Genomic DNA, 129,592 nt, shown 5'->3' with positions numbered 1-129,592 from the left:
ATCAGAATCAGGCTCTCTGACCCAATACAGCCTGGTGTCACACATCTCTTAATAGGACAGAGACAGATAGTAGAACATGGTCCTCATGGGGAGTCCACATCTGTAGTGTGGACCGTGGTGGGTGAGAGATTGAAGGCCAACCATAGGCTCCATCCTGTGTGGGAGAGAAGGCCTTAGAGGGGGCCCTGTCCTTGGTCAAAGCTGGACACCTGAAGTCACCACGGCAGCTGAAATGGAATGAAGACTAATGGAGCAGTTCTTTATCTTGTGGGCGAGCTGCAGCTCTCATCCCATAGGCTTCCAGCAGTTCCTGATGAAGACAGATGAGCACTAATGTGGACGGATTCTGGGCTGCATGGGTCATCCCTGACAGGGCCAGGGAGAAAGCGTCCCAGGTAGAAAGCATCAGGCCGGAGAGAAGCTCATGTCCTTGGGCTGCCGCTGGTGCAGAGTCCGGGCTCGGCATCTGTAGGGATGGAGTCTAGCTCTGACTGATTGGCGATGGGAGGAAGGACATGACGACTTGCCAGTGTTTTTCATCTCCGGTCCTGAGCCAGCGTCTTGATGGATGGCCGTACCTTTCCCTCATAGAGCCCGGCCGTGTCGGTGGATCAATAGTTGTGGAGCGGATGGACCTGGAGGGGAGGGATCTCATGAATGACAAGCTGCCCACACAGAGGAGTGATGCTCAGTCCTAACCTGCCCTGGACCACATGGTGGGCAGAGTGACTGGTTCTATGATTACATGAGGAACACACATGTCACGCAGCAACCCTGAAACCCATCACTCCTCGGAGAGTTCGTCTGCTTCCAGACGAGAAGAATGTGCACATACTACAAACGAGTCCCTTTCCACGTCCTCCCCAGGCTCGTCCCTTTGCACTGCCTTCACCTTCTGCACATCTTCTGAGTAGCGGTCTGCTCTTGCGTGCCTTTGTTTTTATGGCTTCTCGTTTATTTTCTTTCACCCAACTTCCCGTTTGTTAATTGAAATTGTTTATGTGAGATGGTGCTGACACATGTTTAGTTGTGTTGAGGAATGAAGACTCGTGACTGATGGTAATGGTGCTGCTTTCTGTTCAGAGCAGATCAGAATTGAATTGACACAGGAAAAGCCTTTGCAGATGTCTTAATGTTGCTTATGAATGAATTAATACGTGCCGTTTGAAGAATTCAGACAATTATAACCTTTCAAGGAGACAAATGTATTGAAACTGTACTACTAATCTCCACTGTAATGACTAAGTGTTCGAGTAAGTGCAAAATAACTTGCATCTAAACACAGATTCTGTAAAGTTCAATGGTGTGTGGGTAGTATTATATTTGAGACGTCCAGTGATACTAAAGGACTGTAACATGCCTTTATATGACAGGACATAGGAGCCATCGTTGTAGATGGAGTACATACCCTTTAGTCATCAGGCCAGTGCTGCTGTACAACTTGTTTAACTGTGCAGCGATAGAGTGTATAGTCAACCACAGAACTTTTACACATGTGTAGAGAAAACAGAATACCACCTGCAACTATGGATGCTGTTAAAAATTCTCTGAAATCATTAAATTATTATTTGATAGGATATTGAACATTGTTTATGTATATTTTGTGTCATAACATGGATTGCTTCTATTTAAACATATTGGATGGATTGATGGGGTTTCAGTTCAGCCATTACGTTGATGTTCAAAGGGAAATGGTGTGCAAGCAGGAGTTAATGTGCAGATAAATATTTATCAATCTTTCAAATAAGCTGACTGTCATCTGATTTTGTTTTAATAGCGTAGGTTATTTGTGGTGGTGGAGGGGTATTCAATGAATAAATCATTTGATATTTATAGGATTTCACTAATTAAGGAATGTATTGCATTAACAAGCACATGATTGTGTAGTCCAGCTTGTCATCTCTTATTTTGGAGCCATGTTCAGACTAGGATAATAAGAGTGTGTAAATAGCTGTTGAATGCAGTTTATATTTATTTTGTACCCATATTTTACACTAATTTCGTCTTATTCGTAATTATAGCTTTGCCTCATAGCATCTCCGCAACAGGTCAAAAGACAAGACCTGTTTCATTCAGGCATGTCTTGACAAGACATTCTTTTTCTTACCGCACTGCGCCCTGAAACCAAAGTTTTCCCAAGGATACACGCATTTCCCAGCCAAAAATCATGATTGAGCTTCACGGGCACCCAAACTACCACAAGGTGTCACCAGAGAGTGACGAGGCAGCCGTGCCTGAAATTCTACCCGTTAGACCAACAGTGCAGAGTCAATTTGTGCTGCCCAGTGCTGGATCAGATCACATTTGTGGTATGCCACAATCAGGATTCAGACACCTGGCCGCAATGGTGTAGTTGCACAACTTGACCACTGTGCCACTTGAGCCTTACGATCAATAAACAAGACAGCTCTTACATACATCATAATGATTATTCCTATTTAAACATATTCCTGATTAATTTATTTTTTCCTTTTATTTAACCAGATAACTCAATTGAGGACCAATTCACGTTTTCAATGAAGACACAAATGCATTCAATTCCAAGATGACAAGACACCCGGAATCACATGAATAATGTAAAAAAAGAAATGCCACTGAACATTTCAGCAGTAACCTTCAGGAGGCCTATTTCACAGTTTTCCTGAGCAGCCCTGTTATGTAACTTATGTAACGGTTGTAAGATGCAGACCACAGTTCATTCACAATCACCAATCTAATCCATCTGAACAGAGCCGATGGAAATTCAAAGATAGGAATGAACACCAGTACGAGGTTCAGTATTGCGCTCTGCCATGTTTGGTACATCAGGTTTCACTTGGTCGGAACCTGACACATACTTTCGAATTATTGGCTCCTAACCATATTAGAGAGAAATATGGCTTAGGGTACAGGGAGTGGGGCAACAGAGCGTGACAATCAAGATCCATTTCCTTTTACTGCAACCTTGTATACCAAGTACCCCATCCAATGTAGCCTTGTCAGTCTCGTCACGACCTTGTGAGAAATGACAACAGGAGCATCGTGTGTTCCATCGATCTCCCCTCCCAACACCTACAGTGTGGCTGATTTATCATTTTCCATTTCGAACTGGACATTTCAGACAAGTAACCGTATTTGAGATAGTGTAAAAAAAAAAAAAAAGCTCTGATGACAAAGAGTTGAGTTCACTCTTTGTTTGATGAGTCCTTTAGCATTGTGAGAAATGCTGGAGGTCATGTGTTGTAGTTTTACTGGAAAACATCGGCCGGAGGAAAGCACAAACAGTCATAACTGATGTTCAGCGCTGACCTACCCTGCAGATGTGTGAAAGGAAAAAAACTATGTTACAATGTCCTTCATGAGGAAAGAACCAATATCAGAAGCTTGACAAAGCAGGTATGTTTAAGCATACATGCATTAGTGTCATGGAAAAAATCCACGACAGAAACACTGGTGTCATGCAGTGATGATGAAGCTGTGCGCTGTTACTGCATCTCTGAGTCTGGGAAGCAGGTACACTTCATCCGTCAACAGGCCCTAATTCAGCAATCGCATAGCAAGGAGCTGGGCTGTTTTCAGGGGTAACCTCACATTTGTCACGCAGATTCAGAGGTCCACTGTTACGATAACAAGAACAGTCTGAAAAGACCAGTTCAAAACAACGTATCATTGCCAGACTGCAGTTAGATTTTTTTTAAATTGACAAATAAAAATCTGGTCAAAAAATCAAACAACACAAATCTGAATTGCACTGTGTGGCATTGAACCCAACTGATGTACACATGTTTACAGAAACTCTTTTCATAAGTTTTGAATGACAGATGGAAGTAATGGGAGTCATTCAGGTTCATAGAGCCCTTGGGTGTAAGTGGCTACCCTTTGGATCTAGACGAGATGAAAGACAGAGCAAGTACTGGACATCGCCATAAATCAAATGAGTGGGGTGTCTGACATGATGTTCAATTAGCCTGTGAATGATGTCCTTGATCAGGGTGCTGTAAATTAATGTGATGACTACAGCATCGAAAAGTCCCCAGAAAAATGACCTAAGTGCTGTTGATGACACACATACGTGACGCCAGTGCATGTGCTTTCACATGCACACGCGTAGATCCTGTATATGCATGCCCAGATTTCAACACGTTGACATATGAGCTCTTCATAGCCATGTTCATTTTCCTGAGAGTGTTGCATCTCTAACAACATTTACTCAAATCTTCGGCCAATTAACCTGTGTTGACCACCATCTCCATAATTCATGAGTTTATTTGCATGTTCCATTAGAGGAATGGGGAAATGTCAGCAGTTGGCTTTGAGGAGGAAATGTTAGTTCAGGGAAAATGAATGTTGACTTCTAGGGAGTGGCATTATATTCCATGTCTAGACACTGATCTTATGTTCAGACTCCTATAAATAGTAACTAAATCCAAGTGATATCATAGCAAACACTACAATTGTTTGCAGTATGACATATTTTTGAAGTTTTTTTTTTTTTGTATGATCACATTTATGAGAAACTCTCAATCAGTAGATTTATGGCAGAGTAGATGTGAAGAAGACACCCAACACACTGAAACATTATAGAAGGAGTGTACTGAAGATAAGACATTATTATTCACACACACACATTGGTTGCCAAGGTGAGGCACAATAGACTAATGGATTTCATTTATTACTCAGTGGAAGTGGAAGTAGCACAATTAATTTTAAAATGGTAATACTTTATTAAAGGTAGAAAATGTCAAGTTAATCTTTTGACTCCATGCACATTAAGTATTGTCAAAATGCATCATTACACAGAATAAAATGTTGAGCGTTCCCCATTGTGTACTCATCAATACATCACAAGCTATCCAGTTCAATCACTAATAATGAACATCCAACTGGCACTGTGTGAGTGGTGTTCCATGGCGATTCTAAAATGTTAATTGAAAATGCCTTAATATTCTAACCTATTGTCGTGGCAAAACCAAATAAAAAACAATACTAATAAGCTGCTGTGTTTTTCGACGTCATCACAGGCGCATTGTAATATATATCAAGAAGATCACAAAATAAGTGAATAAACAAAAACAGGGCACTCATAACCACATTCACACAGTGTAAAACATAATAAATTAGCCAAACTCAAAAAAAGAGACAGTTGTCTTAACATTTTCAAGTTAATGAAACTAAAAGTCAGTGTGCGTTGACCTTTTAAGACCCCTTCAAGGACAAACATAATGTTAGGTCCTATAGAGTGCTGTGATTCTGATGATTAGAGGATGAAACCACTAAGTATTGGAGTATCCACTTAAAAACCAATCTCTGCTGCTTTTCATAGAACAGAAACATCAATTTATTTTACCCGGACACTTCAACACTTCAACCAATTTTATAAAAAGTGACAAATATTACCTAGCAAACTAAAATAAATGGTTATGATGTCCTTAGGATGTCAATAAAAGTCCCCAAGTGATTTTCATCTAGTACCTGGCTTATTTGTAGTGGTCGCAGCCTACAGAAGCAGAATTATAATGTAGAGTAACTGATTGCATGGCTGCAATATGAAAATACAGTGGCATTTTAAATGCATTTTATTGTGTTACAACATGAAATCAAAATGGATTTACCCCACTGTAAAGGCCTTCCTCAAAATGGAGAATCTGGAAGAGAAGGGCACCAGACAGGAATACTACCAAGAGGCCTAGGACAAAAGGGAGTTACAGTCTTCCAGTGCTAAGCTGGGAGACACTGGGCATTCAGCAACAACAGCTTGGGTGCCTTACAAAAGTGGCCATTATGGGAGAGTGGCAAGAAGAAAGCCTTTGTTGAAAACAAACTCTAATCGTGCTATGGGGGTGTTTCCGTCCGGGCCGGGAAAGCTTGTGAAGATAGAAGGCAAAATGGATGCAGCAAAGTATAGAGAAGTTCTGGAAGAAACTGGGGACTTGAGAGAAGATTAATCTTCCAGCAGGACAAACAGCCAAAGCCATACTGGAGTGGCTTAAAATCAAAAAGGTCAATGTCCTGGAGTGGCCTAGTCAAAGCCCTGACCTGAATCTAATTGAGAATATGTGAATAAGAGTTGAAAATTGCTTTTTGCAAAATAAGAATGAGCAAAAATTGCTGTGTGCAGGTGTGGAAAGCTGGTAGAGACCCATTACTGTAATTGCTGCTAAAAGTAACTCTACCAAATAATGACTTAAGTGGAAAAATATCTCTTTTTTTTATTGGAAATTAATTTCAATTTTTTTTGTAGATTTTTCACTTGACTAAATTAATCTCTTTTGTGTTGATCAGTGGCAAAAACCTTTTGATTTCATGTTGTTACAAAGTAATATGTGGAAACGTCTAAAGGGGGGTGTAAGAACCGGTCACAGGCAGGTGGTGTGGTTCTAAACACAAAGCGCGTAGGTTTATTCACAGGACCAGGAACAGGCAAAACTCGTGGTCGGTAACAGGCAAGGTTGATAACAGAAAAGCAGATCAGGCAAAAGTACAGGCGGAGATGAGACTAATAATTGTTGGCAGGACAAAATAGGCTAGAGAACTCAGTACACATATCCAAAAGATTCACAGAGGAACAGGCTACGTTCAAGGACAACAGCAAAAACAAAACAGAACATAACAGAACCTCACAGGGGGGGTGAATCCTTTTGAAAGCCACTGTATATACATATCATTCACACTGACATAAGGGCTACGCCTCACTGTAAAATGACGTCTGATGATACAGGCACCTGACACAGCAGGTGTTGCAAGGCAGTGACTCAAGGCCTTGTTGCATCGTAGCAACACCTTAGCAGTGTCAGTAGGGTCAGAGGTTGGGAGTCGAGACATGCCCTACAAAACGGGTCCTCTGCTGCACACTCACTCAACCGGCAAGTATTCGCCAGTACACGTGCCTGAAGGAGAGTGCGTTCTGCAGCCAACAACTACAGTCCTTTTGAGCTTGCAGGCATCCAACATAGCAAAAGGATTTGTTGGAGCATGTGGGGGCAGCCCTGTACGACATCCCAGCCCTCCGCCCCAGACAGTGCTTGGACAATCTGCATCGTCCTGTGCCTGAGCCCTAGGCACTGTCAGTATGCCACAACCATTTAAACTGCCGGCTGTTTAAATGGATCACAGCGACACTCGTGACCCTGGCCATAGTGTTTTCACTGACATATGTGTGTTACGTGTGTTTATTCATACGGAAGTAGCCTCAGTTAAGATTTAACCTCAAACCCTTGTGGTTCACAGCATGCCAATATTTGAGCAACACCACCACCAATGACTGATTTCACTGTTATTTCTACGTTATGTTAAAAATACACCAAAGAAAAATGAATCATATTTATATTGTGATTTAGGAGTAACATTAAAACAGGGCAAACAACATCAATGATGGGGGAATCAGATTAAGTGTTGATGTAATCCGGAATCACAATGTCAAGTTTCACTGTTATGCTGATGACACACAGTTATATATTTCAATGAAGCATGGAAAAGCCCCAAAATTAGCTACTTTGGAAGCATGCGTTTCAGATATTAGGAGGTGGATGACAGAGAACTTCTTGCTTTTAAACTCAAGAAAAGCAGAAATGCTTGTTTTAGGACCCAAGAAACAAATAGCGTTGTTAGCAGATCTCACTGTGAACCTCGACAGCTGCATGGTCGTATCCCAAAAAACTGTAAGAAACCTCAGCGTTACCCTTGACCCTGACCTCTCCTTTGATGAACACATAAAATATGTCTCGAGAGTTGCTTATTTTCATCTTCGAAACATTGCAAAAATCAGAAACTTTCTATCACAAACTGACGCAGAAAAACAAATCCATGCTTTTGTTACTACTAGATTATATTACTGCAATGCTCTTCTTTCTGGTTCATCTGACAAATCAATAAATAAACTTCAATTAGTGCTGCATACGGCTGCTAGAATCCTAACTAGAACAAAAAAATTTGAACACATTACTCCAATACTAGCCTCTTTACATTGGCTGCCTGTTAGGGTTAGGGCTGATTTTAAGGTTTATTGTTCACCTACACTCAACTAAAGGATTATTAGGAACACCTTTTCAACTTCTCATTAATGCAATTATCTAATCAACCAATCACATGGCAGTTGCTTCAATGCATTTAGGGGTGTGGTCCTGGTCAATACAGTCTCCTGAACTCCAAACTGAATGTCAGAATGGGAAAGAAAGGTGATTTAAGCAATTTTGAGTATGGCATGGTTGTTGGTGCCAGACGGGCCAGTCTGAGTATTTCATAATCAACTCAGTTACTGGGATTTTCACGCACAACCATTTCTAGGTTTTACAAAGAATGGTGTGAAAAGGGAAAAACATCCAGTATGCGGCAGTCCTGTGGGCAAAAATGCCTTGTTGATGCCAGAGGTCAGAGGAGAATGGGCCGACTGATTCAAGCTGATAGAAGAGCAACTTTGAATGAAATAACCACTCGTTACAACCGAGGTATGCAGCAAAGCATTTGTGAAGCCACAACATGCACAACCTTGAGGCGGATGGGCTACAACAGCAGAAGACCCCACTGGGTACCACTCATCTCCACTACAAATAGGAAAAAGAGGCTACAATTTGCACGAGCTCACCAAAATTGGACTTTTGAAGACTGGAAGAATGTTGCCTGGTCTGATGAGTCTGTTGAGACATTCAGATGGTAGAGTCAGAATTTGGCGTAATCGTTTAAATGCCACAGCCTACCTGAGCATTGTCTGACCATGTCCATCCCTTTATGACCTCCATGTACCCATCCTCTGATGGCTACTTCCAGCAGGATAATGCACCATGTCACAAAGCTCGAATATTTCAAATTGATTTCTTGAACATGACAATGAGTTCACTGTACTGAAATGGCCCCCACAGTCACCAGATCTCAACCCAATAGAGCATCTTTGGGATGTGGTGGAACGGGAGCTTCGTGCCCTGGATGTGCATCCCACAAATCAATCCATCAACTGCAAGATGCTATCCTATCAATATGGGCCAACATTTCTAAAGAATGCTTTCAGCACCTTGTTGAATCAATGCCACGTAGAATTAAGGAAGTTCTGAAGGCGAAAGGGGGTCAAACACAGTATTAGTATGGTGTTCCTAATAATCCTTTAGGTGAGTGTATAAATCAATACATGGACTTGCTCCTACATACCTTGCTGAAATGATCCAGCCATACATACCTACACGTTACCTTAGATCGCACGATTCAGGCCTTTTATTTGTACCTAGAATTTCTAAACAAATAGCCGGAGGCAGGGCCTTCTCTCATAGAGCTTAGAAATGCAAACTCAGTGCAAACTTTCAAGTGTCTACTAATGACTAATCTCTACAGCATGGTCTATGATTAGGTGTAGCCTGGCCCAGGGGCGTGAAGGAGACAAGAAAGGCTTGATACTGTCCACCCTTGCTGTCTTGCCAGGTGGCCTCTCGTCGCCACTGGGATGCCCTCCCACCAATGCTTTTCGGGGCCGAGTCACTGCCTTGTTGTCTCTCTGTTGCGCACTTGTGCAATTGGGCTGTACTCTGCTGGCAATACTTGGCCCTCATTCAGGGTGGTTGCGGTTGGGGGGTGTCCCTTTGGTTGATGCCTGGCAATGTGGGTGGATTGATTTCCTGCCTGTTGGGCCCTGTCCTACGCTGCTATACTATTGTGCTGGGGGAGTAGGGTCAGTTCTCCTTCTCCACTATAAATCCTTGTTGATCTAAGAAATGCATTTTCAAAATGTTCCCTGTCTCCTGCCATTTTAAACTTAGGAGGACATGAGGTCCTGGCCCACACCTGAGGAGTACCTGGCTTGAAAGACCCGTTGCTGTCCCTGTCCAAAGTCCTCCTGGTTGTGTTGCAGATCAAGACGATACCTGACGATTTCAGATGCCACTGTGCTGACACCTCCCCCTCCCCCGTGTTGTCCATGTCCTTGTCCATCTGGTCATGCTTCAGAACTGGACTAAGTATAAATAGAGTCTTGACTCAGCCCACATGCATTTATTAACTATTACAATTTGTACTCTTAATATGTTGACCCGGCACAGCCAGAAGAGGACAGGTCACCCCTCTGAGCCTGGGTCCTCTCTAGGTTTCTTCCAAAATGTCAGCCTTCTTAGGGAGTTTTTCCTAGCCACAGAAATTAAACACTACTGTTGTTTGCTCCTTGGGGCTTAAGGCTGGGTGTTTTGTATTTATAAAGCCCTTTTAACATCAGCAGTTGTCACAAAGTGCTTTTACATTTGATTGATTGATTGATTGACTAAAACAGTTAAGACGGTAGACTGTTTTGTAGTGCTAAAAAGATGCATTATGGGTAATACATGTCAAGTGGAAGTCTTCTACACACAATGTGGAGCAGCACACTCCATATCCTAAGGTTGGGAGTTCAAATCTACATAAAAGTTCCTCTGAAAACATTACTGTGGAACTATTTGTTCAAATTCTTACATAGAACCAATTTAGCAGACACATTCATCCACAGCAACTTACAGTAGTTAGTGTATACTTTGACACAAATATATTTCTTACTTCGTACTGGTGGGCTCTGTGGGAATGAAGCGTGCCATGCTTTAATCAAGTGACCTACAAATGACCATCATGCAACGTCCCCATGACCATCATAAAAGGGCCCCTGGATTACTTCACCCTTCAAAGGACCTAATGGGAATGCCAACGAATGTCAGTAGGACGTCTGCATTTTGCGGGCTACCTACTAAGGCAAAAGGGACTAAGAAATGGTCATTAAATCTTAACAAGCACCCTCTCCACGGAAACATGCTGATGAGTCTTAAACTTGGGTCTAAATATTATTATGACTCATTGAGAGGAAGTACTGTATGTGGCAATCAACCAAAGTGCTAATAAACGCAGATAGAAGATATTAAAAACCATTATCCAAAACAGATAAAATGATATGAATTCAGTTCTTTATGCTGATAGGCTAGAAATTCTTCGGAAATGATGATGTGAGATTTCATTGGCAGACCAAGTGGACCATTAAGTTCTCCTCTGCTTTTCTCAAAACTGCCAGCTTGTCAGTTATTTTTGTTCAGGGAGAACTTCCTTGATCCTGGCTGTCACGTCTTTTCCCAACTCTGACATATCAGTCACTCTCATTATCTTCAACATGAACTCTGCACATTGTAGTTCCTCTCCTTAAAATGCAGTACTACAACAATAGTGAATACGTTTTATATCACCATTGTAGTAACTGAATGTTATTTTCAGGTTGCATCTTGTTGCTACCACTTCCCAAAAGAAACAGCCATGTCTATCTAGCATTCTCTAGTGAGAAATGATGTGAATCCACTGTGACAGCTTTGACAGTGGTGTGAGAGTTCTTATGGCGTTAATGGAAGTGTCAGTATGTGTGGGCACGGTGAATCCCTCAGGAAAAAAAAGCTGCGGTGACACACGTCAGTGAGTTTGATCTCCTAGGTTACACTGAAATTAGAAAATTCTCTGAGGGAGATCTGGCTAAACCAACACTGAGGTAACTATCAATAAGTACCCCACAGCGAGGGAATACAGATGCCGATCACTAACCCAAAACTATGTCACAGCTATTATTACCCCCTATTAGAAGTGGATGGGAATATTATGTGCGTCAAATTGTATTGTGCTGCGCATCTGCCCTGTAACAATATTCCTGTTAGGAGGACAATCGGTGCATCTCCTTAAAATGAGTAGTGATAACACTAAACCATTAAATACTAATTTAGTATAATTTACAGGAAGTTGGATTGGGGGCAGAGGAAAAGTACACATCGATTTTTACTTTTAAAGTAGCTTTCTAACTGACTGAAATAATATGACTCATAATCACCATAATACCTTTGTGGGGCAACTGGAAGTGTCCCTTTAGGTGCTAAAAGTGTAAGTTGACTTTTATCTATATTGGCTAAATATAAGTAAAGATGCTTTTTGGGGAGATCTAATTAAAGCGAACATGTTACTAACACAACTGTTAAATCTTACTCAGTTTACACGGTTGTCAAAACACAGAGTCGGGGTAAGCCAAAATGAAACAAACACTTTATTTAAAGCAATTCTAAAATATTCTTTATGGAATAAGTGAATGGTGAAATGTGATCAGAACCAGTATCCCAAGAGTGTGCCTGTAGATGCTCTGCAGATTGTCTACTTACTATCTGCAAAATGTTTACTAACTATTACTAACCCTAACCCTTACCTATATCCTAACCCTACATTTTATTCTAACCCTAACCTTAACCCTTACCCTGAACCTTATTCCAAACCTAACCCTAACCTTTGCAAGCAGTTGTTTATCAACCGATAGTTTGTTGAAAATGGGTTGATAGTATTACAATCTACAGAACATCTACAGATGGAAATTGGGACTCTCAGAATAAAGTATCAAATTTTTCGCTAGGTTTTATGGGGATTAGTGTGCGTCAACTATTTCAGTCTTTTGAACTGCTGCTGGATTTGGATTCTCTGCGCATTGTGCTAAATATATGTATTACAGAGGGGTTTTATAGGTGTAAATAAAAAAACACACAACTGTCTAACTGAAGATTTTTAGGAAACTACTTTTTGAGCCTATGAATAAAAATAATGTAAATGAACCCAAAGAATAAGACATTGCATGTATTGCAAATAATATTTTTTTATCCCCATAACGTCCTGTTGATATTATTTATTGTCCCTGTGTATTTCCTACATTTGGATTGTACGTTTAAGGACGGCATAACTCTGCGGTCACACAGCCCTTCTCAGGGACCCAGTGTTAACCAGAGAGGTGACTCTAATGACAGGAGATAAATCCTGAGGGTCATTGTCCTACCAGCGCCGACTGAGACCTTTGTCTCCTCTGTCCATCCTGCTCCGGCCGGGGTATGTACAGGCAGACGCTTGCCGGAAGAAATGGAAGCACACGGTTCAGGTCTCTGAGGAAGTCCTCTCTAAGACACCTGATCAGAATCCTATCACGCCGGCCGTCTGTGTGCTCCCCACTAACATGGAGAGATGGCTCCTGCTGTCCACATGCATCTCTAATGCAGATCCGTTCTGGATAGTGGATAAGCCCTATGGCCTCAGTTCTCCGCCACGTCGCCGTTCCCCCGCGGAGAGATGGCAACGCTTGACACAGTGGCATTTCGGACGTTCCAGTTTTTATACAGGTCCTGTGCTATAAATGATTCCAATTCCTCCGTGTCTCAAGAGGTGAGAAGGCTGGATTTCTGGCTGAGCTTTTCTAGGCCAGGGGACTGATTGGAATTGCGCCCTCTGAACTTGGGTGACTGTAAGTAATGCTGTGTGAGCTGAATGGTCAACTCTTCATTATAAAGGATGCAATCTGCTTTTTTCCTCTGTGATTTGACGGCCAGTAAGTAGAATTGATACTAATGTCTAGGCCTGGATTCATTCAATCTAACCATAGCAATGTTTGCACAGTGTCTTCATATTCAGTGTACATCCCGAGACAGTTATTCTCATTTCAAAACGTAATCATATCCGGGGGCTAGACATAGGTTTTTATACAGTACACAAAATCAGCCTGTGTGTTAATTTGGCCATTGGGAAAAGAGCTACTGTATAAATACTGATATGCGGGTTTGATTGAACCGGGCAACTTCTCTATTGTGAGGTCATGGAGTCCGGATTCCATTTTGGAACTAATTAATCTACATGTACTATGAATGATAGTTCAATTTGTTCTGCACAGCCGACAATGCATCTGAATGATCAATTAAGCTTCTATCTTCTTTCATCAATCTGGCCATGCTGTTATTGCCTGTAATAAAATGATGAATGAAACAGGGACATCAGCTTGAGGGAAGTCAGCGTCCCTCTATCTGCATCTTTCACTGAGAGCAGATGAGCAACACCAAATGAAAAACCAGTCCAATATTTTTTTTTTTTTTGTGATCTGTGAATGCCTTGGGCTCATTCATTTTGCACAATCGCTTAAAAGATTAATATGTTTATTATCTCCATTATTCACTGTGCTACAGAAATTGATATGGCACATTATAGCCCAGTTTATTTTCTGTGCATAATGTATATATTCGTTTTCATGATGACAGTAAAACAAACAATCAGGAGTTACAATCAGCCCCTCCTACAGTAATGGTAGACTTTGTGAAGACTGCAATGAAATACATACTTTTCCACTGCAGTGGTGAGTAAAAAATGAAGTTGAACCTGTAAGGGCCGTTGCTCATCCTAAAATCCACCCCCACTTTAGGATCATAAATAAATCCCTTCCCATGCACATTTCCTCTCCAACCGTCGTACAGATTTATTCTATGCTGATAAAATGAAGAAGAAAACCTGATCATTTGTATATTACCGCTTCCATGTCCCAGTGCACAGAACAAATATAAGCATCTGCAGGTGATTTATCCACAGCTTCCCTTGTCTGTCAGTTTCCCAAATGGCACCCTTGTCCTCAACTCTAGTGCACTATGCAATCATCAGAGCTGGCCAAAACTAGTGCACAACGTCAAGAATAGTGCGCCACTTGGGACATGGCCCCTAGGATTCATATTGGATCAAGAGAAAAAAAAGACCTGCACTCACATTCCTGCTCTGCTCTAACAGGCCCTGTATGGGTGATGGATTGGCCCCCATTTCAATGCAAAGTGGCATACATTAACATTTGTGCTGTCTTTAAAAACACGTATCGTTATTTCCATAAATGTAATCATAGGAAGAACCAGTGTCACGGAACTGCTTGTTTTCTCGGCTGATACTGCAACCATTTCTGTGCGTGCATTTTTCTTTTCTGCCACTGAACGTGTCTCCTTTGTTACGTCCAACCTTTGTCTGTTTTCAGTGTCTTGTTGGGGAATGTAATAAACTGTTGTCAGATTTGTCTGTTCTCTCGACATATTTCGAGAAAAATGCTTTAAGGAAACTGCTGGTTTACCTCTGAAGTAAACCAGGGCCGGTCCTGGCTCTTCCTAGCATGAGAGACTAGACGGTGATCATATTCCAGTGGCACTTATGCCAAGAGTAGGGATGTTAACCCTAGAGTCCTGGCTAATCTGTCCTTCATAACATTTAGACCGCCAAATAATTTGCGGCATCCAATTATCTACATTTTCCGGTCTCCTCCTCCTCCTAACTGTAACTAAAATCAATTGTAAAATACGATAGGGAAAAAAAACGTATGCGATCACCAATGTACGCAAGTAGATCTGGATAAGTTGCCAGCTAAATGACCAAAATATCAATGTTTGAGCATCAAAGTGCCGATGTCTAATCAACCGGTCTAAGAATACCACCGAAGTCAAGGAGTTCTTCACAAAGACATTGTTAATTGTGTGTTGTCGAGCCGCAATGACTCCAGACGTGGAGCAGGTGAGTTCTGATAAGGAAGAACCGGCATATAAATGAGATTCCTACCAGGGAGTACGGCTTTTCCTCCACATCTCCATTTGTCAACACGTACGTGGCAGAACATGTCCCTCTTAGGGTTATTAAACTGTTAGACCTGTTCGACCAGGGATGGAGATGGGGGGGGGGGTGGTGGAGACGGGGTAGGATGGAGCATGAATGGACAATCAGGCATGGTCAGAACCGGCTCTCCAACTGTGGCCTGGAACAGACTGAGAGGATGGAGGAGGGGGGGGGGGGGGGATCTCATTTGGGCATCATGAGGCACATGTTCCATTTTGTGCAGACTCTGGGCTTTGAGGCCCAGTGACATTATCAAATGGATTGACATTTCCAATATTTGCTGTGCTCAGCATATGCCGATCTAACCTGGGTGAACCAAAGGCCTCCCTCCCCATGGCCCGGCTAGCCATGTGTGTTCATTTAATCACCTGCGAAGCAGTGAGATCAAACAGCCACTGCTGTCCAGACCTTTAAATATGCAGCGTACAGTAGAAGGGAAGGGCCGGGGAAATAGAACCATGAAAAAACAGCAACAACAGAAATAAGCGACAACAAGGATAGCGACAACAATGAATAGAACGGAAAGAACAGGCGCTTAACCCTCTGGATGCTTCTGCTCTGGGCTGTGTCAGACGGTAACCTCACGGAGAATGGTTAGGAACCAAACTTTTTAGAGAGGGAATGTAAATAAATGTTTAATTTGGGTCAGTAAGAACTCAGTAAGAACAGACACTTTCGTATTTAGCCCTTTTAGTAGCCGAATGCTTTTCAGATGCAGCGGAACATAAAGGATCTGTCTATTGTTATGATTGTTAGTAGGGAGTTTTGCTTAGCCACTGTGCATCAATTTCGGGTTGCTTGCTCTTTGATGTGTTTTATGTGTTTTATGTAACCCTAACCCTTCTTTCTGTAGAAGCACTTTATTAAATACATTTAATTGATTGATTGATAGTACTAATCCCCACATATTAATTTCGCAGGTATATGTGTAACGACAGTTCACGGCCTGTGCCAGGCCGGTCGTTGCAGTTCTATGTTCTGTGTGTTTTAGTTCTGGTTTTCTTGTTTCTATGTTTAGTCTCTTCATTGTAATTGGTTTCCTGTGTCTCGTTAACCCCTCGTTAAGTCCCTATTTAAGTCCTCGAGTCCATCGAGTTTGATTATTAAAATAACCTTTCTTGGAAAATCTCTGCGCCTGCAACCTGCTACTGAACGTGACAATATGATACCAAAGCCCATTGAATATTTCCCTTTTTTTGGAATTATGCTGTTGTAAAAAAATTATTAAGCACAGTGTGTGAACATCAATAACAGGAAAGCAAACAGGCTGGCCAAAATCAACTATTTAATGCATTGAGAAGAAAAAAGAAAGGTCTGATGATGAGCAATCAGACCATAGAAGACCTCTACAGAAGACGACGGACAAAGAAGAAAATGTAAACCTAAAGAGCGGTACAAAAGAACAGGCACACTGTCCGGTGGGGGTTGATGTGGATGCCTGTCGTCTTCTTCTCTCGGATGATGTAACTGCAGACAGCAGCAACAGTTGGGGGTTGAGCGCTGAAGAGGACAGAAACACGTCGTCTGCTCAGACAACTAAGTGCTCTATTTGGTGGCATTTCATCGTGCTGCAGGACAATGACTCAAAACCCACGTCCATGGTTAGCAGGGACATTTTAAGGGCGGAACGTAGGAAGTTCTTGACCTACTGAGCATCCATTTCACATCCGGAGGAAGGCCTGGCGGACCATCACCAAGAAAGATACCCAGCATCAGGTGAATGTCTATTGGTTGCTAACTTCAGGTACTCACTGCATTCATTAGGAAGTGACAGAGCACTGAACATGACTACTTTATTGTACAAAATATAAATCTGCATGAATACAATATTTTTCAAATATATGTGCATTCAGATATGATGCCTCGTCAAAAAGAATTGTCATTGGATTTCCACAATTCTTTTATTTTATTGTTTTTGTAGAATTTCTGGGTCTTTTTCTTTTTTTATTGTTGCGTTTTCGGTCAAATCTTATTTTGTCTGACCGCAGCTGATTGTTCACACTGTAACAAAATGAACAAATGCTGAAAGTCATTTGTAAAATAGATTATGCTTTCTCATAAGGATGACCTTAATTTGAATGTTTTTGTTGCTTCTACTTTTTGGGGGGTAATGCTGGTCATGTGGTTTAATCGTGTTATATTTAATTAAATGTGCTGAGCCCTGCAGTACCTGATTGTGGTGTAGGCTGGGAGCAATGGGCTCTGAGCTAACAGGACTCTACTCAGCAGGACAGTGACTCACTCACACATTACGCTGCTACGTTTAAATCAATAAATGAAGACATGACCCCCAAAAACAGAGGAATTAATCACCACAGAGTAGGTGGTTGGAGAATGGGTTCAAATGGACACTTCAGGCCAGCGTCCACTCCCCAGTACCACGCTGTCAGCTAAAATCAAGGCCTGAATCGACTCGTACTTCTGCACAATTAATGCGATCATCTTAAGTTAAGCAGCTCCATGGCCCTTTGACCAGGATTATATGGACCTTGTATCGAAACTAATGTAGAAATTGGCATGTTGGTTTTCAACCACTTTCAGATATATAATGGTCTAGAATCAGCTGATTATTCTTCACAGGAGATGAACTCAGCAGAGCAAGTTCAGGTCAAGTAAAGCTTGTTGTTAACCACAACCTTTTCCGGTGGTTAATGCTGCAAGCCTCCACACACATTTGACTTAGTAAAGGTGTGGAACACAAACCCTGAAAACAGTCACAGTTGAACCATCTACAGTACAGCAGTATGTGACATCTATAACACATTGGCTGGAGTGTCTGTCTTCCCATTCTTCCTGCAGCTATTGCCATTTATTTATTCATTTTTTTCTCTTTTATTTAATAAATTCTTGGTCTTATAATACATGATTACCATGTCAGCAGACCCTACACAGCTGTGCTGTGGTGGACAGGAGCGCAGCCGCCTGGCTGTTTGGCTGGTTGCAAAATGTTGAAGGGACTGAAGAGTGGGAGAGGACTCTCCCCTTTGTGACTGAAGACAATAGTGTGTGACACGCAATGACAGCCTCACGACTCCTTTGACCCAGAGAAAGAGAGAAAAAGTTGACAACCTTTGTCCACTGAACAGCTCTTGGCTACAATTTACCGAAAGGACAATTCCTATAATCACAATAAATCCCTGGCCCGGCTGAAATTTATTCCGGAAAACTATTTTTGGAAAAATCACATGCAACTTTTTTGTCAATATAGTGATTCCCATTCCAGCACATGCTGCACCCACACTGTAAGGGCAATTGATGCACCTCTGCCTGTTGCTGGCTGTGTAAATCTGTATTCCTGTTGCAAATGGCTAGTCGAACACAAATACTGAGCCATCAGATTCAAGCATACCAGATTCAAAACTTTTCTTTCTTGCCAATTCCACAAGCTATGGTGTGAACTAGGCAGCAGTGTTGTAGGCAGTAAAAAATTACTCAAAATTTAAATAAGCAGTAATGTTATTTCACGCTGTTAATGTCATCTTTTGATGTTCTTTGGTGTAGGACACCTTATATTTTAAATGCAGGGCACATTCACCCCAACTCCTATAGATAAAATAGAATGGTACAAACGTTTTACCTTGTCAGTCAACTTCCAAGTGCATCTTGTCACAGGTATTTTAATGTCAATATCTTCAACGCGCACAGAAAAAACAACAACATTTGATTAGTGAAGCGTTTAGCCCTTATTATATTCTTCTCCATTACCCCTACCAGGGTCCCTAGGATAATGATGCAATGTTTGCATGAGGTTGGGCTTCTGATCCTTGCTCTGGACTACCGATAAGCCCATTCTCCTTCACAATTAGTGTGGATTAATGAGAACCTTCCAGATGATTTCTCCAAGGCAAAAAACTATGAAACACTATGATTGGTCCAAGAATCCAATTGGGTGTGGCAAGAACCAGTCCCACCCTTCTCAGGCAGAGCAGAGGTTGATTTCCATTTGTGTCATCAGGCACAGTCTAGTGATACCCACCCCCATACAATGAAATATTAAGATTTTCCACCAAAAGCTCAGCATAGCAGCCGTGTGAGAAGGATGCTGGTGACATCTGTTCCTGTCACAAAGACGGATCTTTGTGCAAAACAAGAACAAACTCAACACACATTTAAATGCATGAAAAAAGAATGTGTTTTGAAATGTGTGTTTTGTAAAAACAATTGGCTCTTCAAAGAGTCACTGCATTGGTTCGGTTCCTTTATGGTGGCAAGTGCAGAGATGATCAAATAACGCATTATCTTTTAGAGGGGAGGGATGAATGGACAGCTGTGCATTCGGTGACAACTCGGATGTATGGATGCGTTCCTCATGGGAGATGGGGGAATAGAATCCGGGCAGTCAAAGATGCCTACGACAGAACCCTGCTGACATGGCCAGCAACAAAATATGAGCTATATCTTACAGGCCCACACGCACACATGCCCTCCCAATGCAGAGGTGGCCCATCCGTTCCCACGGCGATCAAGGTTGAATCAAGGAAATGGATCACATCGGTGTTGTTTGCTGATTAGACGGTGGTTGTGGCGGGGGGGTGGGGGGGTGGGCAGTTCTTCAGCAGAACTTTAACAACCACATCATCATAACATCATCCAGGCCTTGTGTTTTTTTCCCAAGCATTGTTTATGCAGCGGACATTTATTTTGGGAGTAGGGAGTCGGGGAGGCCGATCCATCATGAAGCCGCAGTTAATAAAATTACAGCTCACCACCAACCAACTGTGCTCTCACACGTCCCCTTGATTCATCACCGGCAGCCAGCCGACTCCTGCCACACCCCATCAGTCTTGGCCGCTGAAAACCCCTGGTCTGAGGGAGAGACCCAGACATTGGGGAAATCAAAGGAAAACCAGTAATGGGATTTTGATTAGCAACCGCTTTGCTGTGGCAAAGCTTCCCCCTGCGGTCCTGGTGTGACAGTACAAAATGAGCGTCCGTCTCCAGCCCTGGATACTGGCGGCTGATGGTAGCATTGTCTGACCGGGGGGGCTGCTGCTGCACTTGGAACGTGGTTCTGGTTCCACAGACGGATGACGAGGACAGAGGTGGAGAGGATGAGGAGGGCGGCAGGGAGGCAGGGAGACAAGGCAGACACGGTGGTAGACAGGCAGCAAAACTTAGGCAGGCAGGAACAGAAGGCAGGAGGGAACAGAGGCTGGAGGGAACAGGGGCTGGAGGGAACAGAGGCTGGAGGGAACAGAGGCTGGAGGGAACAGAGGCTGGAGGGAACAGAGGTGGGAGGGAACAGAGGCTGGAGGGAACAGAGGCGGGAGGGAACAGAGGCTGGAGGGAACAGGGGCTGGAGGGAACAGAGGCGGGAGGGAACAGAGGCTGGAGGGAACAGGGGCTGGAGGGAACAGGGGCTGGAGGGAACAGAGGCAGGAGGGAACAAAGGCAGGTGGGGGACCGAGGCAGGCTGTGAGGCAGGTCCAGAGATGCGGCAGCCTGAGGGTGACCCACAGAAGAGGACATATGTAATGCTGACAGGCCAATAAGCAGCCAATGCACCATCATCAACAGCAGCGGGATGCGGCCCAGCATCTCCCTCCTGAAGCAGCAGGGTAACATCCCTATGTCCTCCCAATACTTCAGATCAACCCTCTCTTTGCCATAGTATGTACAGACACTCAATGTCACCACCTACTGTAACCTGCTCTAATGCTAATGGGTATGATTCAGATCAGCAGCGCAATATACAATGCTTCAACACAGATGGTCAGTGGAACATCCAACCTGTAGTTCTTTACAAGATTGTGATGTGACATCATTTATATAACAGTTTAATTATCATAACCAAGGGGAGAAAGGGAAATTAATGATGAGTATCACCATTTGTTGGGTTAAATGGCAGTAATTGTCTTGTTTGAAAATTAAATGTGGATTTTGGACAAGGAATGAATAATAGAGCAGTTGAAGGTGTCCCATTAGCATATTGTTAATTTTCAACCCAAGATATGTTAATTTCAAACATATTTAGGTTGATTCATCCACTTTGTTTTGCTCCAGAGGTGCCATGTGTTCTGTAATTCAGCCTTGAATATTTGCATGCCATGGTAGCATTTTCATTACACACTATTCAACAAAACATCAATAGACTACTTTTGTATTGTCCATAACGCATTGCAGTAATATAGCCAAGACTAATACTAACACAGCTGATACTCAGCTGAAGTCCCTTGAACTATATTTTCAATTTCAAAGAGGTAACACTGAGCTGATAAACATTGTCCATTTTTCATGTTTCCATTTCCTGGCATAGTTTAGTGCTGTCCATAATGTTTGAGTCAAAGTTGTTATTTATTAAGTAGTCTTTATTGTTCCAATATCTATGCGCCACACCATTTTCTCACACATCAAGAAACTTGTATTCCAGCATCTAACAGCTTGATTCCTTAAAAAAAAAATATATAATTTGATTGCATTGGTCTGGGCCTGGGAAAGTCCTTTCTCTCCTCCTGCTGTTTTATGTCACAGTGGGAAAAAGGCAATGACCCAAGGATCAGCAAGACTACAGTTAAACCGACAGGGAGGGAATTGTGGTGCTGAGTGTGTTGTCTCCAAAATGTCATGCTCAGATTTGGAAGAACCTCAAAACAATTGAACTAAGTTATACGGGGACCATATCTCCAGAAGACAGTGTGATCTGGATGTTCGAGGCTGTTATATCATTAAATATAGAACAATCCATCATGTATCATCTGTTTAAATAAAAAGTTATAACTAATGGGATTCTTCTTCTTAAGACATCGATCTCAGACATTTGTCAAACAATTTCCGCAATGGCTTCTAAATGGGTTATTTTCAAATTGCTTGATAAGACAATATACACAACATGATCAATCATAGAGAAACAGCACTTTCACTTGGCAAAAAAGGAATGGTTAAAATACCTCATGGGTCTTCTAATGGGTGACTAATCAAGTGGAGCTTGTATGAAGTGTTTATCAGACCAGCGTACAGAAGAATATGCTGCCATTCCACTGCTGCCAGTGTTACAGAGACAACCTCTACCATAAACAGCTCTGATACACAGTTCACATGAGTGTCTATGTAACACCAACAGTGTAGTGAGATTTAAGATTCCAGAACCTGAATATTATATCTTTGGTTCTAGCAATCAGAAACCTATATTCCCAGATTGGAGAGGGGGAGTGGGTTGAGGTGCAGCCACAACAGTTCAATACCAAATAACAGAATTAATGGATTTCCAATCCTGGAGTCATTCTGGTAATGACTGAAGCGGTGTAATTCAAGGTGTCGAACATGAGATTGCACTCTCAGGAGGTAACTTTCAACTCCACCTGAATCATATTCCAGAGGTCCCCACTGACTGTTTCTCCTTACATTCTTCAGGAACACTTTAAAGGGACATTAATCTTCACTCTGTAGTCATATCATCCGTCCTTCATTTCCCCAGTAGATTCAACATTCTACCGTAACGACATCGCATCGAGGCCTCTGCAGACATTTAGGATCCACTTCAAACATTTTTTTTATTTACACTGGGCAGAAGGCAGGTCGTTTATCATCAACATTTTTGAAGCCTATAATTACAGTATCATTTGGGACACATTTGTTTCTGAGACGGAAATTGAAAATAACTGATTGTCCTCACTGCCAATCATTTTTATTTAATTCAGCCCAGTGAATGATGAAATAAATTGCAGGTACTGAGGACTTTACAGCTTTCAACATCTTCTTAACCTAAATCTCTTCCTCTTTTACACACTTCACTTTCTCCCGCTCCTCAGCCCACTCACAGCTTGCTCTGAGAGCCTTTTACCATTTCAGTGTTTCACAACTGCTACTTTTAGTTTTTTTTAACCCTGTCAAACTCACCTGATATTACTCATTGAGAGCTTGATTTATTAGTTAACAAGCTGAATCGAGAGTGCTTGTCCAGGGATAAAACAAATGTGTGCTGCTGGGATTACCTGAAGAGTTGGGGAACACGGGTGACCCGAGCTGACTGTCATGTCTACATATCCCTGTTGTCTGCTGCAGGACCCGAGGTGTTGCATAGCAGACTGATGCTAATTCGCTTTGGGTGGCTACACACTGTGTATCAGTTCAAACGGTCCAAACATGGCAAACGCTTTTCATGTGTACTGGGGCCAATGGCCCCAATGGCCAATTGACAGATTTGTCTCCACTCCATTTTATTGCATGCTGGGAAGATAATGTAAGCCACAGAATGTTCAAGTCTTGTTTTATGCAACGGTATCTCTCAGGATGTACATTTTTATGGAACTATTTTGTAAACCGCAATTTCATGGAGTATCATAATTTGGGACATAAATTGGTGCAATTATGTTCACCGTCTACATATCCCCAGTGCTATTGGTCCGTAATGACTTGCTGTTATGCTGGTCCTTAACTTCAATGGAAAACCCCCATTTATGGTTAGCAGTTAAGGTTAGATTATGCTTAAGGTTAGGCATCAGAGTACTTGGATTAGGATGAAGAATAAGGGCATGTTAACAAACAAAAACGCCTGTCTAAACAATACAATTCCCCAACAAAAAACGTGTTGCCTCACGATGGAATTGAACTCACAACCATCAGACTGAAAGTGATAGCGCTGCTGATATGTTCTTATTGACAGAATAGCATTTTCCAAAAGAGTAACATGTACATGTAATTCCTGCAATGAAGCGTTGGTTTTCCCGGGAGTTTTTACCCAAAACAATGACAACTAATATGTTACTGAACATCCACTTAATTCTGTAAAATGTGTACTTTCTTAGGCTAAGTTATTGACCCTATCAAATATCAGCTTGTTTTACATTAAAACAATACTTTTTAAGGATTAACCTATCCACACCTGTATTCAAAGTTCTGTTTTTGAATTCAACAGCTGTTCTAGCCCTGACCTTAGCTGGGAAGGTGGCATGGAAGTTGGCATGGAAGATGAATGATGTTGACTGAACAGCTAAGTCCTGCTTTAATGATATTTTACATTATTCCTAAGACACATACAGGAAAGAAAATACAAAGTTTAGGGGTATTTTAGCACCATGTCGTCTGTGACATTTATGTTTATTCTAGAGCACAATCATTGCTTGCCAAGGAGCAATCCTGTGTATATTATTAAATTGGCCCTAGGTACATGTCACATTTGTTTCCTCTGATTGCAGCACCTGTCACAGGTGGGGCTATTTGGAAAATGATTTAGGAGCATTCAGACCCACTTGTCTGTGACAGTAATGTTTTGGCATTCCCTTCGAGTTTCTGAAATGCCTCATAACTAAAGAATGAGCACAATGAACCCAAGCATCTGGCAAAAACTGTCGGACTTTCTACGCCATTTTTGGCTGACAGATACATGCACGCCAAAGCAACCTTGACCTTTTGTGCGGCACGTTCTAATTTTGTTTGAAAGGTAATTGGAGAGATGATGGATGTCTTGCTCTTTTATTATGTTGATTCATCCACTGAATCTCCAACTGTCTGTCAAGGTATCTTTTTAAAATGGTCCATCACCAGGTCTGAATGGTAACGATCCTCTTAAATGGCTTTAATCGATGCTTAGAGGGGAAATAAATTATTGAGGGAAAAGCTATTGAGGTCAAATTGTTAGCAGAATCACTCTGTTCCTCCCTGCATATCACCAGCTTTTGAAACTTAGACTGCCCGGGGAGTGTGGCTATATGACTCTCAATCTACGGTACCCTTGCAGGAGTTCAAGTTCACTCGGGCCATTGAAACAACACGCAACAATGAAAATAGATCAATGAAGGCCTCTTGGTTGATAATAGCAACCTCTAGCTGTTACTCACTAGCAGTTCTCAAATGAACATAATTTTATATGGCTAAAAGCACCGCACTCAATTTCCCATATAGCCTAGTGATGGCTCTGCTGTGCGGCCTGTAGTGGCAAACCGACCCAGCACTCCAATAACCGATGACGGTGTCCTGTTTCCAGTAGTGTGGAAAATTAAGGCTGCCAGTGGAAGTGAGAAAAATCTGCTAGCCGTCCTCTGAATGAGTAGAGCTGCATGGAAGGATGTCAGCATTGTCGCTTGATAGCCGTGCCTCCATTAGCATAGTGTTTGGTTCCACTGTGGATCTGTCACAACCACAATGTGTCATCTGTCTGTCCGTCTGCTGGGAGGGCAGGTGTGGAGCCCTTCAAGGTTGGGACAGATACACAGACAGGAGCTGAGAGGCAGGAGAAAATGGCAAAGAGGGAGGAGTGCTGACAGACATGACCCTCCACTAGGAGACTCTGGGGGCTAGGTGTCTCGTCTGGGGGCCGGGAGGATTCCGACAGGGTGGAGAAATGTCGCTGAGACACATTGCTCCTGCCAGCTTTCATGATGAAGAGCGTCAGCTGGCTTGACGTCCAGGAGGCCGCGGTGTGCGTCTCACTCTGCAAATCAGCTAAATTCATATTTTCACCAGACACAGGCGGATGTGTCACATTGAAAGATGGACAGACGGGTGACCTCCTGCGTAAACTTCCCGAAGTGGTGGGAGCTCAGTGTCACTGAAGGTCAAAGCCACTCCTACATGTTGTGTCTGGCACTTCAGGGGTACAGACGATTATTCAAATCCCAGACTTTGTTATTCATAACATGCCCGGAAAATACAAAGAGGAATAACTGTCTGGAATAAAAGTCTCTCTCTGTCTCTTGACTTTATGACTGGGCTATAAGAATTTGTATGATGCGAGCTGCATAAGTAACACAGATTAACTCTTCCTCTCCGGATTCCTTCCTTCCTACCTGACACTCGCGCACATCTAGACTAAATGGAGCTGGCAGATCCAGGGGTTTAATTGTGCATGCAGATTCCCCATCATTATGAAAGCCTGGGCGATTAAATGGCTGCTATAGTCAGCATGGAGGACATAAAGGGGAAACCCAAGAGTCATTAGGGGAAAAGAGAAAATGATTTTGGACTCTTGTCACGTCTGGGCTGTTTCACTACCCATATAGAGTTAACAAGTGCAGACCAACTGTCGTCTACTATGGTGATCCACTCTTCTCACATCTGGTGCCTTTGTCTGTAAGCATGCAACAGAACAGCACTACCCTTCAGACGAGATCCCTTCACAGTGGGACATTTGAAATACTAAATCATTATTGTGATGCTCCTTGTTAAGTCTCCAAATTCTGTAATTAGGAAAACTTCTATTAACATATGGCACTTTTGGGAGAATTCTTCCACGGATTCTTCCGTATGCATTCATCCAACTAACCTCACAACCATCTTTATGCAGAATTTCTGAACTCCAAGGGTTTATGCTCATGAAACACTGCCTTGTTTGGACCTCTTCAGAGAATCTGGATGAGTGAATCACATGCTGAAACTGTCCTCTCTGTCTAACACCTCAGGAGTGCTGTCACCCTCCCCTACAACTCAGTCCATACATGACTGCAGCTGTGATGCTGTTTATTTCTTGTTGTGCCTTTGTGAAGACATCGACTCTCAGCAACAACATCTTTTTGCAGCATCTGCAAAGTACCTTCTGTCAGTTTTTGTCATTTATGCAGCTCTGTTGGACCAATATAATCTGCTGTCAGGCATATCTCATCGCGTGGTACTATTTGGTAATCTCAAACAGTACTCAAATAATCCTTAAAATAATGTAATCTGAAGAAAACTTCTAAAGTTTGTAGTACTATCTGATTTCACCTTCACGCTCAGTGGATAAAAACATAACTTTGATGTATATTTTATCAACTGTGGAACTTCTTTTGATTATATTGGTCTTCAAAGCTTAGGTTAGAAATTTACTGAAATATTCCTCACAAGGATTTTTTGACAAACATGGCCAATATCCTGAAAGAATCTCCTAAGCATCTTGTAAATAAAACCAGTTTTATTTACAAAATACCATTAGAAGCGATTAACGTTGTTGCCCAAGCTGGAGTTGATCTGCGGTTTACTATGTGGCAGACTGTGTCTTTAACAACTACTCTATTCAAACTATTGAATAGCTGTGAACTACGCTATGTAAATCGAAAACGTGAGTAATATGTTCATCGCCGGGGCACTTTGTCCATCGCAATATATAGCAAAGTTCTAGTCTATCCTGAAAGAATCCTAATGACTAATTTGTTTCGTCCATGGCGAGGATAAAACTCTGATTGCCTGCGTGACAGTCCATGTCTCTAAACACCATGCTATTGAACAATGGGTAGCCACTGCCGTAAGATAAATTCGCTCTGCTTGGCCAGCTCTGCTGACGGTGTCTGGCAAAAAGACTTTCAGCCAAAAATTTTAGGATGAAAGCTAAGATAAACTCTGAGCCAAGAGGAAAACTCTACTTCAACTCACAAGTTGATCTCAGTGTGAGTAATCAAGTTTGAGATAACGCAATTGAAATATGGTCATGACATGGTCGTTATTTCGAAATTTCGGACAGCCAACGCTTGCATCTCCTGGAGTGCTTGTAGTTTACTTGTGGGCATGTCTGCGGTGACCTAGCATCATATCAGCAGGTAAGTTGTGTATTAAGGTTTGAGCATGGAGAAGTTATGAAGGAACATCCGATTATTACAGTGGTTAAAATTGGAATAGAACGTATTTCAATAAATGTTAACATTTTATACATCTCTACTAAATTCAACCTGCAATGCTAGCTAGCAAACCAGCTTGCTAAAATGAGGTAGCCACCAGTCAGCTAACGTATCTAAAATTGACACCAGAAGCACCAACTATCGCAGCCACCTGTCTCAATGCTGCATTTCCCCCCCCCCGTCTCAATAGAAAAATAGCATGCAATCGTATAGCTTCCATCACTGCTACTAAAACTTGTTACATTTTTTCATCCATTTTTTAAAAAGGAACGCAAAATTTGTTCTGTTTACTCTTTTAATGGGGTTAAAATTGCCATTGGCATTGAGGGTGTTTCACTGGAAGTACAATAAACTCTCTGTAATTAGATGGAACAATTTTCAGTCAATATTATTATGTCAGTATTATTAATGATATGCAATAAAAAAAACAATTGAACAATGAAAAACTATTGAAATAGCAGATAAAGGGGAGTAAGCTGAGATAGAGAGGAGTGGTGAAATCAAAGTGTTGAGTGTTAAAGGCAACTGCATGTGTGGAATGGAAAAATTTCCAACAAAAACAGTTTAATTTGTCTAATAACAGGTCCAAGCCACATTGTATGTGCAACTGAAACACAACAGCTATCATATCATGGAACTGGCTTACACAGTCAGGCATTATATGCTGTATTTTACAGTCAAAATAGTGTTCACAAATGTTGTTTTTTTAAGAGATCCAAAAATAGTTGCAGTACGGAGATCAAATTCAACCAAAACAGTGGAGGTGCATTTCCCACCAGGGGGTAGATTCCAATGCCAACTAAGAGTTACCCTCAACTACCATATGCAGAGCTTTTACCAGTGTTAGTAACTGAAGCCACGGTTGTTCCTTGCCTACCCCTCAGAACACCTGGACATGGCTGTGTCTCTAACAGTGTTGTCTGGTGCAATATATCCTGGTTCTTCACTTCTGGTTTGGTCCGTGGTTGGTAAACTTTCTATTATAAACAGGTCAGTTGTTATAATGGGAGTGAACATTCCATTGTCCTTCCTCTTGTTCTGCTCTGCTGCCTTCTGATAGGGTTGCATGACATTTAGTTTCTAGGTTATCTCTTTAGGCTTCTGGTCTAGTTGGTTATTGTTTGTTCATGCCTTGTCTTGTAATTGTAACCTTATATCAAGATCTTCAATGAATAGTGGCATGATGCCTTCTTACCGAGCTTTAATTTATAATGTAATCAATAATTTCTCAATGTGAAGTAAATGTATTTGCATATGATTCAATTCTCATATTAATGACCATCTGTAAACCTGTCAACTCGTTGATTATGAGTTAGTTATTGATTACCTGCATATGATCTTCCTGGAGTCAGATACAGGCTATGCTCATTGATTTGATTATTACACAGGTCACATATGAGGTGTAGTGAATTCACCAACGGTATAGTAGTATGCTAAACACTCGAAATCATAAACAAAATACACCAGGAAGGCAGAGATAGTTTATGTGATAAATGTTCAATACATTTCATCATTAGTGCTGTACAAATAAATTGAGGCAAATTATAAAGACACACCTTGTAAGCACAAGAGCTACAGGTCATTAGATAATTGGATTTAAATAGGGGGTAACACACATTTTGTCATTCTGGAGCCATTTCTCACTAATGCACTCACATTTGTTTTCCCCTCTCCGTGACCCGGAAACAAATATGCAATTTTTTGATAAGTGGCCCAAGAGGTCGTTAGTAGGCTTGTGGGATAGTATCCTCCTCTGCCTGACAGCAGACTTTCATCTAGGATACTCATTTTTATCCTAGTGTAGAAGAGTTTAGATATCTGATACATCCCTTTCAAAAAAGCTAATTTGTTGCATGAGAAAATGCACGTTTGATAATGTGTTACCATTTTACATATTACATTTTAGTCAGTCCCTAATTCATTTTGCTGTCACATTGTGCTGTTCACAATATATAACAAACATAAACACTTTGTCATTGTAGAGAGCTGATATTCCTCACTGCACAAGATGAGACATAAGCAATGTCAAATCCTCAACAAATCACAGTGGCTTCCAAGCCATTTCTCTGAAGCTCAGTCGAGGCTTGAACCTTGGTGCTACAAAATAAATAATTTGCCTGCTGCTCTACCTGGGAGGCCCAAACACATTTTCATGCATGTTCATTTTCCTTTCATCCCCTCCTCAATTACTATGCACTTATAACTTTTTAAATAGAGGCCATAGAGAAGGAGAGAGGAGCCTGGATGTGAGGAATACCAAATATGTTATTTTTTTGAGAATACGTAGAGGAATATTTTCCTCTACATAGATTTTTAAATAAATCTTTAGGCATGTCATGCTTTATAGACAGAAACAGTGGGAAAAGACCAGTTTTCTTTATGATACTGTACATAAAAAAAATATATATATACATTTATATCAACATTTCCCAAATAATATCAGCCAAGTAGAGTTAAATGATGAAGGTTCCCAGCACAAAAAGTTCCCTGCACATTTGCATTAGATTATGAATAAGGGAAGTCAGCACACCTTATAGATTTTGTTAGACTGTGCCAAATGGACCGTCAGGGGCTGTGCTGGGCTTTCGGACCTCCTGCCCACTCATGTCCAAGCAAGCTTCTTGCCATAAATATTGCACACCTCAGCTGTCGGGCAGATGAGAGCACAGAGCAGAGCACTCTCATTAGGGCTGCCTGGCTAGCCTTGGTCACGGAGAGCTCTTAGGCTCCATATTAACCTCTAGACAAAAGCAGTTTCCAGTTCCCCGTTTGCAATGTGATCCTGTAGCCAACATTCTGCCTGAGAGGCCAAATGTCTGTCGGACAGACCTCACTGCCTGACCTCCTAGGACACATCACAGACCACATCCTCCATGCCGGGGGTTATGCTGAGTCAAGCCCTGTTCGGTTCCAGTCTGACTCAGGTGCCAAGGAGCCAGTCCTCTCCAGCCGGCAGGACTTCGGCTCGGTGCCTGGCCGGTGTCACTCAGCCAATCTAATTCCTCGGGCACCTCATCAACACTTGACCAGATGGAATTGAATAAAGGAGGTTTTGTTCCATCAGTTAAATTGGATGCATAATTGTCCACGGCAGAGCAGAGTTTCAACATGCGCTACTTTGGTTTTCACCTTGAACTGACATTTTAACTTAATTATTTATTGGTGTTTGCCATATGTATTACGGGATGTAACATGATATTGCTGATTTAATTTTGGTACACTTTGCTGGATTACATTGTGACTTTAATGTACATTGTTCTGCCCTATAAAAAGGGAGTATTGGTATATTGCATTGCAAGCCAACAGCTGGTTTGGAGGTTTTAACCATTTGTCTATTAGCAGGGGTGGAAGTAAGCCAGTGTGGTAGACTACACCGTACTGGTAAAAGATATAGTGTGGGAATGCCGTACTGGTAAAAGATATAGTGTGGGAATGCCGTACTGGTAAAAGATATAGTGTGGGAATGCCGTACTGGTAAAAGATGTAGTGTGGGAATGCCGTACTGGTAAAAGATGTAGTGTGGGAATGCCGTACTGGTAAAAGATATAGTGTGGGAATGCCGTACTGGTAAAAGATATAGTGTGGGAATGCCGTACTCCTAAGAGATATAGTGTGGGAATGCCGTACTGGTAAAAGATATAGTGGGGGAATGCCGTACTTGTAAGAGATATAGTGGGGGAATGCCGTACTGGTAAAAGATATAGTGGGGGAATGCCGTACTTGTAAGAGATATAGTGTGGGAATGCCGTACTTGTAAGAGATATAGTGGGGGATCTTATAGAGGCAGGAAATGGTAGGGGCTGAGACTGAGATGAGAAAAAACAACTGTTGAAAAGTACGTTTTGGCTGCGATTTACATTAGGCCACTTGATTATTATAATTTTTTTTAATAACAGATTGCTCTGTTATTATGGTCTGTTATTAAAAAAGATATGATTAGACCCATAAAAGCATTAAGTCCCACACTGGTAAAAAAAAAAACTAAGACAAAAGCTCAGAGCCTGTTATGGTCGTTTCTTAACACATTCAAATTTCAGAAATAAAAATACCTTGCAGGTCACCAACGGATTTTTTTTGGCAATTTTGTAATGAATCATTCCTGGAAGACCTTCCATGCGGTCAATAGCCTCTGAGATATTGCTATGGGGTCTGGGACTTTTATTTATTCCAGCTGTATTGTCAGTGCACCCCCCACCCACCCCCCACATGATACCTGGCTGAATGGTCCTTGTAATAAAAGCTTCTTCAAGCAGAACAAAGCCGTGCATTAATCATTTAGAAAGCACCTAGTCTCTTCTTCAGTGTGCTATGGGACTCAATGCAAAATCTGTTAAAGAAATAGTTTTGAAAACTCTTACCAAAGGTCAAGCAGATGGATCAAGCGATAAAAGTCCGTTCAGATAGAAGTCTACGAGACAAAGCGACAACGCATCCGTCTTCTTCTGACCTTTCAGAATCCCCTCACATGGGCTTTAGTAGGCTAATTTAGTACACTGCACGGTGACTCTACTACAAATGGTCACATTATTGGTTAAACCCGACTAACGATAATCTCTGGGTGGGTCAGGTGGTAAGACCGTCCGTCCTGTGTGGGTGCAAGCCTGACGTGTTCAGGAGCAACATCACAGGCCCTGTTTAATCTTCTAAAGTCCCACTCGGATGTGAGAAACTCCACAGGGGAGCAGGTGAGGGCATAGTGCTCTCAACTTCCCAGGCCTGCCCACTCATTCTCTATATGAGGGCCCTAAACAGCACTTTTCATCAAGAGTACTCAATAAGAGGGTGCCAGTAGAGACGGTAATCAAGGTTGCTTCCTGGTAATACAAGCCTTCTGGTCGACACGGTTAATGCTGCTGCAATGCCATGCACCAAATGCTTTGTGTGTCCTCAAAGGTTAAAGTCAAATGTCTGCCCTTTATTTGTACTGAGGACAATTCATTAATAACTCTCCAGATTTGCTGCCCCTTAAAAGCGTTACCATATTAGAAGGTGAATCCATGATAAAATCAAATAAATGACATTTGGTGTTTTACTGTCTGGTAAGAATGGGGCAATTAGAAAAATGACTCTTTGGTGAGGAACAATATGTTCATAATTTTATGTTCATAACACGGTACTTCAGTATTTTCCCAAATTGATGTAATATTGAAATACAATCCTTTGAACGGACCTTTGAGAAAATATGTGTTTTGTGTTTTGATATGTGTTTTGTTCGGTAGTCGATTGATAATAAAAAAAAAAGAAAATGTGCTTAAGCACTTTTAGTATAAAGAAGAGATATGACGAACAAAATACTATGCAGTATCTTTCAAGTTAAATCTTTTTTAAAGATAAAAATATATTACATGTACTCTTCAACTGCCATAAATAACATCTGCAAGGACTATCGTGTTTTGGGATGAAAGATCACAGCACAGACCTTCTATTTGTGTATAATATGTTGTTCCATGTATAACAGCATCTATTCAGAATCTGGGAATTGTTTGGGTTTTGATGAATATTTATGTCTGGAATATTAATATGATGTCTAGATCATCTTTATATCACTGTCTCACATCCTACTCCAGATGTCACAGATTGATTAATGACCCAGCTTTATCTGATGCCAATAGTGTGATAGCAGAAGGCATAGCTTCAGCATAGCTGTTTTCTTGGGCGCCATGAATATACAATACCTCAGTAATTCATTATAACGGGTTTCGCACAAAAAAAAAAAAAGATCCTCACAACTTCAAAGTTTAATCTAGTGCTCCACATGGATTTCCTATGCTTGGTGGAGATGAGGCTTTAGGAATTTGTGCCTGCTTAGAGAGGTGTCTGCATCATGTCTGAGAGGGCATTCTGGCTGAATAATTTACTGTTCCCAGAGTGTATGTACTTCACAGTCAAACTAAATGCAAAGTATAGTCTAAATGTGTTAAATACAAAACAAATAGCAGCGTGTTTATACAGTAACTCCTTCTCGTCTCTCAGTCTCAGAATATTTGTGATTTCAATTCTTCACAGCCCTCCCAGACGTGTGGCGAGTGTGTGTGTATGCGTGCAAACGTTATCGTGTCTGAATGCGTGTGTTCAATCCCTCAGTGTAAGCTACTCCCCATGTCCCACTCGTGTCGGCTAATGAACATCAGTGAAATGAAGAACTCTAATGGAATTACACTTTAACGATGTTCGCTGTTTTTATGATGCTAATTAATTAGATCAGTGTAATCTTCAACTCCCCAAAATCTTCCCACATGAACCACATAAACACTGAGCAGAGGCTGGTTGCCCCTTCGGCACATCGTAAACGCCAGTAATGGTGTGCTCTCCTCCGACGAGTCCTGGCTAATGCCTCTCCCCTAAATGAAGCAGAAACAGACTGGTGGGCATTTACTGAACATTGAGAGTGGACTGGCATACCTAATGCCCGATTCGATTATGAATGTGTAATTTAACCGTCTTCTTGTTTAGCACTGAGCAGAGGTTTACAGGCTTAAGATACATTGGACACTGACAGCAAAGTTTTCCATTACCCGAGTAAGGGGTCGTACAGTACTTTGAAGGTATCTCATCAAGAATCCCTATCCTTGAAAATCTCCAGTGAGTGTTCTACACAAGGCTCAGCGTTCTATGTAGAGGCATAAGGCTTTCAGAGGGGGAAGAGGATACCACAACCTTTATTAAATGGAGTCTGTAATTTGTACCATCCATACACCAGGCCTCATCATGATTGGTGCTACAAGCTCACATCCTGGTGCATGCAGACCTAGAGCTTTTTGTTAGGAAACTCAACAAAATCTGGGTGATGTTTGCCACTGCTTTGGGTTTATTCTCTCAGCTGTTGCCAGATATTACGGAATGTGATGAACTTATCTGTAAGGATCTGAAAGAATAAGGAAATACAGACACTCCATGCTGTCTGTGACATTTGGTTGTTATGTTTGATGATGCAATCCTCAACAGATACCAGGCAACCATCAAAACATCCTTTTTTTTCAGGGATACGTTACCGTACCTTGAACCCAAGGACCCTTTTCCCTGAACACCTGATGTCAGGACTCTGTTCAGAAGTTTCTTTTAAGTCTGCTATGTAATATGCCCTGTAATGCAGTATTAATACACATGCGTGTATATACATATGTATGGACTTGGTGGTTTTCAATTCACATTTACAATGCTCCCGTCAGGTTGATGGTCAACCCCCGGAAAGTGAAATATCTTTCCTGGCTTGTGTTCTGATAGTTGACATTCTGCGCATTGCGCCAAGGCAACTGGAAACAAACATGGCAAATGAGTCAGTCACACGGTGAAAACGACCTTGCTTTATGACTTAAGTACTTCCCGCTTATCCTCGTATGATCTGCCAATTCCATCTATCACTCTAATGACGTGGCGGAGAGCCAGGCTAATCAAGCTCAATTACTTCTCATCTCATCGGTGACTGACAACGTAGCAGTACTGTCTCTTCTTGCAGCCACCTCTGGAGCTAAAGATGTGCGTACGCAGCTAAGCCCGGGTGAAATATTGTATTGTTTATCATCAAGCATTCAAAGGACGTGGGCTACAGTGGAGCTGTTGGTTGTTTTCCAAACCTCAGAGTGATCGCCAAAGCAATCGTGAATAAGCTTGATTGATGTTTACTCCATTGTGCATCTTAATTTCTTCTATAAATTAACAAGCTCAGAACCGTTATCACGCAATCGATGATATTTCATGGAGTGGTAAAGATCAAACAACAGGGCAGAACCAGAGAAATATAATCAATGCGCTTGATTAGTCAAGTCAGCATGTCCAGAGGACTCCTGTCGCAGGGATGTAGAAAGCAGGTCAGTGCAGCGACAACACAAGTCAATGCTTATACACAAATCCATTTCATATTACAAAGACAATTAATTACAGTAAGCGAGAAAATATGACTGGGGTTTTAGGGACTTGAACACGGCAGGACATTAGATAATTTTTTTTGGATGAGAACCTCAGGCAACCGTGTGTCCAGAGTGTTGTTTCGGCTTCCTGCCCTAAAACACTTGTTTCCATTATGTTTGTTTCCCCCATTCAGCCAATGGCCCCTCTAAAAAGGCTGAGGCACAGAGCGTTGCCGGAGGAACAGAGGCAGGAAGAGACCGTAAATGTTTTGATTGGCCTCGGTGCCCAGGGAATGATAGGACCCGGCCGGACCCGACACAGATGGTGCCGCATCTTGGTTCTGATCGTCCTACTGCCCTGGGAAGCCCAGCCATGCGATTCTCTGCAACTGGACTCAGCCCCCCCCCCCCAGTCTGAGCACACACCCAGCCATAAGCAGACCTCTCAGTCAGGCAGGAGGGGGTGGCAACTGGGGAACACAAGGCTCCCCCCGCCCCCCTCGCACAACTTGGACCCGTTCGCTTCCAGTGACCCTCCTCCTAATTTGTGTGTTGGCTGTCAAACACTGATAGCAGGCAGAAGCCGCAGGTCCCCTATCAGCCAGCCAGAAGATTAGGCCCACATTGCATGGGGATGATGATTTGTACATGCAGTGGGGACTATTAAATAGCCAATTTTAATACCAGACCCAACAGATTTACAGCCGCAGAATAGTGTCCTGTCTGTCTTCACTAAGGCTGCTGTGTAGCAATGGTAATCGCGGGAGGACTACGGATCAGTAAGTAGAAGCCACGGCGCCGCTTTTTTGCAGGAGAAACAGAAGCAGGACACCACATTATTCGCGGGGGGACGTCATGTTTCGCGTAGCCCTGTTTGAAGATTACCTCGTCAGTCGCAGGGAGATAAACGCAGTGGGGCGTATCTGGTGTATGTAATATCGAAGATGCACATAAAGGCACTTGCGGTGTAAACTCTGAAATGCAGTGTAAACTCTGAAATGCAGTGTAAACTCTGAAATGTCATTTCAGACCCAAGCTGGCGGATATCGTCAAAACATCTATAAATGCTTGACAGTCATAAATTAATTACTGGAGCCCAAGTCTGGGCCAAAGCCTTAGCACTCTGCTATATTTCTGGAGGATGTCATGAATCTTGCAGGCTAAGCCCCAGCATGGGACAGGCAAGGTCTCCGCATTGGGGAGAAACTGTTGAAATTTTAAAACGCATGTTACAAAAATAAGTCAACTTCATTAAAAATGGATATATAGCAGAGGATTAGAGGAGGGCTGGATGAGGCCTGCCTGCAGGGCTTCTTTGTGCTATGCTAGTTCAGGCAGAACAAACAAAATGGTGTCAGTGCTGTTAATTGCCTCTAAGTCCCTGTCCAACACTGTGGGTTCATGTAGCCCCTCTACTTCTGCACACTAATCTGCACACAGTGTTAATCATCAGTGGTGCTGTGATTTCTACAACAAGGCAAACTGTTGGCCTGCTGTGTGTGTGTGCGCGTGTGTGTGCATGTGTGCGAGTGTGTGTGTGTTTGTGTGTTGAAAAAAAAAAGGTTGAATATTCACTGTAGTGCTGTGCATAGCGTCCAATGTCCAGTGACACATGCTATATATGGGATTTCATACTTTTCGTTTAATTCTTGGAACTTTTTCCTCTTGGAGATGAATGGAAATCGGGAATTGTGTGGACCCAAGAGAACCCATGGTCATTTGTAAAATGGCCTGTTCCTGCAAGCACACAGAAATATTGCTCTCCGATTTTAATGATATTGCTGTGGTCTATCTTACTACTTAACTTTCTCCTACACAAACACACACACACACACACACACACACACAAACGGAATTTGATCAAAGCCCTTTTCTTCTAGGCACAATGATACATCAATAGAGGTAGGTGTTTTCTAATGGGTTCTGTTTTGTACAACCCCTGTGGGAGCCTTTCCCCTACTTTTTCATGGTCACTGAAATGACTCCACCAGAAGGTCCAGGAGGTTAGGTTATCATCATGTTTCTGTGCTAAGTAATATGGGCCAGAAGAAAACAGATGGGCATGTCACCACATTATCTCGCCGGTTGAAAACGCATGACGAGGCCACTTGTCTGAGAGGGAACCGGTGCAATTTTGAGAAAGTCAAATGATTCATCTCAGGCAGGCATACCATTTGTCTGTGTCAGAGTTTATGCGATGCTCCCAAACACTTTGCCTAGCCCCCCAACTTCCCTGTCTTCCGGCCTGTAAGACCGAATCAATCAAGCTTCCCCATGCAGGAAAGTGCTGAAATAAAGAGACAATGAAGTGGAATGAGGAAAAGCAGGATGGATTGTATTAGAGAGATTTGGGACAGGTTGTGAAGAAACTCATGTGTTACAGCTTTATGGGGACATACACACTTCAGGTAACAGCTCTGTTTTTAACAGCTTCATTGCAACTTAATCCGTAAGTCTCTCTAAATAAATAAATAAGAAATAGATTTGTATACTTCAATCCCGCAGTTCTAAAAGTAACATTCAAAACTTGAAACTGGTTCCCGAAAACTGCACACCAAGTCATATTGCCTATATGTATTTGCCAATATCTGCAGCACATCTCGCCGGTTCTGTGCTGTGAGTTCATTTTTCCAGCTGTCACTGAAATGGCTCGCCCAGGGGAAGGGTCTATAAGAGGGGGGAGGCAGAGTTGCTTCAAACAAGGTGGCTAAATGGATACACTGACACATCGAGCACAAAGTGGGAGGTTTAAATAAAAAAGTTCCAGAATGTCTCTTCAGAACGATTTTCAGGCCTGTTATAGGCTTCTTATGGGCTTGCTCTGGAGTAAACATTAAACAATGTGGCGTACAGATCAAACGTCACGGCAGTTTGACAGGTGACGCCTGCATGTTTCCATGCGGTAATGACATGGAAGACCATTACTAGTTTCTGATTTCCCATAATGCTCTTTTCACAGGTTGTATACTTGTGCAGTTTTTCATTGCATCAGCAGAAAGTTGACTGCCAAATGACTTTTTCCATCATGCCACGTCTGCGTGTATCTGTAGTGTATATTTCTGAGTTATCAATAATGCCAAATGTTTAAAGTTGAAATATAAATGTGTATTATGCACAGAGTACTATTACGTGTTGAATGTATGTTTTATCTATGTGGTCCCCAGGGAGAGTAGTTGGAAACAACTGATGGGGACCCTAATAAACACTTAAGTGTACTATGGGAGCAGGAGGTGAGGTTTTCACCAAGTAAATCTTAGCTCGTCTCTCCCTACCAGTGGACCTCCATCTATGGGCCTCTTCTGATCTCATCTAGTTAGCAGCAGATTGCTCCTTTAATGTGAGCCTCTGGTCAAATGCACAAACCATATGTCTCCACAGCAGGATGCAGGATCCGGGCTGATTCCGCACCCGTTTAAAAGTCCTTCACTGAGGATGAGAACCAAGGAGCAGAGGGACGTTAATTCTTCCACATTCCTGTCCTAAAACACACCACTTAGAACCCAAACGCCACGCCGCCCCACGTGGACCACTGTCCACAAGTTGCAGTGACACCGCGCCCTCGTGCAGGCAGTTTATGTAGACAAATAATCATACAATGCAAAAAAAAAAAAAAAGGAGGAGGTTGCTTTTAAGAATTTGTACATTTGTAGCGAACAGAAAGAAACACAGTCACATCTTTTGACGTAAATATTATACATTCGGGAACGTAATATTTGTCAAATAGTTCAGGAAAAGTAAATTAATAATGTGAGATGTTAATTAACGTCTTCAGGGCACTCTGAGCATGGAAAGGTCGTCTCAGTAGTCATGGGTCTCAACGAGGCTCCGATGGAGTCCAGTGACTGATGGAGCAGGTGGCCATAAAGACCTAACAGCTTGACACGGTGGCAGATGAACCTGGGTGTGTGACATCGGGACAGATGACATTTCACAGGGTATTTCTGTTAAAAGTAAAATAAAAACATGATAATGTCCTGAATAAAAAAAGAATTCAGTGAATTAGCTAATATAATTCCAATTAACATGCGTAGATATTTGATTGGAGTGAATGTCCTGAATGTTAAAACCGAGAGATAGAGATGAGGAGTGAGAGAGAGAGATACGGGACACCTTGAGAGCTCAGGACTAAAACGTGGATTAAAACGTGGTCTCATTAAAAGTCCGCTATGCCAGATCTTAATTTGAATCAAACAATTTTACATGTTAATTCACATCACTGACTGGTTTAATAGTTTAGCCCCCCGGTTCCTCAAAGTTGTCCTACTGTGCAGGTGGTCTTTCGTATGTTGTGTCGTTCTCCATGGAACCCAGTCCTCCAGTTGCAGAACACAGTGATAACTAAATCTTCATCCGGGCCCTTTGATCATACTGCCTGTTCTGCTGGGTGCACAACGGATTTGGCTCCAGATGCTCCTATTACAGCGTGAGGCTAGCTAAAGGACCTTGTCATTGTCCCACACAAATGACGCCCTATTTCCGCCAAGCCATAGGGCTCTGGTCAAAAGTAGTGCCCTGCATTGGGGATAGGGCACCAGTAGTGACTCACCTTGCTGGCTTCTGCTTCACATCAGCCCTACACCAGCCCTCGCCTGTGATTGTAAGGATGACCTTGATCTTACTAAGCTCTGGCACTTGTTCAGGCTCTCTCTGGACCCAGACACACACACACACACACACACACACACACACAGACAGTATTAAATGAGATATTAATGGTTGTACTTGTAGTAGTAATGGTGGTAGAAGTAGTGTTGGTTGTAGTGATGGAAGGTCCAGGGTTGTGTCCCAAATAGCACCATATTCCCTACGTTCCCTATATTCCCTTATGACAAAAAGTAATGCACTAAAAAAGGAATAAGGCCCCTCTCCCTGGTCCCTCCCTGGCCCTTCCCTTATACCCTTCTCCCTGGCCCCTCCCTCTAACCGCTCTCCCTGTCCCCTCTCCCTGGCCCCTCCCTCTAACCCCAATCCTTGGTCCCGCCCTCCAGGCCCTCCCTTCGGCCCCTCTCTCTGGCCCCTCCCTCCAGCCCCTCTCCCTGGCCCCTCCCTCCAGCCCCTCTACCTAGTACCTCTCCCTGGCCCTTCCATCCAGCCCGTCTCCCTGGTCGCTCTCTCTGGCCCCTCCCTCCAGCCCCTCTCCCTGGCCCCTCCCTCTGTCCCCTCTCCCTGGCCCTTCCCTCTGTCCCCTCTCCCTGGCCCTTCCCTCTAGCCCCTCTCCCTGGCCCTTCCCTCTAGCCCCTCTCCCTGGCCCTTCCCTCCAGCCCCTCTCCCTGGCCCCTCCCTCTGTCCCCTCGCCCTGGCCCTTCCCTCCAGCCCCTCTCCCTGGCCCCTCCCTCTGTCCCTTCTCCCTGGCCCCTCCCTCCAGCCCCTCTCCCTGGCCCTTCCCTCCAGCCCCTCTCCCTGGCCCCTCCCTCTGTCCCCTCTCCCTGGTCCCTCCCTCCAGCCCCTCTCCCTGGTCGCTCTCTCTGACCCCTCTGCCTAGTCACTCTCCCTGGCCCCTCCCTCCAGCCCCTCTCCCTGGCCCTTCGCTCAAGCCTCTCTCCCTAGTTGCTCTCTCTGGTCCCGCTCCCTCCAGCCCCTCTCCCAGATCATTAGGTCTGACTGTATTGATGTGACCAGGCAGGCCAGCCAGATAGTAGCCCATCCATCATGGCAGCCACCACACACCCATGATGCCCCCTCTGGAGCAGACCCTGCCAACCAGCCCTGACCTCACAGCACATGTGTAATTACACAGCACATCCAGTTGCATCTACGGCCATATCTCATCACAACAGCTATCAGTGGATTTGGGAGATGTTGTGACAAGCCGCCCTCCTAGTCATCAACACCAAGCCCTTCTGCTTAGCTGCTCATAGCTCGTCCAACCAGGAATCATGTCTCAAAGTGTGTAGATATCCACGAGCAGTTGATTGGGAGGGTTGCTAGAATGCGATGGGACTAGGAAATACCTGCTGATGATCCCGCCCCTTCCCCGGATGATGCTAACCCATTGGTTTTTCCAGCCACTCATGAGCTAGCAGCACAATCAAGGCTCAGATCTAGACAGCAACAGTTGGCTTTGTGCTTCCAAAGATTGTCTTAAACTGCGCAGCCACCTGGGAGGCCCACAAGAAAAATCCTAATTTAAGAGAACAGAGATTGCTTCTGGCAAGAGTTGCCAACTGCCCATCTGGTGGTGGAAAGACATTAGGTCAAATGTGAAATGTATGATGGGAAGTAAAATAATATGCATGCTTAAGAAACGGCGGGTGTCATACTGTAGTACTGCTCTGACACATACATGTCTCTGCTTTCTTGTGATGGTTGGCTTTGATCCTCTCTGACATCAAATTGGGCACATTTACAATGGTGATAGTGCTTGGTTTCCTCTGAAATCCCTGACGGTGGTTGTGTCAGCAGCCTTCTGGTCTACAATCATGCCTGTCTTTATCAAATAAGGCATTTTAGGCAGGACTATATCAGATTAGATATCGACCAGCACATTCACTTAAAGAGTACACGGAGAGGATCAGAGAAGGAGTGATATAATTGTGAAACACGGTTGATAACTAAACCCCCACCACCACAACCACCACCACCATAACCCAATTTGTGTCAACAGCACCTCTAATCTCATCTGGATTGCTGCCTAGGATTGAAAAATACATTGTGGAGAAACGATTTAAGATGGACAGTCTTGTCCGAGTTCAATTTCAGCACATCACAACATTGTCAATATTGGACAGGCTGTTCATTTTTTTAATCGTTTCGAAAACATCCCATTTCCAGAACTGTAGTGTGTCTCTGTTAGCATTAAAAAGAAAAAAAAAGAAAAGATCCCAGCTCTTTGTATTCATACTACCCAAGCCTTTGAATGAGGACTCAGTTCTTGTTTGTTCACTTCAAAATGTGTATGGCCTATGTCTTGATTGCAGTCACATTTTCATGTTTAGAAAGTAACCAAGATCGCCTTTCAGTATTTATTCGTTACACAGACATACCTTTCCTGCACTTTCCATGTAACCACAGGTCGGTTTTGAATATATGGGTCATTTATAAGAATATTAGGGTTATTTATAGCAACTACATGAAAGCAAAGAGGAGACTGTAAACATTTGAAGTGAACTGAGAAAAAAGAGCTGTCCTCATTTACTGAGAAGTGATTTTATTTGTGTACTACGGTCACATGATCATCATCTGACATCTCCTTCCAGCTGAAATGTTGTATGAATGACAACTAACCTAAACCCCCCCTCCAAATTACCTGCTGCACACCTAAACTTCAGCTAGATTGTGATTGTGATTGATGCTGATCTGTCTGAGACAAGGTGACGTTACGTTTAGACAAGGTGAGATCACTTTGTTAGAACAGTTTGTTTATAGAGAAATACTACAGCGCAAAAGGAAATTACCATGATAAATATATATATTTTCAGTAGTAATTACTCAACTGTTGATAAAAATGTAATTGTTGTTTATCACCTTGATATTACACTCAGAAAATCATATTAATCTTTGCTGTCATTGAGTGAAAAACTGCAATCAATAATAATTATTCTATTCAAAAACCCGCACGCCAAAATGATCCTAAAACAGCTTTCAGGTTTCCAGTGTCACGGTCAATTTTGAATTTAAAACTGTTTTGTTACAGAGAGACGTTTGGTAGAAATAGTCCCATTTGCGTCGCCCAAGGGAAGAAACGGACAGGCTTCGTAATAATTCCCTAACCAGCACTGAACAGTTTAAAGGTCTGTGCAAATGTGCCTTGAGTGCTTGATCAGTAGAAACGTGGTCAGAATGTGATTTCTAAGTGATAAGGAGTATATGGGCACAGTCTGGCACAGTCAGATCTAACCACACCCAACTAGAAACAATCCACTTCAAGTGTCATATGACTGGTGAGTAACTAGGTCTATTTTAAGACCTGTCCTCCTTGCACTGTGTTTACCCTGAAAAACTGCACATGCATGCTTACGACACAGATTCACATGCCTGGGAAATGTAGAAGGGATGTTGCGCTGAATGCCAGGAAGACTCCGTACATGGTTTTATCTAACTTAAATCACACCACATTGCAATCTTGGCAATGTGGATGACGTCATAACATTTCACATCAATTCAGGAAGTTCTTTGTTGTATACAAGGCAGTCACACCCTACACATCTCAGTCACAACTTCCAACAACGTCACAAACTGATGAATTTGCTATGTTGCATTTAGACAGGCAGCACAAAGCTGATCCTCTTTCCACTATATAGTCTTTTGACCAATCAAAAGTTGCGGTAAATGGACAAAAATAGACTTTTTACTGGAGCCAGATAGGTAGTTGCCATTACTAAGCCTTTTATAATTTGTTATAATGCGCTCACTTGCGCATCCTCGATAAATCATAAAAAATTTCACATTTTGTCAATCTGAAAAGTTAAAAAATCATTACACTTTGTCAGGATTTCAGATAACACATATGTATGACTCTTGTACAGCTAAGTGTATTGCCCCATCTGAACCTGTCGTAATGGGTTTCCAAGTGGAATGAACCTTGGCAGACCTTTTCATTAGACAAAAACCATGACTTCAAGTTTATGCATCAATGTACCACAGTTTTGGGACCACATACAATAAGGTGAAATGTTAACTGCGTAAAGAGGCCTTACACAAGATGCTCCAGGGAAAGAAGATTTGTATCTGATATTATCTTCTATTACAGCCTTGTCCTGCCAGACTAGGGCAACTATCAACACCCTGTTTGGAGAGCACCTGTGTTCCAAATGCTCGACCGAGTTTGTTGGACTGAGATGGCATTAGAGCGCCTTGACAGTATAAAAAACAGACTTTACCTGTCCTAGGATTGTATTCTAGTAGGCAGCTTTATACATAACACCTTAAAAAAATAGAATAATGTGATATACATTTTTTAACAGTATATCATAAATGCTTAGTTTGCATCCATTTATGGAACAGGATGAGGAGTCTGAGGTCACAAGAGTTACCATAACATCTGCATGACAAAAGGCCCCATATTCTACAGCTGGGACCATAGATATTAAACTCTGCTTTATATTTATGGTGCGGACTACTGAAAGCCGTTACTATACAAAGGACTTTCATCTTTGGCTTCGTTTTTGTTACTTCTAGGTTAACAAAGTAACTAGACGTCACACAGAAGACTGGATGGTAGTTCCAGACAGCACACATAGTGATCATTAGAGCAGCGGAATCTAATTTTGGGTGAGTCATCAGGCATGGGCAACAGCGTGATGGAAGAGGCTCTTAGAAGGAGAGTGTGAGCACCCTCATGTGGCAGGTATGATAAGTCACATGCAGAATACCAATGATTCCAATAAACAACATAGGTAAACATATTCTAGTAGAAAATATATTTATTAGTTTTATATTTATGGCTGCCCAGTTGATAAGGGTCCTTATGCAGGCTGGTAATGTTCAGTCCCTTTTCACAATTTGGTTGATTTTGACTTAAAAGGCACAAAACAAAACATTTACTAACTGAAATACAAAAATTCTGTTTAAATTAGCATTTTATTCATGATTATGCTTTCTCATGTTTTGATTGCTTCTGCTAAGACTGGGTTCTCTCTGTTGCAAAGAAAACATGCGAGAATTCATTAATGAAAGGTAAATATAAAACAACACATTTCTACTAGTAAATGATTGCTTGTTGTTCACATACTGTGCTACAAGTGGGATGAACCACTTTTTTCAGCAAATTACCTGGAAAATCAGGAAAGGGACAAAACATAACGTAGGCATATATCCACAAGTAGGTTTTCACCAGAAACGAGCAATTAAAACAGAATACCTGCCAGCCAACCAGTCTAGTGGAAAAATGACTGCAGTGGTTACTGAATGTAGAACCAGTTCACCTAGATTGGTAGCTCTGTCAGGCTCACAAGAGTACAGCTGTTGTTATGCAAAATCAACCAGGCCAATGGACAGCTTGTTTGTGACTTTGCCAAGACCCAGAAGACGTCGGTCTCCACATCACACCCACTTTCGTGCATCAGATGACGTCATAACCCAAACGGAAGCATTTCTGGAGCGGGCAGTTGTGGCAAATGTCTCTGGCACATAACAGCAGCCCCACCTCTTATGAAATTGACTCATAAGAATTCACAGGAGTGTCAAAATTCACTGTTAAAATGCTGGATTCACCTTTAACAATGTCTGACTTTCTTTAATAACAATACGCAAACTGAAACACCTACACAGGCACAATGTTGTTGTTCAAATGGTGTGTGGTCTCAACTGACTGCATAATATCATCCTAAATATCCTTAAATAGATATTGAACCATAATGTGATCATGAAGTGGATAGGGCAACGATGCAAAAATGAATAGTACTACTATTGTAGATACAGAGTATGAAATGTCTTTTTCCTTTGGCACTTGAGTGCGTATTGCCTGTGATATGTGGATATGCTGTATTATCCCTTTGTTGACTCTGGCTAGGTGTCATTGGAGCGCTTCAACCATTGCAGTAAAGCGTAGTTCAATACTAGTAACGGTTGGCGTCATCGTATGCAGTCACATCCTGGTCAAAGAACTCCTCAAGCTTCCACTGCAGGGTTTCAAATGTGGGCCTGTCCATGTCGTTCTCCTTCCAGCAGTCAGACATGATGTCGTACATGACCTTGGGACAGTGTGGTGGGCAGGGCATTCTGTAGCCTGTGGGCAGTCGCTGGATCACCTGGTAGTTGGTCAGATCTACGGCAACAGCATATTGGACAATTGTTAGAAGCGTTCACGATCTCGCACGGTGACACAATGAATCCTAGGGTATCAGTATGGCTACAGTACATTTGACACTCTCGGGACACTCAAGTGTTCCTACCAAAGAGTTCTCTTTTGAATAGGTCTTACTTGGATAGGGCATCTGGCCAAAGGTCATAATCTCATACAGCAGGATGCCAAAGGACCACACGTCAGACTTGATGGTGAACTTATTGAAGTTAATGGCTTCCGGGGCCGTCCATTTCACAGGGAATTTAGTGCCCTCTTTAGGTTCGTACACGTTCTCACTCTCCATCTAGACCAGGCGGAAACATGAGTGAAATAGGAGCTGGAGTGGGGGGGGGGACAATAGATAAAGTACATGAGTAATGGATTCCCACCTTGAAGACTCTCGCAAGGCCAAAGTCTGCCACCTTGCAGACATTGTTCTCTCCCACCAGAACGTTGCGGGCCGCCAGGTCTCTGTGAATGTAGTTCTGCAGCTCCAGGTAGGCCATCCCAGCAGCCACCTGGGCAGCCATCTCAATCTGGTCTGAGATGTTCAGCCGCACGCCCTTGTCCTCTATGGAGGTGGAAAAGGAAGAAACGCGTGGACACGTCTCATTACACTAACAGGAAATGTCATTGAAGAATTTCCAGATGTTACAACATAAGAGCACAGCGTGGATGCCAGCCCATGACCGTACTTCCTTGTTGAAGTTTCCAAAGTTTGGCAGTAAGTCTGTTTCTGACTCTGAGCCAGGACATCTAGTGAAAAATGGGCGACAGAAAGCACACAGCCTCAGGGCCAGCATCATCTATTTCATATGACCGCTCCAAGAGGTGACCATCACTCTGACAGGCAATGACACAGCATCTTTCACGCTACGGAACGGCATCTTTAATAAGTTATAACCTCAAGGATTGTTGGGAGTCACCAGAGTTGACAACCCAATAGTGGTACCAAGGTTATTGGTACATACAGAAGGAATTCAATATCCTACATTTTGAGCAACTAAAGGGCCTCTGAATGATACAGCGATAAAGTCACTGCCTGACATCAAATCATTGTGAGATCAGGGTTCGAATCCAGCTAGATAAATAGCCCTGGGGCCCTGCATAGGGTGGTGCAATTGGACAGCACCGTCTGGGTTGGGGATGGTTAATAATCCAAAAAAAGTAGCCTTGCCTCATCACGCTCTATTGACTCCTTGTGGTGACTTGGGCACCTGTGAGCTCAATTAAGGTACAAGGCCAGAGAATGTGTTGTGTCTAGGGCATAATTATTTCAGCATGAACTCCATGGCTGACTGATAACCAGAAGAGTGTCCGAGGTGCTTCAGAAGACATATCTCGACATCGACTGTGCAGAGGCCGCTGGGAGTTGCAGCAATGTATTAGGGCCACGGATTGATTATCATTACTTTAGGCATGAAGTAGTGCATCAAGGAATGCATATGATTTCTTGCCAAGTTTTGAATTCTCACACTAAACCACAAAAGGTAAATATTTTGGTGACGAAACACAGCTAAAAGTGACACAGTACAATTTCGTTTGATTACATGGTCTTCTAGCCCTAGTCCATGGCTGGGGTCAGCCGGATATATTTCTGTGGTCAGTGATGCATGTAGTAAAGAATATGGGGGTCAACAATGCACACGTGTTCGTACACACACACACACAAGTTTGTATGGCTATCCTCATGAGGACCAGAAAATAGAAATTGCATGCTCCCATGCCCTAACCTTAACCCTAAACCTAACCCTAACTTTAACTTCAATAAAGTAACATCTACGCCTAAACTTTACCTAGATGTAATGCCTAACCTTAACCAACAACGCCAGGACCTTAAAGAAACCATAATTCTAACTGTAAAATGAATTGTAGGTTTGACCCTAAACCTAAACCCTGAAAAGAAATTCAACCTAAAACACACACACACACACACAAACTTCACAGGAGGAATCAGAGTGAGCTGGATGGTATAAATGGATGTGTTTTTCCCATGGTGCTGTTCTATTGCAGTTTATAGCAGCCCACTCTCTGTCCCACGTCATATTTCTGTCCTTTAGAGCATCAGGAAACAATGTCAGCCTGACATCAAGTACAGTAAGATCCTTCCTTCTGTCACACTTGGATTCCGTCACCCTCAGGAGAAATATTCCTGGGGGCAATTGTATCACACCCTTAAATACAGCAAAGAGGGAGCAAAACATTTCAAATCCCACCTCACACCAAATCCCACCTCGCACACACACCCTTCTCTCACATCAGTTAAACCTCAGCAACTTTTACCTGAGGCATATCGTGAAGACTATGTTGAGATTAATTTCCCACAAAATGTAGAGTTCGGCAAGATTGGTACATGGATGGGTTTACAATGTAACACAGCAGTATGTCCTTACTCTGGAGGTAGTCCAGTAGACTGCCGTTCTTCATGAGCTCTGTGATGATGTAGACGGGTTCCTCCAATGTGCACACAGCGTACAGCTGGATCAATTTGGGGTGCCGCAGTTTCTTCATGAGCTGAGCCTCCTGTAGGAAGTCATTGGAATCCATAGAGCCTAGAAGAATGACAACAGGTTGAGTTCTGTTGTACATTTACCCTTCATTTTTACAATTTATACTCTTAAAAAGGTTCACCCGGCACAGCCAGAAGAGGGCTGACCACACCTCAGACCCTGGTTCCACTCTAGGTTTCTTCCTAAATGTCATCCCTTTTAGGGAGTTTTTCCTAGCCACTGTGCATCAACCCTTTTGTTGCTTGTCTTTGGGATTTCAGGCTGGGTGTTTTGTAAAAGCACTGTGACAACTGCTGATGTAAAATGGGCTTCACTAAATACATTTGATTGATTGATTAAACCAGCTGTAATTTAAATCAAACCTGCCCTGTGGCAGAAACTTGGCCTGAGTGGATACATAACAGAACACAGACTTGGAAATAATGATTTGATGGCTTTGAACCTGTGTTTGTGCGGAACAGGCTACTAACCAGGTTTCAGAGTCTTCACTGCAACTGGAGTGGTGTCATTCCAAAGGCCTTCATAGACTTCTCCAAACTGCCCGGCGCCCAGTTTATTTAATAGTTTGACAGACGTCCGGTCAATCTCCCAGTGGTCAGCAGTGTTGTAGGACAGACCATGAGTCTGGGGAGCCTCTGTCTGACAGGAGAAAGATAAAACATTGACAGGAAATAAGAAGAGTCATGACCCAGTCTTCAATACTGTTCAGGAAACCTGATCACTGTGATTGGGGCATGAAAACGTATGCGTTCACTTTTACCTTGTGGACAGGTGACGGCAGTATAAACGGTTGACAATAAACTGGCAGGTGAATGCTCAAGGCACAGTAGATGGGGTGGGGGGGGGGGTCAGTAATCTGGATATCCCCGGCCCCAAGCATACGCCTGGCATAGGTCATAACAACAGTGGCACTCCAAGCAATGCACTAAACCATTGCCCATCTCATGGACCTCGTCAGGCAAATGCTAGGTAACAAAATTTCAGGAAGTCCGTCAAACAGAAGATAAATGGAATACCTTTTTACATGGTTCAAGCAGACGCACACAGAGGCCATCCTCCCGTTTTGAGTAGTTTTCCACTAAATCCCTCAGAGTGGCAAAGCTCTTTGTTTTTGACACGAAGTAGCCTCCATTGTCCAGCCTCCTTATTTTGTAGTGCTTCACTCTGCCCCTGTCCAATACTGAAAGATACATCCAAAAGCATAAGGGCAAAACACTGGAAAGATGCTTGAAGGAAGCATGTCGATCTTTGACTTGATACATATGCAGTACTGTGCCAAAGTCTTAGGCACCAGAAAGTTGAAGGCCATTTATTTGGGTAGTACTGTAAGTGTTTTAATAAAAATAAATATATATATATATATATATTTTACAATATAACACTTAGTTCAAATTTCAGGTGCCTAAGACTTTTGCACAGTAGAGCATTCATGCACACATAGCTCCTTTATCTTTATTTACTTTACTCTTGTTCCTCAACATACTGTAGCTAGGAGAGCAAAAAAAGCAATCTGAGTTGAAGACTCTACATCAGGTTTCTTATGTGGGCTAGGCAGAACATAATACCCCATTAACCTGGGGGAAAACCCCCCACAAATAATGCAAATGTATGATGATGCGCCGTGACATTATCTCAGTGGCTAGGTCTTTTCAAATCATATTTACATAATAATAAAAATTCAATATCAGCATGTGAAGTAGCTCTATAGTTGTAAAATGGCAAACTGCAATGTCAATTTTGTTGTTAAAAAATTTACAAAGTTGATCTCTGCACAAATCAGTGTTTATCTGGCTGCTTTGGCAATTTACAACAACGGCCTGAAAGCAGGGAGACGGCCTAAAAGCAGGGGGACAGTAAGTAAAACCTTCAAACTGCTTTGCTCCCTGGTACTTGGAAGAAGAGAGCATATTAATCTGACGGCCCAGTGTACACTTGAAGGACACGTTAACGAAATAGACACCAAGTCAACGGATGGATGTGTCTTTGACAAGCATACCCATAACCTCTACTGTTTAATTTGGTGATATGGAGTGCATGCAATTATTAAAAGAAGCATTATGAAAGTGATAGAGGTCTCAGAAGTTAAACCATGTTGCAGAAAAGTTATTTCACCCTATGACATTACATTGTCTTCCACCAAATTTCCTGATGTGTTTCTGGGGGTGGATGTACTCCCTTTAACTGAAGCATGTTCATGTCTGGTCAAATACTTCAAACATTTCCCTTTGAATTTCAACCATGGTTATGCACATGCTTTCAAATCTTTTTGTTGGAACCATTTAAATTCAACAATATTAATGTGGGCCAATTCTCACTACTATAAAACATGGTCTGTAAATGTAAAATCGTAATGTTAGATTCCCAGAAATCTCAGCCCACTAAAATCACGCCGATAGCAAAATGTTCCTGTAATTAGGTTTCGACACGTCTATTGCCCCTGGCATGACTACATTTGCATGCCACTGTTAATGTATAAACAAGGAACTTTTGTCTTCAGACTGAGAGTGGGGGGTTTCTGTGACCTTGAACCATCAATCACTTCAGTAAGTTACATGAAACTGAAAGAGAAGAGGGGATAGTTTAATAACAAGGAAAATACTTTTTTGTGCATTGAGATCCTTCTCAGTGCGGGAACAGACAACGATTGATGGCAATGAAACCACAGGAAGACATTCCTAAACACTGAAGCAACTATGACTCACAGAAACTAAACAAACATGACGAAGCTATTTAAAAACACTGCAGCAGTAATGTGTATACACCATCATCCATGGACATCTTTGGTCGCTTACACGTTGGACTGGGAGTCTTTTGCAGATGCAACAAGTTACCTGAGAGTGACAGCTCTCCTTTCTGACTCTCACTGTGTCTGATGAGGAAGGCTCCATGCTTGTTTCCCTCAGACAGAAGCAGCTTCTCAGCATCTAGTCTTTTAGTGTCAGCAAAGTACCATCTGTATAGCAGAACCAGAGGAAACAACCATCAAGAACAGAATCTTCATTGACAATCATATAGTCACTACACCGTGGGGCTTTATATTTAATTGGCGGGTGTGTGAGTGGTAACATAAAAAAAGACCCATACCCTGTTCTACTCCAGGGATCATCTACTGTTTTTGGTATTTGGAAAAATCAAAAAATAAGACTGCAATCACATTCAACAACAACAACAAAACAAATCATAATTTAGGAAATAAATTCATAGGTATGAGACGTATGGTCACGTGTCACTGAATCACCATTAAAAATGATTGTTTGTAGAATTACAATATCTGTTTGGGATTTGTGAACATACGGAGAGCACAAAGTTGTTTATAATTATGTTCCAGCACCCTGACCATACATCAGCTCAAGGCAATATCCGCCCATGGCTCAATATAGCTGGGGATCCCTCTATCTTGTCCAGTTAATCAGGCCCACTAATATAAGTGGGCCACCCTGTGATGCTTCAGTGAAACTCTTGATAGCCAGCATGAAACCTGCTCAAGAAGTGAACAAGAAAAACCTGACGCCAGCTAAAGGGAAGCCAGTTTCATGGGAAAGAAAAACAGGACAAGATCATGGCTTGAGGCACACCCAATAGTACTGACTTAGTTCAGAAGAAAACCCTGTACTTTCAATGAAATTGAACTGTATCTACTGCAAAGGTACTAATAAATACAAAGTAACACAGTATTCAATGTTTATTTTATTTTTTTTACGATCATGCCTTTTCAAGTATGATTGCCTTGCTTAACCAGTTTCTACTGTTTACCAAGTAGATCTGAATGGTATTTAAGCTACAGAGAATGCCAACATGTCTGTAAAAGCTGCATGTGCATTGAATCTCTCAAGTGTTGGACCTCTGTGTTTCACAAACATATTTTTCGATGTTATCTGGAAAATTATTAACTCAACCATTGTACTTCCTTGTTATTGACAATCATTAACCAGTTTGACCAACCACTTAGGTTTATAACGACAGCAAGTATCCACTGTATTACTATGTCAGCTTTTTGTTAGTTTTGATTCACATGCTACAGTATTAAAGAGTAGTAGATTTAACTCAGAGGCCTCAAGTGCCGGAAATCCACTCAATGTCATTGGATTCTACGTATGCCATAACAATGAGTCAGTATCTGACTGTTCATTGGCATAGAATGAAACAAGGCTACCTAGAGCATACTTCTGATAACATTTGAACGTATGTAAATATTTGTCAAATCTATCTTGAGACAAGTTATTGATGTAGGTAAAACCACAGACCAGTTGTAAAGTTAATCAAACATGAACAACAAGTGTAAGACCGTTGTCCATTGTAAAGAGATCAGTGGGTTTAAGTGATCAACAAGACATCGTCATGCATCGAGTATTTGCGAGAATCTGGTCACAAGTAATCCTAGACTGATAAGTAAACGTTAGGATGCTGTAGACGGAATTTTAATAGGCAATCCTGTAATGATGAATTAGCAATCACAGTTATTGCATTTTGGTAGCCTATTTCTTTACCTCTTTGAATTGAGCCACAGAAACGTCACCATTATTATTCACACTCGACCTGCTGCCGCGGTTTTACTATAGTGTTTCTATAGAATTATAGAGAAATTGCATAGGCTACTTCTGAATATATTTAAATGGTTAAGATATGGGCTACTTACGGTTCCGCATCCAGACTCTCCACAGGTGCCACATAATTGGCCGGAATGTAACCCTTCTTAGCAGCTGAAACGCCAGTGAGTGCTTTTGCATACCACCACTCGCCAGCACTTTTGTCCAAAGCTTCTAACTTGTCCCCTGCATTGAAGCTTAAATCCTCTTCGGTTCGGGCGGTATAATCATAGAGAGCGACATAAAACTGCACCGGTTTCTCAGTGGGAATCTGTGGTAAAGCCCTGTTGATGGGCTCCTCCGCATGAGAGTTTTTGATAACCACGATTTCTCTCTTCACCTTCACCGGCTCTGGGTCTGTCCCTGGTTTATTAAAACATGGGAAAACCGTTTGACAACACAAAAAGCACCTTTCTCGAATTTCCATTGTGAAGACTTTCGGGTTTATAACGCTATATCATTTTGTGATAAAGTAAAATGTAAAGGGTCCCTTTGGCCGTACATATTCCACTGCGATTAGAACGAATTTCACGAAGTTACACTCATTCTCGAAACAGTTGTCAGTCTTGCTCTTTGGACTCGAATTCCATCTGCAGCACAACAAACCGTATTAACAACAGTAAAACAATATGATTGATTACTAACTCATCGAATTACCGAGTTTCCTGGTTTGCCTACCTACACACCTGCTCGACTGCTTGGGGGGGACCTGTATACCGTACACTTTGAGCGCCGGTCCAAGGGCGTCAACTTCTGTTGCGCCGCCTGCATGCCGGAAAATAAGTGAAACGTCTTTGGGGCATTGCCTAAATCATCACAGATGCTATAATATGTATGTTATTAGCTGATAATTAAAATAACTATCCAGGAGATTTAAGATCTGTCTAGCTGCTATAGCTTCGGAGGAAACCAAGGATATTTCCGTTATTGGATATTTACAGACGGTTCATTAAAATTATACGAAGTTGACATTGTTGATTATAGCCAACATGGGAAAATCTACACGGAAAATGAGCCAATTCATGTTTTAGATCATTTGTTAACTTTTATGATGAATTACTAATATCTTTTCATAAAAATTAAGCGGATTTTCCCCTATTTTTCCTTATGTTGGTAGTATGGGGGTTAAATTGAATTCGTTAAAACTTCGTGGCGTTGAACTGGTCTGATCTCGTGGTCTTGACTAGCCATTACGAAAGCCCCCCTTTCTTAGAACACCTTACGCACATTTATTGTAGGTATTACGGTATACCCGGAAGCTTTGGTCACCAACCTTCTGAGCATATTTTACTGCATTTGCATCTTCACCTTCTATCACTAATATTGCGGTCCAGTGTACTATTAATCGCCAATTCGTAGACGTGATTCACGCCATTTACGAAAATACTTGATAAAGACGTCCTGTGAATCATCCCCGCAATCTTTGTAACAGCATCCCACGTGTTGCGGTAGAGACAAATACATTGGAGGTTGCAGACTCGCCATTTACATTGACAGATAACGTCAGTGTGCAGGCGTGCAAGTTTAAGTCTGTACGGTGCCATATCTTGGTTTTTCCAACACCCTCGTTAAAATGAGCGAATATTTTTCCCTTTCAGATTGTGATGTCATTGGTTTTGATTTGGACCACACTCTATGTCGGTACCATTTGAAGGAGACCTCCAGGGTGAGTTTATTTAGCTCGCGAGCTACAGAAGAACGTTGCAAGCTGTTGTGATTTCTGGCAATGCGATATACAGTAAGGTCGGATGTAAACCGGCTAGCTGGCTACCACGAAGCTGAATGATTGAAACATAAATCATCCGTCCTTTCCAGATCGCAGTGGCAAGTCCGTAATTCATGGCTCACTGCATTTGTCAATAGTTATAACGTATGACAGAACTAATGGAATATAAATTAATATACATAGTGCTTAACGTTGCAGTCGTGATGCACGCGCCAAAACGACGTTGTAACGCAGGCGATTATTTCGCTCTTGCAACATTTGTCTTGTTAACGTAATAACACTGTGTATGTTGTTTTACAGCATGATTGACATTTATTAGCAATATGTGTACAACAAAAAATTAGGCAGCAGGCATTCAATTTGTCTGGTGAGTCACAGCGTGCATGTCTCCGTGACATCTAAATGCCAGCGCAGATACCCAATGGCATCCTCTGTTAGAAACACGTAAATTACATTGAAGCCAATAGGTTTACAACGCAGGCCAGATCCATCGTTGTGCTCTAGCTGTCAAAAGAGTACAGTACTGCATTTGTGGTACAGTAATGCACGTCCAATGTCACTGAATGTTCTCACCACCTGTGGACAGAATACAAGTAACACTTCATGAATGCTTTCTTTGCAGCTGATCTATGATAGCTTTACAAGGTATCTGGTGGAGCACAGAGACTATGATAAGGACCTTCTTGCACTGACCCCTGCTACCTGGGATTTCTGGTGAGTCACGAGCAGCAAGAGCAGAATGATGGAAGAGAATCCTCCGTCCTCTCTCAGCTGTAATTTGTTGTCACTGAGGTGTTCCCTTGTACATTTAGATCATCATTCTACAATCACATTTTAACATTGGATAATGGGCAAGTGTTCTTTTTTTTTAAATTTATAATTTTTTCTTTTTACTAAAGAAGGTATTTTGGATCCCTACATGGTGTCCTGTGAAAGTTGGCTTCCTGGTTAGTATGTTTGTTTAGTGTTCAACAGGGGATGACAACAGTAGGCTTGCTGAGCCAGCATTGGCCCGTGAGCAATTTCTTTATGGCCCACAACAATAATGTGAGGTTACTAAAGAGTATAGGTTTTTAATCTGTGATTTATTTGTGTTGTCCGAATGCACTCAAATCCGCTGTGTCATATTAAGGATATCTGTTCCAAGCATTCCTTCACAAACAAAGAGACTTGGGCTTGGTTGTTGAAAATGTGCAGTGAAAATGTGCAGCCCCCTGCCATCTACTCCAAACACATATTTAACCTTGGTTGAATGTGTTGTTATTGATTACCCCTGGTGTTGGACATTGATCGACAGACTTTTTCTTTGCCAGTGACTACTACAAAATGTGTTTTCTTTATGTCTAGTTTCAAAGGCCTAGTGGTTGACCTTGAGGATGGGAACCTGGTCAAGTTGGCAGAAGATGGAACAGTCTTACGGTAGGGCTCCAGTAAATTGTGCTGTTAAATACATTATCTAATATTTAGCTCCTTTAAAGTGATTGGGAAACATGCCAGCTTTTAAGTGGTTCTCTAAATGTAGGTTACAACATTGGAGCTTGCCATTTTGTTAAAAAAAAACATTTTTAAACTGTTTGCTTTGATCAGAGCAACCCATGGGACCACTAACCTAAGTACAGAAGAGATCATTAAACATTACAGTCCAAACAGGGAATGGAAGCACTTCAATAGCCTCAATACCTCATTTACAAGATCTAGTAAGTTTTCAGTCTAACATCTGTTCCCCATCCAAATGTTAATTTGTACTTTTTATGATGCTGGTGCATTTTACTGACAGTGTTATCTTCAGAAAACCTTAATTTTTCTTCATATTTTATTTGTGATTTATGGACTGATGATTGATTTGATTGCTTATGATAAATGTCATTTCTTTTTTTTATTCTCTGCAGCTCAGTACTATTTTTATGACAACTATTTTGATTTACCCGGGGCTCTTCTTTGTGGAAGTGTGGTCGATATGTTGCGCAAGGTAAAATGTCACTTTTAAAATTGCATCGTCATAAAGAGTGGATAATTCATGTAAAAAAAAGCGTTTATAAAATGTTGTTTTTGTCAACAGCGTGGCAGTGAAGTGAATTCAGACTTTTGGAAGGACATAGTTGCTGCCATCGATCACAATTACAATACATCTGCGTTCAAAGGTAGGTTAAGGACTATTTAATATTCATAATTTTAACTTGTTCAATCAGTGCACCTATTTAATTGGCCGTAACGGTGTGCTGAAATAGAAAAATCTAACCATATTTTCGTAAACACAGAAAGTAAGAAACAGGCATCCGTTTATGGAACTTAGACTTTATTCTTTACTCTGGTCAATATGTTGAACATAGCATAATGCATCCTCTGGCATATAGTTGTTGACATAATACATGTTTCAATGACTTTTTTTCATCCTCTGTGTTGCAATAGCACACTTGGTTTGTTAAAGCTGCTGCGATCTGAGTTACAGCATTTCTAAAAAATAAACAAAACAAGCATGACTTCCTTTGTATGTATATTACAAGACATTTATTAAACACTTCGAAAAAAGAAACATCTGCTGTAAATGTTACAGGCAGCAAAAGAGCACCATTTTGTTGTGTGTTTTGTATTCCTTGATCATTGTTTGCTGAACACTTGTGTAAATCCTGAGAAAGGAAATAGTAATATAAAAAAATTTACTTCCTAAATTATAATCTTCTTTGTAATTTATTAACAGTTAACTGTATGCCTTGCTCAAAGGAATACTTGAGAGAATTGCCAATCTTGCTTTTTCAGCCTCATTAAATACAAATTAACTTATAGAATATTATGAGTACTTTTTACTCTGCAATACAAACCCGATCTCAGTGGACGTTGTAAACTAAACTGTTAATTTAGTTATTTCTTTAGTTTCTTTAAGGTTTCAAGGTTTTATTAGGGTCTGTATCACGTTGAGGCAATCAGGAATCCAGAGAAAGAGCAGTGAACATTGTCGGCAGCGAAGACGCCATTGGTCTCCTCGTCAGGCACCTGAATGTAGACTTGGTCGTGGATATTCAGCATCAGGACAGTGCTGCCAGACAACTGATCCAAGAAGCCCTTGTTGTATTCGTCGTATGAGAACATGATTGGCTCACCGTTCTTGTACAGAGCCACCAATGCGTTGGCACCGTTAACGTGCATGTGGTATGAGAAGTAGTAGAGACCTGGGACCTGGCAGGAGAAGATGCCAGTGTGGGGGTCATAGTGCTGCTCACCATTATAGACAATCTGGTTGAACTGAATAGGTGATCCCGCTGAAGGGTAAGCCCTAGTGAGAACAGCGCTGAAGGCAGACATAGGGGCCTTGATCATCTCATGATGAGGCATCACGATTTCATGGCTCTTGATTGGCATGCTTTTCTCGTGGTGGTAGACTATCTCTCCCGGTGGACCTGGTGGGCCAGGAGGTCCCATAGGACCTGGGCTACCATCATGACCTCTGGAGCCAGGAACTCCAGGTGGACCATGGGGACCAGAAATTCCCTTTGCCATCTGGCCTGCTGGTCCGGGTGCACCAGGAAGACCTGGGTGACCTTTAGGGCCTTGTTGACCTGATGGACCGGCAGGCCCCACTGGGCCTCTTGGGCCTGGGAGGCCGTTCTCGCCTGGTTTCCCTGGTCCTCCAGGTGTTCCTGTGTGACCCTTTGCTCCTGGAAGCCCGTTTGCGCCTGGCTGACCTGGAGCTCCGGTATGGCCCTGAGCTCCCTTATTACCCTGTGGTCCCGTGGCACCTGTTAAACCAGGTGGGCCTGCTGCCCCAGGGATACCTGACTTGCCAGCGTAACCCTGATGTCCCTGATCTCCCTTGGTTCCCTTTGGCCCAGGAGGTCCCATCATGCCGAGGTCACCTTTAGGTCCCTGCGCACCTGGCTCTCCCTGGAATCCTCTGGCTCCCTGGGGACCAGCTGGACCCATGAGACCAGTAGAACCTGTTGCCCCAGTGTAACCTGTTGGCCCTGGCTCTCCTTTCTGACCGGTGGTTCCTGATGTACCTGGTGCGCCTCTGTCTCCTGGTAAGCCAGGGACACCTGGTTTGCCAACTCCTGGAATGCCAGGTGCACCTGGTTGTCCAGCAGGTCCCTGAGGACCTTTAGGTCCAGAGTTTCCGGGCATACCTGGAGTGCCATTCTCACCGGACTTTCCTGGTGCTCCTACCCCAGGGTTTCCATTGTGGCCCTTAAGCCCTGGCATACCCATGGGTCCTGGGGCTCCATCCCTACCTGGAGTGCCTGCCTTCCCAGGCTCCCCAGGGTATCCAGTGGCACCAGGCTTACCAACTCCGGGTTGACCAGGCATACCGGATGGGCCTACTGGGCCCATTGGACCTACTGCACCTGGTGCCCCAGGGATACCAACTCCACTCTCTCCCTTTAGCCCTGGTGCACCAGGGATTCCTGGATGTCCTTTAAGTCCGGGCTCACCCCTTGGCCCCATGGGTCCCGTCAGACCGTGTGGGCCAGGTTTGCCAGGAGAAGAGTATCCAGCAGGTCCTGGGGTTCCAGGGGAACCGGGTGATCCTCTTGGACCCATAGGTCCAGGTTGGCCAGGATGGCCTTTTTCACCAGGCGCACCATTTGAACCTGGTTTCCCTGGACCACCTGGAGTGCCAGGCTTGCCTGATGCAGAGTAGCCAGCTGGTCCGGGTGGGCCTGGTGGGCCCTTTGGTCCAGGATGTCCCATACCACTCTTGCCTGGAGGCCCAGGGGGGCCCATAGGACCTGGCTGACCAGGGGCTCCCGGAATACCTGGCTCCCCTGCAACAGCTGGGGAAGTAGATAAGTAATTATTGAAGATGCAGGTAAAAATGACATTACAATACAATATGATTGGTTTAAAATCAGGGACTCTATTCTTTTGTCTCATCTCAGTGTTATTTTTCAGTTGAATGAACGGCCATTTTATAAACAAAGGACCACTAAGAGAGCGAATTTGAACCACACTAAATCTCATTCTGAGACCCAAATGTGTACAAAGGGTGGTAGGCTAATACATCAAACCAGTAGCTTGCTAGCTTGATGAAGGAACATTTAGTGATGCCTTGGCTCATTAGCTTATTTTTCATCTCATAAGCAGTGGCTGGCTATGGCTTAGATATAATGGAAAGTGTTGTGCATTATGACACATTGCTTGTTTACGCAGGAACTTCTTAGCTAGATGTAAAATTGTGCAACTAAGATCTTCTAAGCAAACTTTCTAAAATGTTTTTTTTGTAGTTCTACTTGTTTCTTTCTCCTCAATTTTATGATGTCTAATTCAAGATTATGATCTTACATCATCGCAACAACTCAGGTTTGGGAGAGGTTTGATTATCAATTATCCTCCCAGTTCGTTGAAGGGAGTTTTATTGTTGCTAGGTAACATGTTGAGATTCATGGGCAGAAGTTGCCAAGGCAGCCAGTTCGCAAATCTTTTTAGTTAAAACATACTTTATTTAGCTGATCACACCCATACAATTCCATGATTACACCTACTTAGCACAAGCTTGAATGAATGATGTCCCAGGCATTTGTCTGCTGATTGCAGTAGCCTGGAAACAAGTTTTGCCTTCATTCATTTTGGACTGCTCCCCACTGCAATTTCTGTGTAGGGCAACATCGGTTTCTTTGAACTGCCTGAAAGCCAATGTTCTCTTAATTTATATGCAAAGTTGCATGCACAGGTAAGACAGGTACCCGCAGGTATGACATTTATAGACACAGGAAATCATATATAAGCAAAAGGAGCTACACATTGCCATTTTGGGAGTAGAAAGTCAAAGGAATTATTGCCTCTGCATGTGAGCAAAGTAACTGCATATATAGATAGTGTTCTTCATAAATACTGCGTCTTTTAGTAAAGTTGGCTTTCTTTTAGTCACAGAGGGTCGCAATCACATTGATCTTAAATGGCAAGAAAAGTCGAGTCAGCTGACCGTTGAATGGTGTCTGTGCATTGCTCGGAAGACCCAGGCCAGATCATTCTCTGTCATTAGCTGTCTGCAATGGTCCCAATTTTGTCCTGTCACTATTTGATTTCAAACCATTCATTTCAAGCCCTATTCCCCCACCTTTGTTGAATTGTGAAATCATACTTTTTATTGTTTCATAATTTGTTCCGTGTATTTCAGCTTGTTCAAAACAAGTACAATTTATATACAAAATACCTTTCTAGGACTATGCAGCATTACTAGATATTGTTTTTTGAACTTCTATCCTTTGTCTGACCTCAAAGTATTTGAAGATTAATTAAAGATTTTAGTTATTTTTGCATGCATCTAAAACATTTGCTCAATCTTTCTTTAACATTTCAATGCAAGAATATGCTTTGTCTTACATGCCCAAAATGGATCGTATATGTTTGGAAAGCTTGTAATGGTAATATATGTTGCCTGTTCATATGATTATTGATTAATAAGTCAAGCTAAGCCAGTTCAGAAAGAATCCAAGAGTGGGTTTCCTGCATCAAGTGCATGTAGCATAGTGTTTATTAGAATCCCAGAGGCAACAGGGTGAAAAAAATCTTGTCTGTTCTTCAGCAAGGCAGTTAACTGATTGGTCCGCGTGCACCCGATATGGCGGGCTCACCTCTCCTTTTTGGAGGAGCCTAAACTAACAGCTCTCAGAGGTCCATCCGGAGCAAAGTTAACATTAAGTCAAAGTATGAACTGTTGCTCTTCAGAGTATTCAAGTAAAAAAAAAAAAACGTTTCCAAATTTCTGTGGACACCATAGTTCTTATATTCCACTCAATTGATCAATTGATACCTTGATCCTCAAGTAACGTCTATTTTGGTATTCCACTCTTAAACAACATAATGCGTTTTAAACAACAGAGTGTTTAATGTAGGCTTTGTGGTTGTGGCCAAGCATTGCTTTTCCCAGGGTCATCCTGCGGTGGTCTGGGGAGATGGTTCACATAAACACTGGGGTCAGTTCAGTGTTGCCTTCACAATAACAGGACTACATTACACTACTGCAGACATTTATTTTAGTTTAATTTCCCCACATTACGTTGAACCCTTTAATTAAAGGTTGTCTTTAGTACTTGGTATATGGTTAGTGGTCCTCCATTTTTGACATATGTGCGTCACCTTGAACCCTTTCTTTAGTATAGGGCCGGTCATATGTCCTGGAAATTTGTAGGGATACTTTTATCCTATGTGTTTTTAAAAAGTTAGCCAACAAAACCTCAGCAGTTTCCTGAAGCCATTTTGTTTATTACATATTATTTAAAAATGGGCTATTATGCCCATATAACTATTTAGATAGAGCTATTTCTGTTATGACGTTTACCACTGTCAGAATTAAATTCATACTGATCAGGGTTTGCCATATGCTCTAGCTTGCCTGAATATCTGAGAGATGATGAATACCTTTTTGACTGACATTAAGAAAAAGTGACCTTTTGAAACTGCATTTCCTGTTGAGTATAACACTTTAAAGTGATATACTCCTGAGTATGTTCCTTAAGTGTGGTGTATTGTTGCTGTGGTTTAAGGCGGTCGATTTGATGTTACGTAGCTACTAAACACACCAAGAAGTGTTTGGCTTCTTCTGCTTTGGAATAACACTTAGAGAACAAAACAGTAAAACAGGGCTGTAATTTGAATGCCACTGAAGAGTAGGTTTAAAACCACAAAAGAACAGAATGTGCCAAAACTGGACAGCTTGGCAGCCAAGTGAAAACCCAAGGAACTGGGAAGTGATAATACTGACATCTGTCAGCACTGTGGCATTGCCTGCTGTTCAACCATGACTAGTCAACATAATGTAGGCCCAGATTCATTGCTAGCCCTGTAGTCCCATACAGGCACTGTCATGAATCCTTCATTTTAATGTTGGATGTCCTAAAGATGTATATATCCCTTACTTTTATTTTTCATCATGCAGCATATTTGTAATAGCATTTTGGTATTTGGGACAATTTAAGCACTAGAAAGCGGTTTGTTTGGGTGTGCCCGGTGCAACATGGTAACATCTGCTTTGAAGATAAAACAAAAAATCATTGTTGACGTGGGAATGTTTCAATTTCTGTCAGAGGACAATGTCCATAAGAACTGGTTACAACATCTTAACCATTATTCCTAAGTGCCAGAGTGTTGTTGAGCGGCAACAATCTAGAAGATATTCTTGACAGAATGGTGTCATCTTTGGTGTCAGCCATTTTGTCAAGCCCCACTGTCTTACCCTCTCTACTTTCCCAGCTGTCTTCTGAGCTTTTTCCTGAAGAGAGGATAGTATAATGTTTAGCAGGATGGTTAAATATTTGTCAGGAGTGAGAAGATGTCTTGGAAGCGGTGTTATGTCCCAGCTAGCAACATTTAACTGGTATGTTGGAGCTGTTTTTTATTTATTTTTATATAAGATATTCAGGAGGGATAATTGCCTTTAGCTTTCACTTCTGCATAACCTCTGTGGTCTTGACTGTTAGCACTACGGCTGGGAGAATGGTTATCCTAATTCTTGTGATCATATGTGTGTTATCTACTTTCTGTTGATGAATGAGTCCATCCTGCCTTGGAAGCTGAATGCATGAGCCTGTGATTTCATATTGCAACCATGATCTGGTAAAAACATGCCATGGGTTGCACCAAAGTATTATGTTCTATCAAACCTGTGAATTTAATACTCTACATTTGTGATTATTCTAGTTCAGTGTCCTTGTTAACTTCTACAGTAAAATATATTTTTCATTTAAAGACATGATTTATATTTTTAAATTTCAGCTTAATTCTGCCCCAAAATAACTTAAGACAGGTTGGCTAATGTATCTTCAGTATCCGTGCCTTTTTGTCCATATTCCGGATGCTTTAAGTCCTATTTGTTATATCTAAAGAATTCAAAACAGCCAACTATCTTCTGGTTTGACATTTGAGGGTCTACTTACACAGTGTTTTCTGTCAGTCACTGACAAGAGTTTTGCCTATTCAGGTGGTAAAGAAAAATGTTGGACCCTTACGATAAACCTCTAGTGCTCTCAAGACTTGAACAGTCCAACCAAAAATAGGTGCTGTAGAGCTGATCTGCAGAGTTGTTTTAACATGCTGGTGGACATTAATATGTTCAGACCTACTTTGGACATGGCTCTTGGTGGGATAAGAATGCTTCTTAACGTGGTATCTCTCTGGTGTAGCCGCGGCCAAGGTCACCAGGAGGAGGAGAACACTTGTCACCCTGAGGTCCATCTTATGAAGCTAAACCTGTGAGGAAGACAAACACAAATCAGACATCCTGTCGGTTTGTTGAAATGTCAATGGTTTTCAGAATGCACTTCAGTGGTGATACATACAGTTTTGTGGCTGTTCTGTTGCCACTGTATTTCAGGGCCAGTAGGCCAAACAGAAAATCCTGTGTCTGACTGCCAAACATAAGCAGGGGAACATTGCGGAGCCACAATCTTCTGTTAGACTTCAGAAATACCTCAGATTTCAGACTCCCACTTACGGCCAAAAACACCATGTCATCTCCATGACTGTTAGGACGCAGGCCCGGAGTAAGGCACCCCCGGTAGCTTCTACTACTTTGACCTTATCCTCTACTGTGTCCCACCTGCCTCCCGCATCACCCCAGCCGGCTCCCCCATAGAACCGTTCACCCTCTGTACCTCTGAGCACCATGCACAGAGGACCATACAAGAGCCACATGTACAGCAAGAGAGCAGGTCAGAGAGAGTGTTACACCTACCAGGAGGTTTAGGCTCCCAAAGATCTGTGGGGGTCGGGAAGGCTGCTGTCCAGGCACGTGCTGTATAGTCCTTAAGTCAGGAGGTTCTGAGCTGGCTGCTGCTGCCCAGGCCACTGGGCTCAGGGTATTTATACCAAATCTGTCTCCAGCATCACCCAACGTCTACCTAGTACAGAAGCACCGCCCCACTGTGATGTCAGCTTTAATGAGGGGTGCCATGTCCTCAGAGGAGGCTTGTCACTTCAGGATGATCGTCCTCTCATAGCGTTTTAAAAACTCCTCCCTCCATCTCTCCCTTAACCGATCTTCAATGGAATGGCAATGAAATAGATTTCATTCAGAGAATCTCTGAGCCTTGATGGTTGCCTGTGTATTTGGTTGTAAGTTATATTGAAGTCGTATTAATGTAGCCTCCAGAGGTTGATTGCAGTGTTTTTGAAGAATTGAGAAAACAACAAATGTTCGCCTCTTCAGCCTAGTTAAACCGCTTACAGACAGGTGCTGTGGAGCAGCTTTATCTTCGTTGTCTCCAAAATAACTTTTTATTGACAAAGTGAGTTAACATTTTACCCTGGAAAGTCTGTACTTGGGCTTTTATCCCTGACACCCTATGTAGTCCATCTTTGTAAAAGTAAATAATACCGGACCAGACCAACTGGAGCATTAAGACCTAATAAAGTAAACATTCAGGCCGCAGTCAAGTTTTAGCCCTTTAAACTGTCACCAGGCAAACACATGTTCATATATGGCTCTCTTGCAAGATGTTTACAGCAGATTGTGCATGAATTGTGGTAGCAAAATCAATATAGAGTTTGTCTGCTCAGTGAACTCTCATAAACATCAGTTGCATTTTTAGACATGTTATTTAATTCACCTGAGAGCTAGGTTGTTTCACCTATGTGGTGTAGAGTGCATACGCTGATACTGTGTTGGCAGATGAATACACCAGAGGGCAGAGTTGAGTTTCTGTGCTTGTGGTCTGGTGTCAACAAAGGTCCAGCCAAGGTCTTCTCTTTAAAAATAAGTGTCCTCAAAGGTCCACCATGATCTTTGGGAAAATAACTTTAAATACAGTTAATTCAAATTAATGGTAACTGTTAATGTGGAGTGCGGCCTCTGACATGTGGTGTAGTTATCCTGTGTCACCTGGATTAAAAAAAATACTATTCATGTCAAGATGCACTGTGGCCCTTCTGTGTCACTTGGAGTGGAGTAATCTCCTTGGTGATCGTGTCAAGAAGCATCATGACCACCTGTCGCTTGGAATTGCTGAATACACTATGTAATGAGTACTGCGTAATTCATCAAATGACACTGTTATTTATGTCGTTTTAGTACTTGTCTACCTTTTTCTTCAGTTGACTGGTTTTATTGTTTGCGGTACATCGGCGGTGCATCAAATTGCAATTGTATTCTGTTTTTGTGTATTGATTCGGCCTGTGTTTGGCTTTAGGAAAACATTGTGTGTTTTTTGAAATATAACTTTCAATTTGTAGAGTTTACAGCCTGCAGAAGAAGCCCAGTTGAGCCGCGGGCATCCTTGGTAAACCCCCTTCAGTGAAATGACAGAGTCGCAAGAGGTGGAGTCAACACTTAACTTTGCAGGCTCCAGTCCCTCCATCATACTTTCACCATGAAAGCTGTGTTAACCGCACAGTGGCAACATGCTTATTTTTATTTGGGTTCACGATTTTGTGGTTTGTCAGAATTAATCCTCCATATCTAAAAGTATACTGTGTCATTTGAAGTAAATTATTGCCTAGACAAGAGGCACATAGACAGAAAAGACGTTGTGGGGTATGGGAGAAAGAGAACCATGTTTCAAATGTTGCAGGAGGAAGGAAAACACCTTCAGAATCACTTGATTCACCAGTGTTTCATCATGATACTGTGGCCTTATAAAAAATAAACAAACATGGGCCACGTTAGGCAGTGGTGGCATTTTCCCTCCTCAGCTACATTTACAGTGATTCATTAGGCACGCTTATCCAGAGCAACTTACAGTAGTGCTTGCATTAATAGTCACACTTTCTTTCATTGTACTGCCCCCTTGTGGAAATTGAACCCACAAATCCTGGCAGTGCAAACCCCATGCTCTATGAAATGAGCTACACGGGATCTTTAGAAATGGCAGAGTCGGTCAAAGGCTCCGCTGTAACTTTTCCTGTATACTGCAGCTGTTGAAAATGTCAAAGAACACCGCTGCTTCTCTCTCCAGACGTGACTAATATTCACTTTCGTTGGTTTTAATTGCTATGGTGATGACTGCAATTCTGACACCGCAGAAAATGTGTCAGCCATTTAACCCATTAAGTTGGTGTAATATATCTTCCAGTTTGTAGATATACGTGTATAATGTGCACTCTGTGCAATCATCTTTCTCAAATTACTAAGTGCTAGGCAGACGTTTTAATTAATAGCTGAATCTTTTTCTATGCCACTGCAATAGCCCTTTTGCCTTTATCATGTTTTTTGTCAGGTGTGCCCTATCAAAACATTGAATGCTTTTTATAGTCTATTGTTATGGGTTCATTTTTATATATGTATTTGCCTATATGGATATGTATTCTTTACTTCAACACTGCTGACAGAGTGAAGTAATTTTATTAATGACACTAATTTAACAAATGACACTGACGGATAATACGTTGAAATCATTAATTCATCAAAACTCACAATTTCAAGGTGCAAAAAAATATGTACACACCTAGCTTCAATAGCTGGTGTAGCCCCCTTTGCCTGAAATGACTTCATGAAGCTGTTTCTTATAACTGTCTATCAATCTTTTTACATCAACTGTGAGGATTTCTTTTTGTACACTATTCCTTAAAGCAATTCTTCAGCTGTGTCATGTTTGATGTTTTTTTTCCATGCACGGCCCCCACAGCATTTTGATAGGATTAAAATCTGGGCTTTAACTCCCAACCTTCCATTTCTCTTTTTCAGCCATTATTTTGTAGCTTTGCGTGTTTGTTTTGGAGTCCGGTGTCAGAATCCATAATTGGCCCAGCTTAAGCTATGTGACAGATTGCCTTATGTTCTCCTCAATAATTCTCTGATACAATATGGAATTTGTGGGGTTGACTCAATGATGACAACTTAGCCATGCCCTGATGGGGCAAAGCAGCCCCAAACCATAATGCCTCTCCCTCCAGGCTTTACAGTTTGGATGTGGTCCTTCTGTTCAAAGGCAGTGTTTTGTTTTTGCAACTCTTCGTTTCCCTCATCTCTCCAGAGCACATTGTTCTAGTAGTTTTGGTATTTATCCAGGTGTTGTCTGGCAAAAGTCAGTTGTGTCACAAGTTTCTTTTTTGAGAGCTGAGGCTGCATCCTTGTCTCATTCACTTCAACGTTGATTGTGGCAAGAGAGGCCTGTATATCCCTTGATGTTAACCTGGGGTTTTTCAAGACTTATATGAGGACCTTTTGGGCATCTCTTGAACTAAATTTGGTATGATGACCAGTCCTATGTAGTTTGCCAGTGGTCTGGACTTTTCTTCATTTGCGGATGATCCGTCAGACAGTGGAATGACATACTTCAAATGGTTGGCAAATGGCTTTTTAACCCAGGCTCATGGGCATTAATTGTCTTTTTTCTGAAGACCTCAGATAGGTCTTTTTATCTTGGCATCATGTTTTTCCACTTACCCATATGATTAAGACCAAACTAGTATGTCTCTAATTTTCATGGAAGGCTGGACCCTCCCAATTTACTTATAAGATGTTTCTTTAAACATTTGCACCTGTCTTGGTTGCTTGTTGTATGGGTGTAGTAACGTTTTACACAAAGGAAATTTAATTCCTGTTTATTTCAATTGCATGAATGTAATCAATGTTATATTTATTTATTAATTAATTTTTTTAATTGGGTTACCTATATCAATGAATGTGGTTGGAATTTAGTGCCAATTTCCATTTGTCCAATTATGTTTAAATTAATATTACTTTCCCGGGGGTGTAGTTTTTACAAGACTGTAGACAATTAAATATGCAATTTATTCAAACAAAACTTCACAATTTACAACATTTTATGTAAGATGGCCACACAAACCTTGTAATCATATTGGCCATACAAACATGTCATTATTATATAACATCATACATTTTCCCTGCATTTGGCTTTGCCGTCCGGGTTCTATAATCATTGTGTTGGTGGTTGTTTCAGTTTTAGAATGCTGGTGAAGGACCAGTCTGGGTGAGAGAGACATATTTGTCTGTCTTAAGGATCTGTCTTCTCCATTTGGTCCTGGTGATTTGAGGATGCCTCATTGCCTGAGAGAAAGCAGAAAATAATTGCAGGTTGATGAGTGGAAAGTGGGAGTCTAAATATAGCTTGTCTTAGCTGGGAAGTTACTGGGATACAGATTTTACGTTAATAAACCGAATATGCCACTAACAGGCAGTTGCCTCTTTATGAATGGACTGATTGATGTTTGCTTTCTAAGTTGAGTATGGGTACAATTATAGGGACCCAAAAGACACCCTTTTAAAAATCACGGTCAGAAGCAGAGCTGACCAACCTGTGGAAGCTGAGGTTGTTTTAAAATAGGAGCCAGAAACCCAAATACATCCCTCCTGACATTGTTTTTTTGTTCTCATTTTAAGACGTATTTAAGTGAAAAATCGCTAGCAAAACCAGGAATGATTATGGCCAAAAAAATGTTTATATTTTTCACGCTGAAGTCTGTTAATGTTCCAAATCAGATTTAGTTCCAATTTTAGGCTCTACTTGAGGACCAGGTAATGGGAGTAAGTTGTTGGAAGTCAATTATCTTAAACGAGGCAGGACACACTCACCATGGAGACAGAGAACCTTAATGACTAGTGCCTTTCAGTCTAACTATGCAGTCCACACCCTCCAGAACTCTTTAAATGGAACAAACGGCTTACATGGACACACAAGCCAATCCCACAGCTATCCTCTAAGACACCATTTCTCTTGCGCAATCTTCTTCAAAATATGTTTGTCAACTCTGACCAAGGCAAAGTAAGATCCAAAGCGTAACATTTTCAAGTCTGACTGATTGTTTTGATTTGGATTTTCTGCAATTAATGCAAAAGTGTGCAGACCAAGAAGCATCTGCTTTGAAATCCTCAACCTGTACTGTACATTTTTGACTAAGTATGAACTAAGCCATAAGTTGTATTGTATAAAGTGCATTTAGATGTAGTTGTCTATTACCATTTATCGGTTAGTAGGTTACCTAGGATTTGATTAGTAATTTTATAGGAATATCTGGCACGTCATTAAAAGGAGTGACCAGGGGACGCTGGTATCCTGTTTCAATGGTTTGAGTTCCTGAAGAGGCCAAGGTTGCCATGTGTGCAGTGCCCGTAAGTCTAATTCACATCATGGTTAACCTTTGATTAATGGTCACGATAAAGCTAAACCAGTCTGCTTGCATGGTTATATGCCTATATGGTTACGTTTGTTGATAACATATAATTTTACAGTCCATTGAAAGTGTTGTTTTTTTTCTCCCTTCATCCCATACTCTTTGGTTCCCATGGACTTCTTTTCAATCATATAGATCCTGTCTAGTTTGGTGTGTCAAGCCCAGCCTCAGGCTCCAGCCCTTTATGGCTAGGGAAACCGAGGAGCAAAGACCTGCCCTGGGCATGGCTGGTCAGAGCTGTCAGTCGGCCCTTTGGTTTTGGCTTCCGGAGGTGTTGTTGTAGTAATTGGCGAGATGTCGGTCACATTGAAGCCAACGTCCTAAACAGACATGGACCTTTCTGTTTGTTTAGTTGTTGCTGTTCTGGAAGGAGCTCCTGTGTTTATCAAATTACAAAGCTAAAAGGGTCATTGTCGGATAATTTTATTTTTTATGATCGATGCATTTTAGTAGACAACCAATAGCTTAATTTTTGGGCCAGGTTGAAAACCTTCACAGAAACTTGAAGGTGTAAATCACCACTAGTACAAGAGTAACAAACTTGCATATTGTTGAATTGAAACAGTAGGTCCTTTTTTTGGTTCATTGCCTTTTATCAATATGATGTTTTTCTTCATAGGTTTTGCTCAGTGGAGTATATTAGATTTGAATCACAATCTGTACACATGATCTGAAGCAAGCGGCCTATATCTTCCTTGATGGCCTGTAGCATGCCTTCATTCAATTCTTTAAAATGTCTGGATTTCCCCTTTCTGGATTTCTGTCATTGGTCAGGTCTGTTTTTGTTTTTCTTAGTTGGATTTTTATTTTAGGTATGTGGGTTGGGAAGAATCCCTGGACACCACTTTCAGTACAGTGGGAAGAATGTTTGGTAGAGTTCAAGATATAGTCTAGCTGCTACCTTTTTCAACAGAAACCAGTGCCAAGAATGAATGAGCAGGAACTTCTCAAAAATGCTTTTCTCATGAATGCCATTGTCTTGTAGTAGGAAAAATCTTATTTCCTTTTTGTTGGAAATTAAATTAAATTACCCTCATTAGACTTGGGGGGGTCTACTCACCCAATTATACTTGATGGTGATAAATATTTCAGATATAGGTTTTATTCTTATTTTTCGTCATTAAGGAATGTACTTTTCCCCTAAATGTATACAATTGTTGTTGGCAATGTGTAGACCACACGTCTGCATGCATAACTATTATGACATTGTGGAGTCCATGCATTAAAGTCTGTTGAAACCTGTTGTTGTCAAGGTGTGTTTGAAAATAAAAAGCAGTGGGAGGAGATTTACACATTCTGACAGTTGGCGTAGACACTGAAGAACATTTAAAGATAGTGTTGGGTTCTCATTTCTTCCCAAAATGTGTGCTTCATGTGTCCAACAGCTATTACTGGACAGTTTTAGAAACGTGTCAAGTTAGATTTGGAAACAAAGGCACTTAAACAGCTATGTGTAGATTGTGGAAACAAGTTTTTCTTCCTGTTTTTCCACATCTTTGGGCTCCTGCAGTTGCAGAAGATTAATTACATAGGTCTGCCACTGAATTTTGAAGCAATGTACTACCAGGAAAAACATTATAAATTGACTTTGGAAAGGCATTCATTTGATAAATTCATGCTTTTGCTTCAAATGGCATCTAGCATCTAAGGCTGATAGTGATGTGGCAGTCAGATTGACTGCCACATTGACTTGAAGTCTTAAAGATTGTTTAGATGAGTAACCGTAAGTTTCAGTGTTCAGAAACTTTCACTTGGTTAAGGGGAAAGACATAAAGTCAGCTTTCCCCATTTTAATGCTTAAGTTGTTCCTCCACAAATGATCAGCCAATAACGGGTGAGGCCAGGGGAGCATGTGAGATACAAGTCATGTGTATATATAACTGCTTTGGGTTCTATAACTGTACTCTAATGATCTTTGGTGAGGGCTCGTTAACCATGCCTCCATCTTAATCACTATGAATACATCAAAGTTAAGGTTTGCTCAGTAGAAGTATTTTTGACTTTGCAAAGAAAAGCAAAGTGGTTAATAGAACCCTCAATTTTCTTGCTGCTTTCAGCAAAAGCCCCTATGCACATTCCATGCTTAAATGTTCCACGCCCCTTTCGACGGCAGAGCCGTCCGTCATCAGTCATTGCTGTCAGGGAGAAGTTGTAAAATATAACTAAATGACATTGACAGAATTTCAAAGCTATTACATTGTGCTACTGAATTTCTTTTAATTAAAGAAGTGTTTCCACATTAGCTAGTGATGTGCAGTTTGCAAATGCTTTTCCAGAGAAATGTTTGCCACATGTGCTTTATATAGTGGTCATAACACCTACTTAGTGCAGTTGAAAAGTGCTTGCATTTGACTTCAGAAAAGATGTACAAACCCTGTGAGTAGAGCATTGGATTGCTATGTATTGTCATCATAATTGTATGATGTTGTCTGCGTTAAACGTGTCTTAATGTATTGTAAGTTAGGTAGTTCTGTCCTTATACTGTCAGGTGATTTTCTGTATTATGTTATGTTATAATTTTTTGTGGACTCCAGTAAGACCTTCTGCTTTGTACAGCCAGTGATGGGGATCCTAATAAAATCCTTGTACAGTTGTGTAAATGTGATCACCAAGCAGGATATTACCATCCACCCCCCTCCAGATCTCTTCTCCCTGTGATGCTTAGCTGGAAACAATCAATGGCAGTTCTGGTGGGATCGGTCTAACAGCTTCGTCAGTGGGCAATCAGCACAAGAAGAAACAGGCTCTGAGAAGCACTATATTATAACATTTTCCGAATTCAACTTGACAATTCAGTAAATCTGTGTTGTTTAGGCTGACCATCTGTATAACATGGCTAGGTCTTACAAATAGAATAAAACCTAAAATGGGATAAAACGTAGATGACTACACAATAAAGTGGAAGGTTTTAATAATGTCGTTGCTGAGTCATTCCACTTTAAAAGCACAAAGCCATCTCAGATCATTCTGAAATCGCTTCAGTAGTTAGAAACAGACATGATTATCTTACATGAACATGATTTTGTTCATATAGAATTGGACCTCAGAGAGAATTAAGTAATTGAATGCACCCTATACATTTCCTTTCATAGGATTCATAATACATAATACAATAAATGCATTTTGGTACCACATTGGATATTGAAATAGTTGTGCAGTTAAGGTGGACATGGAACCTGCATTCATGGACCCTACACTAATGTGTGGTGGCTCAATAAAGATTTTCCTGTGTTTCATTTCTGACAACTTTACTCATGGTACTCTAATAATTAAATGTTATGTTAATCCTATGAATAAAATACTTTAGGTATAATCAGCTTAATTTCACAGATCACATACTAGTCAAACAAAATAATATTGCATATCCAATCTATTTCATATTGCAGTAACAATTTTAGAACAATCCAAGATGGTTTGTTTCATAGCTTGCCAAATGTAAATGGAATGATGCTACTGCTGGCTTTCTATAAGATTGTCAATCTTATTGTATTTTTACATTGACTTCTAAGCCACAATGCAGGTTTGATGGAGGCTAGGAGCTGGTTTGGTAATTCTTACATCTCATTTAATCAAAGGGAGCCCTCCTCAGAAAGAATAAAGTAACAAAATATGAACTACTTTGTGCTGTAGTCTTGATTTGTCAATTAAATAAATACTAGATAGCTTACAACTATAATTTCCAAGATATAGTTGATGGCAAACTGCACATTTGGGGAATACAGTACATTGCATGCAGTCTACTTCACCACTTTGCCTGAGTTACTGAGTGTCTGGGAGGAGCTCACTAATTATGCCCGTAAACATAGACACTACAACGGTGACATTTGCTAGGTTTCGCTGGCAGTCTTGCAGATGTAAATAACTAGTTTCTCAGCTAATGCTGGTCAAACATAGTACTTAAAGGCAAAAATATAAATGTGCTTTCATCAAACCAACCAACGTCATTTCACACTCTCGTCCGTAAATTGTTTTGTTTTTCTACCATAAGTTTGACTGTTCTCTGTCGCTGATATTCCCTATGTTCAAATGCTGGTATCCTTGTCCCAAGGCTGTTGTGCAAAGCATATGTAACCCTGCAATATTAATGATTCAAATTTTGTTTTATTAGGAGTTACGTTATATACAGTAGAGGCTGAAAATAAATGAGTAAATGGTACGTATTGGAAAGCTTGCCACAGCAGGTCACAGTGAGGAATGTTCCTTTACATGTTTTTATTTGACATGTTTTTGTCAAATAAAAACATGTCAAGCCTGTAGGCTGAATATACCCTCCCAACATTTATGCTTTGACATCATTGTTTATTTTTATAGGAGTTAATTTCTTATTCTTTTAATTGTATACAATTGTAATGTTTCCTCTTTAAAGATACCTCTGCATGGATGTCTTGACTGAACCAATAATGACTGTGGAAATGTATAATGCCCACCTGTGTGTAACTTGTCCTGCCATTAGCACCTACGCACGCTGTCTAAAGGGTTCACACCTAAAACGTTTGTGCAACGTTAAAGATAAGATTAATTAATGTAAGTTCATGTGGGATTTGTATGAATTTCTCTTCTACGGGGAACCAAAAAACACCAAACCACTGGATAGAAATGTGATATTTTAAGTGTTTATCACTGTACATTTTTTAAATGTCTTAATTGTGCCTTTCAAAGGCAGCAAACACCGGAACAGTTATTCTTCAGAATTTCTGAGCTGTGACCCAAACTAGTCACAAATACCCATCTGAGTATCCATTAGCAACAGATACAATCAGTCAGTTAAAATTCAAAGTGCTCTGGACAGTGGGATAGAGAAGAAAAGGTTATGGTACAGGCTTGTCATATGCCTTTTAAATCAGTCAAAATGAGGTACCATCATTTATCAGCCATTTTATATACAACCCAATATATATGTGGTAAAATGTCCAACTGCTTCAGGGGGCTATAGTCTCAGGTCTTCTTCATAAACACTCTGACTTGGACTGCTCATGTTTAACGCGCTCATTAAAAGACTTTGCTTGGCTTCTGTGAAACTGCACTTTGGTCTGTTCTTGTGAACTTCAAAGACACAAAATTAATGTTCTTATTCTGTGTTGTTACGTTTAATGAACCATAGGCAGGAATGGACCTGTGATTTTATATAACATACTGTGTATCGTCAATGGAGCGTGTACATGCATGCAGACGGTGTGTTGACATAGCAACTGTATCCATGTTTTTACAAACGCAAGGTTACATGTTAAACTTGGTACCATGAAGTCACCCATGTCGTCCATCTGTTAGGTCCTAAACGATACGACAATGGAAAACTGGGCAGGAAAGGTTATTTGGCTGTCTATGTTTACATTTACAGGGTACCCACTACCCACAACCACTGAAAGGAGCTGGCCAAACTTATTTGCAGAAACAGGGAACCAGTGAGGCATTGTGGTGTGGTAGAAGATCCTAGTATTCATTTTTAGCAGACGTTGTGCTGTGATTGCTACCATACAATGAGTGCACACTATTGTACCCTCTTTGGGTAGGGGAGGGTACAGGACAGTATGATGCAGAGGCTAAGGGAGACAGGTATCTACGGGGAGAGAGATAGGAATGGCACAGACACTCGGGCCAAACCGGGGCTCGCCACTGGGCGTGTATGGTCCAGAGTCGGGAGCTTATACCGCTACACCAGACTCCGGCGCTAGGGTAGGTTACTTACCAAATGTGGTAGTTAGCAGTTATTAGTTGCCTGTCCGATATAGTAATCAGGTATGTTACACTTGTAATCTGATGACTTTCAGTTGCTGGGTTATTACGTTGCTTTTAAGAGTCCTTGTAACAGGAAAAGAACCACCAAATGCATTGGTTGTGTTGTCCAAGTGGTCTTTGACTTGTTGTTGGAATTGCTAACCAACAAATAAAGAAGTGCCTTTTTTTCCATAAGACACAAAAGTGCCATAATGCATTGTGCTGATCCAATTACATGTGTTTTGTTACTTGATTACACATACTAAATGATTACAGTAAATGCTTTATTTTGTTAGTGAGTGTCTGTTCTAAATCATTTCCGCAAAATTACATTGGTTATTTCTTTTTAATTTTTACCAATAATAAATGTTTACATGACTCAATGTTTTTCATTCTTTTTCCCATTTCCTTTATTATCGTGGTTGTCGATATGGTAGTTTAGGCTGTTTTTGTGAATGATATTTAATCGGGTGAACAATGGAGCGTAAGAAATCGTCCATTTTCATGTGGCTCCTGCTAAGGTGGTATACTTTGAAGTGTGGGAATGTCTGCTGTTATGTCCAACACTCATCATTGTGCCCTGGTTTTGTTTGTTGTTAGATTAGTGAGATAAACCCCAGCTTCTGCGTCCAACAACAACAGCAACAGTGCGTATGGTACCAAGCCTAATTGTCCAGAGTCATTATAGACTTAGGTGGCCATACTTGTATTTTGGCAGGTTTGTTTGATGAGGGTGGGAGCAACAGTGCGTTTATTTGATCAGAAACAGTATTTTTGGTGTGTTTATAGTCATCAAGTCTCAACGTTTCACTGACATGCAATATTTATGTGGCCTCTATAAGGGAACTAGCTAAGTGCCATGTCAGCATGTCAGCAATAAGAGCAAACAGCTGAATGTGGAGTACAGAAAACACCTGATAGTCCTGATATTAAAAAAGTCAGCCCCTCTCATACTAGAAAGAGTTCACTTGGTGTGAACATGTAGGGACATTTTCCACTGTAGAGTACAATTAACTTGTTTTTGTTGAAGTATTCCTTAATATAAAATGTCTCTCGTAGTTTATGAGTAGAAAAATATTTTCTCTGAAACTACCTACATTACAACTGAAAATAATATATCCAAGTGACTGCTGTTCTACTATTTGTGATATGAAAGTGAAGTGGGATGAAATCTGCACTGTTTAATTGGTTAATATATTTTCACCGCAGACTTTTATATCCCGAACTGGGGTTGGCGTTCTGAATTTATTGACATTTTAATAGACTTTAATAGATCTTCCCCATGATTATCGTGCGAACATGGGCCCGTTCAGAACTGTGCCCTCTTAGTTTGCATGGTCGAGTTGTTTGCCCTTCCAGTCAAACCGGTCTGCTTCATTCAGGTGGCTGTTTAATTTAGGAAAGCCAGTTCAAGGCTACAACCGAACTGCGAGACGTCGGACGGTTTGGGGGGTGACCGGGAGAGCACAGAGAACCGCTGGTGAATTACTCTAGCTATAAATAAGGCTTTGTTTGGGGCTATACCGTGCTCGATGGCAGATCTAAAAGCATTGTTTATGGAGATTGTACCTTTAAACAGCAGGGATCATTCATCTCCATAAGTGTCATAATCCCCTGTCATTAAACAGAACCTGGCTGGGCTTGTTCAGATTTTTCACTTTCTGTTTCTGTCTGCTTTTTCTTCTGTTCCTGTCCCCGCTTTTCCTCCTCTCCCTGACTCAGCAGTTGGGTGCCGGGTGGTTTCACTTGGGAGGGGCTCTTATGACCGACACATGCTCACAGGCGAAGAAAATTAATCTTTCCATTCCCACTGAATATAATGGCATTGGAGATATCCATTTTGCAATGTAATGGCACTTGCAGCAATTATGGCGATTTTTCACTGTAATGTGTGACACAAATTTAAGATTTGACATTTGACTAGAAAATGGAGATCTGATCCTGAAATTCAGTTCCATCCAACTCATCTTTCCCTAAGTGGTCCCATGCTAAATATACCTTAGGTTTTCATATAATGACAGATTGCAATGTCCACACTTTTGCCTTTAAGGGAGCACAACTATGCAGCTGGCGTCAGTGTCCCTGAGCTAACCAAACTTTGGTGTCCCAAAAACCACCATCCACATCTTTGAACTGCCATCCATTGTTTATTGTCTATCACCTGTCTGTCTTATTTTTCGTGTCAGTATATCGTCATGAAACAACACATCGTGAGCTTGTGCGTGACCAAAAGTGTGAAAAGGTGCTTTTCTTTCCCAGCTACACTTTTCTCTGGGCATTTCATTTCTGTGGCGTAACTAGCCTTCATAATGTCTGCAGTATCAGGTGCCAGGATGATGAATCACCATGAAGCCATCAGTTGTCCCGTGCTCTCACTTGCTTTTAATCACATGCAGATCCCTGAACCTAAAGGCTATTTATGATAGACGGCACCCAGTCTTGAAGACACAGGTTTATGTTGACTGTCTTTCATAATGTTTGTGCCCATTTCCTATATTTCTCACGGTAGGAAAAACAGATAAAATAAGAATCTGTGACTTTTGGCATTATTGAACCATGCCATTATTGTCACCATGGGCCACAAATGAAGACTGTCCTTGTCTTTTCGCAGACCTCAAAGAGATAGGAAACTGCGTCATAGCGGACACAATATAGCAATTTGTGGTCAGCCTTCTAAAAGTGGCCAACGCTCTGTTACTGGTGGCTCTTGCCAAATTGTTCCCGGGGTTCAAGCAGGTGCATCAAAAAATATCCCTATTCTGTATGACTACTCACTTTATTTTTAGGGAAAAGAAAACATGTTTGTCCACGGTATAGCTTCCCTCTAAATAGATGTACTCCGTATAGTTTATTTTCACATGGCCATGCAGTTGTCATCCATTCACTTCAAATAGGACTACACAAATGTGCTGAGTTTATTTTGGTTTCCATAACCTATACCTTCCCTGTTGATTCTGTAGATAAAAAGGAGTGTGCTTATTGCGGAACAAGCTATTTTCCCTTCACTTGTGGTGCAGCTCTTTCTGAACTGCCACACTCTGCCCTAATTTGCACTGTAACTGTTGATTCGTGCATCCTGTCGTCGGGTCTTTGATGTATCTGAGAGAGCTGGCCTGTCGGACCTGGTGCCGGCCGCACAGATGCTGGGCAGTGCTCCAGTCAGGCCCCCCCCCCCCCCCACACCACAGTTACTATAACTGTGCCCAGCCTCAGGCTTCACATGGATGGGGGGAGCATTTCCAACACTCTCTCATCCACAGATATTCACTTGTAAAGCCACACACGCACAAACACACACAGACAGACAGGCGTACACACAGACACGCAGGCAGTCAGAAGAGACAGTCTCACACACAGACAGACACGCAGACATTCAGACTGATCAGTGTCCTATTCTCTGCCTGTCCTGCCGCTGTGCTCTCAGCTACATACAATGTCAATTGGCCTGACAAGGCCTGACGCTCACTGTATTATAATATCAGAATTCATAGGTTTTTTGATATGATGTTGCAATTGTCACCCATTCAGCGTTCCAAGTACGCCCCCTCAGCTGCAGAGGGAAGAAAGGAAGCCAGGAGAATACAATGGGTAATTAATGGAAGCAGTGGCAAAAACAACATATACAGTGGGGAGAACAAGTATTTACACAGCCGATTTGCAGGTTTTCTCACTTCCAAAGCATGTAGAAGTCTGTAATTTTTATCATAGGTACTCTTCAACTGTGAGTGACGGAATCTAAAACAAAAATCCAGAAAATGTTATTGCATGACATAAGTATTTGATACATCAGAAAAGCAGAACTTAATATTTGGTACAGAAACTTTTGTTTGCAATTACAGAGATCATACCTTTCCTGTAGTTCTTGGCCAGGTTTGCAAACACTGCGGCAGGGATTTTTACCCATTCCTCCATACAGACATTCTCCAGATCCTTCAGGTTTTGGGGCTGTCGCTGGGCAATATGGACTTTCAGCTCCCTCCAAAGACTTTCTATTGGGTTCAGGTCTGGAGACTGGCTAGGCCACTCCAGGACCTTGAGATGCTTCTTACAGAGCCACTCCTTAGTTGCCCTGGTTGTGTGTTTCGGGTCGTTGTCATGCTGGAAGACCCAGCCACGACCCATCTTCAATGCTCTTACTGAGGGAAGGAGGTTGTTGGCCAAGATCTCGCGATACATGGCCCCATCCATCCTCCCCTCAATACGGTGCAGTCGTCCTGTCCCCTTTGCAGAAAAGCATCCCTAAAGAATGATGTTTACACCTCCATGCTTCTTGGGGTTGTACTCATCCTTCTTCTTCCTCCAAACACGGCGAGTGAAGTTTAGACCAAAAAGCTCTATTTTTGTCTCATCAGACCACATGACCTTCTCCCATTCCTCCTCTGGAGAATCCAGATGGTCATTGGCAAACTTCAGACGGGCCTAGACATGCGCTGGTTTGAGCAGTGGGACCTTGCGTGCGCTGCAGGATTTCAATCCATGACGGTGTAGTGTGTTACTAATGGTTTTCTTTGAGACTGCGGTCCCAGCTCTCTTCAGGTCATTGACCAGGTCATGCTGTGTAGTTCTGGGTTGATCCCTCACCTTCCTCATGATCATTGATTCCCCACGAGGTGAGATTTTGCATGGAGCCCCAGACCGAGGGAGATTGACTGTCATCTTATACTTCTTCCAATTTTTAATAATTGCGCCAACAGTTGTTGCCTTCTCACCAAGCTGCTTGCCTATTGTCCAGTAGCCCATCCCAGCCTTGTGCAGGTCTACAATTTTATCTCTGATGTCCTTACACAGCTCTCTGGTCTTGGCCATTGTGGAGAGGTTGGAGTCTGTTTGATTGAGTGTGTGGACAGGTGTCTTTTATACAGGTAACGAGTTCATACAGGTGCAGTTAATACAGGTAATGAGTGGAGAACAGGAGGGCTTCTTAAAGAAAAACTAACAGGTCTGTGAGAGCCGGAATTCTTACTGGTTGGTAGGTGATCAAATACTTATGTCATGCAATAAAATGCTAATTAATTATTTAAAAATCATACAATGTTTTTTTTTGGATTTTTGTTTTAGATTCCGTCTCTCACAGTTGAAGTGTACCTATGATAAAAAAAAAAGTATTTCATTAAAAAAACCTATACATGTAAGTAGGAAAACCTGCAAAATCGGCAGTTTATCTAATACTTGTTCTCCCCACTGTAGAGAAACTACATGCATATTAAGGCAGATCCAGCCAGCTGGGTCCGAAGTAATTGAAGTAGGCTATACTGATGCAGTCAAAGAAGACGACCTATTGATATTTGTTGTGTTTACAAGGCATCAGTGGATCCCTATCTGATTTGTCAGGGTGATTATTTTTTTAGAACATTTTTGTAATGAAGCAGATGCTTAGTCAGAACCACTTGCGTTTGTGGGTATAAACATTTTGTAATGGCCACCCGTGGGAATCGAACCCACAACCCTGGCCTCGCCTTTCTTTGTTTTTCATTTCATAAAAGCAAAAAACTGTAAATAATTTTGATAATACTCTTATCCAGTGAGATCTACAGTAGTCATTGCATACATTTTGATATTTATTTTCATACTAAATGAAATCAAAATGTGTTTCACGGTTTTGTTTAATGTTTAAACTACATAATTTAGCCCTATGTAGCCTTTCGACAAGAAGTTTATTGCATGAAGTTGGTAGTGAGAAGTCTTATAGGTGCTTTTCTTTGTCGTCCAATGCTTCCCTCTGCTGGTGAATGTGTGCTTTTAAGAATACATCAGTGTCACTCAATATACAACTCCGGAAAAAATTAAGAGACCACTGCACCTTTCTCTTTCCTTTCCAAAAAAGTTGAAAAGGAAGGTTTTGAGTGAAGAACAGAAGGGTTAAAATTGCAAAATGCAAATTGAACACTTCTGTTCCTCACTCAAAACCTTCCTTTTCAACCTTTTTGGAAAGGAAAGAAAAGGTGCAGTGGTCTCTTAATTTTTTCCGGAGCTGTATATTATTTGCAGTGCCTTGTCATTCCTGAAACATTCAAAAGTGTCAATGTCAAAACGTTTAAGACTGTCTGGTCTCTGGTGACATATCCCACCTTCTGTTGTGGTCTGTGGTTATGGTCGGTCTTGTTCTTAGTGAATGAAGTGTTGCTCTTCTACCACGCGATGGCAGCGTGCTCATATTTTTTACAGCTTTTGGAAAGGTTGATTTTGAAGGGCCTCCTTGGGAACAGAGTGGAGCTTGAAAAAATATGTAGATTTTCTTTAAAGTATGCTGAAGTTATAACAGATGCTCCACAGTGTGTCACCGGCGTAATGCGTGTTGCATATGGAAACACTTGTAACTCCTTCAGGGATGTCATTGTGTGAGTTTAGCCTAGTGCTAGCTACAGCAGACATTCAAATTGCATACATGGCACAATATATAGCTACTTTATCATTTACTTACCAAGTTCTGTTGTAGGGCTTGTGACCTCCCTCAAACTGTACATTTTCCCAAGGCAACTACACCCATAATCCTGACTTACTATTTTGTTGAAAAAAATTTCAAACTGACCTAAGATTTCTTTCGGGGCGCCTTCAACCTACTCCCACACTGCAGCTAGCTTGCTGGTAATCATTTCACCATGAGCCTCTGGTGTCAGTGGCTTATGATCTCTGGTGAGGTGAGTACTGTGGGTTATGTTCATGAAAGCGGGATTGGAAAGGAGATGGAATTGAGTGTGAGAATGCTCTACTGTCTGTAGTGTGTGACCCGTGAAGCTCCCTGCATGAGAGCACCTCTCCTCTTTGTGCCAGGATGAACACCTGGTGATGAATACATGCTGTACTCATCTGCACAAGGGATATTTCCCCAAGATTTATACTCTCACACATGTGAAAATCAGTGCCACTTATCACATATTGGGCACATTCCTCTGCTATGGGGCTAATGATACTCAACTTTCTACATTTTCATTTGAAATTATTGTTTTCTGTCCGGTCGATATGACAAGTCTATCAGTTGCATTCCAATGTACGGTGCCATGCAATTTCTTCCCTGGTTTCCTATCCCAGTAGTGGAAAGATGTGCATTCCCCCATTTTAATTAATACAGTTTTCTTTGATTTTGTGGTTTTCAGGACGGGAGGTCAAGTGTGATATTTTGGCTGCCTGTTCTTTTAACAGAGATCGGAGCAGTGCAACATATTTCCCCTCTGCCCTAACATCTTCCTCTGGTACCTCCAGCCAGGCTGGGCCTGGGAACAGCTTTGAAGAGCAGCCTGTCTGAACCGCTGTCTCCAGTCTATCTGGAACATGACAGAACCTCCCGCTGCTTCCTGTGAGAGGGCTCAGAGAGTGGGTGTCTCAGACAAGGCATTTTCACTAATTGGTCCTCCACCCCGCCCACTCTGTGGTAAACTTCAGCATGAGTCAGTCTGGTTTTTCAGTGCAATCGTTCAAGATGCCGTCACAGACTCTGAGGTCAGTGGCTCATCGTCTCGGGAAGGCTGCAGGGCTCAAGGGAAGGGCGGTTTATGGGGAATAGGGTTCCATTTGGTATGCATCCTCAGTGTGTCCGTTGCTCATTATCCTCTGCTGAGAACCGTCGACTGGCTGAGAACCTTGTGACCCCAAATAGACAGTCCACTGAGTTTGTAGAGGACTTGTTGTGAGTCTCCTGACCTGCCCTGCCAGCGTGTCACATGGCGGTACTGAATATAATTCATCCACTCGATCTGGGCTGTTTGCCACATTACTTCCAGGAATAATCCCAAAGGTACTTATGACACAGAACAAGTAGAAGGTCTCCCTTGGCCGCCTCACACATTTTCTAAGAGGAGAATAGACACTCAGTGTCCCAGATTGTCTCAAAAAAATATTGCAGTGATTCGTATGTAGGGCAAGGTTAGAACTATTTTAAGGGAAAGGCATTTTAATAAGACCAAGGGGTTTGCTAATGTTAAATATTTGTAATGGAATTCTTAGAAAGACAGTTAATTGATCTCCATTCTAAACCTTGGTCATGTGTCCATTTGGGGGAACGTGGACCGAAGACCAATGGATGTTCTGCAAAGAAAGTATCCATTCTATTGTTTAGTGTTTATGCCATTGCACGCGTGTCTGTGCTACATTTAGTAGCGTTGTCCGTTTGTTTGTTTGCCCACAGAGGACGCCGGATGGTACTTCCCCAGTGTGAAGAGGGACCCTGGCCGCTACCTGCAGCCCTGCTCAGACTCCGTGAAGGCCTGGCTGAGGAGCATGAAGAGCGCTGGGAAGGTCCTTCTGCTCATCACCAGCTCGCACAGCGACTACTGCAGGCTCATCTGTGACCACATCCTGGGGTGAGTAAGGAGAGGGAACCTGTTCCGAAGGCTGGATCAGGGCCGCTGCCACTCTCACCACTCACTGACCGTCTGACCCAGGCAGGTCCCAGACCCAAAAACAGCCCGTTTGTGTCCACTGCCACACTCTTCCATGGGTTGGGCTCTGTTAGAGCGCTGTGTAGGGAGTACGGTGCAATTTGGGTCACAGGCCGCTAAACACACCTGACTGGGTCCTGGCACTCACCACGCTGGTCTAGCCGGGGAGCCGAAGTCCATCCGTGTTTATGGTGTCATGACAAGCCCCCACTTGTTTCAGCTTGTCTTGGTCTTTTCTCCCTAAATTCTAAATTCCTGTCCAGCCGTCACAGCCGGCATTCCTACCACAGACCTGGCGCGGGCACACACACAGAGCCACATACGAGCATGTGGTGTGCGTGTATGGAGGTTGCGCTCCCCTTGTTGCGTTCCGTCCTGTCGTCTGTGGTGTGTATCCACCAGGGGGTTGTCAGGGAAGCCTTTCAAGCACGACGTCTGAGAAACCTCACCGGCCGTGGAGACCGACCCTTTTGTACAAAATAACAAGCCATACGCCAGGGTAACATGTCCATGGGAAATTATACACAAACATCATTTCTCCATTCTAGAAGGACTTGTCCCCATATGCCTGACAAGTCCCCGCCACTTCCTGGCCAGCTACATCCTGCTGACCAGCACATCCTCTTAGTGTTGTGCCCCGTCAGCTCTTATTCCCAGCCGGCCCTGCAGGAACACAACAGCACAGGGGTAACCCCTCTAGCTGAGTGCGGCCTCGTGCCCTGGTCCTGTTTGTCCTAGCCCGGCTCATCGTAGAGTCCTTATAACTAGCCAGATGAAGCTGTGGTCTGACTGGGTCCGGAGGACTGGTCTGTGTCAGAATCATCGGTGCCTCTGTGTGTACACTGTGTGGTCCAGGGTTATTATTGCAGCCTCAACCCTCTTACACATTCGGTCAGGCAGCTAGAGGACGCCAGCTCCCGCAGCACATTGGTACTATGGCTGGTCTTGGCTCCTGGCGGAGTGTTTAATAGAAGTCCTCTAGGGAAGAGGCTCTGCCCGTTATCTAAACAGACACAATCATACTTCGCCGGTATTTCCCGATATTGGGAAACTTAATCATCATTTGTACTTAGTCATCATCTGGGCCACGGCCAAGCTACGGTGACGTTTAATGGCTGTGTGGTAAGTAACTAACCACACATCAAGGGGATTCATCTTTCTGCTCAGTTACGCCAGTTTATCTGAGTGTTCAGATGGAGAGTGAGCCTTAGAGGATGGGGGGGGGCAATAGTCAGTTTTGTTCTGGATGCTTGCTAGGTCTCCAGGGACCACTGTAGCCTCAGCTCTCCCCACAGCTATTTCCTGTCAAACAGTCTGGCCTGGCCGGGTCTCTGTTGTTCGTCTCCCCTTCCCCCATCTCCCGTCAACTGGTTCACCCCCTCTCCCTCCAGCGACCTTTAACCCTGCAGCATGCGTCGCCACCCAAGGACCCACCATGCCAGTTTGTTCAGAGGCCAGTTTTCTGGGGACACCAACACGGTTTGCTTCACCACTGTTGTAGTGGTGACTTATGCTTTTCTTTGTTCTGCTTTACGGGCTGGCCAGGAAGTGAACCTCCCGCCTGGAATCATGTTGTGGTTTGATTTTTGGCTTCACGTTCCTACTTGTCCAGCGAGTCGAGCTCTCATTTTGCAGTGTGCTCTATGGACCACATGCATTTCAATACCTCCCTGGCGTATAGTCAACCAGAGGTGAAGATTGCCCACTCATGTGATCTGACCTCTATTTCTGTCAGAAGTAAATATCCTTCTTTCATGACCCTGTCTCTGTGTGTGATCACATTTTATTTAATGCCTGAACGTCTCTCAGGAAGGTTTGTGGTCGAGGGACGTAGACTTGTCACAGAACGAGACCAAGTTAGGCAGGCCCCTAGCAGACCAGGACCCACGGCCCTCAGGGGTAGATAGGTATCTTTTGGACAGATGTCCTGGCAGGTCAATGCCCACAGCGAGATTAAACCATACTTCAGGAAAGGGATGTATACTGTAGTCTTGATGTTATTCGTTCAGGAATGTGTTTGACTCATACATCTAGGAGTGACATGACTTATACACAAACTTGCTTTTAAAAAACATATACGGGTTGAAAATGATTTAACTGTTTGTTATTGTTGGTTTTTCAATTATCAACTAAAAGGACTGGCCTACAGCGTAACATGATCCAGCCACTGCTATTCAATATGAGTATCTTCCCTCAGTAATGTGTTGGATTTGTCTAAAAAAATGCTTTGAATAGAGGACATAGAGGTTATAGTTGGCAACATGCAGTACCATTTTGTATTGTGTTCGGGCGTTTTGGTTAAGTATTACGTTGAAACTATCACAACCATTATACTTCACAATTGTTTTTTTAAATATGTTATTATGTGATTCAGATTACACAGCGTGGCTGTACTGCTAGGCCGTCACTTTACCATTTAGCTGTACAAAATCATGATAGCCAGAGTCCATGTAATGTATCCATTGACTTGTAAGTCTCTCTGGAGTAGTGGCCCAGGTCAATGGCTGGATGCAGCATGCAACTCTGGTTTCAATGTTTTAGTGCTTGGAACTGAGCGCTAACGCAAACCTATTGTTTACAATTAACATCAGTGGATCTGTCTACTTTAGTCTGTTGTGAGTTTATTTCTCTTTAAAATTGTTGGTATATTGTTGATCTTGTTCCTCTAACACGTCCCTCATGGGCTTTTTACAATGTTGAGTTAAAGTAAAATAATTTTATTGAGCCGCACATATCCATTTGGATGGCTTCCAATGTCTAACCTCACTTTTGAGTAATGAGGGGAATTCCTTTTAATTGTTTGTTACAGGAAGGACTGGGAGGAGCTGTTTGACGTCATTATCACCAACGCCTTGAAGCCTGGGTTTTTCTCCCTGGTTCCCCAACAGAGGCCCTTCAAGACCCTGGGTGAGTACCTGACTACGGCCTGCCTGGTTCCCTGACTGTCTGCCTGTCCATACCGGGTCCAGTTTCCCAGTCAACCATCAGGATCCTGTCTACAACACATACCTCTCCAACACTAAGCACTGCAGATACGCTCCCCTGGCTACATCAAAGAGATGGTGACATGGCTGCTTCCTTTACGGCCCAGATGGATCTCATAACGGTTATTACCGCAACTTATTGACCTTTAAGGATGAGAAAAGCATGTGGAGTTGGCAGAATATAAAACCCCAAAGTCAAAATCTTAAAGATGAACTACCAGCAAGGTAACTGGTGAGCATCACTCCTTCCATTGCACCCGTGACAGGGTTTGATTTGGTTCCTATCAATTGGACCTGTGATCGACCCGCCGCGCCAGTGTTGCTGCCACAGATGTGATATTTCGTCCTGGTTGGTCGGTCAAGGTGTGTACTGGCTCCGAAAAGCCTCTCCATCTGGACAGGGTTCCTGCCAGGAACAACACTGTGGCTGCGCATGAGGTGTGTGGAAGCTAAACGCAACGACCCAGCCGCTCGCACATTCGGGCCCTCGCCACGTTGGCAGACAGAGTCCGTTGCGTGTTGTTTGGTCTTTGCAGTGTGCATGCCGGTCGACGGACTGTGTTTCTGCAGACCCAACGAGGTGTGAATGCCACTGTTACCCGTAGCTAACAAGGATACTAATTAAGTCCTAAATCCTGGTCCGTTCAGATACTGTCCTAGTGATGTTGGCATTGAGCGGATACCTTGGGGGTCTTTTTGGATACAGCGCCACTCGCCAAACATGCACAAGTTGTTTCGCCTGGGCTGTTACGCTCTAGCCGTGTTGCTATGGTGATTCTGTCAAAGAGGATCAAGTGAAGAGGTGAGCCAGGTTGACAAGGTTTGTTAAGCTCAGTCCAGCGTGTCTAGTCGCGTGCTCAGTGATTTCCCCTGCTTTCCCAATGGGAGTCCCTTGACACGCAGCAGAGGTGGCACGTCCTGCTCTGGGAAAACGCACACAGAGGTGACAGGACAACAGAGGTGACAGGACAACAGAGGTGACAGGACAACAGAGGTGACAGGACAACAGAGGTGACAGGACAACAGAGGTGACAGGACAACAGAGGTGACAGGACAACAGAGGTGACAGGACAACAGAAACGTTGGCCCACCAGATGACGGGACGTGCACAAGAACCGCGAGCCGAAAAACACATCCCCTTCCCAGGTGGTGTCCGTTTACCAACGTGTTAGTTTGGCTGCGTCCTTGTTCAGCACGGGGGGTTGTATTATATAAGTCCTGAGAAGAGCGCGGCTCCTGCCAGGTCCTGTGTTAGACGGAGTGATTTCATAAATGGATCCATTGCTTTGGCCGCTAGCTTCAGGCTCCTCCCAGACATTTACTGAGCGTAGTGAATCCCATTCCCTACGTTTGACCAGAGCCCTATGGAAGCAGCCTCAAAGGGATTAGTGGAGCGTTTGAGACGTGGCCATGGCCTTCATTTTTCCAGAGGACGCCAAGCCAGCCACGTCTCTCTCTTAACATTTGCCTTACATTTAAAATGCCACTGGATTTAACATCCTAAAAGGTGGCCAGTATTCTCCTTGGTGGCGTGTGTAGATGTGAGGCCATTTGTCTGCGTGTGTGTGTACATTTCTTGGGGGGCTTCCAGAGACCACACACTTCATACTGCATTCTTTCAATGTTCCTTATGATTTCACACAGCTGTTACTTTGTGTATACGTGTATGTGTGCGCTCCCATGTGTGCTAGATAGACACACATTTAAGCTTTCTTGCTCTCCTGCCACAATATTTACATAGTATTTCACCTCAGGGTTAACCTGGAGTTGTCCGCTTAAGGACTGTCGTTTTACCAAATGAAGATGTTCTCATGCTGCTGGTCTTAAGCACCCGTCTGTTGTCCGGAATTGTTTAATCAGCCAATCAGAGCAGGCTGGGCACAATAATTACTCACACTTTGAGGAGTTTTCTGGGGCCTCTCTCCTTGTAGCTTGTAGACTCTGGATTGTAAGATTCCAGTCTCTCTTTGTCTTATCTAGGTTCAGTTCCACTATCACTACCTCTAAAACTTTAAGTCTGAGGTTTTTGCTACAGCTGTAGCGCAATCAACCAGGACAAATCCCTCTTCAATGGTCCCTGGTCAATATTAGTGAACTAGATAGGCAATAGGGTGCCATTTGGAAAGCAAGCCCTGACTCTGCTTTCACTCCGAGGACTGTTTTCATTCACTGTGCTGATAATGGCTGCTTTACTGTAATGTGTACCGGAAACCTCTATCCAGGCTTGGACCACACGGTGAGACATAAATATTATCTGTTAAGGAACCATACTGCCAGTAGGCCAATTCCCCCTAAAGAAAAAAATGCTCTTTAATAATGGGTGCTTTCATAGAAATGGGGAGTTATCGACATTGTTTTCCACATGGTGGTTGCTTGTGGTCTCCGTGTTGACTCAGTGTTGAGAGGTGTGGTTGAGAGGTGTGGTCGTGTGCTGGAGTGTTGCGGTCCTACATGTCGATGTCATTGGGACCACATGGATACCTGGGACTTGTTGCCATCTTTGTCCCTTAGTGAATGACGTGGAGGAGAGTGAGGGGCTGCCGTCCCTGGACAAGCCTGGTTGGTACTCTCAAGGCAACTGGCCCCACCTCCACGAGCTGCTCAAGACCATGACTGGCAAACCTGAGCCCAAGGTAAGCGGATACATTTTTGGACTAGTTGATTGATTGGTTAGTCGCTTGCCTATTTTTTGTCCTTCAAGAGGAGATTCTGCTCAGCAACCACTACTGTAGTGGTATCCAAAGAACCATGTCTTTATCCTGGGGGGGAGAAAAGGTCTCCACAGAACAGTGTAGGTGCGCTTGGCGTTTCTGTTTTCTGGAAAACACACACAGATGTGATGTGGTGTGTAAATCAACTTGGGGTAGATTCACGCTGACGTGACAAACGAGAGATTCCTCTGTACACCTGCAGCAGTTGGCCTGGGTGTTGACAGGGATGTAGTGCCCGCCAGAGAGCTGCCTGGCCTGCCCAGAGGCTCTCTCCGATAAACACACCCTCACTGTTGAGTGCACAGCAGTAACCCTGGCGTGCAGCTTGTTCGCCTGCCTCCGAGAGCTCTGTCTTAGCCTGGAGGTAAGGCCTGGGCACGCTCACTCAGCCTGAGGAAGCGCCGTGTAAAGCTACCTTGAGTACACCCAGGAACGCCTATCATCGTCCATGTCCTCAGTCCCCCCTCTGGGGTGGGGGGTGTGTGTTTGGGGTGGGGGGGGTGCTCAATGCCCCCTCTGTTCTGAAGCCACGTGGAGAAAGCGCTTGTGGAATGCGGTGTCAACCTGCACTCAGGGCAGCTTAAAGTTGCCCCTCTGGGGTGACCTGAGGCAGTCTGTGTTTTGGGCTCTCTCTGCTTTCACCTGACAGGACTTAACGTGGTCCTGCTGGGTTCGGCTGAATGGGAGGCATTCAGGGCAGATTACAGTTCCCCGTAGGTCCCTGGTAGCAGGGTGCACAGGTCCAGCTGCAACATGGAGGATCAAAGCTTAGACACTAAGCTGCCCGGTTCATACAGACATCATCATTCCGTTCTTGTGAACGAGTCAATTATTTAAATAAAACTCATTTTAATTAAGTGAAATGAGTACTCGAGCGTGGCTAGAAGGGTTGACATGCTCCACACCCGCTTCTCTCGCTCTGGAATTCCAGCCCCTTGTCTCCACCCCCCATCCCCCAAGCCCCCACACAAGTCTAACCATTCTTGAAGTTATGTTCTGGCCATATATATTCATGAGTTGGTTTTTGCTGTCAAAAGGCCTGTTTTCTCCATCGTCCTGCTGGAGCTACTGAATCTTCTGTCTGCTTCAGAAATATGACCTTCCCCTCCTACGCCAGTCAGAGTCTCAAAACGGACAGGGGGACAGAGAAGGGCAGTCTTGTCGCAGTTAAAACCTGAACCCGGTTGTTATTCGCTTATGAAACCGTGTTCAGCCCCATGAAAGCTTCTCGAGAATGTTTTGCCACTGTGTTGTAATTCCCGGCCCAGTAAATATTTATCGTACTGATCCAATGACTCTGGCTGTGGTGGAGAGCGAAGAACCATCGCTACGCAGCAGCGCTCTCCCCCTCTGGAAAAATCCGGGGAAACCTGATACCTTAGTCCCCCCCGCCAGACCCCCCCCCCCCCAGCCCTGGAGCTCCACAGCCTGGGCTCCGGCTGGTCGGCTGGCTGTCCTGTTTATTTATGCATGGAACAGCAAGACCTGGTCACAGACGCTGTGAAGGGCACAAGAAGAGGAGGGGGTTTCCGGAGTGAGTCCAGTGGCCCACAGGAACACATTAGAGACCCTCCATTTCTCCCTCTCCCCCCTTTATGGGTGTCTGCCTCATCGATACCCCCCTCCAAAACACACACACCCAACTCTGCATTCCACACACACAGCTGTGTGAAAGACTCTGTAGTGTGTTTAGTGCACTAGTGTTTTTCATGATCTGTATAGCACACTATCCTCAGTGACATCCATACAGCACACAATCCTCAAGGCCATTATCCTTATAGCACAATATCCTGAGTGACATTATCCTTATAGCGCATTATCTTCATCGACATGGCGTAAACATTCAGTTTTTATTAATGTGACCCCTTGCAAATTCAGGGTTTTGAGATGTGCCCAAACTCAAGGAGGTATTTCCTCTAATTGTTTCCATTTTGGAATAATTATTTTAGCTTCCCAGTTTTTACAGTGACATTTAAATAATTTTTGTTTACTGGTAATGTGTTGGAAAGTCTTTTGTAACATGGGGTTGCCAGTCTGGTTTTGTACGCTGTTCAGCGAAGCCTGTCTTACCATGAGCAAAAGAGTCATAATGGTCTCTTAAGGAGTGACACATTTCAGAGCTACATCGTGTCTGGTCTGGTTTGCCCTGAGGGGCAATAAATACTGCCAAACGTTCCCTTGAAACAGATTCAACCAAATTGCTATTTTACTACACAGCACCGCTGCTGAACAAATCAGAGGAAGAAGTCAGTTTGTGTGATAGAAGAGTCCACTTAATCCACTCAGCGGCTGCTCAGCCAATGGCCAATGGCCTCGTTCTCTCCCCTAAACTCTACAGGTGGTGTACTTTGGGGATAGCATGCGGTCTGACATGTTCCCCGCCAGCACTTTTGGGAAGTGGGAGACAGTGATGATCGTGGAGGAGATGGAGGGAGAGGGTGTCCAGTGGAGCGACGCAGCGAAGACCAACGAGGCCCATGTGGAGCCTCAGGAGAAGAAGGGAAAGTTTGAGGTGAGTTCACGCGAGCAGCTGTTTCCGCTTAGCGCATTTGCCCACCTTCCCCTGCCGCCCGAGAGACAGAGCCGCCCCCTGGCACAGTGCCACGGTACACCTACTGTGGCGTGTGTGTTCATTCTGTAAGCATTATAAAAATAAAAAAACGTCTGCAATTACAGTGTTACAGGACTGGAAGTATACAGTGTATGTTCCGTGTTGCAACAGTTCCAACTGCAAAGGATAAGCCTGTGAATGCCTTCGTGTTGAAACAGGCTCATGTCAGTCTGTAGTTCTCACAGGCAGCCTAGTGTGAGACAGAAAACATTTTAGGGCATCTGATGTAAAAGGAAATCCTCTCGCACCTTATTGGTAATGTCAAGCAGCGGTGCTTTCTCCCTGACTGACCAGGACATCAGTGTGCCCGGTATCCATAGCGGCTGGATGGTCAGTACTTCCTGTGAGTGTGCCGGGCTAGCGGATGTATTCCTCCAGACAGCAGGCAAATTAAGTGAGGCTGTATATCTGTTTCCAGGAGTGATGAGATGAGAGAACCCTGGTGTGAATAGATCAGTCTCTGAAGGGAGGGGATCATGCTCTGCTTCAGTATGTCACAGTACATGTTGGCATTCATGGTTCCCTCAATGAACTCCCCAGTGCCGGCAGCACTCATGCAGCCCCAGACCATTACACTCCCACCATCATGCTTGACTGTAGGCAAGACACACTTGTCTTTGCACTCCACCTGGTTGCTGCCACACACGCTTGACCCCATCTGAACAAAATAAGTTTAACTTGGTCTCATCAGACCACCAGACATGGTTCCAGTAATCCATGTCCTTAGTCTGCTTGTCTTCAGCAAACTGTTTGCGGGCTTTCTTGTGCATCGTCTTTAGAAGAGGCTTCCTTCTGGGATGACAGCCATGCAGACCAATTTGATGCAGTGTGTGGCGTATGGTCTGAGCACTGATAGGCTGACCCCCCCACCCCTTCAACCTCTGCAGCAATGCTGGCAGCACCCATACGTCTATTTCCCAAAGACGACCTATGGATATGACACTGAGCACGTGCACTCAACATATTTGGTCGACCATGGCGAGGACATTATGATTTGGCTCAACGCTTTTGATCTGCTTCAGCCGGCGTGTAACACACCAGACAGTCTCCAAGAGCAGCCCAGAACAACATGTTTCCCATCATTTTCCACAGATTCCTTTGGGTTACATTTTGTCCCTAAATATCTGAATAGGCTATGTAATGTTCTGTATAACTTTGTAAGTAATAAATTATATACAGTATTATGAGGTTCTGTATAGTGTAGAGAGATTTGAAACTTGGGAAGAAGAATAAATTATGTCCCTTCTCTTTTAACAATAACTTGGAATAATGTTGTATTAATAAACTCTAACTAACTAGAAAAGGTTCTTAGAAGACCTGTTTTATACATAAAAAATGTGGGGGAACTCCGATATGTTTTTTGAAGAACCCTTCAAAGGATATTTAAACATTTAGATCTGCTGACTGAGATGGCTGTGGCATATCATGAAACATCCACTGTTTAGCAGTCTTAATCACTGGCTAATGCACTATAAGTCCTGGCTAAATGTGACCTATCACTCCTTTCAAAGTCACTGAAATCTCTTCTTCAAGCTATTGTACTCAAACAGTTTGGCAACAGTTTTGGCAACTGCTTAGCATTAGCAACCTTTTTTTATTAGGTTTTAGGCAACATAAAAGGTCTGTAATACACTTTCTTGTTAACCACATCCTGTTGGTTACCAGCACGTATTAGAGATAAAGACAACAGTATTCTCAGCATATTTCTCAGAAATATCATGAAAGTACTGTCACTACTTCTTAAGTACTTCAAAAAGAAATTTGAGTTAAATATGGTACTTGTAAAAACCTTTTTGAGTTTCCATTTCTATTTAGAAGTGGATCCTTTATTATGAGTTACATCCCCTCCTGTCAGATACATTCCTCCCTCATTAACACATGTGATATGCTTTCAGGACCAGGGCATGAAAGCACCTTCTGCTCCATCAGAACAGTGGGGATCCTACTTTGTGGATGCGCACAAGACCGATGGTGACGATGAGGAAAGCCAGAAACTCACCTGGTGTTGTCATAGTATCCACAAATACAGCACCATGGCTATCCCCAGTGTGGAGTCAATTGCAGGTACACGAAGCATAGGCCTCTGGGAGCTCACTGTGTTGACTACTGGTTTATATGATTATTTCTGTATTAAAACTGTGGATGCTGGCCAATACAACATTTTAGAGGCCCTTCTTTTGGCCGCAGATTAAGAAACAATAGGTGTTTGGTGCACATTTTCCTCAGATTGACATGTTTTGCCATGGTTTATACTGTTTGAAAGTTGTCTGATATCAATGCCAAAGTCAATGCAGTTACAAAAATATCTCTGAAATTTGGGGACATTTTTATTTGAGTGAGTTAGATCTCAAAGATGATATATTCCACATAGTTTATATCAGATATATTATTATATATAACATATTTCATTATGTTTAAAATCATAAATTCTTAATTTTTGGATTTAGGTCACCAGAAAGCCTACCCAATACTGTTCTATAAAGAAGAAAACCTGGCCTGCTTATCTTCTGTAGCTCATTTTGTCTTTAGAGAAGTAGTTTGGAGAGGAATTTGACTGCATACATTCCTTTACTGCCTTTATTTTTATAGTAATGCCATTTAAAGTATTTTCTGATCCTTTTTTTTGGTGCTGGGTTCAGTGGTGCTCTGTACAATTTCCAGAAATCATATATAAAATGTGTTTAGTCATGGACCTGTTCATGAAGTAGGCAGTATGGTAGCTTTAGGGGTTACTGCTAAGATTAGTCGGTATGTCAAAGTATTCACTTTTCTCTCCTCCCCTTTAGATCTTCCCCTGGACTACAAGTTTCCCAGGTTCTCGCCCAACAAACCCTGCACCACTGGCTACTACCCCAGACCCCCAGATTCCCTGCTGAGGAAGTGCCAGAGTCAGTTGTCTTAAGTAGTCCTCCTCCCCAGAGTCACCCCCCTCCTCACCCTCTTCAGCCTAAGGGGGAGGGATGTGCATCCATGTTGTATGTAGTTTCCACAACTGAATCATGCCATCCATCCCTAGAGCACAGGATTTCACGCCTACATTGATAGAAACCATGTGAATGTAAAAGCACAGTATCTTTCTGTAAGTAACCTGGCTACATTTGAACGTTGTTATGTACGTGGATTATTGTACATGTTGTGTGAAAAATATGACCTCTTTCACGTCTGCGAGTGTGTCAGCATACAGAGCTGATTAAAGCGTAATATTAATCATATTGTTTTGTGTGAAGACCACTATTTTGTAATGAAGATAGATAGTCAGTTGATGTATGAGTTTAGTTCCCTATTAAATACAAGTAAATGTATGTAACAACTAAACAACCTTTCCAGCCCTCCAATTACTGTCCCACACTTAGTTTGTTTTGTGTCTCTTTACCTCAAAAGTCTAATCTGCGCTGAAATGCAACATTGAACAGCCACAGCAGTGTTTGTTTCCTGATGGATGTCCAGTATCTATGGTAATAATGTGTGTATAAATATCAGTACAGAGGAAATGCTTTACCTTTTGGAGCATGTTAAGTTACTGTTATTGGTATGCATACAATTAAGCAGAATCAAGTTTGCTGTTTATTGTGGGTTTTTTTCTATAATGGGTTGTTAGGATCATGGGTTCTAATTGGATGAAAGCTTTGGTATATGAGACCGCATATACAATTAGCAGGAAAACAAAATGCTAATAGCATTGGTAACTGGTTCGTAATAGCAATAAGGCACCTTTGGGGTTAGTGGTGTATTGGCAATTATGCATGGCGAAGTTCTGTATCCAGACACTCGCGTTGTGCGTAAGAATGGCTCTTAGCCATGGCTTATTGGCCATATCCCACAACCACTAGTGCCTTAGGTGTAGCATTTCCCCTGTTGATTTTGTTGACCATTGTTCTTGAAGAGATTCCACAACCTGTCCTCAGTGTTATCTTTCTCTTTAAAAAAAAAAAAGAGAGTAGTGAAATAAAACTCTTCCTCTTTTAAAATGTAATACTGGATGGTGAAGGACTAGGCTGTGGTGTACTTTATGTATTCTTTTTGTGCAGCATTATAGTGCTGTTGAAGTGACTGTAAAAATGTGGAATACTTATGCTTCATATGCAGTACCAAGTTGAAGATATGCTTTAACCGACTTCCGAATGGTTAGATATTTTGTTGTGCTGCATATAGGCTATTTGTTTTATATTTACAAAGTCTTAGTATACTTCAAATTGTATATTTTGACAGTAGGCTAATTACTGTATTCATTGTTAAGAGAGAACATTACCAGAATTGGTCAGCCAAAGTTAACTATTATTTATGTTTTTGTGTGTTGGTGTTAAATGCAATGCAGCTTTAGTGATTGTATTCCATGTATTTTTTTTCTCCATCTCATTTGGAAGGTTTTATATGCCCATTTGCCTTATGTTGAATTCATTCGTGCTCTTGTGTTCTAGAAGACGCAGGGAAAGTGTTCAATGTACTGTCTATGAAATAAAAACTGTTCTGCAAATTTGTTACACACTGCCTTTTCATGCACCTTTTTGTGTTTTCTTGACTGTGAAATAAAACATCTGACAATGTGTCAAAGTTAGAAATCACTATCGAATCTAATAAGTTTGGCTTCCTTGAATTACATAGAATTGCATATACGATCAGTAATATCCGTCTCCCTCCCAATTCTTGCTTGTCCAGTCACTTTCTCCTACCCCCTCATTCGCAAGAATTGATGACGTTCTCGACAAAACCGTAATTTCTCCCTTAGCGCAAAGATGTTAACTTTGTTTCAACTCTTCAAAGGGTGAACATATCGATGAATGTCCCGGGGATTAACCTAGACGCATAAAAAAATTGAAGAAATGAGTTGTAGGTGTATGAAGTCTGGACTACAATTGTACAACAACTTGCTTTGACAGGTAGGATACTTTTAATCATCGTAAATGTCGGTCTTTCACCAAGACTTCAGGGATCGGGAAACGACCATTGAAATGCGCAATCTGCCACAAGCTATTCATATTTGAGGTTGTGGCAATGAAACAATGTATTAATTCAACGTAAGAAATACTGGGTATTTAATTATTACTTAAGTCGGCAGATGAATGCTTAATTATTAAATATTGCACATTTTGTCTGACGTTTCATTTTGTCTTACATTAAAAGGGAAATTACTGATTACATAATGGAAATGGATGTAGGACATTATTACGTGTTATATCCTATTAATATTTAGATAGATCGATCGATGGATAAATAGATATATGACCTAATTCCTATGTCCTGGAGAAAGATGAAAAAGAAAATATGTCTTTTGACATTTGTCAATGAGTATCCAGCTGTATAGAACGCTGGCGGCCAGCTAAGCTTTCAAAAGATTTAGGAGCAGTCAGGTAGGAAAGATTTCTGTGGCTACCTGATGAGGCGTGTAGTTGCAACAGTAAAATGGAATTGAAGGTATGTTGTATTGCCTACTAGTACTATATATATGTAGTACAAGTCAAAAGTTTGAACATACCTACTCATTCAAGGGTATTTCTTTATTGTTACTATTTTCCACATTGTATAATGATAGTGAAGTCATCAAAACTTTAAAATAGCTCGCATGAAATCATGTAGTAACCAAAAAGTGTTAAACCGATCAAAAGGCATCAAGGAAAAGGGTGGCTCAAAGTAGCCACCCTTTTCCTTGATGACAGCTTTTCACACTCTTTGCATTCTCTCAACCAGTTTCATGAGGTAGTCACCTGGAATACATTTCAACCAACAAGTTTACCTTGCTAAAAGTACATTTGTAGAATTTCTTCCATTCTTAATGCTTTTGAGCCAATCAGTTGTGTTATATGAATGGCATCGAGAATACCATAATTATGTCTATACTGTAGTCCTTAATATGGCAAGAACAGCTCAAATAAGCAAAGACAAAACAACAGTCCATCATTAGTTTGGGCGTGAATGTTAGTCCATTTGGAAAACGTCAAGAATGTTGAAAGGTTCTTCAAGTGCAGTTGCAAAAAACATCAAGTGCTATGATGTAAAGGGGTCCTCATGAGGACTGCCACAGGAAAGGAAGAACCAGATTTACCACTGCAGAAGAGGATACGTTAATTAGAGTTACTAGCCTCAGACATTGGAAATTAACTGCAGCTCAGTCCAAAGTAACAGATCTCAATATCATCTCAACATCAACTGTTCAGAAGAAAGTGTGAATCAGGCATGTATTCAGTGGAGGGTTTTTAAATTTGGTGGCCCCACTCAAAACTCAGTTTAGGACCCCCCCCCCCCATCTAAGGTGACGTGGTCCTCGGTGGCTCAAATTGTGTAATGAGGCACATTGAATAAAGTTACCTTTATTAAATTGATAGACGTGCAAACAGGGAGTGTGTGGTGTATTAAATCTATGTACAATTGCATGTGTTGAATCATATGTCTCTGATATCACATGTATATTATTTATATTTGTTGCAACAAAAATGTTCATAGTCTCAACATGCAATTATACTTGTACCTGCTACTTGTACCTGCTACTTGTACCTGCCCCTCCCTACGGGGCCCCAAGCATTTGCTTGTTTTGTGTTTTTGGGAAACAATGCCCCTGCCTTTGTGGTTGAATCGCTGCAAAGAAACCACTACTGAAGGACACCAAGAAGACACTTGCTTCACCAAGAAATTCCGGGAAATTCACATTTGAGTGATGGAAATCTTGCCCTTGAACTGATGAGTCCAAATTTGAGATTCCAAATGTCTTTGTGAGACTCAGAGTGGGTGAATGGATGATATCCATGTGTTTTCGTAGCATAGAGAAAGAGCCGTGATGGTGTGGGGGTGCTTTGCTGGTGAGATTGTCAGTGATATGTTTAGAATTAAAGGCACATTCAACCAGCATGCCTACCACATCATTCTGCAGCGATACACCATTCCATATGGTTTGCACTTAGTGGGACTATCATTTATTTTTCAACAGGAAATTGACCCAAAACACACCCCCAGGCAGTGTTAGGGTTATTTGACCAAGATGGAGAGTGATGGTGCTGTATCATATGATTTGGCCTCCACAATCACCTGAACTCAACCCAACTGAGATGGTTTGGGATGAGTTGGACCACAGGGTGAAGGAAAAGCAGCCAGTAAGTGCTCAGTATATGTGAGAACTCCTTCAAGACTGTTGCGAAAGCATTCCAGGTGACTACCTCATGAAGCTGGTTGAGAAAATGCTAAGAGTGTGCAAAGCTATAAAAAGGTAAAGGGTAGCTACTTTTAAGAATCTAAATTATAAATGTACCTTCATTTGTTTATCACTTTTTTGGTTTATAAATGATTCAATATGTGTTATTTCATGTGTACAGTGAGGTGATATATAAAACATGGAGTCATTTGAGTACTAAAGCTTTATATGCTAAAAGCCAATTGGTATATGAATTCTGCATTTTATGCCATGGTTTCCTAATTCCAGTGTAAATTAAAAGAAAACAAAGCAGTCAAAGGTTAATCCAGCCCAGGAGGGTGGAAAACTGCCCCCCTCATCTGGTTTCCTTTATTCCTCTTACCAAGTACCCAATCTCCCTGGCCTAAAAACACATGTGGGTATAGGCTTCCCTTCCACCATCCAGGGTTTATGGCTATCTGGCAGTCATGGCAGACTATCTGATTGTATCATTAAACTGGAATTTTCCAGTTAATAAGGTCAGGTGTCATGTCTAGCTATTTGGTCAAATCATCAACGGAAATTTTGCTAACCCCCCCATTTGGTGACATAGGTAGACAACACTACATACTGTAAAATAATACAAAACAGACAACTCAAACTGACCAGAGTCTAGACTTTCTTGACAGCCTTCAGGTCGACACCGAAAGCTTTCCGTTAGACAGGAGCCAGGAGTAAGGTCATGGAATGTATGTTCCTGAAAAGAAATGAATATGGTGTCCAATTTACCCATGTGATCATAGTTGCTATGCCAAACCAATGCAATAGAACACCAGATAAGAATTGTGACTTTAGAGAATTGAAGACAACATTTCAAACTATGTGGGTGCACATAGTTAGACCTTTATAATCTCCAGATTGTTGAGAATCTGTTTCTAACTTTACGACTGCACATGGTTAGACTTGCCTGAGACACTTGGCTCCAGACTAACATCAAATCTCATTTGTTGGCACCCAAAAGAATATTGTCTTCACACAACAGAAAAGAAAAGAAATTCAACAGTGCTTTATTAACAGGTGTGATGGATTGCTGAGATGGTATTCAAGTAATAAGTTTTCATTCCCTAACATGTCCATGCAGGATTGGATTCAAGATACTCAATGCCGTTGTGAACACTAATATCATTGGCTAATTTGAATTCACTCAATTTAGTAAGCACATTTAAACACATTAGCCTGATCATTAACTTGTAATATTCATTGCTGGGAACCATGTAGGACTCTGTATTAATTGCGATGAACCCTTCTTGACAATAAGATGTGGGAACTGTATTCTTGTGAAGTAATAGTACAGCTTACACATTATCACCAATTCTTAATACACAGACCGGAAGGAAGGGGGATGTCTATGTTGATCATTCATTGAGATAAATGTTGCGTTTCTACATAAAAGATCTGAGCTTTCCTTCCTGTTGTAATGTTCTAAACCAAATGCTCAATGTTTTTTTGTGTTTTACAACCTCTTAGAACAGTGGGGGAAAGCCAGAATGATCAGCAATACAGCTGTATCTAATTATTTAAGGAATGCACTCTTTGTATGAAAAAGCTAGGGAGTCAAGAGAGAGAAGGAGTATGGCTAGATTACTTTCTCAACCTATTTTCCTCTCCCCTTTCCTTTCCTTCAAAGCTGAGCTCTTCTGGAAATGCCACAGTGCCCCCTCTGATGTGAGGATGAGGACCTACACCCGAGGGGCCCCCACAGTGTTCTTCATAGCTCTACTGTGGCCCCTGGTTGCCTCTGTGGTTGGGGTGGCAGAGGAGAAGGATCCCAGTGGGGGGATACCATTCTTGGGGGGGAACTACGACGGACACCCCATGCTGTACTTCGGCCAGGGCGAGGTAGAGGAACTCCAGGTGGCGGCGGCTGGCACTCATCGAGAGATGGCTGCAAGGATCCGTGCGGCAGGGGAGGCTATGCTGGAGCACCCCGAGGAGTACCTACCTCCATGGAGCCCGGCCGAGTTCAGCGCCCGCTGGAACGAGGTGTATGGAAACAACCTCGGCGTGTTGTCTATGTTCTGTCTGCTCTACCCGCACAGGGCTGGTGCCCTGGACCTGGCCAAGGATTACATGGAGAGGATGGCAGCTCAGCCTAGTTGGTATATTTTCTATCTTTGTTTTTTCGCTTATTTTTGTGCGTGTCTTATCATCCCAGGCAGTGCTGTAGGACTTAAACTTACAGAAAATACTATAGATTGTCTTTAAACAACATCCATAAGCTATAGGGGCAAGTGATTTTCAGCTTTCACTGTGGCCGGTCCAGACCACGAGGGAGTGATGCATCGTGGTCCGTTGGACCTGTGGTCCAGGAAATATGTTTAGCAGCTGTTCTACTTCATTGGTGAACATGCCCCCTTTCAAAGGAAATGAAATGTTCATATGTTGAGCTGAAGGGCTTGCCTGGTTCAGTGGGATGGGAGGAGTAAGGTTAAATACGGTGCCCTGAATTCTTTTTCAGTGCATTGCTTTTTATTAAATGCATAATGTATCACACTCTTGTGCTAAATTTTATACATACTGGAGGAAGTTGACAATGTGCTACATTTGGTAGAACTGAAACAATGCTAACCATTTTTTGTCTATAACATTGCAGTCGGATATACAAATAACCTAGATAGATATAACTAGCTATAATTTTACAATGGTCATTAAATGAAAAGATAACCCAGAGACTTAACGTCAAATTTGCGTAAGGTCTAGTGGAACACTTTGACCAAAGGTATTTCTGTAGCAATAGTAATTGGTATAATCTCCTTAGTCTTAGTCTATTGACCTATCATTAACCCACAACACGTTAACCCATGTGTTTGTTGCACCCTAACACCAATTGCTATGTTCTAGCATTGCTGTGTGAGCAGCTACAGTATGTGAGTAAACAGTGCAGCTGAGATATTTCACTAGCACTGACTTGTGGTGTAACAAGCAAGTTCTTGCATCATGAAAACGTGTTAGTTTTTGATAAAATAAGTGTTATATATTATTTGCAGGTAGTATGTCTAACTCAAGCAAGACTGTTTATAACGGAAGTGCTTGTTTACATGATCAAGTGTCAGAAATGCTGCCCCATTTGATGAAACATTGCAGTATTTCGATTTGCTAAATTCCGAAAGATGACAAATGCTTTACATACCCAGAGAACAATATGGTTTATATCTAAAGGCCAACTTCGAATGGTAGGTGTTCCAGGCTCATATGTGCTGTCTGGGGATGTTCTTCTTGATCTAATAAGTTGTTTGTCGCTGCTGAGCTCACTAGCGTTTCCTTTCTTCTTCTTAATATAACAAACTGTTCATTTTGCTACTCCCATTGGTTTGGTTATGTCTCTGATAAAAAGAGATTCTAAATGTAATTCCGAAGTCTAGAATCAAGACTAGACATAGACACGCCTTGTGCAACACTCCTCAGAAGAAAAAAATACTTTCAGAGTACAAATGGCTCCGTCCAAAGTTACCCCCGGTCTGGGCCTACGAGGCAGGAAATAGCCCCATCCACTTTCACAAGCATCGCCTCACACCATGACACGGATATCAACAGAACTCCTACAAGACAAGTACAGCCACAGAGTTCTCTCCCACTGTACAAGCCCCATGGAGTTGACACTAGACAGAAAGAGCTTGTCTGTGACTCAACCCACTCACATTAACAGTGTCGAGAAGTATGCAATGTAATGTAACGTTTCAAGGATGGCATTAGATAACACAAGTTTGTTAGGTTGCCTTGTCAATCCAGTGCCCTGCCTTTTACCAGCATATATTTTAAGTTTTAGTTATTTGGCAGAGATAGGTTAGTGGGACCTCTACACAAACCAGTAAGTACATTTAACTCAGTGAAGTAGCTTTTGGGTTGAAAAGGAGGATCTGATTGTTCATGGGGTGAAGGCCACCGGTAGAAATATGACCACAGAGTGTTTCAGCTTAGAGAGTGTGATGATGCCATTTGACACAGAGGAGGGTGGTCTCTGTTAAGTGACCCATCTTGAAGGATCGTGACTGGTATGGGTCAAGGAGATTGTTGCAAGAGGGAGGATGAGATGGTCAGAGAGAGAGCCAACTTGCAAGTGTTTTGGATGATGAAGGCCATCTATAATTCTTAACATAAGATGGGGTCAAATGTTGGTGTGTTGAGGAGGGAAGTGACTGTGGCCATCTTGATGTCAGTGGAGACACAACCAATAGTCAGGGATGTGTTGAGGAGGACATTTAAGGAATGGGGGATGGTCTCCACATATTGTCTGGAGAAGGGAGTGGAGTATGAGGTCTAGGGGGCAGGTTATTGGGCAATGAGTTGCAGGATTTCACATGGAGAATGTGGAAAAAATAGGTTAATGTATTTAGAGGAAGAAGCCTGAAATGTGGAGCAATAGATAGAAAGAGGAAAAGAAAGTAGTGTGGAAGTAGGGAAATGTTGACCGGCCAGCCTGAAGTTCTGTATTCCACGTACACTGAGTTCTGAGGCACATACCCACAGAGCTGTTCAGTTACTGGATGCGAAGACGGAACTGAGTATGGTCGAAGAGCCGGAATCAGGAGACCGAACGAAGAAAGATTTAGCAGATGGGAGACATAGGAGAATACAAGAGAAGAGAGCAGAATAAGGCAAATTAATGATCAGAGATCTGGAACGTTGCAGTGCAAATACTTAAAAGTCTGCATCTAATAGTATCTAGAGACTGTTCAATTATAGGACAAAAAGATGAGTCTTCAGTAAAGACTCAAAAGGTTGAGACAGTATGTATATTTTATGGATCAGCATTTTGTTTCCTCATGTTTAAACCCAGGCCAAAAAGAATGTTGTAATAAATTATGGCAAAGGCAGCACTAGGGTGAAAGGAAGCACTCTCACGGTCTATAGACTCATAGGGAAATAGCATAAATAGTCTGGATCAGTTCAAATGTGTTTTAGAAAACACTGCAGTAGGCCTTCATGCAGACCTGTTCACATTTCTGTTGCATACGAATAGTTATACGAAGAGGCCACCTACTCTATGAAATTGCAAATTGTTGCTGTATTATTTATCCCACCATTCCAGTACTATACTTCAGATGACCGCTGACCTAATTGAGGGTTGTGCATTTGAAACAGTGCTTTTAAGAATTTCACTTACATTACAGCTTAGAATGAGCTTTCAAATTTTCTCTGCATGTAACAAACAAAGGAAATCAGCGTTAGGGGTCGCTGATGTAAGGTGTTTTACTGTAGCAGTAATTTTGGTAGTCATGGCGTTTCAAGAATTTATTTTTTCTGCCTTTTGTTTTAAGGCTCTGCTTAGTCATCAGCTTCTCCTTCAATCCATCTTATCCTTCTGGGTTAATGTTAAAAGTCTCATTTACAGTTAGCAGTTGTCAAAATTTGCCAATACAACACGTATGTCTGTGCCTGAAGCTGAGAAATGTAAACCCGCGAGCACATGTTTTCACAGTTTAACACAAAATCTAAGTTCTCTTCTCAGCCACAAGTAACATAAATCTTTAAAATGTCCCAGGATTCAGTCAACTGTGGTATCTGTGACCTTCAATTATGTCCCTGACGACTTGTCAAGAAGAACCATATTCTGACCGGGAAACTCCAGCTTGTGGCACTCTCTGGTCCCTCGTTCCCTCGTTTTTTAAAGGCACTCCATGTGTAAACACACAGAAGAGATGTCTTGTGTGCTTTGGCGTCAAGTAATATACAGTTTAGTACAGAAAAGCCCAGCAGTGTCTCAGAATTATTCTTCTAATTTATTTTACAGTGCATTAAACTGGGCTGGTGAACCAAAGCCTGTCATCAAAAAGCACTCACACTTGATTTCGTTCAATTTCTTAGTTATGGATGAAGTCAAAATAAAGTTCCCCTTTAATTCGGTATAGTTGAAACCCATGTAGAAGTCAAATCAATGTCTAGTTAACTTCCGCAGATTTGAACTGAGGAAATGTTGCCTTTGGCTTGCTGCACATCTTTTATACATGGGAATGAAAATAGAAATGTTTACAGGAAGGCAGGCAGCTACTTGGAAATCAGTTAAGATTAAATGTCAATTTTCTGAGGGTAATTAATTTTAACCTATACATGTACTCAGTGTCTTTCATATGGCCTGAGAAGAATGACTGTAAAGATCGGCATGAAAGTATTTTACATGGCATGCACTTTAATGGTAATTTCCATACATCTGTGTCAATTTCAGCATCACTGAGAGAACCTTTAAAGAACACCTGTTAACTTGTGTTATTTGCATGGGTCAGGACTATTTTGCCAATTTAACAATTAATAGCTCTTAAAAAATACAAGCTGGTCAGCATTCTGAGGTGCAGCCCCAGAACTTCTCAAAATTGCACATAGTGCACTTTGAAGCTTGTTAAAATAAGGATATGTTGAAGCTGGAATTTACAATGCCTTTCATTCTGTTTTTCTTGTATATTTCTTTCTTAAACGAGGAAAAAGCTATTTTAATAGCTGATTACCAGCTTTGCCGAGTCTGCAAATGGGCCTGAGAAAGTCTGCACTTTGATAACATGAGCCTTCTTCAGCTACCCGTGGTTTTTTATTGGTCCTGCTTCAACACTGTGTGTAAGGACACAATATATTAGATACTGTTTCAGAGTGTTTAAATGTTACAAACTGGCACACTACAGAGCAATATTCATCACAGATAACTGTCCTTCTCAATCCTGTGTGTTCCAGGTTGGTTAAAGATGCTCCCTGGGACGAGGTTCCTCTAGCACACTCTCTGGTAGGCTTTGCCACAGCGTATGACTTCCTGTATGAGTACCTGAGCAAGGTGCAACAGGAGCACTTCCTGCAGGTGATTGGCAATGCTACCCGCTACATGTACGAGAAGTCGTACATCCGTGGATGGGGCTTCCAGTACCTGCACAACCACCAGCCGACCAACTGTGTGGCCCTCCTCACCGGCAGCCTGGTGTACATGAAACAGGGTGAGTACAGCCCCGATAGTTTTGTTTTCCAGTGCACTGGGCCGGCACACATGAGGCGGCTGGCCTTTATCCCCAAGTTAAGATAAACATATGTATTGCTGTGCCCTTGAGCAAGTCACTTTAAGAGCCATTATGGCATTTTATATGGCAATACGCAGGTGTTTTGTCAGATCTGATGCAGAACTACCCTGAGGAGGGGAAGCATTTGTTGGCGTCTGGCTCACGGAACCTTATTATGAGGTTTGGTGTAAATTGCACACCCTCTTTTTCCCTCCTGTGACATTTGTTTGTGCATAAATAATGCAGCAATTTGTGAATTATGGAGTTGTTGATTTTGCATAAAATTCTGCGATGGCAGAATCCTGGAGGGAATGTGTATCCTATGGAGATTGGTTGATGTCTACTAAGCCTATTCATTTTCCTTTTCTTGTCCTTGTCCTTGTCTTTTTGGCAACTCAGTTCCTCCCCCTGTCACATCCTTCCTGTATTACTCTAAATCACATTCGCCGTTAATGGATGGCAGCAGTCAGCTTCATGTGATTGGAGTGAGACTGGTTCCTCCAGGAGGCTCGCCAAGCAGCACCCTCTGCCCTTAAGGAGAGAAACATTTGGGGCTGAAATTCCAGTTGAATCAGCTTGGGATTATTCTCCATAGCTGCGCTTAATCCTTCATAATTGTTTACTCCATCTGAAACTCCCCAAACGGTCCCATAACATTGTGGACAGACCTTTCTCCAGTTTAAGGAAGTTAGAGCAAGGGGACGGGCAGTAGATGCGGAACTGTGGAAACCTTTTTTGTTTTGAATCCAGGAAAGAGTCTGGTCCAGCTTTTGTTGTTTTCTCAGTTACCATGGCTAGGGTCATTAGTGCAGACTGTGTATATGTTGCAGACTTGGCAGTTTGTTTCAGATCAGCTAGGAATTGTTCACAGAACAGTAAGTAAAAGCTAGCTAAATTAATGTGTTTACTTTGAGTATGACAGAATGAGGAAAAGTGCAAGCTGTTTAGCGTGCTCATTTTTTTTACCACTTCCTTTAGCAGCCTAACAATGGCATATTTATTTTACATATTCACTGTCTGCGCTCCTTGTTCATGGATTTATCTTTAATAACTTGTGAAAAAGTATCACCTCATATCCAACTATTATTCTATCAAGAACTTAATAAATACATTTAATCTGAACTATGGTATTCCACATATCAATATTACTTTGAGTTGAGACACATTGTAGAAATGTATTTCAGCAGTTTCATAAGGGGAACACAAAATGCATTTGTAGCATTTCTATTTATAAGGAGGGAATATGTTGCCTAACTGCTAAAACTAAATTCCTCTGCTGCTCTAACATGAAATGTTTGCGGGTGTGGTGTTTGGCCGGAACAATGAGTCTGGGTCAGACTTTTCTTTCCAAAGCATGAATCCTCCATGATTATGTTTTATATTCATTTTAACCTATTTTTAAGTTATTTTGTGAGTATGTTATATTAGCTTTGTCCAAAAGGAGAGCCAAAGATAATGGATCTGATGACTAGATCACAGGTACGCAGCTTATTAAAGAAAGGGAGAGTGGATCTGATAATTAGATCACAGGATGGCAGCTTATTAAAGACCGGGAGGATGGATGAGATGACTAGTTCACAGGTAGGCAGCTTATTGAAGACAGGGAGAGTGGATCAGATGATTAGATCACAGGACGGCAGTTTATTAAACATCAGGAGAGTGGATTTGATGACAAAATCACAGGACAGAAGCAAATCGACCGGGAGAGTTGATCAGATCTCCAGATCACAGGATAGCAGCTTATTAAAGACAGGGAGAGTGGATCAGATGACTTGATCACAGGATGGCAGCTTATTAAAGACCGGGAGAGTGGATCAGATGACTAGATCACAGGATGGCAGCTTATTAAAGACCGGGAGAATGGATCAGATGACTTGATCACAGGATGGCAGCTTATTAAAGACCGGGAGAATGGATCAGATGACTTGATCACAGGATGGCAGCTTATTAAAGACCGGGAGAGTGGATCAGATGACTAGTTCACAGGACCGCAGCTAAACAAGAGCAGTGCATTCCAGATGCAGAGGTGAGCCAGGTGGCGCATGACGGCTGGGCTTCTAATTGGACAACCATGTGTGCAATAGTTTACCATGGGTTCATCAGTAGTTAACTATCTGTGGTTGAGAAGACCTCAAACAGCTATGGCCACCCAGTTGCTCTAGATTTATTCACAGGTTTTGAATAAATTCACAGGTTTTTTAGTTTTTTCATTGATGCAATCCCTTACTAGATACATTTTCACATAAATAACGCGTCACTCAATTTCCATCAATTTAACCTACGTGGTATTACGTACTGTAGTGTTCCTTATCTCAAGTGGCAACAAAGAAAGGAAGTCCCTGCTAAAGGGCATGATACACCCACCAAAGCCACGTCCATCTCCCATTCATTTCAAATCGATATTTGTGCAAGCGATTTGTACAGCAAAAGGCTGACTTGTGTGTGATTCAGTGGGTGCCTTTGTAAGCAGTTCACTATTTTGGCTATATCATTATCACCCTTGACTATAACCAATCACCCGGGTTGCTGTTATGTTTTGCTGGAATCTCTGGCCTGTTGCACAACCAAAGTTCGATCCCAAAAGCTGCCCCTTCAGAGCTATATTAACAACAAATCACTAAGCAGTACACTTAAAGTGTACCTAAAGTGCATAGAGCATCGGGACTTGTTTGGGATTCACCACGGTTTCACCACTGTACACGATTCACCACGGTACACTTTCATTCCGTTAATAAATGTTATGTTGGCCACACTGTATTTGTATATGGGAGGTGTTAATAGTATGTAAGCAGAGAAACAAAACTTCTGTCAACTATAGTTTATAGTAAATGAACATCTAAATAAAATGTTTCTGAATCATTTCAAAACAGATTTAGTAATTACTCAGCTCTGATGAAGTCATGAAACAATGGATTACGCACATATTGCATAATAGATATTTCAAATTGCAGTTTTCTTTATGAGAAGAAATACTTATCAGCGTACAGCGCTACAGCTGTTATTTTTGTTATTCATTGTTCACTGCAATGGATCTATCGAGATTTGACGTCTGCACATATAGGCTGCTGAATAAGCCTGGCCTAAAAATGTGGAGGCACTTGCTATAGAAAATAATTTTCTTGATTCTTGATTAATGAACTAAATGCCAGTATTGTTTCTCATTATGGTATATGATTGCAAGCGATGAAAGGACGGTTAACTCTTGCTGTATAATAATTTATAATGTTATTTGCTTGAGGGTGACACAGACTATACACTATCTATGTAATAATATTATATATTCCATAAAATGTCTGCCTTCTGGGCATCAGTGACCAACATGTGAATATAGAATAAAATGACGTAACAAATCTTAAAGTAATGGCAAAAGTATCTACAGAATGTAACTAAGTAACATTAATTAGAACTGTAACTACTAACTGTAATTAGTTACTTTCAAAACTAATGTTCCCCAACACTGCAGGTTAAACTGTAGTGTGAAGGGACTGGATTCAAATCCATGCTGTGTCATACATGCTGAAGCTTGCAGTTTAGACTGTTAGACCAGCCTAGTTCACAGAATAAAGGAGATTTTGACTTTGCAGGGTTAACAAGATTAGTCTCTGGATTCTGATTATTTAATTGATTTAGTTGATGCACTTTTTATTCTGTTCTAAATGTACAGTATATACATGTTTTTGTAAGTTAATTCCTGTGTACATAATGCCCTTGCTTGACAGTGGATAATGCGTAATAGTTCCAGTGTATGGAATGGGAGTCTGGAGCCAGAGTTGGCTCGTGGGCACAGTGAGGTGATATTTGTGTAAATGCGCTCTTTGTGTGCCAGCAGTTCCTGTTTGATGGTAAATACCTGCTCTGTGTAGGCCACTGGTCTCCCAGTCCAATCCAAACACTAGAGTGGACTCATTGGGGCTGTGGGGCTGATCTGCGGGTCGGTAGGTGGATCCAGTTTACTGGGTACCTGCCAGGAACCAATGGAGGACTGGGATATCCCGATGAATTGTGGCTGGAGTGTTTATGTGGTCACTTCTCCTCATAGTAAACTCTATGTGTGTGATCCAAAGAGAAAGAGAGACATACTGTATATAAGTCTTTTATGATAGTGTCATAGTTTCCATGAATAACAGGAGGTTCCAGTATGATGTTCCTGGAAAGAAAAAGGGGAAAACATATGAGAAATATGACTGACTAACTAACTTGGACTTCTACTGTAGCTACATGTATGACCTTCTGGCTCCCTTTTCGACCACTCGTGACATGTATGTCTCAACAAACATACTCTTCAGGCCTCATAACGTGTGCAATTCCTGGGATTGGGAACTTCCGTGTCAGGACAACCGATACAGGCTTAGTAGAGAATTTCCCACTCAAACCCGGTAATCCGACCTGGGTTCTTCCTCTGTTCTGTTCCAGGTTACCTACAGGAGGCCTACTTGTGGACTAAGCAGGTTTTGGCGATCATGGAGAAGTCCATGGTGCTCCTTCAGGACGTGAGAGACGGTTCGCTGTATGAGGGCGTGGCCTACGGGACCTACACCACCCGCTCTCTGTTCCAGTACATGTTTCTGGTGCAGAGACACTTCTCCATCAGTCACTTTGACCACCCCTGGCTCCATCAGCACTTTGCCTTCATGTACAGGACCCTACTGCCAGGTAACAAAGCTGTTATAGAGGTAGTCTGCATTGCCATTAGGCTCGACGGACGCTAATTTCTCCCCTTAATGGCGTTAGCGGTTTCCCTTTGAAGGAGCAGATTGGTTCCATTTACCTGTTACATGTGACTTATGTGAATTCAGTGTAGTGGTCACGCGGTCAGACTGTTGGTTGATGCGGTCATTGGGTAAAGGGGGCGGTGCATATCGTTTTCAGGAAATACAGTTTGAGTGACTGTTCATTGGTGCCTCAGTAAAACTGACACACCGTCCCCATCCGGTACTGGACCCAGCTAGTGTGCTTCACAACACTGTCGCCCGGGAAGTGGGGAAGCATGGAACCACCCTGGGCTCATTAGCGGCATAGGAAACATCAAGACTTCTGGTTTCTACTGGGGTGGCCATGCATGCTGTTCTTTCTCTCCTGGAAGGTCTGACCCAGCCTGGCACCCAGCCCCCCCCCCCCCCCCCCCCCACACACACACACACACATGACTGACCGACTGTCTGAAGGTCAGGGCGAGGGCAGTAGTGGAGTGGCCCTCAGGTCAGCCCTGCACATTTTACAGCCCCCTGCCAACACTGGGGGCAGAGGCTGAAGCTGGTGTTAGGGCTAGGGTTGACGCTGGTGTTGGGGTTAGGGTTGTTGTTGGAACAGGGGCTGGTGTTGGAGAAGGAAGTAGACCTATTTGTCTGTTTGTGTGTTCAAAGGCTGGGATCATTCGTTTTTCAGTAGTGCACGCCATGGACTCTGACAGGACAAACGAGAAATCACACTCATCAACAAATACTTCTCGAGTTGGAATTGTTTTTGCTCAATGTTCATGCATACAGAATCGACTAAATCTGTCATGAGGCATTTGTTTGACAAATGTCTAGATTTGTACCATGGCAAGGATGTTGTAGGCAGACACTCATTGCAATGGAAGAACACACCTAGGCTGATTTTGGATGTCTGTGGTTTTTGTTTTTGGCTCACAAGTGATTTATTGTGGTTAAATATTGACTACTGGTTGCTAGGATCCTTTTTCACACCAAACTGCCATTAGTCTACATAGATCCTGAAAGTGAGCAACATTTAAGTGAACTGTGTGTGTTGGGTAATGGCATATCAGTAAAACGATTCAAATGTTTCCATATTGTTAAAAATGCATTGAGAAAGTGAAGAATTCAGTATTCTGTTAAAGCTACGACTATATTACCTACACACGGTAGACAAGTAAGGATTTAATAATAAGAAGGTAGATCGTTTCTCCAACCATGCATGTAGCGGTCATTTCATCAGAGTGTTATGATAATCCCATATATTCCTTTAACAAACCATTGTATAAGGCCACTATTTAAGTTTCTTCTTCCTTTGTTTTAACTGTAAAATAATATGAATGTATCTTTGGGCCTTTTCTGTTCCACCTCACCAGGGTTCCAGAGGACTGTAGCCATAGCAGATTCCAACTACAACTGGTTCTACGGGCCTGAGAGCCAGCTGGTGTTCCTGGACCGATACGTGATGAGGAACGGAAGTGGAAACTGGCTGGCTGAGCTAATCCATCAGAACCGGGTCTTGGAGGGTCCGGGACGAGCTGGGAAGGGACAGAGGTGGTGCACGCTGCACACAGAGTTTCTCTGGTGAGGCTGAGGCTCTATCCCTGTTTTATAAATGTAGACCAACATTCATAGCTTTTGAAGCCCCCTCCCCCAAGACTATTTTGCCTCCCTATATTAACTAGAATGTTTTGTGAATATTGCTCTTAGAGACTGAGAGTCACGTATATAAATGACATTCAATATAAAGCAGGCAGACGGGCACTGAGACTTCATTAGGAAATCTATTCTGAAATGTCCTAAGAAAAGGCCTTGTTAGATCAACGAAGCCCAGATCCTGCTGAAGGTCGGTACTGCAGCACTGAGTCTTGTACTAAGACGCTCAGAGACCCTGAGGGTTTCAATCTGTAAGATGTCAGACTGCTGAACGCTTGACCTGTCTGACAACTAAAACTGTTTTTATACAGCAAACAAATTATATGTTGTTGTCTTTTTGATTCTGCAGGTATGACCCCAGCCTGACTCCCACGGCTCCTGCAGACTTTGGCACGTCCCAACTCCACTACTTCGATGACTGGGGGGTTGTCACGTATGGCAGTGCTTTACCCGCAGACACCAACCATACATTCCTGTCCTTCAAGTCGGGGAAGCTGGGCGGACGGGCTATATTTGACATTGTGCACAGGAACAAGTACAAAGACTGGATCAAAGGGTGGCGGAACTTTAATGCTGGCCATGAGCACCCTGACCAGAACACTTTCACCTTCGCCCCTAATGGTGTGCCATTCATCACAGAGGCTCTGTATGGACCCAAATACACCTTCCTGAACAACGCAGTGCTGTTCTCCCCAGCCAACTCGGGGAGCTGCTTTAAGCCTTGGGCCGGCCAGGTCACGGAGGCCTGCGACTCAAAGTGGCTCAAATACAAGGCGGGGCTGGCAGCTGACGCCCAGGGCAGTGTGCAGGCGACTCTGGAGAGGCAGGGCGTGGTGTTTATCCGTGGGGAGGGACGATTCGCTTACAACCCTGACCTGAAGATTAAGAGCTTCCAGAGGAACCTGCTGCTCCTCCACCCCCAGCTGCTGGTATTGGTGGATCACATCCACCTGGAGATGGACAGCCCGACTAGAGCCATGAGTGCCTTCTTCCACAACACGGACCTGCCCTTTCAGCACACCAAAATAGACGGTGTGCACGGAGCCTTTGTCAGACACGGGGAAGACCCGTATAAAATGTTCTGGATGGACGACACAGGGTTCAGTGAGAAAGGGGTTTTAGGGTACTGGAACTATCCACGTGGTTACCCATATAACGGCTGTAATTATGTCAACGTGACGATGCCACTCAGGTACCCCCACACCAGGGTGGCCTACATCTTTTTTGGGCCCGGGGTGGACGTACAAAGCTTTAGCCTGCGGGGTGATGCTCAGAGGGTGGACATTTACCTGGCCACCAGTGAGCACACCTACACCATCTACCTGCTGACCGGTGAGGTGACCACCAAGCCTCTGTTTGCTATGGTGCTGGTGGACCAGAAGAAGATTGTGTTTGAGAAGGGAGTCGGAGTGCAGAACGACACGTCTGAGGAGGTGGAGGAGTACGCCAACATAGTGGAGGACAACCTTCAGCACGCCAAGCCGGTCTTCCAGCAGCTGGAGAGACTCATCCTAGGCCGGGTGCTGAATACGGCCAACTTCCGAAAGATGGCCGAGCGCCTTCTCCAGTTCTCGGACAAGAAGAAGACAGAGGAGGCCATAGAGAAGATCTTTGCCATGACCAAGAAACAGGGCAAGGGGAAGGGGGGCAAGAAAGCTTTGGGGAATTTGGTGGAGAAGCTCTCTGAGAGCCTGCCAGACATCTTTGCGCAGATTGAGGTGAGTGAGAAGAAGGAGAGATCGAAGAGCACAAAGAGGATTATAGAAGAAGGCCCCGAAGAAGGTGATGGGGAGTCCAGGGCCTTTATGGATTATGGAGACTCAAAGAAAGGCAGGAAGGGTGGTTTTGTAAAAGGTCGCAAGTTTAAGGAGGTCCACATGTCTGCGACGGCCAAAAGTGACAGTCTGGCGAGCGCAGCCTCTTATATCAGACTGTTCCTCATCCTAAACATTACCACCTTCTTCCTGCTTCTAGCAGTGTTACTGACACGATTCCAGAGAGGCAGAAGTCTGCACACACAGAGGTGTTTCTATGGCATCCTTCTCATCGACAGCTTCATCTTACTCTGGCTCTACTCCTCTTGTTCTCATGCACAATGTTGACATCATCACTGTTCGACGACAGGGAAAGTAAATGTACGTATAAACCTATTGAACTCTTGTAGTTCACCATGAGTGAATAAAATGGACCATACATCTCAGTCTGAGCCAAGTCTAACTGATGGGTGTTCAGGAAAGAATTGATTCCAAATAGGAATTGATAGATTTAATAACAAGGTTAAGCTAGAACACCTCTAAGATCCTAAGCTTCTGTGGAGCTTTAGAATCGAGTCTGTGTGAACTTTGTACTGTACAGGTTTTAGCCTAGACCCCCTTCCAAATATCAAAGATCTCTATGTCTGTCCACTAAAATGTAGATATTTTTGCCTTTCTCTGTTTACTTTTTGATAATAGAATCTGAAAACCTTTATGCCAGTGTCGTTAACATGTGTCCTTTGTCTGGATTAATTTTATTTTTTTTATTGTTTTTTTGAGAAATGCTTATTCTTTATTGGACCAGAAAGGGGGGAAAGATAGAGGAGATTGTTTTTGTTAAATTAATAGTGGGACAGATTTGAGATCATGCTGTAGCAGTACATAGAGGAAGCAGCATCCTGAGCTGATATTTACCATTTAGGGTAAAAAGTGTATAAGTATACAGTTACAGGACCTTTTTACCAACAGAAATGTGGCACAATCAGGACAAAATATGCACGTTAATATCAGGTATAAACAGGGCTAAAGGCATAAGGAATATATTAAGTATGTACATGTGTTCGAACTAGGTGTATTTTTGTGGCATCATTTTCTAGAATTTGTTATGAAAAATGAACAATATACATTCATGTGCAATGTTATTGACAATGTATTTGCTTTTGCTGATAAAACAGTAGAACTATGTTACCTCAGGCAAGAGGTGGTGATCCTCTGTGTTTTAACTGCAGCATGATAACTTTACATTCAACCAAATTTTTACCATGGCTGCATAACAGATCATTGCTACCCCAATTGTGATATTTTTCCATAAAACTTTAGTTTTCATCAAGAAATTCCAATTTGATGTGTGCAGTTTTGAAACTGCATTTTTTTTTTTTTACTTTTTAGAGATGTACTTTTTAAACTGTATTTCTCCAGTATTGTTGGGGAAGGCCATTCACTTATGCTAGCATTTATTCAATTTACTTTTCCATCACAAAACTCACCTAATATACTGTAATTTACATACTTGCTGCTCCTGATTGCATGCTGTGGCATTATTGGGAGACGTAAAATTACTGCCAATGTTTATTGATGTTACTTTTTTCAAATGGATCCTTTGAGGACCTTTGTGCTATTTTGTTGGGATATACGTTTAACTGGGTTAGGAGGAAACCCCTACTCCAATCAGTTGATCATAAGGGAAGGGATAACTAAATGCTAGGAAAGGGCTAGATTTTGGTCGGCACTGGTAGAGGATATTTTGGGGAAATATATGAATAGCGCTGTACCTGTACTTTTGTAATGACATATCCATCCTCAAATTAGTGTGTTTATAATTAAGTTGTCCTCCGATCATGAGATTTGGAAGGTAATGCAGCTATCGATATGTACTAACTTCTTCTCAGTCATATAGACAACATGACTCTTCTCATGCCTAGACACATGACGCCTCAGCCTGCAGGAGAGAAGAGCTACCACATGCAAAAGTTGTGTCACTGGTTGAATTCAGTTTAATTACAGCGGGGAGAACAAGTATTTGATACACTGCCGATTTTGCAGGTTTTCCCACTTACAAAGCATGTAGAAGTCTCTAGGTACTCTTCAACTGTGAGTGACGGAATCTAAAACAAAAATCCAGAAAATCAATTGTATGATTTTTAAGTAATTAATTTGCATTTTATTGCATGACATAAGTATTTGATACATCAGAAAAGCAGAACTTAATATTTGGTACAGAAACCTTTGTTTGCAATTACAGAGATCATACGTTTCCTGTAGTTCTTGACTTTTATTGGGTTAAGGTCTGGAGACTGGCTAGGCCACTCCAGGACCTTGAGATGCTTCTTACGAAGCCATTCCTTAGTTGCCCTGGCTGTGTGTTTCGGGTCGTTGTCATGCTGGAATACCCAGCCACAACCCATCTTCAATGCTCTTACTGAGGGAAGGAGGTTGTTGGCCAGGATCTCGCAATACATGGCCCCATCCATCCTCCCCTCAATACGGTGCAGTCGTCCTGTCCCCTTTGCAGAAAAGCATCCCCAAAGAATGATGTTTCCACCTCCATGCTTCTTGGGGTTGTACTCATCCTTCTTCTTCCTCCAAACATGGCGAGTGGAGTTTAGACCAAAAAGCTCTATTTTTGTCTCATCAGACCACATGACCTTCACCCATTCCTCCTCTGGATCATCCAGATGGTCATTGGCAAACTTCAGACGGGCCTGGACATGCGCTGGCTTGAGCCGTAGTGTGTTACTGATGGCGTAGTGTGTTACTAATGGTTTTCTTTGAAACTGTGGTCCCAGCTCTCTTCAGGTCATTGACAAGGTCCTGCTGTGTAGTTCTGGACTGATCCCTCACCTTCCTCAAGATCATTGATGCCCTACGAGTTGAGATATTGTGTGGAGCCCCAGACAGAGGGAGATTGACCATCATCTTGAACTTCTTCCATTTTCTAATAATTGCGCCAACAGTTGTTGCCTTCTCACCAAGCTGCTTGTCTATTGTCCTGTAGCCCATCCCAGGCTTGTGCAGGTCTACAATTTTATCCCTGATGTCCTCACACAGCTCTCTGGTCTCGGCCATTGTGGACCGGTTGGAGTCTGTTTGATTGAGTGTGTGGACAGGTGTCTTTTATACAGGTAACGAGTTCAAACAGGTGCAGTTAATACAGGTAATGAGTGGAAAACAGGAGGGCTTCTTAAAGAAAAATGAACAGGTCTGTGAGAGCGGGAATTCTTACTGGTTGGTAGGTGATCAAATACTTATGTCATCCAATAAAATGCAAATTAATTATAAAAAAATCATACATACGTATTTTCTGGATTTTTGTTTTAGATTCCGTCTCTCACAGTTGAAGTGTATCAAATACTTGTTCTCCCCACTGTAGGTATTTATGGAGTGCTCAATCTACCATAAACCACAATAGGCTAATCAGGCTGGGAATTACCAATTCATTTACCTAAACTACAGAGAAAATATAATTAAAGACCTACTGGTGGCAGTGCATTCCAAAATTATGAAAGCACATTTTGCCGATCAAGTAAAATTCTTGCTAGCGAGTCTTGCTAGCAAGAGTCACATTTTTATTTTGTAATCACTGGCGTGTTTTTACATTTAGTTTTCTGCAAGGTGTCAAATGTGATTGAAAGGGGGCAGTATCATCGAATGTTGTGAGTATGTGTAATAAACTTGAATTTACTTACTAATTTACTATTGTTGACACATTTCCATCATTACACAAATATCAGTTAATCCATCACTTACAGAGGATATAAAATGTCTATACACCTCTGTTAAAATGCCAAGTTCTTGTGATGTAAAAGAAAGAGACAAAGATAAATCATGTCAGAACTTTTTACACCTTTAATGTGACCTATAACATGAACAATTCAATTGAAAAGCAAACGGAAATCTTTGAGGGGGAAAAATAGAAAATAAAAACTCACAATAACCTGGTTGCATAAGTGTGCACACCCTTAAACTAATACTTTGTTGAACCACCATTTCATTTTATTACAGCACATTATTAGCATGGCACATCTTGACATGGCAATATTTGCCAAATCTTCTTTGCAAAAGCGCTCCAAATCTGTCAGATTCGAGGAGATCTCTTGTACACTGCCCTCTTCAGATCCCCCCATAGTTGATCAATTGGATTCAGGTCTGGGCTCTGGCTGGGCCATTCCAAAATGTTAATCTTCTTCTGGTGAAGCCATGCTTTTGGTCATTGTCGTGTTGAAAGGAGAACTTCATCTTCAGCTTTCTAACGGATGCCTGAAGGTTTTGTGCCAAAATTGCCTGGTATTTGGAACTGTTCATAATTCCCTCCATCCTGACTAAAGCCCAGGTTCCAGCAGAAGAAAAACAGCCCCAAAGCATGATGCTGCCACCACCATGCTTCACTGTGGGTATGGTGTTCTTTGGGTGATGTGCAGTGTTGTTTTTGTGTGCCAAACATACCTTTTGGAATTATGGCCAAAAAGTTCAACCTTGGTTTAATCAAACCATAATACGTTTTCCCACAATACTTTGTTTGTTTTTGCAAACTTCAGCTGGGCTTGGGTGTTTTTCTTTGTAAGAAAAGGCTTCCGTCTTGCCACCCTACCCCATTGCCCATTCATGAGTATGGGAGATTGTTGTAACATGTAGCACACTGCCAGTACTTTCCAGAAATTCGTGCAGTTCCTTTAATGTTGCTGTAGCAAGCAAGCAAGCAAGTTTATTCATATAGCACAATTCATACATCGAAGCAATTCAATGTGCTTTACAAAGAAAAATATATGAAAGTAAAATAACATAAAAACAGATATTCAAATGAAAACATCAAAGCAAATGAATACATCATAATAATAAAAAAATACAATAAGAAAACATATGAAGATAAAAAATGGGAAGCTATAAGGTTAACGATTAGAAGTGGGAAGTTAGAAGGCTAAACAGTGTGGTTAAGTTTAAGCGCTCAGTCATAGGCACGTGAGAAGAGAAGTGTTTTTAACCTGGATTTAAAAATGTATAAGTTTGGGGCACATCTAAGATCTTCTGGTAGTTTATTCCAGTTTTGTACAGCATAGGTGCTAAACGCAGCTTCTCCGTGTTTAGTTTGGACTCTTGGCTCTACTAGCTGACCTGTGTTCATGGATCTAAGAGCCCTGCTCGGTTTATATTCTGCAAACATATCAGAAATGTGGCTGTGAATAGTTTATAAACCAATGCAAAGATTTAAGAACCAGAGTGAAGTGCTTTGTTCTTTTGGTCCTGGTTAACATTCTAGTAGTAGCATTCTGAATGAGCTGCAGTTCTTTTACAGTCTTTTTCGGGAGTCCATTTAAGAGGCCATTACAGTAGTCAACACTACTAGAGATAAAAGCATGGATGACCTTCTTTTGGTCTTTTTGGGACACCAAGCCTTTGATTCTGGCTATATTTTTTAGATAATAGAAGGCTGTTTTGGTGACCGCTTTGATATGACTGTTAAATGTGAGGTCTGAGTCAATCAAAACACCAAGATTACGCGCTTGATCCCTGGTTTTAAGGGCCCGAGAATCCAGCTCTTTATTTTGGGTTAATTGTAGACAATTTTTGTTCATCCAGGTATTTATGTGCTCTATACAGTGACAAAGAGAGTCTATTCAGCTGTTGTCATATGGTTCGAGAGCCATATATATTTGAGTATCATCGGCATAGCTGTGGTAGTTAATGTTGTTGTTCTGTAGAATTTGGCCCAGGGGTAGCATTCAGAGATTGAACAGAAGTGGTCCAAGAACTGATCCCTGTGGAACTCTGCATGTCATAGCCACCCTATCAGATTCATGATTACCAATGGTGACAAAGTAACTCCGGCAATCTAGATAAGATCTGAACCAATCAAGGACTGTCCTGGAGAGTCCTACCCAATTTTCCAGCCTATCTATAAGTGTTCTATGATCTACAGTATCAAATGCTGCACTGAGATCTAATAGAACCAGAACTGTTAATTTATCAGAATCAGTATTCAGGTGTATATCATTTAAAACTTTATTCAGGGCCGTTTCAGTACTGTGGTGAGGTCGGAAACCTGACTGAAATTTGTCTAAGAGACCGCATTTGATACAGGTCTATAGTTGTTTATTAAAGATGCATCCAGTATTCTCTTTTTTAATAGGGGCTTAATTGCCGCTGTTTTTAGAGACATTGGGAAAATGCCTGATTGCAGAGAGCTATTAACTATTTGTAGGTCCATTGTTATAGAGTTAAAAAACACATGTTTTAAGTCTGATGGCAGTGTATCGAGACAGCAAGTGGAAGCTTTAAGATGTCGAACTGTTTCTTCTAGTGATTTTTGATCAGTTGTATTAAAATGCGACATAATAACCAAGTTGTCTTGGTGGTCGTGGTGACGGTACCGAGTCCTTGTTAGACGGTGTGGTTCTGGAATTCATTACGTTTCACAGTGGACATGAGTTCTGTTTTTGAAGTTTAGTTTTCCTCCACTAAAGTTCTGCTTTCCCACATTCTCTTTTCAGGGCGCTTACCATCATGGTGGTTCTCCATGGTGTTTTCTATTTTGCTCATAGTTTTCTTTACCTTTACCGGTGCAACACGATACATGAAAATTATCCAGGACTACATCAACTGATTCACCACTTATTGTTGGAGAGATAGCTATGGCTTCAATAAACTGAGCATTGGTACTCTCATTAATGTACCTTTTCTTAACAGAAACAGAGTTTACTGGAACATTTGGGGTGATAAGTGAATCAAAAAAGACACAGAAATGATCAGACAGGGCCAAGTCTTTAACCATGACAGAGGAAATATGCAGACCTTTAGAGATAACCAGATCTAGAATGTGGCTTGAGTGTGTATATGCTCTTTCACATGTTGAGTGAGATCCAAAGTGTCAAGTAATGCAAAAAGTGATTTGGCATTTTTGTCTGTACTATTATCTATGTGGATGTTAAAATCCCCTGTAATAAAAAACAAGTTATAATCAACTGATATAACAGAGAGTAGTTCAGCAAAATCATCAATACATTTTGGGGGTACCCTTCAATGTAAAACAGAGGTATTCAAAAGAAATAAAATTACCTAGTGTATTTTCTTTGCACTGGAATATATCTTTGAATAGGGCAGCCACACCTCCTCCTTTCCTACCATTTCGACACTAATTCATATAGCCAAAATTTGCTGTCTTGTTAAGAATTGCAGCACTAGAATCTTCTGTTAGCCATGTTTCAGTGAGAAATATAAAATCTAGGTTGTAGGATATTATAATGTAATTTACCAAGAATGTAGGCCCCTTGGACGCCTCCTTGACCAGTTTTCTTCTCGTCTTTTCATCAATTCTGGGGGGACGTCCAGTTCTTGGTAATGTCTCTGTTGTGCCATATTTTCTCCACTTGATGATGACTGTCTTCACTGTGTTCCATGGTATATCTAATGCTTTGGAAATTCTTTTGTACCCTTCTCCTGACTGATATCTTTCAGAAATGAGATTCCTCTGATGCTTTGGAAGCTATCTGCGGACCATGGCTTTCGCTCTGAGATGCAACTAAGAAAATGACACGATCCTACAGCTGAACTTTATTTGTGGTTAATCAGAGTCACTTTAAATGATGGCAGGTGTATAATGACTTCTATTTAACATGAGTTTGAATGTGATTGGTTCATTCTGAACACAGCCACTTATGCAAACAGGTTATTGTAAGGTTTTTATTTTTCATTTTTCCCCCTCAAAGATTTTAGTTTGTTTTTCAATTGAATTGTTCAAATTATAGGTCACATAAAAAGTGGAAAAAGTCCTGACATGATTTATCTTTGTCTCATTCTTTTACATCACAAAAACCTGATATTTTAACAGGGGTGTGTAGATTTTCATATCCACTGTATATTGCTGCTTAGACATGCTCTCAGTTATTGGAAGCTCCTAGTAAATGACCCTCCAAGTCAGATTTGAAAGTTTGAAACCTGTGACTCAAGTAGGCAAGTTGTGGTACATTTTAAAATACATAACATCTTATCAATTGCAGAACTGTTACAACCTAAAAAAGCACTTGAACACAACCATGTCAGTCTTCCCAGTTTCCAATTTCTGAGAAGTAGTGGCACTCAAGTCAGAGGCACATAATCAAAATAATGTCATATAGTCTGTCCAGTACTGCAGGCTAGCTGTATTTTCAGATGCCCTTGTTGTCCCTAGTGTTGATGTAACTAGGCGGGTCAAGACACAGTAAGTGACTAGTCTGGTCAAGAGACAGATATAGAAGCACTGTTTATATCTGCTTGTAACAGGTGTCCTTCATCCTGATCTTGACCGGATTTTGTCTGTTGTGATTAAATAATTTCATAGTGTGGAAGAGTCAAAGAATGACACGTGTCTCACAAAACCCATCTGCTTCTCATCACGCTGCACGCTGCTTTCTGCTGTCCTCTCGGGAACTGTTGGTATGCAGCAAACAGGTTAAGGTGTCTTTTTAGTTGTCTACACTTGCCTAAACAGTTGAGCACAATCAGAATGTGGACCACAACAGAACAAAGGAAGCATGTGAATCCATGTATAAAACGGGCAAAAGGACGCATTAAGCCAGAAAGCCAAAAGTTGCAGACTGTAAAGGGTAAGTAATTGGTATTAAAATTCCACTTATTACCCAATTTAATTTAATGAATAGCCCAAACCTTTTCAGATATTCACCAGAATTGTTTGGTATGCTTGTGATGGTACTTGTTGTAACATAACCAGTACATCCTATAATGATAACAGAGATCAATGTGTATCTGTTGTTTGCCATTACTCAATGCCCTTGTCAATACAATCCACATTATTATTTGTGACTGTGCGACATAGAATTGTAACATTTGTGATTAAATGGAGAACAGACATTCATACTGTATGATTACTGACTGCATGTTAGCATCCCTACTAATTGCTAGCAAATAGTGTACAAAGTGACGGAAACATGTTTGAATGCAGGACAGAACACCCACTGTACAGAAATGGATGTGTCAATACATTTACATTGGTTCCCTTATGTTACAGGTTAAACAATGTGCCAAGCAGTCAAACTCACTTGGTATTGACCCTACGGCGTCTGGGGAATTTGCTAATTAACCAACAGCTTCCTGGACACAGATTAATCCTTGTCCTAAATCTAAAAGCAAACTTAATGGAAATTCTACATAAAACATGCTTTATGTAGTGCAAGCCAGAAGCCACTTGTTTCCAAGGGGCAGGCCTGGGTAGTACTGTAATATGTTTACTTGTACTTACTTTTACTCAGTCCTTTACTCAAACTGTTCAGTGAGTGATTCTTACACTGTAGGCACATGCAACTCATCACAAATGAGTTCAATTCCAAAGTAAATGGGAGTCACATGCCAAATTATTTCTAAATACTTCTAGAATGTACCACTAATATTGTATTTGACATTTTAGGATTAGTTGAAAAAGGAAAGACTTAGTAAATTAAGAATTGTTTTTGTCTTGTTCAACTGCAAACGAAAATACATTCAGTATGTGGTTACCAAATGATTTCAAATTTCAACAGTTTTAAGAAAGATATGGTGCTTTATTTGAATTAATTGCAATGGTGCAATACATTTTTGCAACGATTGTATATACTTTCAATTGCAGCACAGTCAATTTATATTATATAACATTACAATTATAGTAGTACATTACAAATCCAATAGGAACTGGCAGGCATTACAAAGTGTTATCTCATAAAGCTATCCCTGAAAACCACATATTTTAATATTCTATGGTTTGGTAACTTCTGGTTCTATTGACAAGACTATTAGAATAATTTTTTAAGATAAATGTAACATTGTAACTAAAACAGAGTTACTAAAACAAATTACCTTTTTTATAGTATACATATATTCCCATTTTACACTTAGATGTATAGATAAACTATATGCAAGTAACAGGAATCAGTTAAGTGAACTGCTGCAAAAATGGCCACTAGTCACAAGAATTATAGCGCATGTATTAATTTATTATATGTTCAAAGTATGTAACATACTGCAAAGAAAAACACTGATGGTAAAAGGGGAGAGAATTAGAAGAGTGCCCTGTCTGTATCATCTGGGATTTATTTTAGATTACCAAAATGGAAACTGGCATATGCATGTGTGCGAAACTGAAATAACGTGTTTGGCAAGAACCAAGCTCACAAAACTATTTGATCAGTACCTAGCACCTAAAAAAACTGTAATTGTTCATACGTTCAAAAGTGGCCATAGGTTATGTATATTATTGGTTTATCTTCTTGCTATATTTTTGCTGTTGTAAATTTGTCTTCTTAATTCTCACTAGGTGTAGTGTGCTATGCCACCATTCATAAGCATCTACAATATTCAACAACTCTCCCAATGGCTGCTAGTTCAGTTATGTATATTACTGCCATACTTACCGTATCTACATTTTCAATAATACTACCCAGATTGCTGCTATACAGTACTCTATTTTAAAACTGCTGCTAGCGTACAGTTATGTATATTGTTGCATTCTTTTATAAAAAAAATTCTGTCTGGCTATGTTTTTGCTTATTTTTTCTTCTTAACTTTCACGTCGTACAGTAGTTGTCGGGTGCCATGTCATAATAATTTCACTGTGCAGAATGACGCTGTGTTGTTCGGTGCATTTGACAAATAGAACTTGAAATTTTGTCTCTCACTCACAGTCACGTCGTGGCTTCTCCAGGTTTTCCATCCCATTTGCCTACCTGACTGTAATTGTATAGGCTCAATTTTACTGTACGTGAGATAATTTAAATGAGAAACGTAACAATTTTGTTATAAACATTTGCACATTGGTTTTGTTGGCAGTACATTTTTCAAAATGCCGTGCGATGCATTATGGGTAATTTCCAATAGTGATTTTACATATGCCGCCCGATGCCGCCACCTGCAGGTTAGTATGTCCAGCCACAGAATGGATGTCGAATGTGTTAAATCCACCAACTTGATGTTCTTGGTGCCACTTGAGGTCGCTGTCAAATTTTCAGCTAACATTATAGAACCTTCTCGCTCTCCGTTGAAAATGTTGGACGAACTTGACCGTTCCCAGGGTGAATTATGTCAAAGATGGGGGCACGCTTTGCACGGCTGTTTAAGAACTTTAATATAGAAAACCGCGCACATCGTGAAATTGGGAAGGCAAAACCTCAAACTGCACCTCGACATCCGACCCACATTGATCCTATTCACAGCACACAGGGTGAGTAATTAGCACACAGTATGTTTTGTCATTGATTTGAAGACGGACGGAGGGTCAACTACTGGCTGCTACAGTACTGTAATGTAATTGAATCACTCTCTTATACACCATATGAAGATGTCAATAACCTCTGTACGAATTGTTCGCAATCGAAGTTGGTATTGCGCCAAACCTGCTCCCATTCATTGATTGTGACAGTTGAGGGTGATCTTAACTCGCAGCACCTGTCTTAATCAATGAGAGAAGGGTCGAAAAGGAAACGATTGCGGAGTACACGTTGTTGGAATACTTAAAGTTTAACACTTTTTATAACGCAATTTACCACTGTCCTACAGTACTGTAACACTAGCAAAAACAATAAACTAAGATCGAAGACTGCCTGCCATCAATCTACCTGGCCAAATTGCCAACTCAACACTCGTGTTTACCCCAATGTTTAGCTGCCTGTACCAGCCTGAGTCACAGTTACACCTGCTGTACCAGCCTGAGTCACAGTTACACCTGCTGCACCAGCCTGAGTCACAGTTACACCTGCTATTCTTTCTTTCCAACCTGAGGCCTTAATGATTTTGTTTACTTCAGTTCCTGAGATCTCTGATGCTATCCACAAGAAAAACGACCCCCTATTGGTGTTTTTGAAATCCGTGTATGTGGAATCAAAGGATCCTACTCTAAAGGTGAGCCTAAACACATTTTAAACTGCAATTTCCTTTATGATTTATGTGAGAGCTAGTTTACCCACCCTACTCTGTTTTGATCCAAGCAGGCTTCAAAAGAGGTGACTGAGGAGGAAGAAGTGCGCAGACCACTCGTGTACAGCCTGCCTGAGGACCCTTATGGTATTGTTGAGATCACTGATGTTCCTAAAGGCAAACTGTCTATTGTTGAGGCCCTCAAAGCTCTCAGCAATCACAAGAATGCTCCCCAAACATGGACAGTGGACAAGGTTGCCCAGGAGTACTCTCTTGACTTAAAAGACACTAAAGCACTTCTAGAGCATTTCATCCCCTTTGAGGTTAAGGTTATACCCCCCAAGACACAGGATGCAAAGCAGATCAAAGACACCTAGGAGAAGACTACCGCCATCAACCCAGCGTCTATGGATTGTCTATTTGTAAATGGAATTGAAGGTTGTCTGCCCTCCAAAGTTTGTCATGGATTAAAACATGTCAGAATTATCCTCATCTTAATGAAACTGCTTGGGTTTTTATTTTACATAAGGTCGCAAAAGGCGGATGCATGAGAATAGAACCCCTCTACTGTTGGTTTCGGAACAAGAAGTGCTACTGCCGCTCTCAGAAAGCTAGAACCATTCAGGAACGTGGGGTCATACACAATATTTTCCCCCAGATTAGTCAATGAGAATCACGCTTGTTGACCTTGACCAAATGAAGCATACTGTATGCAACATTTTTACATACTGTAATGTAATTAGGGAAAAGCCTGGACTTTCCAGGCATTTTAATCCAGTACTATAAAATAGAAAGGCTTGCTGCATTATAGAGGTGGAGTCATCACTGTCAATGTTGGAACAATCTTTTCTCTGTATTTTTGACAATCTATAAACCTTAGTACATATTTAATCGTCTGTATTAACAAGTTAATTTATCTGTCATTTAATGGTGTGATTTATAGCTATCATAATTGGCTTTTACCTTTGTGTATAGTCAATGTTACATGTTCACACGTGATTGTAATAAGTGGATTTAAATGTTATTAAATTGGTTGATATTTCCCAAATTCTGTACCCCTCAGTCCCACTCCCTCCATATTCTCAGTCACATAACCTACGTCTCTGCTTTATATTTGGCAGAGATGTTAGCTAAATCAGTGTTTTTCTTTAAACCTAGGTCTGTGGACTGGTGCTGGTCAATGTGAAATGCCAGCCAGTTAAATCTCACTCAGAAGCATGTTCATAGAACTTTTTCGTTGCTATTTTGTTGTCTTCACATACAGATTGCTTTCTATTTTACTACAAATTTGATTCTAGAGTTCGAGTGGTTTGATCGATTAGACGGGACCCTTTTCTGGAACAAGTGCATGTATTCTGTTTTCTTTAATGACTTTTACAAGCTGTGTAAGATAAGTGAAAAGGGACTCTGGTAATATCAAAATTGAAAGCAATGCACTTTTACTTTAGTCCACTCAATTATTTGATTCATGATGTTTTAATGAATATCCCAATACTATAAGGATGCGTTTCATTCATTACACACCATATCTGAATCCAATAGATTTCAATTTGGTTGATAGTAATTGTACAGACTTGTGTTATTTAGGCATTAATTAACATTGTGGTTAACATTATGGCCATATTATGGCCGAAATGTCCTTGAGAATGAAATTGCTAAATGCACCATGTTATCTTAAAACAATTAAGAGTTGTCAAGGAAACAGATATTGGAATGTCAAAAATATATATATATATTTTAATATTTATACAGCAAATAATATAAAAAAAAATGAATGCAAGTGGCCCCTAAAGGAAGAAAGCCTACTGTGCCGGCTGCCGACACTGACACCATTTTCATAATTTTGTCCCTGTAAGCCACCACAATGGATTTGAAAGGAAACAACTGAATTGAAGTGCAGACTTTCAGCTTTAATTCAAGGGGTTGAACAAAAAATATTGTATGTAAAGTTTTGGAATTGCAACCATTTTCACACGCAGTTCACTTATTTCAGGGGCTCAAATGTAATTGGACAAATAAACAATCATAAATAATCTGTTCATTTTTGATACATTGTTGAGAATCATTTGCAGGCCATTAACATTATGGCCATATTTGTTTATCAGAATTCTTTCCGTTGGTCCGAATTGTCCTTGAGAATGAAATTGCTAAATGCACCATGTTATCTTAAAACAATTAAGAGTTGTCAAGGCAACAGATATTGGAATGTCAAAAATATATATTTTTTTAAATATTTGCTTGAGGTCTGGAATGCATGGACACCACCAAATGCTGGGTTTCTGTCTTTGTGATGCTTTGTCTGGCCTTTACTTCAGTTGTTGTTTGTTTGTGGGTCTTTCTGCCTTAAGTTTTGTCTTCAGCAAGTGAAATGCATGCTCGATCGGGTTGAGATCTGGTGATTGACTCAGCCATTGCAGGATTAAAACTTTGGCTTGCTTTTCAATGGCGCAGTGATCCAGTACCTCCACCGTGATCAAACTGCCTCTACCGAGTTTTACAGATTATGTATGTTTCGGATCATGAGCCCTTCCAAGCCTTCTCCATGCGTTTTTTCCTTCCCATCATTCTGGGACAGGTTGATCTTAGTTTAATCTGTCCAAAGAATGCTGTTCCAGAACTGGACTGTTTTTTTTTTACTAATCTGGCCTTCTTATACTTGTGGCTTAGGAATGGTTTGCACCTTGTGGTGAACCATCTGTATTTGCTCTTGTGAAGTCTTCTCTTTATGGTA

The 129,592-nt window shown here is 42.0% G+C and overlaps 5 protein-coding genes and 1 long non-coding RNA gene across 8 annotated transcripts; 3 read left to right on the top strand and 3 right to left on the bottom strand.

The window, feature by feature from the left end:
* Positions 1–45,252: 45,252 nt before the first annotated feature.
* On the bottom strand, positions 45,253–54,467 carry frk (fyn-related Src family tyrosine kinase). The gene is made up of 8 exons (XM_010882858.4): positions 53,622–54,467; positions 51,817–51,938; positions 50,002–50,165; positions 49,456–49,624; positions 48,869–49,027; positions 46,865–47,046; positions 46,614–46,779; positions 45,253–46,457 (listed from the first exon to the last, which is right to left on the bottom strand). Exons 1-8 carry the CDS (start codon positions 53,996–53,998, stop codon positions 46,249–46,251), a joined length of 1,548 nt encoding a protein of 515 aa, XP_010881160.3. The 5' UTR covers positions 53,999–54,467; the 3' UTR covers positions 45,253–46,248.
* A 358-nt stretch (positions 54,468–54,825) lies between these two features.
* nt5dc1 (5'-nucleotidase domain containing 1) lies at positions 54,826–97,234 on the top strand. Its single transcript, XM_010882857.5, has 12 exons — positions 54,826–55,237; positions 55,920–56,011; positions 56,645–56,716; positions 56,885–56,994; positions 57,187–57,266; positions 57,357–57,438; positions 84,195–84,369; positions 87,257–87,354; positions 89,943–90,064; positions 92,481–92,654; positions 94,649–94,817; positions 95,540–97,234. The coding sequence occupies exons 1-12, from the start codon at positions 55,145–55,147 to the stop codon at positions 95,653–95,655; spliced, it is 1,383 nt and encodes a 460-aa protein (XP_010881159.3). The 5' UTR covers positions 54,826–55,144; the 3' UTR covers positions 95,656–97,234.
* On the bottom strand, positions 57,573–65,076 carry col10a1b (collagen, type X, alpha 1b). Its single transcript, XM_010882856.4, has 3 exons — positions 64,962–65,076; positions 64,351–64,477; positions 57,573–60,063 (listed from the first exon to the last, which is right to left on the bottom strand). The coding sequence occupies exons 2-3, from the start codon at positions 64,460–64,462 to the stop codon at positions 58,205–58,207; spliced, it is 1,971 nt and encodes a 656-aa protein (XP_010881158.1). The 5' UTR covers positions 64,463–64,477; positions 64,962–65,076; the 3' UTR covers positions 57,573–58,204.
* A 220-nt stretch (positions 97,235–97,454) lies between the features above and the next one.
* Positions 97,455–117,066, top strand: dse (dermatan sulfate epimerase). 2 transcript variants are annotated; one of them, XM_010882853.4, is made up of 6 exons: positions 97,455–97,630; positions 101,540–102,011; positions 106,573–106,826; positions 111,300–111,539; positions 112,957–113,164; positions 113,586–117,066. In XM_010882853.4, exons 2-6 carry the CDS (start codon positions 101,584–101,586, stop codon positions 115,336–115,338), a joined length of 2,883 nt encoding a protein of 960 aa, XP_010881155.1. In that variant the 5' UTR covers positions 97,455–97,630; positions 101,540–101,583; the 3' UTR covers positions 115,339–117,066. The 2 variants fall into 2 exon arrangements, with proteins under 2 accessions (XP_010881155.1, XP_010881157.1); XM_010882855.4 differs by lacking the exons at positions 97,455–97,630; positions 101,540–102,011 and adding an exon at positions 106,281–106,458.
* Positions 98,412–103,117, bottom strand: LOC109616874. Its single transcript, XR_002198158.2, has 3 exons — positions 103,043–103,117; positions 100,519–100,609; positions 98,412–98,795 (listed from the first exon to the last, which is right to left on the bottom strand). It is a non-coding gene; the product is annotated as an uncharacterized LOC109616874 (long non-coding RNA).
* Positions 117,067–125,921: 8,855 nt separating the features above from the next.
* Positions 125,922–127,909, top strand: ndufaf4 (NADH:ubiquinone oxidoreductase complex assembly factor 4). Of its 2 annotated transcripts, none has more exons than XM_013138554.4 (3): positions 125,922–126,169; positions 126,752–126,846; positions 126,933–127,909. In XM_013138554.4, the coding sequence occupies exons 1-3, from the start codon at positions 126,028–126,030 to the stop codon at positions 127,236–127,238; spliced, it is 543 nt and encodes a 180-aa protein (XP_012994008.1). In that variant the 5' UTR covers positions 125,922–126,027; the 3' UTR covers positions 127,239–127,909. The 2 variants fall into 2 exon arrangements, with proteins under 2 accessions (XP_012994008.1, XP_010881154.1); XM_010882852.5 differs by having other exon boundaries at positions 125,923–126,169; positions 126,936–127,909.
* Positions 127,910–129,592: the final 1,683 nt, after the last annotated feature.

The sequence above is a fragment of the Esox lucius genome, chromosome 18, assembly GCF_011004845.1.
Source record: "Esox lucius isolate fEsoLuc1 chromosome 18, fEsoLuc1.pri, whole genome shotgun sequence".
NCBI lineage: Eukaryota > Metazoa > Chordata > Actinopteri > Esociformes > Esocidae > Esox > Esox lucius.
The sequence above is the reverse complement of the archived record's forward strand: the minus strand, read 5'-3'. Positions and strand labels throughout refer to the sequence as shown.

What these genes read in the sequence shown, in the direction of transcription:
- frk (XM_010882858.4), bottom strand. Translation starts at nt 53,998, where the DNA reads ATGGAAATTCGAGAAAGGTGCTTTTTGTGTTGTCAAACGGTTTTCCCA. An exon ending in GAGAGTCTGGATGCGGAACC is followed by an intron (nt 51,939 to 53,621) that starts GTAAGTAGCCCA and finishes TCTGCTATACAG; the next exon opens with ATGGTACTTTGCTGACACTA. An exon ending in AGTGAAGACTCTGAAACCTG is followed by an intron (nt 49,028 to 49,455) that starts GTTAGTAGCCTG and finishes TCATTCTTCTAG; the next exon opens with GCTCTATGGATTCCAATGAC.
- nt5dc1 (XM_010882857.5), top strand. Translation starts at nt 55,145, where the DNA reads ATGAGCGAATATTTTTCCCTTTCAGATTGTGATGTCATTGGTTTTGAT. An exon ending in TACCTCATTTACAAGATCTA is followed by an intron (nt 56,995 to 57,186) that starts GTAAGTTTTCAG and finishes TATTCTCTGCAG; the next exon opens with CTCAGTACTATTTTTATGAC. An exon ending in AGAAGAAGGGAAAGTTTGAG is followed by an intron (nt 92,655 to 94,648) that starts GTGAGTTCACGC and finishes ATATGCTTTCAG; the next exon opens with GACCAGGGCATGAAAGCACC.
- col10a1b (XM_010882856.4), bottom strand. Translation starts at nt 64,462, where the DNA reads ATGGACCTCAGGGTGACAAGTGTTCTCCTCCTCCTGGTGACCTTGGCC. An exon ending in CACCAAGAGCCATGTCCAAA is followed by an intron (nt 60,064 to 64,350) that starts GTAGGTCTGAAC and finishes CTACTTCCCCAG; the next exon opens with CTGTTGCAGGGGAGCCAGGT.
- dse (XM_010882853.4), top strand. Translation starts at nt 101,584, where the DNA reads ATGAGGACCTACACCCGAGGGGCCCCCACAGTGTTCTTCATAGCTCTA. An exon ending in CCTGGTGTACATGAAACAGG is followed by an intron (nt 106,827 to 111,299) that starts GTGAGTACAGCC and finishes GTTCTGTTCCAG; the next exon opens with GTTACCTACAGGAGGCCTAC. An exon ending in CTGCACACAGAGTTTCTCTG is followed by an intron (nt 113,165 to 113,585) that starts GTGAGGCTGAGG and finishes TTGATTCTGCAG; the next exon opens with GTATGACCCCAGCCTGACTC.
- ndufaf4 (XM_013138554.4), top strand. Translation starts at nt 126,028, where the DNA reads ATGTCAAAGATGGGGGCACGCTTTGCACGGCTGTTTAAGAACTTTAAT. An exon ending in TCCTATTCACAGCACACAGG is followed by an intron (nt 126,170 to 126,751) that starts GTGAGTAATTAG and finishes TGTTTACTTCAG; the next exon opens with TTCCTGAGATCTCTGATGCT. An exon ending in CAAAGGATCCTACTCTAAAG is followed by an intron (nt 126,847 to 126,932) that starts GTGAGCCTAAAC and finishes TTTTGATCCAAG; the next exon opens with CAGGCTTCAAAAGAGGTGAC.